This window comes from Cupressus sempervirens, chromosome 2 (genome assembly GCF_028749045.1).
Source record: "Cupressus sempervirens isolate cs-2001-9-10 chromosome 2, ASM2874904v1, whole genome shotgun sequence".
NCBI lineage: Eukaryota > Viridiplantae > Streptophyta > Pinopsida > Cupressales > Cupressaceae > Cupressus > Cupressus sempervirens.
In genome coordinates, this window is record NC_143119.1 from 36,234,870 (window position 1) to 36,379,048 (window position 144,179).

Consider the following 144,179-nt stretch of genomic DNA (forward strand, 5'->3'; position numbering starts at 1 on the left):
ATGTGTTTTTTTAAGAATGGAAACTCGTCTAATTCTATTTTAAATATCAAAATATATGAAGTTTACAAATCCTACAAATCTTTCTCTTTGTATTGAACCCTGATACCAATGCTCTTTAAATTAGTACAATATCCCAACTTCCTACATCACCAACACAACATCATCATTTAATATATAAAACTATCAACATAACCCTTATACCTTTCAAAGATGCAAGTACTAGTATTATATACTAGTATTTCCATGTGAAATGCAAAACAATTTTATAGCTATCAATGCATGTTAAGCTTAATTTTTCAATGACACATTATTATAAGGAAATTTCATTATATAAAATAAAAATAAAAATAAAATCAAAGAAGTGTGGCAGGAATATTATGGCAATGCGAGACATAGAAACATTATTTACCCATCTCAAATTGTTGTTTATACTAGCTCCACAAGATTTGTCTTTGAATTCATTATAACCCACAAGAAATTAACCATCTAATCTGCACTCCTATAATAGAGGTAGGGGAAATGATTAATATGTATTAGTGAATTTTTTCTCTACCCATCCTTTTAGATTTATCTAAAATGGGACCTTGTGAAAGAGGAAATGGGCATGAATCGCAACTCAACTTTAGGAAGTTTTGCCTAATATTATAGTTGAAAAGCTCTAGTAATGCTTGGCAACATCCATCGTTGTGATAAAATGTGACATTTGAAATTGGGTATGAATACCCATCCAATCATAATAAGGGAGTGGCTACTCAAGCAAAGCAAGTGATTTTTCAAAAGGATCTATTTGATGGGGTTCCTCTCAAAGAAATATCTCCTCAAGGAATGCATCGATTACAAGATATGAACAAAATAAATTTTTCACGAGAGCTTAAGAAATTCCAATCAAATTTGATTGTTAGGTTAAAAGCTTTGTTGGAATCCTCCCCACCTGGCTAAATGGAAGCTTTTCATGCAAATAAATACTCAAGTGTCCCTTCAGTACAATTAATGTCTCCCTTAGAACTCGCATCAAATCTCACTTCTAAGGCTTTTGGAACTTTTCATAGAAACATGAGGGCAAGTGTGGAGCCTACTCCTCAATCTTTGTGTGAAGCCTATTCTTCAACCTTTGCTTCCTTTATATCTGTATTCTTTTGTATTATTCGATATTTTTTTTTAAAAAAAATCATTTGTCCTCATCATTGTTTCTCTCATTTCAAGCAAACAAAATGCCTAAATGAGATGTGCATGGTCCTGTTTAGGGATCTGGCAAGAAGGAACAATGTTTCTTAAGAATAACCAATTGATTTAGAGCTTAGCTCAATTCATGGGAGAAGCAATTTTTACTAAGTCAAAAATAATTTAGATTGTAGTTTTAGCTAGTTTATATATTTTAGTAACATTCATTCTAAGTATCTAAATTGGAATTCAGCCCTAAAGTTTTGCCAAAAGTCTTGATGAATTGCTATGAGAGGCATTTGGATTAGTTCGAAAATTTGAATCCATGTCAAAACTTTGAAGTTTGAGTTAGAAGTTATATGAGTTATAACTTACAAGGTTCTAAAATATAATCACCCTTTTACACTTAGCATTTTACAAAATTATCTTCAACTAAAAAGAAAAATGATTACTTAATGCTATAATCACCTTTTACACATTATTTTAAAGAATTTATTATCTTTATCTAAACAGAACAATGATTACTTAATGCTATATCTTTGAATCTCCTCACATATTTTAAATTACTATTTTTAATAAATTTTAAATAGTGTTGAAAGATTTATAATAAATGAATTTTAAAAATAAGGTCATACATCTCTCCTATTATTTTATTTTATTTTTTGCTTGTTTCTTATTAAAATACGAATTTAACTTATTTAGTTTCTTAGTTCCTAATCCCACTGAATTCTACTTTCCTCAAAGTTTATTTATATTACATAAAGACTATAATTTGTCTATGCCTCTAAATTAGAAACTTGGCTCTAACCATATCTATATACTTTTATATAATGAATAACTTCTTGTAGTATTTTCTAGGCTTAAAATTCATCAACTAAACTAAGGTTTCATGAATTTGCATAGTTATGTATAAATTCATTGGATGGTGTGACCCTTCGAAAGAAAGGGGAAATATAAAATTTATATGTACATTACAAATTGGACTTTGTGTAAACCTCCACTTTGAATACTCCATTGATGTAAATTGATTTTGAATTTTACAACTATAGTTCTTTTAGGTTGATTATCCGATATGATTGTGTATAAACATCTACTTCCCATATTTCATTTATGTTAATTGATTCTTAATTTTACAATTATAGTTCTTTTAGGTTGATTCTATACAATTATGTGGGATATTGTTGTAGAGGATGTTATTTATGTTCTTACATAAATCAATTCTCTATGCATAAAAGTCAGTTATTTAGTATTATTTTTTATAATAACATAAAAAATGGAACCAATAAGCAACACCTCAAACAATAAAGACAACAAAATTATCTAATATTTTATCCATCTTCCCGTATTCTCCATACATTTCAATTTTCAAATTCTGTACTTTAAAAACCAATTAAATGAACATTTAAAATATTTTCACTTGAATTCCAAAATAAAATTATCGAATTTATAAAATTTATGAGTATGAACCTAAATAAATTGCACATAATGACCAAACTAAGTGCAAGGGGTCATGATTCACTGGAGAAGGTGAATTGACTCAGCTCAAGGTTTCATTCAACTTCTAACGTGTATATATGATAAGGATTGCAAGTTCTTAGCTTTGAAAGGAAATTCAACAGACCCACAATCCCTGACAGCCTAGGTCCAAGGAGATATGGGTTTTGTGCACCCAAATAAGGATGCAAATCCTAAGCTTTGGAAGAAGTATCAGTGGACCCCCTATCTCTAACAGCCAACAAAAAGGAGATGTGAATTTTGTGCAGACCATTAACTTGTCCATCTCCTGAATCCAACAAAATCACTGGAAAAAAAACTTAAAAGAGAATTTCAACAACTTACCTTAGACCTCATAAATCCTTTCACTCAAAGGCTTTCTAGATGTATGTGCTGAAGTTTAAAACATTGTATAACTTTGTCGGAACTTTCAAGTTTTGAGTTCAAGTCAGCAATTTTATAATAAGATCTCTGTTATGCAAGTTGGACCTCAAGTTTCTCTTGGATTGTACAGGACTCGGGTAATTTCATTTGTTTCTTGGCAGCCTTCAGGTTGCCTTAATCTATGGATTTTCCTTGCTTTGATTCATAACTAACTTCGTTGGAACTTCCAAATTTTGAGTTCAAGTCAGCAGTTTTATGATAAGATCTCTGTTTTGGACGTTGGACCTCAAGTTTTTCTTGGATTGTACAGGACGAAAAAAAATTCATTTATTTCTTGGCAACCTTCTGGCTCATTCTATAGAATTTTCTTGCTTTGATTCAGTTTTAAAAAATTATTAGAACTTTCCGTTTTTCTGCTCAAATGATGAACAGCAACACAAGCCATCATCCTTGGGCATGATTATTCATTTTTGGGGCATTTTATCAAAAAAAAGAATATAATAGCCCTGCGGAATGCAGCACCTAATGGAAACCCTCAAAACATGGCTATGCAGATGCAATGCTGGGAAGCTATATTTTCAAGCATGCAGAGTACTGGGGGAGTCTACTGTAATTTAAAACTGGAACAACTAAGTTGAAAGAGTTTGGTGTTGAACATAACATCATTATGAATTTAGTAAATCAGAAAAATCATATCCTATGCAACTCAATTTATTAATGATTAATGCGTCATGAAATTTTTAGCACACATTACTGCATTTTCATATGCCCCAGTTGAAAATGCAGTGCACAATTAAATTACTAAATAGTCAGAAATAATGCAAAAATTGATTGCACTGTAAAAGTAGTCTTTAACACGTAAACATAAAATGCTTAAGGGTTTTAATAAAATGTGTATTTTGACCTTTGTTAGTAGTTGAAATTATTTTTTAATAAAATGCATATGAAATTCTCGAAAATGCATCAAACATGCCAAGAATCATTAGCCTACACTGCATGCACCCTGCAGGTTGGTGCGTCTCTGCTTCAACCTACGTTGACCCAAAGCAATTCATTCTTTTACTTCACAAATATTCTAAAAGGGATATGATGGATTTCATCAAATAAGTCAAAAGAAATCATGAAATGTGAGCCTAATCAAATCCATTCCAACCATTTAATCCAAGCTTTTTTGCCTCAAAACCTCCTGGCTGCTGAATTATGATTCACATGAGGCCTCCGTTTCATGCCCTAGCAGATGAAAAATACTTACCTTAATAAAATCAACAAGGCTGGCCAAATCAATCCATTCCAACCATTTAATATAGGCTATTGTTAACTTCAATGTCTAAGCTGGCAAATTATGATTCACATGAGGACTCTCTTTTATGCCAAGCGGCTGGAAGATATCTATCTTTTTCAAACTAGAGAATCTTTGCAGGGTAGCGCTCACCATAATAAGCTAAATTTCAAACTGAAAATTTCTGCAGTGGCTCAAAAAAAAAAATATTAGTTATTAACTTATTATTTATTAGTAGTTTGGGATTCAACTTTTATTTTACATGGGACATTATCTCTGCATTAACAAGTGTGCAGCAACCTGCCCAAGACTTGTTCCTGGAACATCTCGGAAATAAGTGCCCGTTACCTACCACTAGACGAAGATCTGTGGATCTAGCCAATTAAATAATGTTAATATAATTAATAAAGAAGTGTGGAAATAAACATCACTGCAAAACACGAGTACTTTGGATGAAATTGGCTAAACATAGGGCATCATCTCTATGTTTTCAGGCACAGTATTGTTTCATCTAAAATTCTAAATCAATGTTGTAGTGTGTCTTCTGACAAAATCCTCAATTTTTTAGCCTGAAAAGCAAGAAAATCAGAATCTTACTAATAAATGGAATCTAACCATGACAAAAGAGCCCCAGATCCTCTTTTCCATGACGTGTCCAACATCATATCATGTGCAACCCCTTCTACTGTGACTGGAGTAACATTGAAGAACTTGGCAGTCTCCTTCAAGCCTTGAGCGTCCTGCACAAAAGTTATCTTTATAAGAACAATGATAGAAACACATCACTTTTTGGCTGTAAGTCTGTAAATCCGGTTGATGTCTCGCAACCATTCTAAACGGGAGATACCCTTGAAGAATTCTGATGATTACCATTTATAAATTACTGGAATACTTGAAATTATTATGCCACGAATTGCAGATAAATTTGTCCTGGATGTTGCAATTACAAAGCACTAAGAATCAATGTCATGGTTACAATAACTCTTTTTCTAGTGCAGGTGGACATTTCAGCAGAACTTTAAGAGTTTCTTTTGAACCGAACCAAAGACTTCTAGAGGACTGCATTATGGGACTTTCAATCAGTTATGCACTAAAACTACTTGTTGCTGGTGCAGAGAGTCTGTGTTACAACAAAACAGATTAACGAACTTGCTCTTGCAAACCATCATATCAGGCATTTTCCGTGTTAGGGGACTCCTTGGATGCAAAAAGAAAATGCAACAAACAAGCAAGTAATTTCATCAACATACAACTCAAAGGAATGTTTCATCCTCCAGTCCTACGCACATTTAGTTATATATGTCATAAATTGTTGCCAATATGGGCAAGCCATTCAACATATGAACGCACAGACACCCATGAACACAAAATACACCTAGCTAGCTACCAGAAGATCGCACAAGTAGTTAATTATATAGCTTTCAGAGTACTTTGGTCTCTATTACTGTTTTAATTTGCACCTCTGCTGAATTGTGTTTCTTCCTTGTAGATGTTGCATGCTTGTCTTGTCGGCATTCTCCTCTGAAAGTTTTCAATTCTCAACTAAAATTGTTATTTAATGAGATGTGCCCTGGCTTCCCAGGAGCACATATATGAACTGTTCTGAATTTTACCTTGACGCTTAGGTGCATTCATTTCTCCAAGTGTTCCCCCTATAGCCAAGGTTCTCTTCAAAAAATTCATTCCTTCTGTTAATATGCTCAATTCCACAATCCAGCAAAGATTAGAAAAGGACAAAGGGCAACAAGAAGCAATAAACAAGATGAGACCTAGGCACTTTTCATTTAAGACCAACTTGAAATTTGACACAATACCAATTTTTTGTATGAGAACAACGATTGGACCTACCTGGAGTACACAGCATATACTTATTGTATTTCAATTGATGTTAGCTGTGCACCATTTCATGACATTACTTGATCTTCTTGAGTTTTCATCTAACCAACCTTCAAAGTGCAAACTGAAATCCTTCTCTTCTATCTTAAAGAAAAACATTAACTTCTTCATTATATGTATTGCATCCATTGAGGATGTGTCAGACCTCAAGATAAAATCTCAATTGTAATTCTGAACCCAATCAAGCCCAACCATAAGCCCTAGATTTACAAAACCAATGAACCTCATTTCAATGGAATACTCTCATGAATATATAACATAAATAAAACAAAACAAATATACCAAATGCACTGAAGAGACGCTTGACTCCATTGTCCTCCTCCAAAATTTTGCATTGAAATGTTTGCTCTTGTTGAAAATGTTTTTTGTGGAACAAGTTGTGATCTTGAGTTTGTTTTGTTTGACCAAGCATGACTTGTTTCAAGTAATCAAGAGTGCCAAGAAAACACTCCAAACACAAAGAGAAAATGGTTGTTTCTTTGTTTGTGACAATTAAGTGTATATGTGTATGTCCAATAGCTTCTTGAAGCCAATTTCCACAGGTCTAAACACTTTAAGTAAAGTATATACCTAAGGTCGATTGGATTACAATGCAATATTTCATCTAACACAAAGGCTCTGATGGATTCCTGATTTTGGCAAATGAGGGCCTCCATTTGTGTATCTTTTTTTCACTTATTTTAAATTATTTCTCATTTAAACCCTGTTTTTGTTTTGTAAAAGATGATGTCTGAAGAAAGGTGTGGAGAGATGAAAAGATTGATATAAATTTATTGCAAATCTTGGTGCTTCAGAGGGACAATTTGATTTTCTGGCCTTATATGTATCTGCCAGTAAGGGATGGACATCACAAACCTTCATGAAGTAAACAGCTGCAGACCAAAGAAACATGTTTGCTTTACTCGATTCTATTTTAAAACTGCACCACAAGGAAGTTTGGAAGCACTATTCCAGATGCTGGTCTCAATAATGGAACACCAAGCATCAGAAAATATTGAAGAGGAATTAAGGAACAAGGTGTTGATTTGAAGTATGTAAAGGATTATTCTAAAAGTCCATCAACAAAAGCTTCTGCAGAAATTCTTTTTGAAGACCAAGCCTTGTCAAAAATCACACAACATCAAGACATCAGAGGCAATGAATTTTCAGGAAAGACTTCTACATCTTCTCTACTGAGTGCACCTAAAGTTGATTTATCAGCATCCCCAATTCTACCTCACACACTTGTACTAGAAAGTAACGATCTACAGTATTCTGATGTTCAACTAGAATCAAAAGTAAATACTGATGAGAAAGCAGAAAGAGTCCCTTCCATTGGCTGGCACTGATGTGATGAATATTATACTTGTACCTGCAAAGTGTGCTCCATGGTCCAAAAAAGGTGGATTGAGAGATATGCTCTACCAAAAGCATTAGATTGACTGAAACATAGAGTGATGATTGTGGCTCCTTGTTATGGAGTTTTGAAACTGCCACCGAGATTCAAAAACGGAATCATGAACCCATGCGCCTAAGTCTGTATGCATATCACAAATCACTATGGATATAGTTTTGGATATTCATCAAAGTATTATTGAGAAGTCTCTCTGAAGTTATATCTCTCTCGTCTCTCAAACACTCATCTATTCAAGACAGCATTCTTCATCCAGGAGAAGAATCATGGAAAAGCCACATCACTTGTTATGAAGAAAATGCAGCAAACGTATGAAAGAAAACGTCATAGAAGACAAACTGGAGATGGCGTGAATTTTAAGAGAAGTACGGCAATATTCAAAGAAGTTTGGGCTAGCAGTGCATATCGTGCGTGACCATGGAGAGATGTTCGAGCATGAGTAAGAGCGATCAAACGATGAAAATATACATATGCATCAAGTTCCCTTTGAACGCCTTGTTGGCATGAATAATAATACATGTCATGCGATTATGGTTACAAAGTGCTATCGAGAGTTTTGAATGCTGAAGATTTGTATTGAACAACTACAGGAATAAGTAATATACGAAAGGCACAATATGTTTTAGGATAATATTAGAAGGATTAAAGTCTTTAAAAAATCTTGTTTATCATGTTGGAGGAGGTGAGACTATTCATTTTAAAGTCACATCTCTATAGTAAAAAAGATATTTAAGGGAGATATGGAAAACAAAAAACAGGACACATTCCATAAGTCAAGAATACTTTTTTTTTTTGATGAATAGTGACCTTTTCTATTAATAAAATATATTCAGTTTACAATTCACAAAAAAGAGGACGGGGGATACAAGATCACCTTGCGAAAGAGTTCACATGGCCAAAGCTAGACTAAAAGCACAGCCGTAGTCGGAAATAGAAACTATTCATCAAAAAAAAACATATAAGGCAACCTCAAGCTGCCAAAGTAGTCCCAACCGAGGGTGGTGGATCATCTTTGTCTTGAAAACCCCAATCATCTTTAGGATTGGGGGGCGGGCTAGGAATAGTCCAACCATCATCAACAGTGGCAGCCTCTGCATCTTTAACCTCTAGCCACGAAGGACAAATCGCCAGGTCCAGGTGAGGCCACTTCCCAGAGTGCGCACGATGAGAACCAGGTGGATGAGCCGAGGACCAACCAGTACCACCACGAGGTGGGGAAGCTAAGCGGCGCCTCCATTCGCCATCACCACCGCTGGGAGAGCGGCAACAGGAAGCCTAGGAGCGCGGGGTGTGCGAGTGGCGGCCAGAGGAGTGGCACCGAGGACAACAGCCGTAGAGTGTCGAGGTCTCCGTTGAGGCATCAGGAGGAACTCTGGCGATAGTACAAGGAGCATTGCCCCAGTGATTGAGCAGCTCCTGCAAGTGAGCAACTTTGAGTGCAACTTTATTAGCTTGCACCTGAATCTGCATAATTACATTATTACAAATGCATGCCTTAGTATACATGGCAATGTTAACATCCAAAAAACTGTGTGAAAAGAATAGTATTCCTATCTTTCCACAGAGAAAACAGGATCTCCAACCTAAAGGTATGCCAAATCTAGGTGAACTTCCGAGGAAATCTGGGAGAGTCACCCAGTAAAATCATATGCCAAGAGAAAGACTTAGGTCTGAATGGCTTGAAAAAATCATGAATCCAATGCCAATAATTCTGAGCACGCTTGCAGAACCAAAAAAATATGCAAGAAAGACTCTGGTTGTCCACAAAAGGGGCATCTAGGATCAAGAACCACAATGTGTTTGAGCCGAGGCCCCAGGGGAAGACCTTGGAAGGCCAGGCACCAAGCAAAATGTACAATCTTGGGTTCAGTTATAGCATTCCATATGGTGTCAAAGCATTTTCTCCATTCAGAAAGAGAAGATTGCAAATGCCATCTGTGGTTTAGCGTATCCACCATGGGAAGATGAGGCAAAAGCCATTTGTAATCCAAACTTGGCTTGTAATTAGAAAAAGGAGTGGCAGGATACCACCTCCAATCAAGCCACCAAGGACGAACAAACTGAATCCCCACTTTATGAACTAAGTGAACAGGGATGGAAGAAAGCAGAAGGTCAAAAGTCTACCGATCTGAATGGACAAGGTGGTACTGTACTTGCATATCTTCCCAAGTCCTGAAACTCATGGTGACCCGTGAAAAGAGGTCCTTACGAGTTTTGATGCCACGTTTGAAAAAACGTAGAGCACTGGCCCCTTGAGTCTTGGCGAGGGGAGTACCTTGAATGGCAAACAAGGGAGACCACTAGATGTTATGCTGATTCAAGGAGAGGCCATTGCGGAATTCATCTCCAACCCATTGAAGCCACGGCTTAACAGCCTCCCAGGCTTTCTAGATGCTCTTGATGACGAAGGAGCCTTGAATGACCACAAGCTCAAGCATAATGAGAAGGGTTTGGAAACCAATCCCCTTCCAAGCAGGCCTGTTGACAAGGAAGCCAAAAGAAATGCAGGGCCAAACCAGAATCTTCCAAGCTTCATCTCCTGAGATAGCCCTAATAATCTATTTTGCACAAAGTGCAATGCCTTGTCTCCGAGTGGAATGCAAGCCAAGACCATTGGACTCTTTTGGGAGACAACAGAAATCCCAGGGCACTCTGTGAAAGCCATGGTGATCAGAACCAGAGGCCCAGAGAAAATCCATGAGCAATCTTTCCAGCTTCATGCATGAAGCTTTGGATGCAGCCTAGCAAGAGGAGTAATACACATGAGTGGCTGCAAGAATATTAGAGCAAATCTGGAATTTTCCCACGAGGGAGAGCGGCTTTGTGATCCAATAGTCGATCTTTTTGCTAATCTTAGCCAGCACAGCATTCCAAAGTTCCACAGGCAACGCCTGGAATGCAAAAGGAATACCAAGAAAGCGGAAGATTTCTCCGTCAGCAACCCATTTCCACTCAAACTAGCTAAGCCAAGGTGGAGCTGGCAAAAATGACTAGCGGAAGCAGAGCGTTTTATGCCATTGAATGGCAGAACCAGATGCTTGACAAAAGGTGTCCAAGCAACTTAAAGCATTATTGATGTTTTCTTCATCCTCTAAAAGAGTGAGAAAAGAATCATCAACAAAGTGTCCATTGACTAATTGGGAGGATGATTCAAGCAAGGAAATGCCACGAACCAATCCTGAGGACACAAAATGCGCAAAAAAATATCAAAAACCTTCCGCAGCAAGGACATAAAGCGCAGCAGCTAGCGGAAAACCTTGTCTGATGGAACGCAAAAGCCCAGAAGCCTCAGATTGTGAATTGTTGATGGTAATGCAAGCATTAGCATCCCCAAAGAGCATCTCCACAGATTGGAGGAAGTTGGGGCCAAAACCCAAAGCCTGGAGCATAGCCAAGATGAAGGGTCATTCAATGCGATCATAGGCTTTAGCAAAATCTATCTTTAAAAAGATGGCCTTTTGATTGGACTTGCAAGCCCATTCCATTCCCTCCCAGACAGCAATGATGTTGTCAAAAATATATGTGGACTTGATGAATCCAATTTGCTCTGGTCGCACAATTAAGGGCAACATGTGCCTGATTTTGAGAGAGTGCCTTGGCAATAATCTTATATGACACATTCAGAAGGGTAATGGGTCTCCAATTACATATGTCCTCTGGATCACCAGCTTAAGGTATGAATTTGATATTTCCTTTGTTTATAATGGCTCCTAAGCTTTTAGAGTGATAGGCTTCAAGATAAACTTTATGCAGATCAGGACCTATATGCTCCCAGAGGTGTTTGTAGAATTCACAAGGAAACCCATCACACCCAGGGGACTTCTCATCCACCATGGAGTAGACCGCCTCTTTAAGGTCTCGGAGGGAAAGAAGTTGCTCACAAAAAGCGCGTTGCTCAGCTGCAAGACAGTTTGAAGTAACAGAAATACACTTTCTGAGAGCTTCCTCCTGAGCAACCGAATTTCCCTGTGAAGCAAACACGTTCTCATAATGATGAACAAATGCTTGCAAGATGGTGGGGAGACTAGACAGAACAGCATTTCCTTGTTTGATTTTTTTAATCCCAACATTGGTATGACGGGCACAAAGAGCCTGAAAAAACTCCTTCGAGGCTTTGTCGCCAACCTCCAACCAATGGAGATGGGCTTTGATTTGGGCTCCCTGTGCAGCATAATTATCAGCAATTTGTTTGTCATGGCGAAGCTTGGCAAGCTGAATTTGTAAGTCCACATCAAAGGGATTGAGGGTGAGGGCCTCAAAGGCTTTTTTGAGGGCAAGCGTGCTGGCTTCATATGACCGTTTACGGAACATAGCCAATTGTCACCCATAAATGCACAGGAACCGAGCAGTTTTGGTAATGGCATCATTCCACCATTGAATCCATCCCCTTTGAGAATGCGGACGTGGCTCCAAGTTCCAAACACGTAGGATGTGCGAAATGGTGGAAGCATGCATCAGCACAGACGTGTTGAGGAAGAACTGAGACTTGGCCACCTTTGGGACAGCTATTTGCCAAGAAATGACAAAATAAATGGAGTAGTGGTCAGATAACGTCACATCTAGCAAGGGAATGACAAGAAAATCTTGATCCTCAGAAAAAGAGAAAAAAGATTGTGCAGTGATCATAGCACAATCAAGGCGTTTTAATATGCGGTCAGAGCTAACTCGAAAGTTGGACCAGGTGTGCCAAACCCCACTATCCTGGCGGCAGTTGGTATTGGGATCAAAAAGGCCCAATTTATTGCGCATGTAATACCAGGCTTGTCTTTCCCCAACTGTCCAACAAAAAGGTAGAATGTCATCTTTGTCAGAGGCCACTTCAACCATATTAAAGTCCCCACACATAACCCTAGTAGCTGGAGGCAAGTTGTCAGCCAGCCAGGCCCACATCTAGGATCTTTCCACAACATCATTGGAAGCATAAACATTAATGACTCCAAAAGAATGATTGTTAATGGAAAGCAAAAGCCAAATAATTCTATGCGTGGGGTCAGAACCGTCCGAAATAATAATAGAATGAAGGCGAGGTAACAGGGGAGTAACTACACCACCTCGGCCAGCTTCGTGCTGGGAAGAAAAAATCACGCCATCCTGCCAAATTACATGGCATGCCGAAGAAAGCATAAAACCAGAAATTTTAACTTCTTGCAGACAGAGAAAATCTAAATTACCAAGTCTATGACGGACATCCCGAACATAGTACTTTCTAGGGAGGTCTGTGAGACCTCGAACATTCCATGATAGGAAGTTCATTAGAACTCTTCCATATCATCTTCATCCTCAAGAGAGGAGAAGCTATTCTGCAAGAAGGTAGAAACATGGCTGAAGTCAGACAGAAAAACCTCTGGACTTACAGCCTGACGTTTCACCTCTGGTATCTCCACACGTCCAGGAGGACTGCGAGCACACCGTGTCGCTGGTGGTGCTATGGAAGAAGCAGCAAGAGGAGTTCGCACCCCAGCCAAGGCAGAAGCCCTAGTAGCTGCCTTAATCCCCTACAAGCTAGCAGGGTTTGAAACCTGCGAAACTCCGGAAGCAGTTTCTTTGTCCATCGCTTGCATCCTTACACTAGGTGGAATTGACGTTCCTGTAGGGATGGGAGGAACCGCAGCGATCGCAGCATAGGTCTGCTTGGGGGCAAGGGATTCGAGGGAGCCTTGCCCTTACGCCCAACAGTAACCCATTCTTCTTTTTTCCCTTCGGCCTATTTGATAGGCACCTCTTTAGGCGTGGGCTTGACCTTAGGCATAGCCAGAGGGCACTCCTTGATCTTGTGTTCTGCGAACTAGCACCTATAACAAGTGTTGGGGAGGTTCAAGTAAAGCACCTTCTGAGAGAAGGTTTTAGTCCCAATCTGAATTTCCACAGAATCCTTGAGATCCTTGGAAAGATCCACCTCTATGCAAACACGTCGTTGCGGGCGGGCGTTGAAAATTTTCTCAGGCTCCTTGGTGACAACTTTGCCAAGGGCTTTGGCAATGAACTCAATGAAAGGCCACCAAGGCAAGGGTAAACTTGGGAACTCGACCCATACAAGAACCCTAAGTTTTTTATCATCTGAGTCTATGAAGTCTCGTGACCATTTTTGAAAAACAAGCAAAGAAGAACGCACAGACCATGGTCTGTTGTTAAAGACCGCATCTGCCTGCGAGGGGTTAGTGAAGCGAAATAAAGAAAAACCTTTGGTAAGGTTTTGCACAGCGTCAAGGCAAGTTCCATGAGGAGTCCAACTCTTGTTAACCCATTCTCGGAGCATAGCTTCAGGTGGAGTCCTACCCACAAAATAACCTATCAAGGTGTGTTGTTCTAACCAATCACATGTAGCATCAAATTCTTGCAAAGGAAGGATAATGTCAAGATTACCTCATTAAAAACCTTCGGCACAAACTTGTGTAGACGTTTGTTCTGTGGAGGCACCATGGCAAACCGAAGCAGCAACATGAAAACCAAAAACAACCGGTTCACTGTTGGCCGGAGCCATTATATCCTAGCCTAAAAACTCCTACAGTAAATGCGGTGTGACAAGTGGAGCTAACAGAGGGAAAGTTCACACAAAAAACCGTACACAAAAAACTGAAAGATCACATGAAGCAAGAAACCCTAGCAGAGCGAAGAAACTCCAATATCCATAAAGAATACATATTTGAAAACGTATAAGAGCAGATGTAATATATTTATTTTGTATAGGGGGATAAGGAACTTTAATATCGCTTTGTAAAATAAATTTATTTATTATATTTTAATGAATAAAATAAAAGCCTTTTATGCTTTTTGTTTATATTAAAGGCATGGAGAATTAAACTACAATTGATTCGTCTTTTATAAACGTTTTCTTATTGCTGAAAACAATTTTGGTCAAATAAGTAGATGAGGTCATCTATGGCATTTTAAACTTGATCATCGCAAATATTGTGAAATATTTAATTGTTTCCGAATATGTGTCGCGTCTCCCCAACCTTAGGAGCTAAAGTGCAATCTGGACTAGTTTAGAATTGCATATATATAGTTGATCCGTCGCATCTTGATTATTAAACTATTTATAGTTTATGTGCGTCGAACATTATAAAGTTGTACATTATGATCTTCATTGTAGTTGACTAAGTTACCCAAATAAGCTAAAGCACTGGTCTTTTATCATTGAAGTATTGGATTTATATTTGAAGTCGGAAAATCTATAACTTCCTTCCTACAAACCTCAAAACCATTGTAAAAAACCTTATACAAAACATTCAGCATTTAGCTTTATCTTGATTGAGTTCAAGGACTTTGCCAACCGAAGAACTGTCCAAAGCTTAAATTCGCTATAGAAAAGCTTTGAACCAAGTGATCTTGTTCGAGGAGAAGGTCTACCACCTAGGTCTGGCAGAGCCTGAAATGTAGGGGAATCAAGGTGATTCTCGTTTGTTGGCCAAAACTGATTGCTAAATCTTATTGAAGAAGTGGCAGTCTCTTAGATTCCCAATCTGCGGTTTTGGTAACCAACAAGCTCAACCCTTGAAGGGAGTATATTTCAATCTTGTCATGCAAGAATTCAGCATGCTAGGGTGCTTGGTTCACCAGGAAACAACTCTCTATCTAGAAGTTAAATGGCTTGTGCAAAGCTGCAAATTCCTACCTCAACCCCAAGGAAACATATATGGTGAGTAACTTCACAGAATGATGTTATTCCCTTGCACTGCAACTGCCACACCGACTCAATCAATAGGGTAGGTTTGTAACCTACAGTATTTAGTTACAACTCTAGGAACAAAGCCACATAAAGTTTCACTATGCAAGCTACTTAAAGCTCTTATAACCCTTGTTAGCTCTTGATTTCCGAAGGCTACCAAATTCAGATTGCTTCTATGCCTTTTACACCAAATTGGACAAGCTTTCACTGGCTACCTATTTATTATATAGAAACCCAAGGGGTAAACTGCTTTTGGACTGGTTACTTCTCACAAAGGGGCAGGCCTCTACAAAAGAGAAAGAAGATAGTACCAATTTCTCTTACACCCTAGATCAATGAAGGCGGGGGAGAGAATACCTGTGTTCTATCTTGGGTTCTATGACATGAGTGTGCAAGTGCATCAAACACTCGATTCCTTTTAGAGCACCAAATCCAAATGTGAGCTAAAGCTAAGACAAGCAAGATCATTTCTTCCCCATTAGAAATGAGTTGTGTGCTAATATATAAATCAAGACATGCAAAACTTGCATTAACAATCCAGCCACAAAAGTTGAATAAACAGATCAGTCTATGACATCAGCCAAATATAGATAATCCAAATTAGAAACAGCCAAAAGTGCAAAAACTAGTACAAATGTGCGGAAACAACTAAAATGGTGCGGAGACCAAAAAAATGCACAGAAAGGAAATCAAATGTGCATAACAAAATGTAACTGCACAACAAAGACTTCAATTGCAGAATTACAGAGAAACAATTCAATTGCATAGAATATAGTGCAATTGTGCAGGAGGGACAACAATTGTTCAGGTACCAGGTCAATTGCGCTACTGTACAATTTAGAGAAGAAATAGAGAAATCAGAAAGTATAAACTATTAAATTGATAAGCAATTGCACAATTCTGAGTGACAAATGCACAATAAAATCCTTTGACTACAAAATTCTGAAATTAATTAAATATCCATGTTGGGTTCACCAAAATGTACAATATCAAAATTGAAAACATGTTTGCAGATCAATAAAAGCCCAACCACAAGAAAATCTACAAACTAACTAAAAATGTACCAATAGAGCATTTCGTCGTGAATGCACAAATATAAAATGAAACAAAACTAATATACCAAATGCACTCAAGAGATTCCTAACTCCATTATCATCCTATATTTCAAGATCTTGCAATGGTAATGTTGGTGCTCTCAAACTTTTAGCACATGCACAAGAGGCTATGAGAGAATGAAGATTGGTTGATTGATGCAAAGATTATGAAAGTATGAAGACGATAATGGTAGTATGAGGATGATTATAATGGTAGTTATGGCTCTCAAAGATCACAATAGCAAAGGCTAATAAAAATTGCATAGGGCATAAGATAGCATAAGTTCTCTAAAAGAAAAGGATTCAAATCATAAAAAATGAGAGGAGAAAGTTTTGTTTTATGTACGTCCTCATGATAATCAAGGGCTAGGATGAAGAGGTATTATTGATGTGTATCTTATCCTCTCTTGAAGAAAGTCGTGTGTATGCTAAGACTGCAAGATCATATTATGACTCCGAGGTTCTCTTTATGTTGGGTCTTGACTGTGGATAAGCTTGCTGTTTGATGTGATTTTCTAATGATCACAAGGGGCCTTATGTATATTCACTAAGATTCATTTCAAATCATGCTGGATGTGTGAGCTATCAAAGGGTTTTGGAATTAAGTTCTTTTTTGGGAGTTTTCACAGAAAAGATAGAAATAAAAGAGAATTAGGGTTCAGCGATTCTATACTAATCCTAAGGGTAATTACAACAATAAAGATTACTTTGGTGGGAAAGCTCCTCAATTACCAAGTTCCGCTTTACCAAGTTATACTACAACTACGCGTGAATTGGTGCAATCTTCAAAGGTTATGCAAAAGATTTCCATACCACCACAAACACCATCATAAAAAACAACGTATGTGAATGATAGAAGTTAAAGCATATGCAAGAATGGGGTTTAGGCTAACTTTGCGCAACAATTTAGAACGACTAAAATATCAGAAGTATGAACCAAAGGAACTCATAACAACATCATTATACTTTCCATTGCAATCACAACACTCTATCTAAACTATCTTAATCCAAATAAGGGAATTTAGAGAACAAGCAAGCATTAATATACTTAAAGTATTCACCAAACTTCAATGAAAACATTAGTCTCAATAGCTCATAGCAACAATCTCAAAATCTACCACTTGCAAATGAGAAGAAGCCTTTATATAGGTCCTCGAATACAATGAGTGGCTTGGATTGAAACAGTAACTAATGGCCCACAATATGCCATATTAGCCCTAATTAGGCTAGGGCAAAGAAAAATGAATCTTCATTAATGCAAAAGGAATCCACAATTGTAGTAGGCAATAAATGCCCACTGCGCACACTTGCAGAGTAGGGTGAAATAAATTACCACTAAACACACCCACTATGCATTAAATGCATCTATCCTTGACATTGTTTGTTGCAGGAGCAGACCAGACAAATTATGCTACAGGAACTAACATGGTGAAATATGCTACAGGAACAAACAAGGATGAAACAATAATTCAAAATTGTGCGACAAGAAGACATAACAAAGATGATGCTACAAGAAGTGCAAAAACTATGAAGGAAGTTGATGTCATGTTTTAGTGTGTTTTAAATTTTGATGTTTGTAATAAAGTCCTACGATGTGGTGGCATAAATGGAATAGTGAGTCTATAAACTATCCAATTATAGCCACTTAGGACAAAGTCAAATTTCATTTTAATTTTGAGTCAGTTTTCTTTCTAAGTGTATTTGAGAGTGTTTGAAATAATTAGGCAAGCTATGTAATCGATGGCTACAAGAAGTTTCAAACAGCTAGAAAAGTCGGCGGCAGATTCAAATGCCTGACCAATCCCTTCATGATTCGAAAATAGTTTTAGCTTTCTTGTTTTTGGTGTTGATATTTCATCTTCCCAATCTCAAAGATAGGAAAGTATTTTAAAAGGTAGATTTTGTAACTGAAAAGGAGGATTGAATACAAAAAAAGGAATAGAAAGTTTTTGAGTGTTGTTTTTTATTTTTCGTATTTTATCCGAATTGAATGTGTGATTTTTTGTTTGCTTTCCAGAATTTGAAAGTCTAAGCTCTGAGAGTATGTTGATAGCCTAGTTGCCGCATGACAGAACATTAGTCGAGTTTTTTTTCTAAACTAAGCTTGCAGATTTCGCAGTTTGTTACAGAAAATTCGATTTTGTGAATCATGAATGTAAGTACTTTCTGTTTCAAGGGTCGCGATTGTAGAGGGAGTCTATTAGACTCTCTGTGATCTGTTGTTTGGGGTCGTAGAGGGTTATGTATTATATTTTTGTGTTTGCTTTCCAAGTTATCTCTGTTTATGTCTGTGTGGAAGAAAATTCACATTTACGATGAATATCTTCATGTATTCGCTGATATGTTAAAATCAAATAGCTGATATGTGATATTGGTAAAAGCTAGTCCATTTAAGGGATTCGCAGAGTCTATTTATGACTGTGGATTTCATGGTCACTGGTCAATCTATTATTGAGCTCTAAACACACATGCAGAAAGGTGGTATAGATCAAAACAAGGATTCATATTGGTTGATAGGCAACTTGTATTCAGTGGTTCCCAGTTCTATATTCAAAGTTGATCAATTTTACCCATTTATTTCAATTTCAATAAAGAAGAATCTGGTCGGTTTAAGTTAAGTTTGTGCAGAAGAGTCCATGTTGCTAAAGGAAGTCGAATGGGTTCCTATCACATATCTTCACATTAGTTGGTATCAAGAGAGTAAGATAGATGTCAATATGTTAAGAAGAATAATCGATCCTGGAGATGCATGAACCCCTTGATGCAGATTTAGTTGAGTGATTTATTTCTTCCTAAGTTTTCCAAGGTGAGGCTCTGCATCATTGTTGCTTGAAAGCGTGGAATTGATCCAAAATAGTCTCTAACTCGATGTCGATTCATATTTGAATTTCAAGATTGCCCCTACCCTTAAAGCTTTTCCCAATCTAGTAACAAGTCTTGAGTGGTATACATGGTTTTTGAGAAAATGGAGAAATTTTCAAAACATCTCTAAAACAACATGGTTTGACTTTGATAGAGCTGAAACAACATGTAGACTCCAACACACAACAGTTACTAGATTTCTCCATGACATTAACTTCTGAGACAACAAACGTTAAATTGCAAGTAAATGCCAATAAAGTGCAAGTCCGGGAAATCCATTTTATTAAGGACAAACAAACCATACTTGATAACAAGCAAGCTTTTTTTGTGAGGGAAGCAAAGTAGCAGCTCAAGTCCTAGTCCTCCCTTTGTAGTACCACCAGCTCTACACCCCTCTTTGGTGTGGATGAGATTGTTGGGGTTAAGTTGACGGGTGAGTGTGTGAGGTGTACCTACAAGCTCAATGTAATTGTTTGGGGCTTTCCTCCTCCGCTGACCCTATCTCAGTAGGTCACTCTTTCCTTAGCGATCAGCTAGGCATTACAGACATTACACCTAACAGGACATGGGTTAGCCAAGTTTGCACCCTCTTTATTGGTTCCTTTACTTGGCTAACCACCTCCAAGCCCTTAAGGTAAACAGAAAGCTTTTTCATCTTCCCAATAGGATTTATCTTGACAAGGATAAGGATCTCACTAGATCGCAAGTGACAAAGATAAAGTACTTTGGGGACTTGTCACAAAGGCTAGACGTATCGAAAAAGTGGGTTGTTATCAAGAAACCCAAGGCAGTTATTCGGGATTCTCCTCCTTTTGAACGGGAATGAGGTCGACCACCAAGGCCAGATAACAGTCTTGTCAGCAGTTGGGCATGCCAGAGCTACACAATGGCTCCTTGTAGATTAATTGTTGGAATGGCAATGGTACCATATGGTCCTTGCCACGTCTCTTTCAAGATGCTCTTGGTTCAGCAAACATTCTCCTAGTTGGGAGACTCATTAGAGCCCTGTGCGTCCTCTTCCAGGCATCTTCAGCTACTAGTTGTCTGCTTTTAGGGATGAGGCCAAGTGCCTTTGTGGGGTCAGGGGTTCGGGTCAGGTTGCCTATTTGATCAAATATCGCCTCTTAAACACAACTTTTGTGGTTCATTATGACAGTTCAGCCAGATTCATGTGGATTTGTAGTGGTCAGACGACATCACATTACAAGGGCATATTCAACGCAGTGTGTTATTTTTCATTGGTTTCCTCGTACTACGCATTCTATAACAGAGAGTACAGTGATCCTTATGAGGACTTGCACGAGTACATTACTAGGTTTTCAACCATGGGTGATATAACATAAGAATTTTCCTAACCAATTTAAAACAAATATTTAACTAACAACTAATCCCATTCACATGACATTGACTTCCATCAACTAATTATAACGAGAAAGAAGTAACTACTACCTAATCTTTAAAGGAATAAAAAAATGATTATCATTTGAATCAATCTAACATCTTCAACTGAAAGGAAAGTAGCAACTGCCATCTTAAACATCTAATATTTTCAAGCATATATTTCTAAACTATCTATTTATGCTCCCATGATTCTAAAGGTAAAAGTGCAAAAGAACATACAAAAATACTGGAGAAATCCCTTTGTGTTGTTGTTCAAGCCTCAGCATTGGTGAGAGGAGAAGCATTGACATAGGCTTAATCTCCCAACTGTGGACCATACTTATCCCCACACATCCTAACTTAATAGAACGGCCCTCCCTACCTCGAGATCGGGCTTGGGATGTTCTTAAGTCCAGCCATCCGAGTATCCTAGCAGTTTGAGTGTCCCATCAGCTATTCCCAAATAACTGAAGCTTTTGGACAAACAAAAAGATCTCATGATCGGCTCATCTACCTATATCTACCTTTGCCAAGGATTTCAAATTGGGTTCGTCAACCCGATCTTCGCGACTCGACTTAACATATTTCATTATCAGAACATGCATGAGCTATTATGTATTTTTCTATTACTTAGTTAACTGATTTCATTTTTTATTCTTGCAGGTTATCTTCACCTCTTCACCATTCATGGCTTCTTGCCGGTGAATCCTAGGTGCTTGAGAAATTATATCCATTTCCTCTTAATTACACCTCTTCACCTTTAATGGCTTCCTTGCCGGTGAATTCCTCGGTGTTTGATCATTATGACATCATTTACACTTCTATTAAATGCATGGAAAGAAATATAATATTATGGACAGGATCTTTGACTCATGGATTTTAATACAATTTTCCATCCTCCATATAATAAAGACATTCTCATGATTATTTGGTAGTAAGCGACATGATATCAATTTCTTGTAAAGCTATATCTAAGGATCTATGTCTTATTACATTCCGTCCAGTATTCTGATCCGATGACAGTGTTGACACTATCAAAGATAAATGAACAAAAACAGAGCTTAGACCTAGTATAACCTTGAGTATAAAAGACAGAACAGCAAGTAACAAAAAGAACTTAACATGACCTGTAGCAAGGAATTTCTTCCTCCTACGGCCGGATTAGATGATCTTTCACAACTCCCTTTGCTCTGAACTAGTTGACGATGAAGAAGAAAAATAATGGATTCAACTTGAAACGGTAAGATGTGAAATCAAATGTCGATTGAGACTAACTCGGCTTGCTAGCTTCGGCAGATGTAAGGGTAAAAGGGTAATGCAATGTATATAGAGAGGCTGTGCCAACTACGATCCAAGATATTCTATTAATTTGGTCGGCCTTGGCTCTTCGGCTACCTTCAATCATCAAGAAGGCCATTCGAAAGCATCCAAATTCGAAATATAGAAGAAAGAAATAAAGAGGGAAAAAGAATAAGGAGAGGTTAAAGAGTTTTTATTTTTATTTTATTATTATTATGCGCTCTTTTATACATTCATGTGTGTATACTGGTGAAATGGCATCATTAGATTATTAAATTATAATTTATTGGTGTCACTTCATTTTTATATACATGTGTTCATATTTAAGGGTTATAATAATGATAAAACAAGAAATTCCAATAATAAATCTCCAAAGGTATGAATTTATATTTTAATTTAGATTATTTATGGTTTTATTATATTATTTTTCTAATAGCTCATGCGGTCCCATAATGCAATATGTTGTCAAGTCTTCATATCCTTTCCAAAGTAGTCTTAGGTCATACCTATCCATCTTGATGACTGGACTAATCGACCATCCCCTTCTGATGGTCCCGTTTAGCAATGCTTCCCCTTTCTTCAGTCTTCTTCCTACAATCACCCAAGCAAAACATTCTCGCCAAGACATTAATTCAAAGATATATAGATCATTAATTCCAATCAAACAATTGTCGATCATCTAATGACAGTTATAGGTTGCTTGATTATTTTCATCAAAGTCTATAATAACTAACTCATTTCACATGATTATGAACGAAATAACTCGTTATCAGTTGGTACAACGTATATAATTAACTAATTCACTTCACATGATCGGGAAAGAAATAAACTGATACGTCTATAATTAACTAACTTGTTTCACATGATCAGGAAAGAAATAATTTGTTAAACCAACGGCTATGATCAATTTAAAACTTAGGGGCAAATTTGGGATGTAACAGGTGACATCATTGTTCTGGTTGACTTTAACACACACACTAGAGACCTTCAAACCCCTCTCCATGACTATGGGTCTAATCTAGTTTGTACAGCTAAATCAAATTCGAGCCCACCAAGCTTACAAAGTTTCTCAGAGGATAGTTAGGGACCCCTCACTAGGTATGGCCACCATGTATTGCATTTATGTGTCCTCGAACTTGGTGATCCTAAATGGGCTTTCCTACTTTCTTGGCTTTGGTCTTTTCACCTGTTGGCGTCATTGCGACAGCACAAGTGTTGTTGACTATGTTCTTTCTAGTGCTTCCCTCATCCCCTCCATCAGTCACTTCACCATCTCTTGCCTCCCCCTAACTAATCATGCCCTCCTTAGCCTTACCCCCAAGGTCCCCTCCGAAGGCGACTCCCCCCACCCACACCTCCTTTTTCTACATAGAGTGTGATCGTAACCTCTTTGTCATCCACCTTAGATGGCTCCTCCCCTAAGATTCTTTCATTGATTATGCAAATGTTCCCTCCGTGTTTGATTCTATGGCACCCACGTTGTAGGAGTCTTCCCTCTCCATTTCTCATTGCACCTTTTCCCTTTCCTATAGCCCAAGCATAGGAGCATTTTCCCCATGAATCAATGCTTTTACAAGGATTGCAAATCCTTTCATCGCTCGATTCACTCAACCTCATCCACTCTTACCCCCCTTGTTTGTCCAATTGAGGCTCGTTTATCGTCGCTTTCTTCACCACGAGAAGCAAACTTTCTTCGTGATGCAATGTAGATCCCTCTATGCCCCTCTCCTGTAGTCTTTGAAACTCTTCTGGCACACCATGTTCCCTTGCCACCCCCCTCCCTTGCCCCTGGATCTCAGCTCTCTTGTCTCTCACACCTCCACCCTCTATGATATCCTTGACCATCCTCCTCTCCACCTCTTCCCCCCACCTCATTGTCATCTCTTCACGTTCTCCAACATCAGTGAGGTTGTTAGATGCATGAACAACAGATGAGGAAGGGTTCCAAGTGGAGCTCTTCAAGCTTGGTATTACTATTTTGGGCCCCTTTCTTACAGTGCTCTTTAACAAAGTGGTTTGCACTAGTTTTCCTAACTCTTGGTCACAACATATTATCTATCCGATCCATAAGACCGGGTCGGTCTCGAACCCTGGAAACTACAAGACCATCATGGTTGAACATACATTTGCCAAACTTTATCCCATTGTGTTGAACACTATCTTATCTAGAGAACTCAATCAGCAACATTGTTGGGATAGGGGACGGGCTGGTTTTTGTACATATTTCTAGACCATGGACCATATTCCAACTCTATGAACTATCATTAAGGAGGCACGACATCGCTTGTTGAAAGTCTACAATAGCTTTATAGACTTCTACAAAGCCTTTGATTATGTTCCTCAAAAAACTCTCTTCCAAAGACTTAGGGACATTGGAATTTTTGAAACTCTCTTGATGAATATCATGAGATTATATGAAAGCATACTGGGCAAGTTTGGGACTCGTCAGGGTTTTCCAAATCCTATCCAAAGCACCATAGGGGTGAAGCAATGATGCCCTCTCTTCCCTTCTCTCTTCAATATTTATATTGATGAGCTCAAGACTTTCCTCTGACACTTCTTGCTCCTTGGTGATGGCTGCTATTTACACCAAAATTCGATCTCCATTTTACTGTTTTTCAACAATGTGGCTCTTTTGGCTTTGTCCCCAGAGGCACTCCTGTGACATGGGATGGCCTCCTTTTGTGACTCACGACAATTAGTTGTGAGCCTAGGCTAGACCCAAGTGATGGTCTTTAAGTGCCTAAAGACCTCACATCTCTATTTCCACTTTCAAGGCACGGAGGTTGAGATCACATCCTCCTACACTTATCTGGTGGTTTAGTTCTCTAGTCCCCATTTTAATTAAGACCTAGCATGCATCCCTGAGTTAATAAGGGGCTCATCTCCTTGGGTATTCTTGAGAGACAGTGCTTCAGACATCAGTTCCAGGATACCACAACCAAGATGCCCCTTTTGGACTCTTCGATCAAGTTGACTATCCTCTACAACTTTGTTGAGTAGGGGCCATCTCTCCTAGATTTCAATTGGGCTATAGTCAAGAGAGTCCATACCCTCCTTTGGCACATTATCAAATGTCATCAATCCACCCCCCACAGTATCATGGCAAAGTTTGGGGCTCGTTCCTTTAGGCTTGGGACCATCTTTCATTTGGATTGGTTTCTCCACCAGCTTCAGAGCTTTACAGATTCTACTGAGGGTTGTAACAGATATTCTTACTTGGCCTATCGCTCTTCCAATGAAATAGCAAGCTTTGATTCTATTGCAAAGCTCCTTGCTGGTTCGTCCTGGTTTCTATGCTTCTTGGCTCGACTGGGATTGCGATGGATTGCCTTCCCCTCTTTTAGTTCTCCCTTAATACCCCAGTTCACCTCCTTCCCCTCTTAGCAGGAGCTAAATGAGCACATCAAGCTCAATATCTACAGATAGTATATTATCACAATATTGAGTAACCCTCTTGGGGGGGCACCACTCGAGGATGGCTTTCTTTGCGAAGAACTACATGGATATCCAAGATAGAGTTTTTGGGTGTCCTTGGTACCTCACTCACTGTTGGACTTGTGCCCTTTACATCTCTTTGAGGTCTTTCAAGGTGGGTTCCCATCAATTACATAGATAGACTGACCACTAGATTGACAGAGAGGGTAGGATTTGTCGCCTTTGTCCCCTTGGGTAAGCGGAATCTCAGACCTGTTTTATCTTTCGTTGCCACACTTACTATGAGATCAAAAGGTTCTACTTATTCAAAGAGTGCATGTCCATTCCTTCATTCTTCAAGTACATTGATTAGCAGTCTCTTGCACTTTATCTCTAGGAGGCCATGGAGCTTCATGATTCCACTTTACAACTTCAGTTTTCATTGAGACAAACTTCAAACTAGCTTATCATCTCTTCCTTCACACCTTGCTTGGCCCTTCTTCTAGACAAATTGGGCATGTGAGGCCTCGTAGAGGACCAACTCAACAACATCACCATACCCCAAACAGATCCCTGAGACGGTTTGAGACACACACTCGCCCCAGACCATATCCTTTGGTGTTGGGCTACTTCTCATCTATAAGGAGTATTTAATCTTTCTTCTTTTTGTTTCCTTTCCTCTTCTTTCCTTCTTGTTCATTCTGTGGACACTATTTGGTGCTCCTGCTGCTAGTTGTAGCCTTGTACATTTTTCAATCCCTTAGACCTTGTGGTCTCTTGTTGGACATTAATAAATTTATCTTATCTTGTGTCTCTCGAAAGCACTCAACTGAAAGAATTCCTCCAACTTGCATTTCAAGTTGTCCATACCATTATTTCATCTTCTGTAATTCTTTGTGACAACAAGGATGCAACTGTATTGGAGATCCTATTGTGATGTGGAGTCTAATTAGACTTGGAGGTTTATTCAACGCGGATTTCTCCCCATATTATTTCTATGGGGGTTTGGAGCAATGCCCCCAAGATGAGGTCAAGGGGCAGTGCCCCAGGTGCGCTCCTTGTCGCACTACAAGGTGGGGTTGAAGGGCAACGCCCATGCGGGGGTTTTTCAGGGACAGTGCCCCCAAAGCCAAAAATGCCCTTATATTGTAAAAGGCATCGGCTGCTATTTTTCCTATTGGACTACTTATTCTAGCCCTAATTTTATAAGCGGAAAAAGCTTGTATAAAAAGGCATAGGGTTAGGGATTCCATAATGTAATGGTGATATTATAGCTTCTTGCAGCGGTATTGAACTGTAAGGGATTGCGGATTGTAATCATTGGATAATAATAATATTGGACTTGTTGTTGGTGGATGTAGCCCAAGGATTGGTTGAAACACGTTAAATCTTGGTGTCTTGTGTTCTCTTTTATATGATCTAATATTTTCTGGTATTAGTTATATTTGCATGTAACTGTTATTTCTATCTGAGGTTAATCCTAACAAGTGGTATCAGAGCCAGGTTGGTCGTCATTTTTTTTTAGCTAGACCGTCGTCATTTTTTTTTAGTAATCTTCTGCAGGAAGATCTCACAATTGAGTGGAAGTCTCACGGTTGAGTCGGAGCGATGGCAGACGAGGCTAAGCTAAGGGTTGACAAGTTTAATGGGCAAAACTTTTAGTTATGGAAAATACAAATAGAGTACTATCTTTATCAGAAGGATTTATGGAAGCCGTTGGGAGGAAAAACCAAGAATCAGGGATCTATGACAAATGACGACTAGGATCTTTTAGACAAAAAGGCACTTGGAAGCATTTGATTATGCCTGGCACCATCGATGGCATTTAATATTACAAAAGCAAAGACAGCGAAAGAGTTGATGGAAACCCTAACGAAACTGTATGAAAAGCCCTTTGCTTCAAACAAGGTATTTCTCATGAAGCGTTTATTTAATATGAAGATGACAGAAGGTGAATCTGTTGCGGATCATTTAAATGAGTTTAATACTATTACTAGTCAGTCATCTTCTGTGGGTGTCAATTTTGATGAAGAAATTAGCACTCTCTTGATTTTGTGTTCTTTGCCTGAAAGTTGGAATGGCTTGGTAATGGCTGTGAGTAATTCTATTTCTGGATATAATACCCTAAAATATGATGATGTGATCGGTGTTATTTTGACTGAGGAAACTCGTAGGAAAACCTTAGGTGGATCTACATCAAGAAGTGCTTTGAACGCACAAAGCAGAGGCAGAACAACTAAGAGAGGAAATAATTTCAGAAATCGTGGGAAATCAAGAGGAAAATTAAAGGGGAAGGGGTCTCAATCCAGAGGACCAAGAGATTGCCGTACTGTGGTAAAACAGGGCATAAGAAGAAAGATTGTTGGACTCGAAAGAATAATGAAGGAGATAAACCAGAAGGGAACAAGGAGGAAAATATAGTAAATAACAAATCCAAAAAGGATGCTTTGCTTCTGTCTTTAGAAAGTGTTGATGATTCATGGGTTTTAGATTCTGGTGCTTTATTTCATGCTACACCTCATAGGTTATTTTATTGACTATGTCCAAGATGATTTTGGCCTTGTTTATTTAGGGGATAATGAACCCTATTAGATTGTTAGAGAGGGAAAAGTTAAGATTAAGTTGTAGAAAGGGAATCATTGGCTACTACATGAGGTAAGACATGTTCCAAGGTTGAGTAGGAATTTAATTTTAGTAAGGCAACTCAATGATGAGGGTTGTGTAGTTACTTTTAAAAATAAAAATTGAAAGGTTTCAAAAAGTTCCCTTGTAGTAGCAAAAGGTGTGAAAATAGGCACCTTATATCTTTGTACAGATTATATTGTTCCTTCTACTTTGATTGTTTCAGAGAAAAATTAATGTTCAAGAATAGTTGTTGCAGTTGAGCAAGCAAAACAAATAGTTGTTGTAGATTTTGATACAGTGTTGTGGCACAACAGACTTGAGCACATGAGTGAGAAAGGTATAAAAGTACTTCATTCAAAGAAAGTTGTACCAGGTCTGAAATGTGTTAATATGGATTTCAATGAAAGTTGTGTATATGGAAAACAAAAGATAGTGAATTTTGTGAAGATTGGGAAGGAAAAAAAAAAGTGAGAAATTAGAGCTTGTGCATACAGATGTATGGGGACCAGCTCAGGTATCTTCCCTTGTTGGCTCTCATTATTATGTTACATTTATTGATGATGCAACTAGAAAAGTATGGGTTTATTTCCTTAGACAGAAATCAAATGTATTTCAAACTTCTAAGAAATGGAAATGCTTGGTTGAAATGAGACCAGTGAGAAAGTAAAATATCTCAGATCTGATAATGATGGTGAGTATTGCAGTCATGAATTTGAAAATTATTGCTCCACTAATGGTATTTGTAGACAGAAAACTATTTCAAGGACTCCACAGGAAAATAAAGTGGTTGAACGCATGAACAGGACTATAATGGAGTGTGCATGAAGCTTGAGGTTCCATGCAGAGTTGCCCTTAAACGTGTGGGCAGAGGCTATCAATACTGTTGTATATTTGATTAATAGAGGTCCTTCTACTACTTTGGGCTGTGGTATTCCAAAAGAAGAATGGACCGGTAAGAAGGTGAATTATTCTTTTCTCAAAACCTTCGGTTGTGAAGCATTTGCTTATATAGATTCTAAAAATAGAACCACGCTAGAAGCTAAGTCAAAGAAATGTGTATTTGTTGGATATGGCATTAATGAATTTGGTTATAAGCTTTGGGATTTCGAAAATTGTAAAATTGAAAGAAGATGATTGAGGTAAGAAAAGATTTAAAGCCAGGTTAGTGGTAAAAGGATTTGCACAGAAAAATGGTATTGATTTTGATGAGATATTTACTCCTGTTATTAAAATGACTTCTATTCAAAGTAACGTGAATCGGAATCGTATCGGAATCGGCACGGCCGAATCGAATCGTGAATCGGGGGTGAATCACCGGTGAATCGGCGATGAATTGGCAAATTTGAAAAAACCCTTTAAATGTAAAGATTTTAACAATTTAAGACTTATTTCATGCACCCTTTATTGAATATAACTTAAAAACACTATAACATCATCAAATAGAATCTAACATACATAAACATGAAACATAAAATCCATCACATACGTAACTATGTTATCATTATGTACTAAAATGTAAATTGTATGCTAGCTGAAGTAAATAAAAATCAAATGATCATAATGATTCAAATCATAGAATCAGTAAGATGAAATCATGAAGATCTATAAGACATCAAATCATAAATGTATGTATAAATCTAAGATGAAGATCCATGAAAGTTTGAAACATATGTCTATCAGTGATTCAGTATCACTATCAATATCTATACAGTGTAAACAAAATATAAAAACAAGGCTCCAGCTCAAGCCTCATCATCATCCTCTAGCTCTGCTGCAGCCTCAAACTTAGCCTCTGAGTATCCAGTTTGCCTATGAGAAAGGCGTGTAAGGTAGGTCCTAGAGGACCGCCGAGCCATGTCCCCTACATGGGCAATGGGCTCATGAATAACGTCGCTAGGGCCTGCGTCTGTGCGTGCGCGTGTGCGTCTACCAATGCCTGAACGTGCTCTAGCTGCCTCCTCTGCCCTGGCCACAGCCTCAGCCTCTACATCCACCTGGTCAACCCACGCGCGGTCTTCCTCAGTGAAGACTGGGTCCACGGTCTCTGTGATCCACTCTGATTCTAGATCAATCTCCTCTAGAATGATCGGAGAGGAGTCAGGGCCCAAAATCTGTCTAATCCTAAGACGAAGATTGTAATGAACAAAGATAAGATCATTCAACCTCTGCACTGTCAACCTGTTTCTCCTCTTCGAGTGGATGTGCTCGAACATGGACCAACTGCGCTCACATCCAGAAGCGCTGCTTGGCTGACTCAGAATGCGGATGGCAATTTTTTGAAGGTTTGGGGTTGTGGCCCCAAACATTTGCCACCATCTATCTGAAATAAGGAAAAAACAAAAACAATTAGTCTCATTTACAGATTACAACTCTAAAATTAATGCATTATATAATCAACTTTAAGTTTAGAGTCTAGATTCATGAACATTGAATATATTATTTAATTTTTACCTGGCTGTAGTGTTGTCTGAGCATTTATGGCCATCCTGCCAGAGAAAAGTGGCCCCTCCTTATTGTTGAACTGGTCTAGCTCAACAATCGCAGCAACGCTATTTTCATCGCTACTCAATCTCTGAATCACTGTGTATAAGCCAGTGAGAACCTCCGCATCCGCCTTGAACTCAGGACGGAAACGAAATGTCGGATTCAGATAGTAAGCTGCTGCGTGGATGGGTCGATGGAGCTGATTCTGCCATCTCCTATCGATGATGTCCCAAATAGGGCCATACCTCTCCTGCACTCCTGCATATTGGGCTCTGATGGCCTCCTTGGCCCTATCCATGCCCTCATAAATGTAGCCCATAGAGGGCTTCTCCCCATCAGCAGTTCATAGCAAAGCTACAAGGGGCTCAGTGACCTACATATAAAGTAAAACAAAAAATTTGAGTCAAAACTTAAATATAAAATAATATAACTTAAAGTAAAAGCAAAATACTAAATGTTAAATTGCAATAAATTTACCTTAAGGATTTCTCTAGCAGGTTTCCAAAAACCATCCTCATCAAATATGCAATCCGCCACATCTAACCCTACAGTGGTCATAGCATAGGAAGAGCAAATCCACTCCTGCCCAACAAACATGCTCCTCAATCCATCCCTTGATATCAACAAGGACTGCAAGGTGATGAAATTCGAGGCAAACCTCGTGATACCTGGGCGAGCTAACTCCTTGCCTTTTGTGTACTTCCTCATTGTGCTAAGGACAAATGCATGATTATAAATGAATTTGCATATATTTTTTGCCCTTTCCACACGACTTGACAAACTCAAGTTTGTCAATTTCTTCCAACATGAGGTCAATGCAGTGTGCCGCACAAGGGGACCAAAATATGATGGGGTGCCTCTCTATCAAAAGTTTACCTACAACAATTTTAAGTCAATTAGAAACTCAAATTTCAAAATTCAAATAAATTTATTTTCAAAACTTGCAAAGTTAAAAGTTTACCTACTGCAACATAATTTGCTGCATTATCCGTCACCACCTGGATCACATTTTGTTCTCCCACCTCTGCTATAACTTCCTCAATAGCCTCACATAAATATGTGGCATTTTTCACATGTGCGGAAGCATCAATGGATTTTATGAACATGGTATATCCTACAAGTAACAAAACAACGAATTATAATATTAAATGGATCATTAACGAATTAGCATTCAACAAATCAAAATTTACAATGTATGTAGGAAAGTAGAATGATCAATCACCTCCACAGGATACAAGAAAATTGAGGAGTGTTCTATTCTTCCTATCGGTCCAACCATCAATCATGATGGTGCAACCCTTTGCAATCCATTCCTTTCGGTTCTCCTCGAGGTCAACCCTCATGTCCTCTACCATCTCATCCAGGAGGTATCCGCTCAACTCAGCCTCAGTTGGGGCTTTAAACCCCGGACCACAAATAGCAACCGCATTTATCATATTCTGCCAATAAGGAGCCCTGTCACAAATAAAAGTTTAGATGTCAAAGACTCAAATTATAAAACAAGTAGATATAATTAAAGTTTTACTTTTACTTTTAATTTTAGCTTTAAAGAAAACAAAGAAAAAAGAATCAATTACCTGGCTGCAATAAATGGAATGTTGCAAAAGTACCAAAATTTGCATATCTCCTTTCTGGCAGCATCGTGAATCTCCTTGTTCAAACCCATGCCCTCAAGCATGGGTTGGGAACCAGGAGTAGTGCGGGGCACAAAGTAACTATCCATTCTGTTTTTCCGCACTCTAGGCTGCAATAGGTTCGTGTGGGACTCTGTCTCAGTATGTGACCGATTAGCACTAGCACTAGCACGAGCAGAAGAACTAGGATAAACAGGAGGCCTAGAAGAACCCTCTCCAACACAACCTACGGATGCGGAAGCTGATGCAGATGCAGATGAGGATGCGACTGCGGATGCGGGAACATAGAAGCCAATACCCCTTAACCCTTCAACTTGCATTTTCCTATTTGCTTTGTCTTTTTCAATTTTTTCTAATGCCATTAAGCAAGTGCGTTTTGCCTTAGGAGTTTGGTGAGTGCAAACTGTAACATCATGTCCAGGTATAGCAGCAATGTGGAATTTCAATCTATAAATACCCCCGAAAGTTATTTTTTCTTTACAAAACATGCATTTTGTTTGATATTTGGTTCTTCCAAGAAACCCTTCATTATATTTCCAACATTCATCTTTTTTACCCATTGGAATTTGCGAAAAATGAGAGCAAAGGCTGCTGCAATAAAAAAATTTATGTAAAATATCAAAGTTTGAAGCTAATAAAAATTAGAAAACAACAAACCCTAGCTTGCAACTTAGTAAAAATAAAGAGCATTCAAGATTTACACTAAAATTCTTGAAAACTATAGAAATTTAACAAAAAATGCATAATACACTAAAAATTTAACAAAAATTGCATAATACACTAACATGCAAGAAAAAAAATAAGCACTTACCTCTTGCAAATGAGTTGAGGAGTGTTGATATTGGCTCCTTAATGCTCCCAAAGCAATTGATGGGCTCTCCAAATGGCCTGCTGATCTCTTTGGTGCTCCTCCTTCTTGCCGGTTGGAAACCTATGGTTTTTCTTTTCTCTTCTTCTCTCTCACTTTTCCTCTCTTCTACTCATGCTTCACAAATAGAAGGCCCTTTAGGGTTATAACAAAGAGAATAGGTCAAAAACAAAGTGAAAAAAACAAGTGATTTTTTTTTAAATTTCAACTTCCCTTTTTACATGCCGCGGGCGATTCATAGCGGATTTTTTAAGGCGATTTTGGCGATTTTTACATGAATCGCCTGAATCGGCGATTCAGGTGATTCATGGCCCAGAAATCGGTGATACCGATTCACGATTCAAAAAAAACGGGCAGGATGAATCGGGTCACGGAATCACCGATTCAGGCGATTTTTGGGCGATTCTCGTTACTATGCTTCTATTTGCACTGTTTTAAGTATTGTGGCTACTAAAGATTTGCATTTTGAGCAGCTTGATGTTAAAACAACGTTCCTTCATGGTGATTTGGATGAAGAGATATATATGGCACAGCTATAGGGATTTGAGGTCAAAGGTAAGGAGAACTTAGTGTGCAGATTGAAGAAAAGTTTATATGGCTTGAACCAAGCACCTTGGCAGTTGTATCTGAAATTTGATGGTTTTATGCATGGATATAGGAGATGTCATTCAGATCATTGTGTTTATTTTAAGAGGTTGGATGATAGCAACTACATTATTTTATGTTTATATGTTGATATGCTCGTAGCTAGGTCTAATGAACAGTTAGCACATGCATTTGCTATAAAGGATTTGGGGGCAACAAAACAAATCCTTGGTATGAAGATTTGTGGAGATAAGAAAAACGAGAAATTGACATTATCTCAGGCTGATTATATTGCAAAGGTGTTGCAACGTTTCTCTATAGAGAATGCTAAAGCTGTCAACACACCTTTCCCTGGTCATTTGAAGTTGACTAAGGAGATGTGTCCCGAGACACAAAAAGAAGAGGATAAGATGTTTAAGGTACCTTATGCTTCAGCTATAGGAAGCTTGATGTATGCTATGCTATGTACAAGGCTAAATGTTGCACATGCAGTGGGAGTTGTTAGCAGGTATATGAGTATCAAGGAATTGAGCATTGGAATGCAGTTAAATGGATTCTCAGATATTTGAGACGTACATCTAGTAAATGTTTACACTCTGGGGGCTCTACTACTGATTTACAAGGCTATGTTGACTCAGATTTGGTAAAAGATATTGATACTAGGCGGAGTACTACAAGTTATGTATTTATTGTTGGTGGGGTAGCAGTGAGTTGGGTTTCTAGGTTGTAGAAAGTTAATGCTTTATCCACTACAGAGGCAGAGTATTTTGTTGCTACAAAGGCAACCAAAGAGATGATATGGCTTCAATTCTTCATGGAAGAATTGGGACACCCACAGAGGGATAATTATTTGTTTACAGATAGTCAGAGTGTCATTCATCTTGCAGATAATTCAACTCTCCATTCAAAGACAAAATACATTCAATTGCGGTACCATTTCATTTGGTCAATTTTGGATGATGTACAGTTAAAGCTGGACAAGATACATACAGATGGCAATCCAGCGGATATGTTTACAAAGGTAATGACAAGGGAGAAGCTGAATTCCTCTTCAACTTTGGTTAGTCTTCTCGACTGAACAGAATAAAAGAATAGCAGAGTCCAGAGTGGTTTGATATATTCCAGTGGGACCTACAGGTTTAGCAATACTATGATCAGTCTCCAAGTGGGAGGTTATTGGTGTGGAGTCTGATCAATCTCCGAGTGGGAGATTGTTGTGATGTCGAGCCTAATTAGACTCGAAAGTTTATTTGGTGCGGTTTTCTCCCCATATTATTTCTATGGGGATTTGGGGGCAAGACGAGGTCAAAGGGTAGTGCCCCAGGTGCGCTCTCTGTCGCAATACAAGGTGCGGTTGCAGGGATTTTTCCAAAGTCAAAAATGCCCTTATATTATAAAAGGCATCGACTGCTATTTTTCCTATTGGACAACTTATTCCAACCCAAATTTTGTAAGCGACAAAAGCTTGTATAAAAAAGGCTTATAGGGATTTCATAATGTAATGGTGATATTGTAGCTTCTTGCAATGGTATTGAGCTGTAAGGGATTGTGGATTGTAATCACTGGATAATAATAATATTGAACTTCTTGTTGGTGGACGTAGCCCAGGGGTTGGGTGAACCAAGTTAAATTTTGGTGTCTTGTGTTCTCTTTTATGCGATCTACTATTTTCTAGTATTGGTTATATTTGCATGTAACTGTTATATCTATCTGAGGTTAATCCTAACAGATCCCTTATCTGATATTCTTTGCTACCTTTCTCAACCAAGCAGATTCCTTGATGAAGTTTTCAAATGTCTCTTTAATTGTGATTACTACACTATACCACCAAAGGAAGTCATATACATTCCCTTCACCAAAAACTCCGCCATCAATCAATGTCTGCTCAAAAGCCTCCATCTTTTATATATCCGATATCGCCTCGTCTTGACAATATGCTCATCCTCCCATGAATCATCTATGCATTGAATCCTAGAGTACAGCTAGAGCCCTACTATAAAGTTGCACCAATTCTTCTCCATGCTTATATGCCTCCTTTTGAATTCCCTTCACCCAAACTTCTACATCCAGAGAAGTTTGTTTGATTCTGTCAATATCATACACTACCTCAACTGCGTAATGTCCCTTTTTTGGTGAGTCTATGCAGTTGTTGGAGTTAGCTCATCATAGCAACCCTCATGGGCTAACAGGGTGTTTTGGGGGGTCCCAATTGAAAATTTACTATTTTTAGTAAGTCTATTTCTGGCAGTTGCTATTTTTGGCAGTGCAGTGGGTGGCTCTTGCAGTTGGTCGTCACCTGCAATTGATCAAATTAATAATTGCTTGAGCTCTTATTTAGTTATTTTTCATTGAGTTGCATTATTATAATAATGTCTATATTATTATAATAATGACTTTAAGTGATATTTCTAAAAAGCAAGTTAGAAAGTGTCTAGTGTTGAGATCTTTTGGGAAACTTCCACGATTTCTAAAGTGGAGTTCTATGGAAACTTCTACCAATGAGAGCTTATAAATAAGAGCTCATTTCATTGGGAGAAGCATGCTTGAAGATATATTTGCTTTTGCTGCCTTTGTGGCTTTTTCATGGGTTCCCAACTAAATGCTCTTGCTGTTGTATAAGGGTTTGGAATTGCCTTTTGCAATTTGGTTGCTGACGTATAGCTAAGTTGTCCAACTTCTCTTCTGTTCGGCACTGTAACTGAGAAGTGCTTTTTTGACTGCTGAAGTATAGTGGATTCTCTGAGTTTTTTGGTTTGAAGTCTCTACTAAGGTATACCGACTTCACTGGGTAAATCTCTTGACTGTGTTTTCTGTAATTGGGAGATATTGTTGTTGCTGATAAACATTACTTTGATGAGAACTTTAAGATCTGTATTTCTGAGAATTCTTGAGTTTACTGTTGATTAGAAGACAGTGATTTGTTGGAGTCAGCATTTACATTTCAGTTTCAATTGAGTAGTTTGATCAATTGGAATTCATTGTTAGAATTTGATGTCTAGCATCTGGTGGTAGTGTGAGTCTTTTCATTGCCAAACGATCTCATTTATATGTAGTATTGAGGCATCTAAACATTCTGATATTAGGCACTGTGGTTCTATGTGTTGGCCATTGAGATTATTGTTGCTTGGTGTTCATTAAATCTGCATATACAGGCGTCTAGTTGGAGGGTTTGAATTGCATATTGAAGGGCTAATATTCATGTGTGGTAGGGCAATTTTACTACTATTTTTAAACACATCTTGGGCGGCATATTAAACCCTATCGGGTGCATGATTAATTCGTTATAGCTAGAATTTGATTTGCAAATCGATTGGGAGTTTTGTGGCCCCATTATATTGCTAAGAGTGACGCCTTGGGTAATTATCTGCTAGATGTCCAAGGTGATAATCGGTTTGAATGGTGTTCAAGCTAGCAGGACCAAGCACGAAGATTGGTATCTAAATTCTCCAACGCATAGACTGTGGGATCTGCGACGTCATTTCCTAGCCACACATAGCTATCAGTCGGACCTGTTAATGTCTTTGACTAGCATTAGAACTTCTCCAAGGTTATGCTACGTTGAGGAATGGTCCTTGTCATAAAGCATGGTCTCCCCCTTCCAACCAGCAGAAGCAATGGTTATGGACTGTGAAATTAACCGGGTTTCACTATTGTTTTAAGTTGGGAATTCAGTTATGAATAATGTATGAGATTTTGTCTTTCCCTTCTTTAATAAATTACATGTGATGTTGGAAGGCAAATTGTTAGAATTGCATTATGTTTTGTACACACCATATCTACTGAAATTCAAATAAAATCAAGAACTTTGTTCCTTTTTACTTGTAATTCTATTGGAGCCTACTTTGAGTCTTTATAGTGGTATCAAAGCAGTTTTCTGCCAGCCTGCAGGAATTGGGCTCAGTATTTGATTTGGTATTTCTATCATGGTCGATGATAGGAGGTTTGTGTCGAGTATGCCCTACACCTGAAGAGGACGTACTTCTCCACCTATGGAAGGTGATATAGTTTGGTTCTGTTGGTAGTCCAGATAGTTCAGGCGGGTCCGGAGTTAGAGATGTTGATGTTGATAGAGAGGCTATGCAAACATTTAGGAACCTAGCAGCCGGACAACAACAAAGGACAGGTGTACTTCAGTAGTTGTCTAATACTTTGCAGTAAATAGCACTCCCTCGAGGACGGAGTAGGGAGAGAACTCAGGATGTTTCTATTGGTTCTCATTGATCTCGAGTCGAGGATAGAACCCGAGATGGTGATAGGTACAGAGATGTAAATCGGATTCGAGTTGAGGATCGTGGTGGATTAGCTGACAGAGCTAACATATATACTGGCACTCATGATAGGCCGCAGAGGCTCACGTTTCTGAGACCTGAGGTGGATACGATCAGTATTGAGTCTGAGGCCACTCCTTTTGTTGATGACATGCTGGTGCACTTTACGGAGTAGGATGCTTTATCACAAGCTATTAAAGATCATTTGAATTTTGATAGGTTTTTGACTCAGAAACAGGAGCATTCCAAAGCAAGGTTGGGACCTAAGAGACAGCGACCTCGATAGACTGAGTTACAGCAAGTTGCCAGTAAGATGTCATTGGAGCACTTTGATGGGATTGGGAGAGTTACAGCTTGAGCTTGGATTCATAAGCTCGACACATATTTGGCTTTGCGTCGTATGTCTGAAGAGGATGCTATCAGATTTGGAGTGTTGTATCTGGACGGAGCTGCCCATCACTGGTGGTATCATGGGTTGGTTTCTTTGAGACATGATTAGATCACTTCCTACCAGGAGTTTGTGGATCGCCTGATCGAGAGATTTGATAGGAAGGATCTAGAGGTTTACTTCCGTGAGTTAGCTCAACTGAAGCAGTATGGGGGATTGGAGAGCTATGTCAATGAGTTCCGGAGGCTTTCAGTCATAGTTTATGATATTTTGGAGCGCAGACGAGTGATGATATTCATGGAGGGATTGACTGAGCCACTCCGTGGATGGGTGTAGTCCCTAGACCCATCTTCTCTCCAGGTAGCGATGACGAAGGCACGAGACTTGGAGTCCTCTTCTTGAAGCAAGGTTGCTTTGAAATCTTCTGCTCTTTCAGCCAATGATGAGCCCCCACCAGTTGTAGGGGACAAGGGTAAGTCAATGGAGAGATCAGGTGACATTCATAGAGAGGATTTGAGGCGGCGTCAGATTTGCTATTGGTGCAAGGGGCCTTTCTCTAAAGGTCATACTTATGTGTTGAGGCCAAAGGGAGCACCGAATTTTGGTATGTGGGTTTACACTGATGAGATTGAGGATGAGTCATTACAGCAGCATGAGGATGTCGATGACGGTGATCATACTGATGACAGAGTTTATACTGTGATGAACATTTATAGTTTGGTATTTGACTCACATGTCTAGGATTTGCACCAAGTAAAAAGTTGGTCTGAGCCTAAGTTGTATTGTCTACAGAATGATGGGATAGCCACAATGAAGGAAAGTGTGTTGAGATCTCCTAGGGATTTGTCTGTTAGTGTTGTTCCAACTTTTACATCACCAGCACGAGTAATTGGTGCTATATTGCAGGTCATGTAATTGGGTCTAATGATGGTATCGGCATTCAGTTGGTTCAGTGAGGACATGGACATCGCTTGCTTCTTGTGGGATCCCGGTGGAGGCTTTTGCACGATGCCAGATTGCTTGAGGACAAGCAATCTCGGGGAGGGAGGACTGTAATGTCCCCATTTTTGGCGAGTCTATGCAATTGTTGGAGTTAGCTCATCATAGCAACCCTAGTGGGTTGATAGAGTGTTTTGAGGGTCCCAGTTGAGAACTTACTATTTTTAATAAGTCTATTTCTGTCAGATTCTATTTTTGGCAGTGCAGTGGGTGGCTCTGGCATTTGGTCATCACCTACAATTGATCCGGTTAATAATTGCTTGAGCTCTTATTTAGTTATTTTTCATTGAGTTGCATTATTATAATAATGTCTATATTATTATAATAATGGCTTTAAGTGATATTTCTAAAAAGCAAGTTGGAAAGTTTCTAGTGTTGAGATCTTTTGGGAAAGTTCCACCATTTTTGAAGTGGAGTTTTATGGAAACTTCTACCAACGAAAGCTTACAAATAAGAGCTCATTTCATTGGAAAAAGCATGCTTGAAGATATATTTGCTTTTGTTGCCTTTGTGGCTTTTTCCTGGGTTCTCAACTGAATACCCTTGCTGTTGTATAGGGTTTGGAATTTCTTTTTGCAATTTAGCTAATAAGGTATAGCAAGTTGTCCAACTTCTCTTTTGTTCATCACTGTAGCCGAGAAGTGCTTTTTCCACTGCTGAAGTATAGTGGATTCTCTAAGTTTTTTGGTTTGAGGTCTCTGCTAAGGTATAGTGGCTTCACTGGGTAAATCTCCTGACTGTGTTTTCAGTAACTGGGAGATATTGTTGTTGCTGAGAAACATTACATTTCTGAGAATTCTTGAGTTTACTGTTGATTAGAAGACTGTGATCTGTTGGAGTCAGCATTTACATTTCAGTTGCAATTGAGTATTTTGATCAATTGGAATTCATTGTCAGAATTTGAGGTCTAGTGTCTGGTGGCAGCGTGAGTCTTTTCATTGCCAAACAATCTCATTTATATGCAGAATTGAGGCATCTAAACATTCTGATATTAGGCACTGTGGTTGTATGTGCTGGCCATTGAGATTACTGTTGCTTGGCATTCATTAAATCTGCATATACAGGCGTCTAGTTGAAGGGTTTGAATTGCATATTGAAGGGCTAATATTCATGTGTGGCAAGGCAATTTTAGTACTGTTTTTAAACACATCTTGGTCGGCATATTAAACTCTATCGGGTGCATGATTAATTCGTTATAGCTGGAATTCAATTTGCAAATTGATTGGGAGTTTTGTGGCCCCGTTATACTGCTGAGAGCGACACCTTGGGTTATTATCTGCTAGATGTCCAAGGTGATAATCGGTTTGAATGGTGTTTAAGCCAGCAGGACCAAGCACGAAGACTGATATCTAAATTCCCCAACGCATAGACTGTGGGATCTGCAACATCATTTCCTGGCCGCACATAGCTATCAGTCGGACCTGTTAATGTCTTTGACTGGCGTTAGAACTTCTCCAAGGTTATGCTGCGTTGAGGAATGGTCCTTGTCATAAAGCGTGGTCTCCCCCTTTCAACCAGCAGAAGCAATGGTTATGGACTGCAAAATTAACCAGGTTTCACTGTTGTTTTAAGTTGGGAATTCAGTTATGAATAATGTATGAGATTTTGTCTTTCCCTTCTTTAATAAATTACATGTGATGTTGGAAGGCAAATTGTTAGAATTGCATTATGTTTTGTACACACCATATCTACTGAAATTCGAATAAAATCAAGAACTTTGTTCCTTGTTACTTGTAATTCTATTGGAGCCTACTTTGAATCTTTACAAACTGAAACACCCGTAGGCTTAGTTACCAGTTTGAGTTTGATTCGAAGTTCGAGTTCAGAGAACTGGTTTCCGGTATGGCAATATTTTAGAAAGGGGTTTGGATTCGTTCATACAAAAACACGTAAAAATTATTTAAAAAATTATATATATACATATTTATGAAGCCTAGAAGCAAAGTGTAGGTATGGTTTTTCAGATGGAATTTATAATGTCAATCTATTTAATGTTTAGCCATTCATCTAGCCTCTAGTAGAACCTAAGAGTTTCAAATCTCCACTTGCATTCTACTTATAGAATGTGCACTCTTGGGTTTTTAACCCAGTTCATAAATGTGAAAAGCGCATTCTAATACCAAATTACTAAAGTAGAAATTGATAGAGAAGAACTTGTGGCACTCTTTTTTGTACATGTTAGTTTTTAGGTAGAATTTCTTGTGCTAGAAGGTATGGTCTTTTTGTATTTGTCGTGGCTAGCTAAGGTAATGAACATGCCCAAGTTGAGTAGACTCAAAGAAGCTAGAAGCCAATAAAAATTATCTAAATGAGCTTTGTTCAAGTTGTCTGCAAACCAGCATTGCTCCAGCTTTCTACAAGTAGCCTTCTCAATTACCAAAATTAGAATACTGCACAAAATTTCGAACCAGGTTTGAATTGTACCCAAACTAGGTACTGATTCAAACCCTAGTCTAGTCCAGGGGCAAAAGGACAAACTAGGGTAACTAAGCCCCCAAGAGCAACAAAAGACAGACCTTCCTTCACTAGACAAGACAAGTTGTTTATGTACTCACACAAGACCTTGATTTCCCTCTTTTGCTTCTGAGACCTTTCTTCTCGCTTCTTCATTTTATCCTTCATAGCCTGTGTGGAATCATCAAAGTCCTCCATAACTTGTTCATGAATGGCATGACCTAGATCAACCTTTGTAACATGGTACTTATCTGGAGTTGTTTGATCCTTGGTCTTCTCGACTGTGGGATTTGCAATTTGCAGAATCCTAGATCCGGATTCTCCCCTTATGATCGTTGTGAACTTTTTATCTTTTCTCTTCTCTTCAAATTTGTTGAACTGGTTCAGAATTTCTCACTGTTTAATTGTTGGGTCAACTTCTTTCTCTTGACTCCTCTAAATTCTTTGTCCTAACCATTCTAGTATAGAAGGCATTTTGATCACCCTACACTGACAATTGATCTCTCCCTTGCACTGCTCTAATATTGCTTTCTTCCAGCCTCTAGTACAAGAATCCCTTCCTCCTCTTGACGATCCTCAGCTTCTATTATGTCTCTCTCCAAGATTGGAACAAGACTTTCCTCTATGGCAATATCCTGATCTCTACTTCTTCCTTGTGCAGATTTCTCATAAGCACTGATACTCAATCTGCCTTGTATCATCTTTGTCAAGTTATCCTCTTGTTCCATTCTTCTTCTACTTGTCTCCACTTCTTGTCTAGTGAAATTTTTTATCTCTTGTACACTTGGAGTGAGGCTAGGTGAGGAGGGGACATTTTTGGACCTTTGCCTCTTTTATTGAGGTTCCTCAATGTGAATATCTAGCCTACTCCTTGGCTACATTTCTTGAGCTACACCTTTTCCTTTTCTACGCTATGCACTTCCAAATGTAGTTTTCTTTCTTCTATTCTTCCTCTCGATAGTTTCCTTGGTCTCTCATCCTTGAATGGTTGATGACCCATCAATTGATATGTAATGCCATCCCTCAACATGGCTAGCTTGTCCATTTGACGATCAACCCACCACTTTGTAAAGTCCAAGACTAGTTTAGACGATACATTAATATCTATAATCACCTTCCTTTGCCGGTCATAACGATGAACAACTTTCCCTTTCTAGATTGTATCATTTTTGCATCATATTTGGATCTTCCTCTGTTTGATCAAGTACCTAGAATATCTTGCATTCAGCGGCTATCTAGAATGCATTCTTTTGCTAATTTCATTCTCTTATGTAGCATTTGCCCATAAGTATTCAAGGTGCATTCTATGTTGATATTTTGCTCTTGCCATTGCTTTGATTTTGTTATAGGGATCAAAATAAGGTCATCCTAGATAAAGTGGTAGATGGAAGAAATAAAGTTCATTTGATGATCTCTCAGTTGCCTTCCAACATGGGCACACCTCTTCTTTGTCTTCTCCCATGGAAATTGGGAAATCCAATCCCACCTTTTTTCCTTTCTAAATTTTGTCATAAACAGTAAGTTGTTGAGTGAGTTCCAATAGGACTGTCTTATCTATTGGGTACCTTGGGAGCTTGAATAGCTACAAAGAAAATCCTTGAACTCCTATGTAAGAAAAAGTGGGAAACTAAATGAACCAAGCTCCATACTCCACCAACTTCATTGCCCCAACAAATAATCTCATATACAATCTCCTTCGTAGAGTCTTGACAATGCGCATTACAAATGCATCATTAACTCTAACATAATCATCCTTGGCAAGCAAATGCAACTGGGGGTACCATTCATGAACTTTTAACTGCTAAGTCCCACTCTTAATTGGTCCTTTACATGTCAATCCATCATACTTCATCATATGAGCTAGCGTGTTGATGACATAAGAGCTCATAAAGAATTTTCTCGATTGGTCCAAATTCATCAATTGTTCATTCAAGTTATCACTAATAAGTCAAGCCCAATCTACCTTGTTAAGTTTTGCAAGCACTTGCTTGATGAAGTATCACATCCACGCTTCAAACCGACAGGACTAAGGTATCCCAAAAATCATGTTGAGAATCATGACTAACTCACTATACACTCGTTACAAGTTGAGCCATAACAACTCCTTGGGTAATATGGAATGGTGATATTTGTTTCTCTTTAAACACTTACTCTTGATGATCTCTTCACAGAACCAAGTCCCGAAAATATAGACCCAAAGTGCTTGCTCATGTCTTTGTCACCATTCTCGAGCTCGAGGGTGTACCAAATGCTTTCGATGTGGCTAGTTGAGATAGATTTGCAAGTGTGTTTCCATCTGAGTCTTTAATTGTCCTCTCTTCAGGCTGTAATGCTTTGCACATTCCACAATTAATTTAAGATGTTGAAAGGCTAGAGGGAAGCCAGTTGCAACAACAATCCCACTATTCCCAAATCGAGTGGCCAAATGCGTTGGTTGATGGTTTGTCCCCACACATTCTTTAGATGAACTCAATCATATCAAGGCCACTAACATTAGTCTCCAATTTCTACCCACTTTGAGATTATTTTGGATTCAAGGTAGATGCCTCTTTTCTCATTCTTTATCATGCCCTCTAGTTTCATTTGTTCCCCTGGGTTATGTTGTTTCTCCTTCTTGCAAAACAGAATAAGGCATACATAAGAGCATGCAAGAAAGAAAAAAACAGAAACAATTCTCCAAAAGGAGAAAATTTTGGAAAGTTTGTCAAGAATCCTTCATAATATGTCTATCTCTTTCTTCCCAAAAGTCTATGCCTTTTTGCTTACTTATAAAGTTCCTTCCAAATTTCACAATTTCCCTGGAATCTTTCATGATTTTTCAAGAAAAAAAAAAAATTCTCTCCTTGACAACACCTTTTGAGTAATTTCATATTCCTCCAAAAGTTTTTTCATAATCCCTTTCACAAGCGCTCTAAACTTCAACTCTTCCTTCTCAATTTGCTCTTCGAACCTATGTGAAAATGAAATAAGGGTTATATAAACCCTTGATGCAACACCTACTAGGTTGGAGGGTCTAAAAACAAACTATCCAGCCAAGCTACTAGTTAACCAGAACGCAAACACAACACAACATAGATTCAACAGAAACCCAACTCTTTATTCATCAACAACTAATTACATGCAATGTGTTAGGCTATAAGACCTTCCCAGTTATGGCCAAATACATAAGCAACTATAGTAACAACCAACAAGATCTCACATGATCCAAACAAACCCTACCTAGCCCAGATTTGTACCTAGCCCAAATCTGTAACACCACAACATCTGGTTAAAATCACAAGAAGAATCTAGACTTGTGCTTGCAAGCCACCAAGCAACCTTCTTGTTTCCCAAGCCTATGCTTAGCTACTAGCTCTGCTAAACTTCCCTCCTCTTAGCTATTCCTACTCTAGTTGCCTCCCTACAACACTACCCAAGCCCTTCTTTTATACTACATGGCCACAAGTCGGCCTTTTACAAATAGAAGACTCTAGAACTCAAGACAAGCATAATATGCCTTAAGTCAGCTTACAACAATCATTAAATACACCTAGGAGAAAGAACTAAGACCAGAAATAGGTACTCACACATCCCACGATTGATACACATCACGATCAAATGAAACACAAATTAAATGCACAACTCGGCTGGTCAAACAATCAAGAACACCGAGTTGGTGACCAAGAACACCAAGCAACAACAAAAACAACCAAGTATGCCAAGTACACACCAAGCAAGTATCAACAAGATCACCAAGTCAATTTAGTCACCGAGCTCGTCGATGAAACCATATTTTCCAACTGAGAACCACCAAGTGACTGAGCATCACCAACCTTCAACCGAGTTCACCATCTCCAAGATCAAAAGCCTTCCAATATACAGGATTGCCAACTACCCCAGGATACTCCTGCAACAGCCCTGCCCATGGAAAACCGCCATAATGACCACAAGCTAAACTTAGTCAATTGCTTTACTTGGCCTCCAAGATTCCATTTTGAAGAGATTTTCTACCACTTGTCACCACTTGTCTATTGTTTTCTGAAAGTTGTCATTTTAACCCAATTTACTTCATTGTGAACTTTTATTCTCTTTGCATTGCTTTTTGGAAATTTTGATTTAAATATTAGTTATTAAGGAGAAATCACAATAAATCATTAATTATTTCAGCAAAAAACACTTTTATTCCCTTTTCCAAATTTTATCCAAGATTTTTCTGAGTTAATCAATCTTGCACCTTTTTTCTTTTTAGATATTTTGAAATTCAAAATTATTAAATATTAATAAAACTTAATATCCAATTAATTCGGTTTGTAATTGATTTATTCCAATATTTATGCTTATGATTAATTCCCAAATTTTGTGGGAATTTTCCAAATTTTTCACTTTTGGGAATTTCTAAAATTTTCCAGATTTTTTATTTTTTTATTTTTTGGAAATCGTGAGATTTTCAACTTCTCAATTTACAATTTTCAAGAATTCCATATTGTTTGAAAAAATTCAACCTTTTGAAACTTCCAATGCTTTCCAAAAAAATTCTTCGTAATTCAAAAAATTTCATCTTTCTGAAATTTCCAAATCTTTTCGAACTTTTTTAGGAATTTCTCAAGATTTTCAATGTTTTCCAAAGTTTCAAGTTTTGGATCTTTAAGATTGCACTTTCCTCAAGATTTCCAAATTTTCACTTTTTGGAGACTTCTAGAATTTTCAATTTTTCCACTTTGTTGGAGTTTAAAAATTTAATCCCTTTCCAAGATTTTGAAGTTTTGAATTCTTTCAATTTTCCATCTTTTCCCATTTTTTCAAATTTTTACTCCTTCAAAGTTTTTGATTTTTTTCAATTTTCTACCTTTTTATGACCAAGATCTCTAAGTTCCAAAATTTCTCAAAAAGTTTCAAAAACATTTATGAGTTCAAACAAAAATTTGAGGATTTTCCAAATTTTCCCAAGATTCTGAGACTTTCCAAGTGTTTTTCTTTTAAATTTCTCCAAAATTTTCATTGTTTTACTTTTCTAGGGATTCCAATATTTTTAATTTTGGGCTTTTTGATAGATAAAGACATTTTAATTCCTTAGTATTCCTTGCTCACTAAATCGAATATTATCTTTCCTCTTGTTTACATTCTTTGGCGAGCATACTTTAACCAACGTGGAGAACATCTATGCATTTTCCTTCTCCCATGAGCTTTAACACAATTTTGCAGGGCCCACAAACTTTCTTCCCTCGCCATATTCCTTGAAAAAGCTTAATTTGTGTTTGGACACACTTTTGAAGTAGTGTCAAATTTCTAAGACTTTGGAATTGTCCAATTATCCACAACTCTAGTCAATATGCACTCGAGTGCATTTCAAGTGGGGTCATGGACATTTGGTTTAGGAACATTTCTATGTCTAGATGCAAAATGTGCTTAAAGAATACTTGGGCACATTTTATATGCCATTGAGGATTTCTTTTTTCGCAATCCTCCGTTGACTGCTCTAACTTTTGTTGGATACAATTTGGGTATGTTCCCTCCTTCATAGTGAAACTATGTTGAGTCAGCATGAACATTTATTGGCAAAGCCCATTTTCTTTCCTGCACTGGGATTGTTTTAGTGCTTTGAGATCCCTCTTTGCTGGCCATCAGAGAAATGGAGCTTGTATGGATAGAAGACAATGATCTTATCATGGTTTAAGCTTTCCTTTCTTCCAGATCCTTTCATGTCCTCATGTTGGGAATATGTTCACAATTTTCATTGAATACTTTCCTTCTTGCAGCAATCACTTTCATCGGAGGAAATAGCACTAGAAATGTGTATCTGAAGTCTACGGAGAAGATTTTCAATTGTTTGCATTCCTTATGATACTTCCAAGTGTATTATGAAGAAATGTTTCAATGAGCGCATTCTCTGCAGACGCATATAGGCTTCACTTTCAGTCAATCTTTTCCTCCGTGCTCGATGTATTGTATAATAAAATGCCTCTAATTGTTGACTCTTGTCTTCGTAACACTTTCTCTTCATTGGAAACAACTACTGAAGTGTGTTTTAGGATTATAGGCTGACTTCCAAGAACCTTCCTTGAACTAACACAGACCTTTCTTCATTAGGCAAGATTTTTAACCACTCTGTGGATTATTGGGTGCATTGAGTGTGCATTAAGGCCTCTTGTGGCTTATTGCTTTCTTCCATATTTCTTGATCAAACCAGTTTTGCGCTGGAGCACATGGATCCTCCTCGATTGAATTATTGTCACTCAAAATGCCAAAATAAGGGCTTATCAAAGACTTGAAAAATAATTTGTTTATTTTCAAAGGATTCAACCCTAGAACTCAAAGTTGGGGAAAACCTCAAGATTGAAATCTCCAAATGGGCAAGAAACTAATCCTGATCGGAAACTTAGTAAAAACTCAACATTCCTCAAATGGATCATATGGAGCCTTTGGAAACTTCTGAGCAACTAAGACAATACAAAACAAAAGGCCAAGCAAGAAGACAAGACAAGGGTCCCATGCAAATGGGAGATGTGTGATAAAGATCACGACAAGTGGTAAAAGAGTGGCTAAGACTATAGAGTAGGTGAGTTTGTAGGAAATATGGAGGACAAAGGAGATTAAGAGGTTGGAGGTATTGAGTGGACGAGATGAAGCGGTAGGTAGACGACATTAACTTTTCATAATATTTAGACATGTGAAAGCAAAAAAATCAAATGAAGAGACAAGTGTCATTTGTCACGAGCCGAAAATTTGAGAAGCTGATCTATGTGAATGGAGATGATTGGTGGAGATTAAAAAGAAGAGGATTAATGAATTTATAAAATAAATAGGCATTAATTTAATAAAAGTAGAAATAGATAAGTAAACAAATGGAGATATATTTAATCAGAGGATAGAAAAAGTTAACAAAATTATTGAATAATAAATATCTATTTAATTAATAGAGGAATTTAGAATATTTGTTTGATTACATGAGGACATTTTTAGGCGTCTACAGTTTTCTTTTGAGTAATATTAGAACTTCTATCCTAAGATCAAGATTACTCATGTTTCTTATAGTTCAGTGAATCTTCTTGATATCACATTCTTCAAAGGAGATACTTTCAGAGCTAGTGGAGTCCTTGACATCAAGTACTTGTAGAAATTAGTACATTCCTTTTTACTTGTGACATCCTCCTCACTCAAAGAAATCCTTTAATATGAATCAAATGAAGAGGTACCTTCTCAAGGAATCTGATTCTTTCAAGTTAAACAATCTTAGGAGAGAATTCAATTCTATATTATGTACTTTTGGCTATTCAAAGAGGTTCCTTCTTTCCTATTTCAAAAAAAATCTTAGATTGAAAATTTAGTGCTTCTCTCTCATCTTCATGACAATTCTTCCAAGAGAAGAGGACCCCCCCCCCTGCTCTTAATCTTGAGTACAACCCTTCTACAAGAGCTTCAAAGGCCACCTGAAACCCTATAATTCATTGGCTCTACCATGATATCGCAACACCATAGCATATCCCATTCCCAAGAATTTGTTGGAGCAACCCCATAAAATTAGGGAATTTTCTTCTTCGAAGTAGATTTCAAAGTCGGTCTTAAGCTTTCACTAATTTCAAGGGCATTTTTTCTCCTTTCTCTCTACATTTTTTGGATAGCAAGTTTCTCTGCTTTTATATTTTTATAGTGTTTTTATTTTATAATATTTTATAAATTTAATAATAATTTAGTATCTTTTATAAAATACTTTTAAATTATTATTTTATATTACTAAAAAAAAAATTAAATTATATTAAACAAGTAATTTTAATTATTAAATTTAAGTGGTAATCCCTATTTTAATGGAGTGCACCTTAACAGGTATGACTCAAATGGGTCACACCCCACTTTTCAAAAGGCACACCTACTCAACAGGAAGAGAGAGGGATATAAACATCCCCTACCACCCCATTTGAAATGTTATTAAAAAGTGCTCAATAATTATTAAATATTACAAAGTAAATAAAAATACTGTAAAAATATAAAAGTGAAGAAAACTAGTACTTAAAAACTACAAAGAGAAGGTAGAAAAAAATACCCTTGGAATTGGTGAAAGTTTATGGCCAACTTTATAATTTGCTTCAAAGTAGAAAAGATCCCAATTTTCTAGGTTGGGCCAACAAATTCCCATCGATGGCATATGTTGCAATGTGAGGATTTCTTGGCAAAGCCGATATAGGGCTTAGGGTGGCTCCCAAGTTTAAAGCTCTAGTCGAATGGTTGTAGTCGATCTTAATAACGAGGGGAATCCCTCTTCTCTTCGAAGAACCATAATAACATGAGAAAATCCACAAACTTGACAATTCAAGAATGTTTTTTGAAACAAACAAGAAGGAACCTGTATGGAAAGCCACAAGCAGGTAATCTAGAATAGAAGTGTCTCTTAAGATTGTTGAAGCCAAAAGGATTCAATTCTCTAAGGAGATACCTCTTTAACTCACTCACAATAAAAGAGTTCTTTTGGTGAGTTGAATGCCATGAGTTAAAAATAAAGTATTGGTAGGGATTGAGAAACTTCTACAAGAACTTGGCATCAAGAACTCTACTAGCTCTAAAACAATCTCCTTTGAAGAGTGTGACATCAAGAAGATTCATCGAAGTGGAAGTAGTCACGCTCTCAAAATAGAAGCTTTGATACTTCTCAAAAAACTCAAACAATGAACTTTTGTTTTTGGTTCAAATACCCAAAGCATCATCAATATATCTCTTGTAGAAGACAAGACTAGAACAATAAAAGTTTACACTAATTTAAATTTGTGAATTTACTTGCTACACTAAAAAGATATTATTTGAAAAAAATCTATAATGAAAACAAAAAAAATTCACGAAAATATCCATGCAAAATTTCATTGCATTGTAAAAATTCTATCATGTTGCTAGGTAACCAATCCAATACTAACTTTGAGGTAAAACCCTTCTTCAGTTGGATTCAATATGTAAAACCCCAAATGAGTAGATAAAATTTGTTTTTACATTTCAGTGTGGTGGGAGGCGATAATTATGTCCCTCCTTTTTACCATTTAAGTGGGTGTACATTTTGAAATGTGGGGTGTGACCCACTTAATTGAGTTGCACCTCAATAAAGTGCAACCCACTTAAGGGGCCAATTCCTGGGGCTTCATCTGTTTAATTAAATAAAATAAGGTTTATTTAATATAAAAATATTTTATAGGCAAGAGCCTACAACACAACAGTAAATTGTGAGCCTCTTATCTGGGAGGTCTTGGGTTTGAGTCTACTCAGTCTTAACAATAATAATAATTAATCTCAACAAACAATAATAATTAATCTTGGCTTCAGCCTATAGCCACATATATATATATATATATATATATATATATATATATATATATATATATATATATATATATATATATATATATATATATATATAGTATTTAAGCATTATTTTTAAAATATTAAATAATATGAGACGATAATTAAAAAGCACTATATAGTTTGTTTTGATGAATAGCATGGCAATTTCCTTTTGTATATAATAAAGTATACTATTCAAAGAAAAAAATAGGGGGATACAAGAAGCCTAAAGAACAAGAAACACACAGGTAAAGCCCAAGGAGGAAATTACATTAATAAAACCTGCCTAAGCAGCAAAAGCAACACCAGAGTGACAGCAAAGGATCCCTATGATACTTTTTACCCCATACATCAGCGAGGTTTAAGGTGATGTCGACGGATAACCACTACATTGGGACAGCACAACCAGAAAGAGTTTTCTTTGCCAATAAAACTGAGAGAATTTGAAATATGAACCTTAGGTACCTTTCCAAGACAAACAATCAATGTTAAAACCCAATTATAAGCTCTAGAAACTAATGCCACAGCCAAGAATGGTAATCCAGCTGCAAGGATGGTACAACCAGCCAAGGAAAATACAAACAGAAAACTATTTCTCAAAATCTACCTTCAATCAACCTCCACAAGTCTGATGTGCAATAATCTCTAGTAAAACTGAATATAAAACTCCACAAATAAGCTCAACTGTGAATTCTGTAGAAATCACCAAGAAAAACTCCAGATGGATCTTTCACCAGTGTAGAAGATGTTTCTCGCCAAGGGTTTTTGTACTGACAAAGCCTGAGATAGAACAAGTCCAATCTCCAAAACCACAGTGTTTTCTTAAAGACAAATATGAGAAATCACTAAATAAATATATCTCAAATGAAGATGAAAACAACTTGTAAGAATTTGCCTAAGGGCAAAATTCACCCAGGAACTAAGAACTCAAACACAAGCACAACTGTAGACCAAAAATGGATATGATCAATTAATCAGAGTATGTCCTAATACATTGCTCTGTTCAGTATATGCAAACACACTAAGAGTGCCTATATATAAAGGCGTCTCAAGAAGCACCTAGAATGTCTCTAGAAAGAACTAGGAGATAAGATAAGCATCATGACAACTAAGCACATGCCTTATCCATCATTCTAGATGAGTGGATAAGAATGACAAGGTTGTAGACACCATGTGCTTAATTAGTGTGCTAACACCTGTGTTGTAGACACCATGTGCATAAAAGAGGTGTGAACTCCTGTGTTGTCAACATGACAACTCACAAGAGTATGCATACTCGTAGGTGGCCAATAAATAAATAATAAAAAATATGCATTAACCTAAGTAAACTTAAGTAAAGTGTAAATAGTGAATAATTATTTACACCAACACCCCCCCTTAAGTGCAACTTAGGGGAATGCACTTAAGCTCATAAAAACTAGGATGAAATGCAAGATGGGTCTCGGCTACTAGGCCATATTAGGTACCCATGTACATAATGATATGCAAAGGCAATCTCTCATAAAGCGGAGAAAGAGGGAAAACCTCATGGGAAAAACCCTACCCCAAAAAGAGAGATAAAAGGGATGCATGGATGGATGGAGTAATCAAGACCCCCCAATTACAACATACATCCAGTATATACAAGAGAATAATGGAGGACAAAACCCCCAAAGAGGAAGAAGTCCCCCCCAAAAAGGAGGAGGAGACGAGGTAGTCCCCCACCCCCCCCTAAAGGTAGTGTGTCGATCAGTGAGAAATGCTCTGACGTAGAAGCTGATCCAAGACCTTTGAATGATGTTTCTCCCCTTTGGAAGAAACAAATGTAAGGGTACAAAGGAGATGCGTCCCTTGTATGGCGAAGGAATCTCTAAGATGAATGGTGTCTCTGAAACTTGTTCAAGTGTCCCTGGGTCAATGTTGATGATGGCTTCCTCCAAAACTGCTGAGAAGAAGTGCAAATCGAACAAGGAGTGATGTAGAACTTGTTTCAAAAAACCAATAGTATTCTCAAATGACAAAGAGACCTATTCCAGATGTTGTACATAAGTATCCACAATCACATCAGCCCGTTAAGATTGATCATGTAGAGAATGGACATGAGGGTCAGAGTGGGCCCTCGCAACAACTGTAGAAGGATCATCCTCAGCAAAGAGAAGCGGTATATCATCAAAGAAGTCTTCCGAATCTGCTGTGTAACTCTATGAACAAACTTGAAAAGTCAATCAATAAGTCATCACCTGAGGCTAGAAGACCATGTGTACCCTGTTGTGTTGAAGTACATGAATCTGTCACTGCGGCAATGAATGAATTATTCACCTCAAAGAGAAGATGAATATCATCTAGGATGTCTCCCACATCTTCAATGTGAGACTCCCTGAATAGGCCTATAAGGGCAGAAAGGAAGTCGTCGCATGAAGGCAGAGTAGGAAGACATAAAGGGTCCTGCTGCACTGAATCCGAAGCATCTGTGGCTGGAACAGGATCAGTAGGAGCAATAGAAGCTGGAGGTGTGATCTCACTTGAAGAGGAGTCAACTGCAACTAGAGGTATGAGATCTTTTGGGAATGGAGGAATGTTTGGATCTCCATATGTCTCCCAAAGATACATCCAAAAAACATATGGATCAAATGACTTAATGTCAAACATTGTATCCAGCATGTCCTCATCCATAAATAGAAAGAAAGTATGCCAAATCATGTCAATCTGGTCAATAACATATTGAAGGTCTCTCGCATATGGCAATGCATTGTGTTGACTGAGAAATTGGACAACAAGTTGACTCCATTCTTGATAGTTGTCAAGGGTCAAATAAATCAAATCTTCCTCTTCCATAATGAACTAATCAATGTAACCTCCAAATAATCAAAGAACCCCACCCCCCCCAAAAAGATGCTTTGGTACTTTATAAGTAGTGCGTGTACAATGCGCCACTTGTCAAAATGAAAAAGTGGACATTTTGATTTTGCTTTTACAACTGCCTTTTGATGCCCAAATCTCTCACTAAGCACTGTAGCTCAGATATACAACAATTCTGAAAAGTAATCAAAGCTCTACAGTGCAGAAAAAGCCTTGGTTCTAAAAGTGAGAATTTTGTCCACACAACCCTAGAGTCTAACTTCAGATTTTGAAAGTAGACAAAAATAATGCACTTTCAAAAAAAACAGAGCTTGAAAAGGTGACCAGATGAGCCCGTACGAAGCGTTTGAAGTTGCAAAATGCAGGATTGTGTAGGTACAGTTGCCAAAAAACACAATTTCTAAAAAATCCTTGCACCAAAACCAAAAAAGAACACCACCACTGGAAAGTTTAGGAAATTCTACCCAATTTCAAAAAAAATCCCACCTGAATCGGAGTCCGGATGTCCAAGTTACGGACACAAAGTCAGGCTGCCAAATCGAAAAGCAATCTGGAGAGAGGTCTTGAAGAAAAAACTGCTATCTTAAATTTGACGGTCAAACGGTCGTCTTAGCATTTGTAATGGCCTAATTTTGACGGTCAGATGGCTGTCAAATTTAACATCGTACTGTGCTGACATTAGCAAAAAATCAGCACCCTAGGGTGACGTGGCAGCTAACTGGGATGTCCGTACTGTACAGAGGGTACAGATGGCTAACATGTATGACATGTGTTTGATGACTGTACACAGGGCGTTCTATGGCTTACACATGGCAGAAAGTTGTTGTCATTGCAATGTCCACCGTGGTAGTTACGTGTCATTGACTGGGTCCACATGTACTGCCAAGTTGGCACTGATTGGGTTGGAGGATCGTTGCTGCTGCGGACACGTGTCTCTGGCGCAGGGGTCATAGTCAATGTGGAGGCTCCTGTCACAGGATGACAAGTGGCGGCGTTTGTTTGGGCCGTGTGGTAGCTGCAGGGAGCGCTGCTGTGTGAAAAGACCACGTGTCAGAAACCTTGGCATGGGGGCCAGAATTGGTTTCGCGGCCACCAAGAACGAGATTTGGCATCGCCAGATTTTTAAAACAAAATCCCACATTGAGTGGGAATGCGCTATAAGCACTGTTTAAATGACTTGGCGGCGTAGATTTGAACAAAGGCAAGCCCCTCGGTGGATGTGGCCAGGTCGGTGGGGAGCACTACTGATAATGTACGCCGATGCCATGAAATGGTAAGCCCGAATTTATGAGGAATATGTGCGCTGCAATAAACTTGCGATTTATAGAATATTCCTCTACGAATTAATAACAAAGGGATATTCCTCTGTGCAAGGCCACGACCTAACAGCCTAGAACCTGCAAAAAGAATTTCTCTGCTACTTGCCCGAAGGGCAAAAAATATTTCCAAAAATACTGACGAAAAATGTAGAGAAAAAATTTTAAAAATTACAGACCCAAAAATAAATCAATGAGATCTGCAAATAACCATACTCGAACTGCAAATCAAGGCCTCCAAGTGCCGATTTGCAAAAAAAATTTCCTCACAATCGACTCTGGGCTAAAGGTAGCCGAGTTTATAGTCGATCTTCACCAAATCAGCATTCTGAACGCAATGGCGAAGTCAGATCTGGCTCTAGATGCTCCCAATATCTGCAGTACTCCGGATTCGCGCTGAGGTGCTAAAGCAACAATGGTCTCAAACGGCTATGTGATGAGAAAATCTCTAAGCTCTGATACCATGTAAGAATTTGCCTAAGGGCAAAATTCACCCAGGAACTAAGAACTCAAAGACAAGCACAACTGTAGACCAAAAATGGATATGATTAATTAATTAGAGTATGTCCTAATACATTGCTCTGTTTAGTGTATGCAAACACACTAGTAGTGCTTGTATATAAAGGCCTCTCAGGAAGCACCTAGAATGTCTCTAAAAAGAACCAGGAGATAAGATAAGCATCATGACAACTAAGCACATGCCTTATCCATCATTCTATATGAGTGGATAAGAATGACAAGGTTGTAGACACCATGTGCTTAATTAGTGTGCTAACTCCTGTATTGTAAACACCATGTGCATAAAAGAAATGTGAACTCCTGTGTTGTCAATATGACAACTCACAAGAGTACACATACTCCTAGGTGACTAATAAATAAATAATAAAAAATATGCATTAACCTAAGTAAACTTAAGTAAAGTGTAAATAGTGAATAATTATTTACACCAACTGACCTAAATTAGGGCAACTCAGATAGAATGTAATAATAACCTTTGTCCTTTTAAAATATTTTGCAAATCTCTCCTTACGTGAATATCCCTTTTTGATCTTTCAAATATCATTTAGATCTTTTACTTTCTTTACACTTTAGGAGGCCACTTAAAATGATATAAAAATATTATTTTACCTCCTCAACTTTAAGGTCCACTTTGTTTCACTTAAGTGATTAAATCACTTTATTAATATAATTAAGTGAAATAATAAAATAATAGTTACCAGCCTTAGGAAATTCACCAAGTCTTGAAGTTGAAGGGTCTACACTTTGAGGTTGAGGGAAGGTTGAGAAAAAGACCTATTAACGAAAATGGCACTTATTATAAATAGTAATATGCTAAAAATAACCCCAGCTATCCAAACCATGAAACCAAATATTCTGCATAGCAAAGCTAAAGATGAGATTGAAGCTATGACGAGTTGCCAAAAATAGAAGTTACCCAAAATAGTATTGGACTAACCGCCAACGTTCCCCTTCAGGATTCATGACATGGCTTAACCGCCTCCTGTGTTCTATTAAGTCTAGTGGTTGTATCAAGCATTAATAGGCCGATCTTTTGGTGCAACGGCAACTCTAGCTTGTAACAAGTGGTATTAGAGCTTGGTCATAGGTTTGAATCTCCTCAGGTAACGCTGAGGGGGGGATTGTTGAACTAACCGCCAATGTTCCCCTTCAGGATTCGTGACATGGCTTAACCACCTCTTGTGTTCTATAAGTCTACTGGTTGTATCAAGCATTAACAGGTCGATCTTTTGGTGCAACAACAACTATAGCTTGTAACAAATAGAACTCACTTAAAATAGTAAGTCAACTAAAACTCCCAACTGACCAATCATTGTCCAAATTGACACTTGCTACAAATAGTCAATCTCGAACAAATTGTCCAAAATCACTCTAGAAAGTGCCATTTATCTCTATCAATCTATCTAAACACGCTAGTGACATTGAAATACACCCCTAGTCATGATAACACCAACCCAGAAAGCCAACACCAACTGCACTACAAGAGAAACTGAAATTGGGATCATTCTATTGCACCATCACCAACTACCAAAGAAATTCCCTTTGAAAAGGAGTAACCCCTTTATATTTGGTTTGGAATTTCCTTACATAAAGTAATTCATCAAGTCATCAAGATTCACAAGATACTTTGGGAAATCATAAATCTGAATGAACATTAGTCTGACTAAACATTAATCTGAATAAGCTTTCATCCAGATATTAATAATATTAATCATCATTGAAAGATTCATTATTGGGGGGTAAAACATATAATCAAGTTCATGACTACATGTCAAAGAGGATTAACATATACCACATTATTCAACTAGTCCAAATTCCTGAATCATGGGTCCCAAATCAACACAAAATCCTTGCAGTTTTTTCCCTAATACTAGTATTTAGCAAAATGGAAAACTACAAGGTAATACAAAGTTACAACCTCTTATGATTTCAAATTAATTATGCATACTAAATCTTTTCTTCTTATTATCTACCACAATTGATTTTTAAATTGTTAATTGATGAAAAAAATTACCACTATGAAATCATCTGCTGCACCCATTACAAGGATAGGTGGTGCACCCTTTGGTGGTGGAGGAACTGGCAAAGATGCACTAAGCTTTCTCAGATCAAATAGTGGCACAACTGAGCTATTTGTTAGAAGCTCTTGATACCTGCAGAACAAGAAATCATAGATTCCATGAGAATTATCCTAAATCCTCAAAAATAAAACAATGACTACATTTTGAAAAAACTTTACACTCTTATCACAACTTTCCAATGAAATGAAGCTGGTAAAGGTGTGTTATATCAAATTTCTTCAGCATTGAAAATGACATATATGAACAAACAAAGAGTATAACAATGGTATAAGCCTTATCATATACTGTAGTGAACCTATTAGCTGAAGGATTGGAGAGCGATTACTACCAAAATGGGAAAACCTGATTTGTGGAAGAGATTCACAGATGATGTGTTTATTGGAATCATGGAAAAGACAAGGAATGAAGAATTCACAAACATCTCAACAGTCTTTGACAAAACATCAAATTCCCCATGGAACGTGAAGCCGATGGGTGTCTCCTTTTCTTGATGTTCTCTTACAAAAGAAAGAAGGTGATATGTTTACTTGAAAGTTGTACCAAACAAAGGGTCCCCCAACATAGAAGCACTTGCTATAAGGACCCTGAAAACAGCAAAAGGTGCTTATTGCAAATAGGACCAGGATTACCTTACCGGCCATCCAAGAAGAAAATGTCTTCAAAAATAAACAAATCAATAAAGCCCTCCAAAAATTTTATAAAATGTCTCAAACCCAGAACGAAAATGTAAAAAATAAATCAAAGGTGAAGGGCCTTTCTACCTTGCATTGGGAAGATGAGAACTAAAATATCCCAAGATCCTACAATGTATGGCAATCAAACAATATTCATACCTATCAATGTCACTAAGTAGAAATTCCATTAACAAGAGAGCCATTGGACCTTAAACTGAACTGCAGCATGTACATGATAGTGCTCGCCTAGGAAGTCTAGAAGATCTATTCAAACAAGATCAAAGAATCCTGTTGGTATCTTTGACCCAAAAGGGCTGCAAATTTCGCACAAGCAGAAAAGCTCCTTGTGCCTCAACATGAGATTTGCATCAACAAAGCAAATATCTTGGCTGGGGAAGATAAGACAATTGAAAGAAACAACACAAGAAGAACATTCAAGGAACAAGGTGCCATGGCAATGAAAAAGATATATTATTCCAATAAATGGTCATTGTTATTACGGAAGTAATTGGTAAAATACTTGTTTGTTATTAACAGAGACCGAAAGGTCATTATATACAAATGAATTAAACGATGTTTCCTTAGGAAACGATCGTAAAGAATAGAAACATTCTATTCTAACAAAGAAAGCTAAAAAAATGAAAGCTAACTTAAAGCTAACTAGATATTTACAATAGATTACCATTAACTAATAATAGACAATTATCTATTATCGTAATACCCTCCCTTAATGGTTAATCTATCTAAAACACCAAGCTGTCCTCTGAATTTGACAAACTTGTCAGGACCAAGAGGCTTGGTGAGCATGTCTGGAGTCTAATCTGTACTAGGAACATACTGCAAATCTATAGTCTCATCTTTAACAAGTTGTCGTATGTAATGACAGTGAACATCCACATGCTTGGTTCGTTCATGGAAGACTGGATTTCGTGCTAACTTGATAACACCTTCATTATCAACAAACAGAGTAGTCGGTCCTGTTGGTGACATCTGCATATCCCCAAGCATCCAACAAAGCCAAACAGCATCACATCCTACCTTAATAGTCCCTTTGTATTCGGCCTCTATAGAGGAGAGAGAAATTGCCAGATGCTTCTTACTGGTCCATGTGACTGCACTGGATCCCTAAATGAACACATAACCAAAAGTTGACTTTTTATCATCAACAAAGCCTGCCCAATCTAAATTTGTGAACCCACTAAGTTTAGGATTAGAACTTCGAGAGTACAAAGGTCCATATTCGGAAGTGCCCTTCACATAAAAAAGCACATGCTTTGTTGCCATCCAATGATCAGCCTTAGGAGCCATCATAAAGCATGAGATATAGCTCACTACAAAGCTAATTTCAAGCCTAGTAGCAGAGAGGTAAATGAGACTGCCTACTAATTGCCTATATGTAGTATCATCAACAGAAGGAGAACCAGACTTTGTTGATAACTTGAGACCTTTCTCCATAGGTGTAGATGTAGGCTTGCAATCCTACATACAGAATTTGTCTAACAAGGCCCTAGCATATTTGGACTGAGAGATGAATATACCATAAGACTTTTGCCAAACTTCAACATCTAGGTAATAATGCATGAGCCCAAGGTTAGTCATATCAAAAGACTGGCATAAATTTTGTTTAATTTCCTGAATCAAAGATGTCGAACTGTCAGTGATGATTAGATCATCCACATAAATAACCAGAAGGATGATGTCACTGTCAGTAGTCTTGAGGTACAGATTTGAGTCTGAAGAACTTCTAGTGAAGCCTTGATCATTGAGGTACTTGTCAATTTTTATGTGCCATGCCCAAGGGGCCTGCTTCAAGCAATAGACAGCTTTTACCAATCGAAGAACCTAATGGTCTTTACCAACAACCTTGAAACCAGAAGGCTATGTCATGTAGACCTTTTCATGGAGATCACCATTCAGGAAGACACTCTTGGCAGCCATTGATGGGCCTTCCAGCCAAACTGTGTTGCCATGGCTAGGACTATTCTGATGGTGCTCATCTTTGCAATAGGAGCAAAGGTCTCATCATAATCAATGCCTTGACACTGAGAAAAGCCCTTCGCCACTAAACGAGCTTTGTACTCATCCAAAGTACCATCCGATTTGTATTTGATTTTGTAAACCCATTTGCTGGTCAATGGGTTTCTTCCCTGGTGGAAGATCAAAAAGGACCCAGGTGTTGTTCTTCAGCAGGCTTTGGTGTTCAAATGTCATGGCTTGTTCCCACTCTGGAATTCCTTTAGCCTCGGAGTATGTTTGAGGTTCAAACACACTGTGAATGTTGGCCATTGGAACAAAGTTAACAAACTCTGTAGTTTTGCTCTTTTTCTGAGTAGTTCTCCCATCAATGAGCTCATCATCATGAAGGTCAGCAAGTGTCTTGGCCCACCACTTAGGTCGAAGAGGAGAACGAATAACATTAGTATCAAGAGATGCTTGGTGATTAGGTTCCTCATCAAAAGAATCGCGATCAAACTCAGATGAAGCATCTACAAATCGAGGTAATCTTGCAGGAAAAGCTAGAAGTGTCTGTAAAGGGATCACTGGTATAACTAGAGCTACAGGAGCTACTAGAGCCCTCCCATCAGGTGGACCTAATGGAAGTCAAACTCTCAAATCATGAGCCTTCATAGGCTGGTCTGCTGGATCAAAAATAGGAGAAACAGGCATCAAAGGTCCTCATTGCTCATCAAAGACTACATCACGGCTGTAGATAAGATGGGATGTCTCAACATTGATTAGGTGGTAGGCTTTGTGAAGATTGTTGGATCCAGCAAGCATGAGTTTTTGACTCTTGGCATCCAACTTGGTGCATAATGCATCAAGGATCCAAACAAAAGCAAGGGAGCCAAAAACCTTCAGTTGACTAATTCTGGGCTTGTGACCTGACCAAGCCTCTTTCAAAGTTTTACCTTTGACTGCCACTGTGGGTGATCGGTTCAACAGATAAACTGCAATGTTAACTACTTCTGCCCAAAACTTCTTCGGAACATGTCTGTGTGCGAGCATGGATCAAGCCATCTCAGTGATTTTCCAGTTCCAATGTTCAACTACACTTCTGTTGTAGCATGTGGGGTGTTGTTAACTAGCATTTGATGCCATATGTATCCAAGAAGCTAGAGAAAACATTATAACAAAATTCTCCCCTATTGTCTAATCTAAGAGTAGTAATAGATTTCCCAGACTCTTTTTCAACTAAAGTTTTAAACTCCTGAAATACAAGAAATGCATTTGATTTCTTTTTAAGGAAATACACCCACATTTTTCTACTAAAATCATCAACAAACAATAGAAAATGCCTAGACCCAAGAATAGAAAGAGTGGCCATAGGGCCACAGATATCGGCATGAACAAGCTGAAGTACCTGAGAAGCTCGCCATGAATCTCCACTGGAGAAAAGTGTGTGATGTTGCTTCCCAGCCTAGCATGCATCACAAACTCCAAGCTGTTGAGTCTGAATCTCTGGCAATCCAAGAGCAAGCTCATCCCAGGCAAGCTGTGAGAGATAATGCACATTTAAGTGCCCATATGACTGATACCAAAGTGTGTTGACAGAAGACCGCCAAGCAACCATAGCTGAGTCCTAAGAATCACCAAAATTAGTAAGTCTGAAAAGACCATGATCCTCAAGACCCACTGTAACAATAGACTGAGTCAGACCAATCAGTGATAGTGCACTAATGTGAACTAAAGGTGACATCCAAGTGTGGAGAATGTCGCAGCAACTAACTGAGTGAAAGTAGATTTAGTTCCAACCCTAGAACACAGTACACATCAAGGAATATGAGATTCCTCCCAGCAGTCTGACTCTGAATATTACCTTTGCTAACAACCATGTACTCTTCTCCGCCACCAAAAATAACAGTCTAAATAACGCTGGTAGTCAATAAACTAGTCTCTGCGGTGAGTGAAGTGATGAGAGGCACCTGAATCAATGTACCATGCAGACAACTTCACATGAATTGTAAGTCTTTTAGCCATCAAGGTGTAAAAGACAAACTCCGTTTGCTCAGTGTGGTCTACACTGTTCGCTTTGGGCTGCGAACCCAATTGTTTAGAGTGTGCAGCTAAGCGTTTCTGACATTCAACCTTCATATGTTCAAACTTGTGGCAATAGTTGCATTGAATGTTCTTTCAGGAACCATCTAATGGTGGAGCAAATGACTTCTCTTGAGATGGCTGTTAAAACTCGCCTTTATCCTTCTGAAAAGATTTCGCAGAAAAGGCTTACTCTATGGAGGTGGAGCTAGAGCTGCTACCGAACTGTTGTTTCCACCGATCTTGCTGAAGTAGCAGTGTGTAGAGATCAATGAACTTCAAATCAACACCAGAAGATGTGATGTTGAGAGTCTCAATAAAATGCTCATAGGACTTTGGTAAACTCCGAAGAGTGATAACCACAATATCCTCTTCCTCTATCTTGTGACCGATGACAAGTAACTAATCACAGATTTCTTAAATCTGATTCAAGTGTGCCTAGAGCGAGATGTGCTCATCCATGACAATAGAAAATCAAGTGTTTTTTAGAAAAAAGCTTTGCTTTTGTTAGAAGTCTCATGAAGACCTTTAAGATGTGTCCAGATTTCTTAAATCTGATTCAAGTGTGCCTAGAGCGAGATGTGCTCATCCATGACAATAGAAAATCAAGTGTTTTTTAGAAAGAAGCTTTGCTTTTGTTAGAAGTCTCATGAAGACCTTTAAGATGTGTCCAGATCTTGGCCGCTATCTTGCCGGATGGAATCTAAGAAAGCTGATCATCAGCCACACATAATTTGAGAAGCATCACTACCTCCCGATTATTCAGATCTCATGTATCCTGATCAAAGCCAGAAGCAGTCGGATGCTTCATAACACCCAGAACAAGTTGATCGATGTTCCAATATTCAAATATTGCGATGATCCGCTGCTTCCAAGTGCCATAATTTCGACCATTGAATTTAGAGTTGTGCTCGAGCAGAATGTTTCTCAGAGATGCCATCGCACGTTTTTCAATGAAAATCTATGAAGGAATGTTCTTCAAGAAAAATGGAAGACCCAAAAAAATTGAAGAGTGGCCCAAAAGAGAGCTCGAAAAACCCAGAAGGAATATGTTGTTTTCTAGATCCACTGGCTCAAAATTCGAGGCACAAAAATCGAGGCATCTATAAATATATGACGACAACCTAGTTGAGCTCTCGAAAAACCCACAAAGAATTTGAAATCAAAATATTTTTTCAAGGTCAAAAATTAGGGTTTCGAAAAAAAACGTAAATGGCAGCCATGAAAGCTCGGATTTGCAGAAAAATGGCAGATTTGAGACAGAACTTGCTGATTTCTGTTTCAAGGTTTGACTGGAGGCTGAGACGAAACTAAAGAGGGCTGAAGGCGTAGAGATTTAACTGCACAAATGACAGAAAATGCAAGTCTGAGGTCACAAAAGCCGTCTGCAGAAAAAATGCCTCAAAAATTACCATTTTTGTTGGTAAAAGTTGCAGCTTTCGGACACCAGCAGAGGAGAAATCGCCCTTTACTGACATGTGTGGTTAATCACGATTTCACCAAGCAATCTCTTCAAATCGTGATTTTTTTTAATCCTCAAACCCTAGCTCGCGATTTGCAGACTTTTTTTTCTTCAAAAAAAACCTTAGCCAAAAATTTTATGGAATTGTGAAGCAAGGTCTGTGAGGAAAAATTATTTCAAAAATAATGATCTTTGAATTTCAATTAAGAAATTATTATTTTCGAAAAAATTTAACCATGCCCTAATACCATATTACGGAAATAATTGGTAAAATACTTGCTTGTTATTAACAGAGACTAAAAGGTCGTTATATACAAAAGAATAAAACGATGTTTCCTTAGGAAACAATAATAAAGAATAGAAACATTCTATTTTAACAGAGAAAGCTAAAAAAACGAAAGGTAACTTAAAGCTAACTAGATATTTACAATAGATTACCATTAACTAATAATAGACAATTATCTATTATCATAATAATTGTGACATTCCATATCAAAAAACAAATCTTAGCACTGCCATTAGTATGTATGTATATAAAGCTATAAACCCATCAAAAGATCCAAATTCCTAAAGAAGGATCTAGGCGTTAACCTCAAATATTGGAAACCAAAGACAAGTAAACACAGTTGATGATATATATCAAAATTCACTTATGGAAATATCCCTAAAGAGGAATCTAGGCGTTACACTAAAATATTGGAAACAAAAGAGAATAGAACACAATTGATACTAGATATATATAAAAGGTTACCTATGGAAATATCTGATCATTACATACATACACATATTCTATGACTAAAGAATCAATTTAAATATGGCTGAGAGAACTTAAATAGTTAGTTTTCTTCAAAGATATAGAAGCCCATTAAAGTTTATATTAGCTGTCTAAAATAACATTGAAATAATACTTTACCTCTCAACTTGCAGATCTGGAATGTCTTGGGAGAAGAATGTCTCTCGACATAATGACAAAGAAGTAGTAAATGCTCTAGCTGCTAAGCTAAGTGTGACCTGCGAAATGAAATTAGTGCACAATTTAAGCTTGGTTCTGAATTTCAGGATACTTTATATACACAAAATCTGAACCAATTACAACCTAACAGAAGACTTTTGATTGTTGATTGCATGATCTGCAAGACCAAATTTCTACATAATTGGGTGTGAAATTTGAAATATTTAAATTAGCAAATTACTCAGCTGCTAAGCTTAATGTGACCTACAGATGAATTTCTACATCATTTTAGTCCTGAATTTCAAAATACTTAACTATATACAAAATCTGAAATAACTAAAACCCAACAGAAGATGAAATTTTTGCAGAGCTTAAATATGTGTCCAATAATTGAAATATTTAAATTATACAAAAACTGAAGCAACCATAACTTGACAGTAGATGTCTAGTTGTTGATTACTGATTACGTTGAACGTGGGAGGATCTAAGACCTCAAGTTGTACAGAATATGTGCACTTATTAATGAGCACAAAAACAAATGGATCGTGTTAAAGAAACTAAGTGTGAACTAAAACTTAATGTTTTAAGAAATTATATTTGTTAATAGAAAGATATCCATGGACTAAAAGGTCTCCATACATTCTGTGTAACTCTTAAACTCACCTTAAAAGCAGCCAAAGGTTTTGACAAAAGATAACGCCACACCAACCCACTAAACTATTAATGAAACAAATGACAATATTAACATAAAAATTAGGCAAGAAAAGAGTAAAAGAAAGATCATCAATTACAAATAGAGGTGATCATAGCAAAATGTGTAATTGTATTTGCATTGGACAATAAAAGCTAACAAAACAGTAATGAAAGTTTTCACCTATTGCCAGTTGGAGGTACCGAACAAACAAGAACAGCTGCTGCAAGTGTTGGATATGGTTCTTCCAAGCCTGCATATCAAGTGACATTACATTGTCTTTATAAATGAGGAATAAGAAGAAAAATAATTCCTGAGAACACAAATGTGAACCAGGAGATATAACTCGGTGAAGAGAGTTCTAAAAAATCTGCTATTCAATACAATATACCTGTTAATATTAATATATTATTAGCAACTACATTACCAGATATATGACCATAAAAAGTGACAACCAAGTAGCACTGTGAAATCCTACATCAACATTACTTAAATGAGAACCTTAGCATATTGTTACTTCCCCAATCTAAACTGACCTCCAACCTCCGTGGAAGACGTGTTAATATTGATATATGATAGATAATACTGTACAATCAGGCCTCCAAATGAATGTCCAACCAATATAGGAGGAACTCCAACCTCATATTTGATGAAATGAGCTATGTCTCTTGCATGTGTCTGGCAATCACGTAGATTATAAGTAAATCTACCACAAAAATAATAAGAAAAAGGACATCCACATGCAATACTTAATGAAAACCAGAAGAATATCAGAAAGTCCATTATATAGATATTTATGTATGAACATAAAAAATTAAGAATATTCTGAAGGCTGATTTCACATACATAAGAAAAGGTATTGATTGTGGTACACTCCAAAGGAAACTCTTTACTTGCAAAAAAAACGCATGAAATTCCTCATGAAACAGAAGACCAAAAGAATAGCTTCAATTGAGATAAGCAAGTTGTTCAAAATAACTTATAGTCAAAAAATACCTGCAGGGTACTAGCAACTGATCCCAAAGGCACATCACTTTCACCCTAAAAAGTTAACAGAGACATAAGATCAACAGTTTGTAGTAATGAATCAGTTCCGTGTTAGAAATAAAATGCATTTTTTTTTGTTATCTAAGAGTTATACTACATGAATGATGTACATCAAGATTGGGGCAGCACAGGATTCCTTTTCTGATCCAAAAAAGGGGAGCTAAGATACTTGATTGTGCACCATATTCAATGTCTGCTACATATTAGTATATGGTAACAAATTATTCTTTTGCACAAACCTACCATTAAATCTTCCAAGAACATATGTAAAATCGTAAATCCATGTACAAAAATCCTTTTTGCAGCACCACAGGTAGCCTTACATCTCAACCTTCAAAAGTTGAAGAATAGGGAAAATTCAGATGACAAACCGCAGGACCCCCTCCACATTTTTTTGAAAATTGTCAAAAGCTTTATAATAGATCAAAACATTTTTATAATATCTAGTAGCTCATAAGACAAGGCAAATATGGCCAGCTAATATATCAACGACAAAGCTCTGGTGTGAGAACAAAAAGAGGAGTTTAATGACATCCTTGTCCAAGCATAGCAAGTGTTAAAAAACAGAACTAACATGACTAGGCATTAACGGTCTCATTTGTACCTCAAGAGATTTGACTATATATATATATATATATATATATATATATATATATATATATATATATATATATATATATATATATATATATTCATTACTAAATCTATCAAAGTATTCAAAATTTCGAACAAGATAACGAAAAAATACCTTACTCTAGCTACTAGCAAACAAACCAAGAATAGATACCTAGGAAGTTGCACCACTGGCTAGCACTAAGCCATAGTTTTATGGAAATTCAGTATTCCAAAACATGGTATTAATATTCTCTCCTTGTCATCTCTACACATTCATTTTCACATTCTAGCTTTCTCTCACACATCACTTCATATTGACCCTCGTGAGCTGATAGTGGGATTTGAGGGTCTTAGTTGTGGGGTTATAGACAATCCAGCAGCCTATGGTGTGTTTTGGCTCCATTTGAGGGACTTACTATTTATAGTGAGTCAAACTATTGGTTTCGATGAACTCAGTTGAGTTAGAGGAATTGAGTGATGCTCTCAATTTTTATTTCAAACTTTTGGTTTGGGCCCGGAAAACCTTGGAGGGAGAGTCTATTTATAGTAAGTCACCCCATCAGGTTCATTCGTCGTCTTTCTTCATCAAGACCACTCTGGTGTTGTCAAATTTTGATTTCGATGCTTCTTCAGTTGTTTTCCCAAGATGGGTGAATTATTAATATTATTCATCTAAATATACTAAGCTTGTTATTTTTTGTTAGTATTGTATGTTGATCACCTAAGTAGCATAGCTCATTGGAACCGGGTTGAAAAGTTTTAAATCATGGGCACAAGAAACAATGGCCTTGTGTGTCAAAATATTATGTTATGGTGGAAAAGGTCATTTTTCAGACCTAAAAACAATTAATAAATTATATTATAATGACACTTTATTATATTTTAATTTTGTGTGGAGGAAGCATCTTAAGTAGAGTTCATTTGGGAAACTTGTGTCATTTGGAGATTATAAATATGAGCCCATTTGATGAGAAAACAATCTGAGTATTGTTGTGAGGTTTTCACACCATCGTCCCAAAACATTGCAGACTCCCCTTTTTTAATCGCCTTGGCAAATTTTTTGGGTTGCCCAAAAAAGATTTTGATTTGATTTTTTAGAATTCTAAGTCTTGGACACCTTCAAGGCCAATGGGGAGAGGGTTCGATTTATTTTCACCCGGTTTCAACTTGATTTTCCAAAACAACCAATTTCATCCTTAGGCCGAACAAAATTCAAAGAGCAACACTCGGCAGGATAAAATTGTAAATTTTGTACTTAGACGATTTTTTTTTTTTTGAAAATTTGGATATAATTGTATGAACTTGAGTAATTTTTTCAAAAAATAAAATTTTGTTAGATTTGAGTTTTTTGGAAAATCTTGAATTTTTTCCTTTGGTGAGAAAATTAATTTTGTGAAGATGAAATCAAATTGCAAAATCGATTTTAGACTCTAGAAATGATTTTATTTTTGTCAAAAACTAAAATTGCTTAGCAAAATCGATTTGAATTGAAATGCAAAACAAAAAAAAAATTGGCTTTAATGGATTAAAATTGCCTTGAAAAAAAAATTTAGCCTTTAATGAAATTGGTAATTTAATATTGAAAAATGGCTTTCAGCAAGCCAAAATCCAATTTTAATGATATATTAATTGCTAAATCATCATTAAATGAAAACATTTAACATCTCCAAGGCATTATTTACTTTCTTTTTGCAATTTTGGTCTAATTGGCAATTTAAAAAAGCAAATTTCATCTTGGCAAAGTTAATTTTGCGCTAAGCATTTAATTGGGGACCATGTCTTGTGTTCTAATTAATTTATTTTTGCTTCCAAGATCCCAGTCGGCCAGCTAGGGAGGATGAGCAACTAGGATATAAGAGGAAACTATTTCCCCTCATTTCCTCATTCCTCACTCCTCCTCTTGGGTGCTTAGGCAATTTTTTTAACTTGGAGCAGATTTCTTCTCCTTTAAGCGATTTTGAAAGGGCAAATTGGCATTCTTTTTGGTGATTTTTTCTTCATGGTAGAGATCTCCTATGTTTGGCAATTTTCTTTGTGGAGCAGATCTGCACTCTATATTGGCGATTTTTCATGATTAAAGGGCAAAGTTCTCATGCATGGCGGCTTCTCTAGGGTAGATCCGAAACTTTCCATTGCTAGGCGTTGTTTTTTGCAAAGTCTGATTTTGCCAAGGAGCTGCAATTTCTGCCCTAATTTGGGCGATTTTATTTGGAGGTGATTGTGATCAAAGGTTTGATTTTTTGGGGCAAAAGGTGAACAATTCCGAGAGCACTAAATTCTGATTTTTTCCAGCTGGGGCCTCAAGATTTGTAAGGGGTTTGAAATTCTCGAAATCTGATTCTAAATTCCAAAAAGAAGATCCGGCTATTGGTAAAGGTAATTTCAAATCATTTAGAGTTGAAAGGGGTCCTCAAGCGGATTTCTCTCTTTCGTTCTTGTCTAGACATTGTCTCCTGTGGTTCTTTCTCGCATTCATCATCCACCACTTCACCATCCCATCATAGATTGACAAGATGGTAGATGTTAATACAAGCAAGAATCCTAAGGGAACAAACACTAAGAAAGACAAAGAGGATATGATGCCCAAAACAACTTTCTTCTCGAAAATGAGGCGAATAACCGATACCAATGTCAGTACAGTAAACATCATACAGGTAAAAGATAGACTAGAAGAAGGACAATCACCCTTGGCAAAGAAGATATACAGAAGCGGAATTGTATATGCAGCAGCTTTTCCTCTTACATTGCCGTGTCCAAAATTGGTTATGGAGTGCGCATCCAAGTTTGATCTGATTAGTAAATCCATCATTTTTGATGAAAGGAAGAGGGTGTTGGCCAATATTGGCAGACAAGCGATCGAAGAAGCATTTAACATTCTCCAGTTCAAGAGCATGACAGTGGTGATGATGGATCAGGTAGCCAAATCATTTCAAGATAACCGAGAGGCCTATTTCACACATCTAAAATAGGATTGGCTACACGAGGGAAAGAAGGGCATAACCAAGTCATCAAAGCTTACAGTGGTGGACTTCAAATCAGAATATGGAGATCTTAGTGTGCTTCTCAATCAAATTATGGGCCTAGCTCAAGGTACGCAATTTGAAAACTGGATGTACTTTATTAATGAAATTGAAAAAGGAAAAAGAAGATTTGATTGGGCTAGGATCATAAGTGAGAATCTAGAGTTGCAACTCAGAATAGTACAAAACCAAAAGCAATTCTACATGGGATCCTATCTGTTTTACCTAATTGCTAGATTGTATAAAAGTTCGAGACTTAAGGCTTTAGGAGAAGTTGGCAATGGGCCAGGGCAATATTTGGTGCATGAATACTACCCACAGCTTCATTTGCATAACAACAGAGACTATAAGATATTTTGTGATGCCTTTGCTATGAAGACAGTAAGGGTACTACAAGGGACAACTGCTAGGAGACTTTCACCGAAAGTAGAAGCAAAGATAAAGAAGTATGTGAGTTGGTTCATCCAATTTTCGCAATTCACATACATTAGAGTAGCAAGAAGCACAGTTTGTCCCAAGAGGCTTCCAAGATACCCACACGAAAAGGTAGTTTTGATGGAATTGGCTAAGCAACTTGAGCACTATGATAGGATAATGAGAAACGAAGGTAAAACAGGGATTACCTTCTTGTTCGAAATCGGCAATGATAATTGCCCCAATCATCCCACTTTTGCAACTACGGAGAAGGAATTTGAATGGTATCATCTAGGATGGTACAACGCAAGGCAAGGATTTGATCCTAAAGGTCTTATCAATGCATCTCATGGAAATACATTCAAACATGTTCCGACTATAGAAGACTTTTGGGCCAATGCCAAAGATGACTTTCATGTGAGAAAGCTAGCTTTCTCAAGGTTGTCGATGAACATGATGAGAGATATCAAACTTGATATTCCCGATCAACTGGAAGATGACAGAGATGTGCTAAGGGAAGATTATGTTACAGTAGAAGGAACAGAGTTGAATCTAGTAGATTGGGATGATCATCAGGATCCTTCCTTGGAGGCAGTCACAAGGACAGTTGATTTGCATACCGAGTCATGGTATAATGGAAAGTTAAGGAAACTACAAAGTCAAAGGGTACACCTTACTTATGAGAAGATGAAGCCAAAGGAGGGTCCAACGGAATCAGTTGGACAGAAAGGTGAAGGAAGTAGCCGGCAATAGGAAACAATTAGAAGCAAGAAAAGGGCTTTGGAGGTTGAGAAGAGCAAAGAACATCCAGAACCTCCAACCAAGAGAGCATACAACTCCATCAAGAGAAAGTATAATTAAGGCTAGAAGCGAAGAGGTCAATTCAAGTGATAAAGGGGCCATAGTAGAGGTGAGTTCTAATTCAGAATCAAGTGGTTACAGAGCACTGAGCACTCTCCTCTCTCAGAAAACCAACAAGGAAATAATGTGGCAGATACTAGTGAAGAAGAAGATGGGCCGATCAATATCAAGGCAATAAGTCAGGCACCTGAGGCCGTTGGTGATGCTTTTTTAATCGAACCAAATCCAGATTTGGGGAGATGCACTACACCACTATGGTTAAGGCAAATGCTTATGCCAAGAGGCGAGGTAGTAACTGCCCGAACCGTGGAAGACATCCGAGGATTAAGAGAAAAGGGTGATAGCAAGAACCAAAAATAGATGGCAAAAACAGTGGCAAAGGTGATTAGAAGTGAGTGATGGTCACCAAAAGGTTCAGATTGCTATACCAACAGTCAACAAGGCAGTGGATGAGATTGTGGCCCAGGAATATGAGATAGTGGAACACAACTTGGGAAGAAGCACAGATGATATGGAATGTGAAGAGATTCAAGAGGGTATAGCTTCAATGAAAGAAACGTTGAGGAAGGCAAATGAAAAGATCGTAAAGTTGGAGGCCGAGAACAAATATTGGAGAGATTGCCAACCTATCCAACAGTTGCACTAGGCAGCCCTTCCTCAAGACAGCGGGAGCAACCTAGAAGAAATATTAGCTCAACTACATGAAGTCAAGGGTTAGATTCATGATACAAGCCAAGATGGGCGAAATTCTTGCCTTCCTTCATCTCGGCATTCCGGTCATTGGTGACTGTTAGAAACAAATTCAGAATACTTGAAGAGTGGAAGGATTTCCTTCCAATCAAAGATTTAGCTATTCCCAGGTTACAGGCGTTCATTGGGCTACCGGAGGCATATTTGGAAAGGGCCAAGTTGGTTGATGAAAGAGGATTGAGTATGGTTGAGTCTTGGTTTGTCGCCTTGACTACTAGATTGAGAACATTTGAGGCGATACAAAAGGCAGTTGCACAACACAACCCAAGCATCGACACTTCCATTTCAACCATGATGGGCGACGTTGGGGTGGCACTTGATTTTGAAGACATCAGAGAAGAGGATATGAGGAGATACAGAAGGCAGTTGCACAGCACAACCCAAGCATCGACACTTCCATTTCAACCATGATGGGCGACGTTAGGGTGGCAATTGATTTTGAAGACATCAGAGAAGAGGATATCAATGAGACAAGGCTTGGATCAAGATTGGATGAGTTAGGAAAGGTTGCTATCAGGAAGAAACATTCGAACACCCTTTCCTCCCTCAATGCTTTTATTGGATTTGCAAAAGAGTATGAGAAGGATCGTGAGAAGACACTACAAGCAGCAAGCAACGTGATGAGATCGGCTGAGCTCAAGATAAAGCATACACCTTGTCCTCACATGGAAGAAAGGCAAGCTAGGTTCATTGCCTTAGCTAAAAGAATGAAAGAAAAAGGGAGAGTTATATTAGAAGATCATTTGATGTAAGCCCAAGTGGCAATTACCCTTTCTTCTAGGATAGGACAAGTGTCTATTTTTTATTGGCCACCATTTTGGTGCCTTCTCATTGGTTGCTACTTTTCACTTTTTTCATTGGTCCATTGATGAGGTGGCATCTTCGCATTGGTTGATGGGGTGGCAACCCTAATTAGGGCTCCTAGGATTCAATCTGAATCGTCAGTTTTGCCTCTTTATCTCTACCGTTGATTGTACATTTTGGCCTCTATATAAGGCCATTCGCTCTCATTTGTAATGGTCGGAGAAAATTGTTGCAAAGATAATGCCAAAATTCGCTATTTCTTTCTCATTGTTGTGACTTGCATGGTGATTAAGAGCCTTTGGTATTATTGCATGGTTTCTACTTCCAAATAGTTAGAGTAAAATTTCTTTTCAAGTTGTTGAAGTTGGTTGCATTTCAAATTGTTAAGTAAGAGTAAAGTAGATGAATAGTTGCATGGTAGCATTAGTAGATGTTTGATAGGGATCAATACTAGACCATTAGCATCCTAGAGGCTTGATGGGAAGCCTTGTGTAGTAAACTAGTTTATTTTCCTTTGAATCATTGCATCTATATTGGTGGAGCCACAGGTTAACTTTCATTAGATTCAATCCCAGTCCATTTGCTAATCTTCCATCCATAGGAGTAGGAGTAGAATGGCAAGTAGTTTAGGACTAAAATTCTGAAAAAGAGAGTTAGATAGATACCAGTCATAAGAACCATTCACCCTCCACCACCATCAATTTCCCTACCAACAACATCTAGCATTCACACCGAACCACCATCTCCATCATCCCACCAAAGTCTAAGTCATCCTCAACAATTAGCATAAGGCGACCTATGTGATTACTAGCAAATCACATTGATAAACTGAGCTAGTATCCACAAGTGTAAGGAACATTGGAGTTATTCTTATATCCCATGAGCATTAACTTTTCAAGAGAGGAATTGTGTGTTTGATACTCCGTATCAGATATTCAATTGCTAATATGTTATGTATTGGTACAAAAACTCACATCAACCTTGGAGGGAGAGTCTATTTATAGTAAGTCACCCCGTCAAGTTCATTTGTCGTCTTTCTTCAGCAAGATCACTCTGGTGTTGTCAAAATTTGATTTTGATGCTTTTTCAATTGTTTTCGCAAGATGTGTGAATTATTAATATTATTCATCTAAATATGCTAAGCTTGTTATTTTTGTTGGTATTGTATGTTGATCACCTAAGTATCATAGCTTGTTGGAACTGGGTTGAAAAGTTTTAAATCGTGGGCACAAGAAACAATGGCCTTGTGTGTCAGAATATTATGTTATGGTGGAAAAAGTCATTTTTCAAACCCAAAAACAATTAATAAATTATATTATAATGGCACTTTATTATATTTTAATTTTGTGTGGAGGAAGCATCTTAAGTAGAGTTCGTTTGGGAAACTTGTGTCATTTGGAGATTATAAATATGAACCCATTTGATGAGAAAACAATCTGAGTATCTAATTATCTTATTCACTTTTGTTGTCTTAGTGACATTTATGAAGTTGATAATTTCTGAGCCTTTGCTGAAGTATAAGGGTCTTATTTCTGAAAATTGTTCTAAGATTGCATTGCAAAGTGTTGTTGTTGTATAGCAATTTGCCCACACATCTTTATTGTATCTTCTGTGACTAAGAAGTGGTTGAATTCTAAGAGAATTGACTGGCTGGTGGATGATTATCCGTGTCTATTGTGACTGCACATATCTACAATTTGCTGGACGTAATTATTGTGCAACATTGAAGGGTTGTGATTCCATTGTGGCAGCGTTTGGGCACTATCCTACCTGCGGCTGCTTAGTATTTGTCTTACAACACATTTGGAGGGACAGCATTCAAATTATAAGTGGCTTGTGTTACTTAGTAGACGCCTGTGAACTTCTTTCAGGCCCATATTAATATCAGGCCCCGTGTTTTAATATTCAGGCCTGTGAACTTCATAGAGGCCTTTGTGTTTGCTAGCATTGGCCTGCAATTTGTTTAGAGGTATGTAAGAGGGCTGCAATCACATTGGGGAGCCCGGTATTTGGGTTTGAATGAGACTGTTGTGTAATTCATGCAGTTTGGAGCTGCATGTGGTGCCTGGACAAGTTTGAAAATATTCCATCAAGCAAAACAAGTTACAACATTCATTTTATATTCCTTCTTACTGTTGCAGCAGGGTCTCTTAACAAATAGTAGTAATTGTGAATTAGGATCTCAAGAATTAAGTAATAAGTGCAAATTGCTTAATGAAATTTCATTGCATGTCTAGCTGGACTTGATTCTGAATTTTGATTGCAAACTAATAAACTGTTCAATTCTGAAGTTCCAAGTTCGAATTATATTTGGTTTGTTAGCAAATTTGGATGCAGAATTTGTTTGCAATAGTTCAAATCATATTTGATTTGTTGCATGTTTGGAAGGAGAATTTGTTTGCAATATGTTTTGACAAAATGCCAAACCATCTGATTGGTGTGAAAAATTGGTGAGAATGGAGTGGTTCAAGATATAGCTAGCTGAGGGTTATTACAGTGGTATCAAAGTGGTTTCCTGCCATCCTGTGGGGTAAGAACTCTATTATTATTTTAGATTTGTTGTTGTATTAGGAGTGACCAGCGTTCTTGCATTTTCCAGTTATCGACAAACACAAGAGAGCTAGTAGTTTTGGGAGCCGGCATAGTGTAGAAAATAGTGAGAAATTAATTTTTTTGAGGGAGAGTATGGAGAGGCTCAAGTTGCATCAGCAGAGATTGGCTGCAAGACTGTCGAATCCAAAGATGGTTGATAGGGCAGAGAGGTATATGGTTTCCTCTTTTAGGAGACTGGCACTAAGGATGCAAGGAAGAAGGCTTGAGTTCTCTTCGGTTGGCATTCAAGAGACAGATTTACCTATGTTAAGTACGACACCCACTAGTCCTATCCATAGTTCTGATGATGGACCTTCAACACAAAGACATGTGGATGTGTCAGTGCCATTGGTGGACAGCAGCACTGAGCGTTAGTGGGTTGAGGATTCCAAAGTTGTTGATGTGGATAGTGTAGGTGCTATTGGGGCAGTAGTTACTACTGATTGTTCAGACTCTCTTGAGAAGGAGCTTGTTATTGGAGAATTATATGTCAGTTGCCGTGGTGTTGCTCTAGTGCAGGAGGCTATTGCTTCCTCGGGTGGGACCAATGCATGTATGGAATCACCCAATTGTGATGTTGGTGATCTGGGTGTTACAGCGGAGCTAGTTGATATTGGATCATGCTCTAGCATTATTGGTTCACAACCTAACATTGAGTCATGCGTGCAGAGTCAAGTGATGCCAGTTGAGCATCTATTTGGAGATGTGGATACAGTGAGTATAGACACATCTGATGATTCGTTTGATGATGCTATGAGTTGCACTTGGTATGATATCCCTTGCCAGTTATTTGGTGATGACTTCGAGGAGGTTTTGGATGGGTCCTACAATCAGGATTTACAGGGACTTTTTGTTGAGGGGGAAGCATAGTCATACGAGGAGTTCAATACAGTGTGGCCTTCCACTTCCCCAAAGGATGTGTTGGTTGAGATACCAAGTAGTTATATCTCGATTGCAGAGGTGTGCGAGGACGATAACACATGTGGTGAGCAATACTAATTCAATTTCCTATCACAATGTAGATAATGAGGTAGTGTTCTTGCAAAGGAATCAGGGATTATAGAGGCATCATGTGACTAGTCAGTTGAAGATGCGGGATAGTGTCATCACTTCAGCTCTAGAGCATTATGATGCTATTCGTTAGATGCTAGTTGTGTCTGGTTTAGGTGCTCCAATCTCGGATGAGCATGGTGATAGTAGTCTTTCCCTGGCAGAAGTTCATGAACTTCGAGAGGCTATCATAATCTTGAAGCATAATTATTCACAGTTAGTTGTTGACAAGGATTACCCTCTACAGTGAGGTAGCACCCGTTATGAGACATTTTTAGGGAAAGAGGAGGAGGTGGTTAAGCTCACCCATGAGTTTGAGGTGACTATGGACTCTCCTCATTGTACTCAATTTTCTCTCTAGGAGTTACAATCACATCTGGATGAAGTGACTGTGGAGTAGGAGCATGTTCAGTCCACAACAGCTTCAGATCCAATCCAATTGCATATTATGGTGGTTAGTGGTAAGTTTGCTTCCATGCTTGGGGATGAGGGACGTGATGATGTGGCAGACGCCTTTGTCCAGGATATGGGTGTAGCAGGTATAGAGGAGGTGATAGCATCAATGGAGACAGGCTCTCATGGTAATTTGCTTCCTTCTGTTGGAAGCGAATCTATTTCTTCTTTTCATACAGTTGGTAGCATTGGATAGTTAGCAATGTCACGTTTTTAGATGGACCAGTTGTGGATTGCGGGGAGCAAGTTGATGCTTCCACATGTAATTTCTCCTATACTAAGTCGTTCATGGAGTATTTGCTTGAGAGCTTGGATTTGCGAGAGGATTCATAAAAAGTATCTGAGGGTACTCTCATTTGGGGATTTTGTGCTATATGGTAATTGGTGGGGAAGATTGTAGAGACCTTGGCTACAATGCTTCCCAACAGGGATTTTGTGGTTGGGTTTGTTGAGAGGGTCGCCCAAAACCCTGCCCAGCCAATAATTCAAAGTCAGAGATGGGAGTAGTCTCATGATTCCCGATTTGATATTGATGAACCTGATATTTCCCAAAACCACAGATTGGAAATCCAAGAGTCTGTCACTTCTCTGATACACCTAGGCGGGTAAACCTTCACCTCAAACGTTGACTACCTGGTTCAAGGCTTTTCTATAATGAATTTAAGCTCTGGAGTTCTCCAGCTGGCAAGGTCTTTGAACTCGATTAATATGGAGTTATGTGATAGTTTGAAATGAATGTTTTGTATAAAGTTTTTAATAATGGATTTGAGAATTGTAAGAAGGAAGTTATAGATTTTCTGACTTCAAATATAAATCCAATACTTCAATGATAAAAGAGCAGTGCTTTAGCTTATTTGGGCAATAGAGTCAACTACATTGAATATTATAATGTACAACTTTATCATGTTCTACGCACAAACTATAAACAATTTAATAATCAAGATGTGGTAGATCAAATACATATACGCAATTCTAAAGTAGTCCAGATTGCACTTTAACTCCTAAGGTTTGGGAGACAAACTGGACACAAATTTGGAAACAATTAAATATTTCACAATATCTGCAATGATCGAGTTTAAAATACCATAGATGGCTTAGTCCACTTATCAGAGCAAAATTGCTTACAGAATTTTTTTAAATGATTATAAAGGACGGATCAACTGGATTTTAATTCTCCATGTCTCAAATACAAACAAAAGACTTTTATAAATCAATAAAATATAATTTGGAATTTTATATTACAAAGCCATATTTTAAATTCCTTATCCCTCCACACAAATGAATATAAAATATTTCTTATAGCCTAATGTGTCTTTCGAATATATCTTGTTCTTGTTCTTCTTTGCCCCCTGGCTACTATTCATATTTTAATAAGAATGAAATATGACTTTTCACTCCAAAAGTCATTCCTCTTGAAAAATAAAATACACCTCCTTTGATTAACAAATCCCTATCTTTATTATTAATCCCTATTTTTATTTATCATTATTGGACCATATTGAATTAATTTAAATGATAGGCGAACTAAACAATATGTTTGTGATTTTTACCCTTTGTGTGTATATGATAGAGCCCTTATGCTTTCAATGGCAATGATCCTTTGGCTCTTCACTAGAAATATATTAACCATACCCCCTCTTTCTTGTTTCTAATCACATATGTTTGATTTTAATGTGTCATCTTCAAATTCGACTCACTTTGTTTGTGCTTTATCGAGATTTCCCAGATTCAACAGGTCTTTCTTCTCAAAACGATTTTCAAATGCTGTGTGTTGTTTCTATGCACACATCATCCTGTGACTCATACTCTTGATGCCTTAAATTTCTTATTCATTTATTCATCTTATCGGGTCTCCAAAACTACTGCTAGACTCCATCCGGATGTATTAGTTATCTCTACATGACTGAGAATTCATCGATTTTTTACTATGTATCTTATTAAATATTCTTTCCTTTACATGTCATTTAATGGCTTTTACATCTATGGGATTCCAATGGTGCTTCATCGATATTTTTGTGCCACCATTACACAAATTGTCAGGATGGCTTTGTATAGATTCATTATTTCTTGCCCTCGGCTCTTTCTATGATGCAGTTGGTTTCTCATGCCTTCTAAGGACATCTCTTAAGCGTATCACACTTGACATCACACCTTAAATCTTTATTGTTTCGTCCATTATTGATGTCGATTCTCTTAGTACCTTTCGTGTGCATTTTATATAATATCTGCATAGATCATTGGCATGTGATAGTCGGTTTTGTTATATTGAATATCAGACGCAGATGTATTGGTGGAAATCGAAAATCTTGATCGAGAATTCTCTTTGGTGTTCTAAATCATTGCACACAACAATAATTTGAACTTTATCATCCTAATCCCTCAAGTTGTTGAGTTCAGACTTGTTTTCAAGCTCTTCCTCCATATAACCCATGGGCCCTAAACTTTGGCTCGCGAGCTCCATTGTATCCTTCTAATTTGTTATTAGTATCCCATAATTGTTGAAGAGGACACCACCCAGGATTCCTTTGTCCATGCATAGAGGATTCATTTCCAAAGGAAAGAATTTGTCAACCTATAGAACCTAAAATACTTATGAATAGTTCAGTCTTAGAAGACATTACTTTCTTAGCTTTCACATATATCATTCTTCTTTGTATGAGCACATATTACAACTTCAAAAATGATTATGGAACAAAGTAAATTCCAAACAACATGTGGCAAAACATGACTGTGGTTGTCACGGACATAGGCTACTTCAGCAGGTCACTTTATAAGTTCATTGATAGCCCTTAATTAACATTATGGTGTGATTGGAAATGAAAGACAAATGTTGACTGTACTCTATCATAGTCTTGACACTTTCAACAATGATAGATAGGATTATTTCTTAGGAATAGAATGGAGTTCTTATTCAAGGTGTAGAAAAATGTATTTAGGTTCCTGTTGTGAGGTTTTCACACATCGCCCCAAATTCTTGGGAACCCCCTTTTTTAATCGCCTTTAGGGCCAGTGGAGAAGGTTAGATGTATTTTTCACCCGGTTTCAACTTGATTTTCCAGAGCTATCAGTTCTATCCTTAGGCCGAATAAGTTCAAAGTTGATTTCAACTTGGCAGGATAAGATTGTGAATTTTGTACTTAGACGATTTCTTTTGAAAATTTGGATTTAATTGTAAATTTGAATGATTATCAAATAAGGAAATTTTTCGTTAGACTTAGGTTCTTGGAAAATCTTATTTTTTTTTGGTGAAATAGAATTTAATTTTGTAAGATGAAGTTAAATTGAAAAATTGATTTTTACTCTAGAGGCAATTTTATTTTTTTGTCATAAAATTTTAATTATTTAGCAAAATCGATTTAGAGGAAAATTGCAAAAATTGGCTTTAATAGATTAAATTTGCCTTGAAAGCTTTTGGTATTTAATGAAATTGGTAAATTAATATTAAGAAATGGCTTTTGGTTAGCCAAAATTCAACTTCAAGGATGTATTAATTAGCAAACCATCATTAAATAGAAATTTTTAGCATCCCCAAGGCACCATTTAATTTCGTTTTGCAATTTGTGGTTAATTAGTAAATTAAAAGTGCAGTTTTCATTTTAGAAAATTAAAATTTTGGCAAAGTATTTAAAGTGGGCCACTAACTTAGCTTTAATTTTGGTTTTTTTTTCCTCTATAGGACCAAGTCGGCCAGCCTGGGAGGAAGGTGAAAGCTGCTATAAAGGGAGTCCCATCCCATTTCATTTTCATCAATTCATTTGCTCCTTTGCTTGGGCGAATTTGAAGCAAGGGCAGATTTCCAGACTTGGGCGAAATTGGTGGAAGGCAGTTTTTTGGCGATTTTTGGGCATTTTCTCCATTGCCATTGTTGGGCGATTTGTCTAAGGGCCAGATTTTTTGCGTTTTTGGGGATTTTTGCTCCACTTTGTGGGCTGCGATTTGTGCCCTAGGTGGCAGATTTTACAGATTTTGCTCCTTCTTTGCTTGGGCGAATTTTGTGGAAGGGCAGATTTTTTTCATGCTTAGCCGAATTTTGTGGGAGCCGAATTTTGTGGGGGCCGAAATTTGTGGAAGACAAAATTCTGATTTTCTAGAGGGGCTGCAATTTTTATATCAGATTTGGGCAATTTTGTTGGGAGAAGAGATACATATGAAAGTTTGATTTTTGCATAGAAGGCAAGTGTTGGATAAGCTTAGAGGCTTTGTTTTCTAATTTGCAAAGGGATTTGTAATTCTTTGATGTCATATCCCGGGTTCCGAAAAGTTGCTGTAAGATTATTAGTTAAGGTGAAAGTCATCATCTAGAGTTGCAAGGAGTGCTTAAGCTGACATCCATTCTTTCGCTCTTTTCTAAGAATTGCACTACTTGGTTCTTCTTGCCTTTTGGTCCACCACTCTACCATCCCGTAATAGGGCGACGAGCATGGAGGATGATAGTGCAAGTAAGAATCCCAAGCGGGCAAACGCTAAGAAAGACAAAGAGGATATGACGCCCAAAACTTCCTTCTTCTCGAAAATGAAGAAAATAACCGATACTAATATCGCTACAGTGGACATGATACGGATGAGGGACAGACTAAAGGAAGGACAATCCCCCTTGGCAAAGAGGATATACAAGAGCGGAATTGTACATGCAACAGCTTTTCCTCCTACTTTGCCTTGTCCGGAATTGATTATGGAGTGTGCATCCAGATTTGATCTAGACAGTAAATCCATCATTTTTGGCGAAGGGAAGAGAGTGTTGGCCAACATTGGCGAACAAGCAATTGAAGAGACATTTAATATTCCCCAGAGCAAGGGCATGACAGTTGTAATGGTGGATCAGGCGGCCAAATCATTTCAAGGTAACCAAGAGGCCTACTTCTCACATCTAAAGCGGAATTGGATACACGAAGGAAGGAAAGGAGTTAACAAATCAACAAGGCTTACAGTGGCAGATTTCAAGCCGGAATATGGCGATCTCATTGTTCTTCTCAGCCGGATCATGGGCCTAGCTCAAGCTATGCAATTCGAAAACTGGATGTACTTCTTCATTGATGAAATTGAAAAGGGAAAAGGAAAATTTGATTGGGCTAGGATCATAAGTGAAAATTTAGAGTTGCAACTTAGAACAATTCAAAACCAAAGGCAATTCTACATGGGATCCTATCTGTTTTACTTAATTGCTAGATTGTATGAGAGTCCGGGACTTAGGGCCTTAGGAGAGATTGGTAATGGGCCGGGGCAATATTTGGTGCATGAATGCTATCCGCAGCTTCATTTGCACAATAACAAGGATTACAAGATGTTTTGCGATGCATTCGCCATGAAGACAGTAAGGGTATTACAAGGGGCGCCTGCTAAGAGACTTTCATCGAAAGCAGAAGCAAGGATTAAGAAGTTTGGGAGTTGGTTCATCCAATTCCCGCAATTCACATACATTAGAGTGGCAGGAAGTACAGTTTGTCCCAAGAGGCTTCCAAGATACCCGCCCGACAAGGTAGTTTTGATGGAATTGGCTAGGCAGCTTGAGCACTATGATAGAGTAATGAGGAATGAGGGGAAAACAGGCGTTTCCTTCTCAATTATAATTGGCAGTGATAGTTGCCCAAATCGGGCTGCCTTTGAGGCTGCGGAAAAGGAATTGGAGTGGTATCATCTAGGATGGTACAGAGCAAGGCAAGGATTCGACCCTGTTGGTCTTATCAAAGCATCTCATGAAAGCGAATTTAAGCATGTTCCCACTATAGAGGACTTTTGGGCCAATGCAAAGGATGATTTTCACGTGAGAAAGCTAGCTTTCTCGAGATTGTCGGTGAACATGATGAGAGATATCAGATGGAGAGGCCTTGATATTCCCGATCAATTGGAGGATGATCGTAGTGTGTTGAGAGAAGACTATGAGACAGTAGTTGGAACAGAGTTGAATCCAGTGGATTGGGACGATCATCAGGATCCTTCCTTGGAGGCAGTCACAAGGACAGTAGATTTGCATACCGAGTCGTGGTATAATGCCAAGTTGAGAAAGCTACAAAGACAAAAGGTTCTCCTTACTTATGAGATGATGAAACCGAAGGAAGGTCTAGTAGAATCAATCGGACAGAAGGGTGAAGGAAGTGGCCGGCAATCGGAGGCAGTTAGAAATAGCAAGAAGAGGGCTTTGGAGGTAGAGAAAAGCCAAGAACGTTCGGAACCTCCAGCCAAGAGACAGCGGGCAGCGCCGTCAAAGGAGAGTATAACTAAGGCTAGAAGCCAAGAGGTCAATTCGAGTGATAAAGGGGCCGCAGTGGAGGTGAGCTCTGATTCGGAATCAAGTGGCTACAGTGAAAGTACGGAGTACTCCCCTCTCTCGGAGAACCAGCAAGGAAATATGGCAGAAACTAGTAGAGAAGAAGATGGGCCGATTGATATTGAAGAGATAAGTCAGGCGTCTAAGGCCGTTGGTGATGCTTTGTTGGTCGAACCGAATCCGGATTTGGGGAGATGCACTGCACCACTATGGTTAAGGCAAATGCTTATGCCGAGAGGCGAGGTGGTAATGGCTCCCGCAGTTGATGATATCCAAGGACTAATAGAAAAGGATGATAGCGAGAACCAAAAACATATGGCAAATACGGTGGCAAGGGTAATCAGAAGCGACAGTGATGGTCACCGAAGGGTTCAGATTGCTATACCAACAGTCAATAAGGCAGCGGATGAGATTGCAGCCCAGGAGTACGAAATAGTAGAACATAATTTGGGAAGAAATACAGATGATATGGAATGTGAGGAGGTTCAGGAAGGCATAGCATCAATCAGAGAAAGATTGAGGAAGGCAAACGAAAGGATAGTAAAGTTGGAGGCTGAAAACAAATATTGGAGAGATTACCAGCCAATCCAACAGCTGCATCAGGCAGCCCTTCCTCAAGACAGCGGGAGCAATTCAGAAGAGGTATCAGCTCAGTTACATGAAGTAAGGGGTTGGATCTATGATACAATCCAAGATGGGCAAAATTTCTTGCCCTCCTTCATCTCAACATTCCAGTCATTGGTGACTGCTAGAAACAAATTCAGATTATTTGAAGAGGAATGGAAGAATTTTCTTCCCATCAAGGATTTGGTTATTCCTAGGCTGCAGGCGTTCATTAGGCTACCGGAGGCATATTTGGAAAGAGCCCGGTTGGTTGATGAGAGAGGATTGAGCATAGTTGAATCTTGGTATGTCGCATTGACTACCAGATTCAAAACACTTGAAGAAATTCATGATGAGATTGCACAACACGGCCCAAGCGTCGACACTTCCATTTCGACCATGATGAGCGACGTTGGGGTGGCGCTTGATTTTGAGGGTATTAGAGAGGAGGATGTCAGTGAGACAGGATTTGGATCGAGATTGGATGAGTTAGGAAAGGCTGCCGTCAAAAGGAAACATCTGAACACCCTTTCCTCACTCAATGCTTTTATTGGGTTTGCAAAGGAATATGAGAAGGATCACGAAAGGATACTACAAGCAGCAAACAGCGTGGCAAAGTCAGCAGAACTCCGAGCGAAGCACACACCTTGTCCTCCTATGGAAGAAGTTAACGAAAGGCTAGCTAAGTTCATTGCCTTAGCTAAAAGAACAAAAGAAAAAGGAAGAATTATATTAGAAGATCATCTTATGTAAGCCCAAGTGGCAACTTTCTCTTTCTTCTAGAATAGGACAAGTGTTTGTTTCTGATTGGCCACCATTTTGGTGCCTTCTCATTGGTTGCCACTTTTGCACTTTTTTCATTGGTCCATTGATGAGGTGGCATCTTCTCATTGGCCGATGGGGTGGCAACCCTAATTAGGGTTTTGGATCCAATCTGGATCGTCGATCTTGTTTTGATCTCTACCGTCCATTGTATTTTGGACCTCTATATAAGGCCATTGGCTCTCATTTGTAAAGGGAAGGGTTGGAGAAATTGTTGCGAAAATAATACCAAAGTGCTCTCTTTTTCATTGCATGTTGACTAAGAACATTGGGTGTTATTGCATGTTTTCTACTTCCACATAGTTAAATTTTCTTTTCAAGTTGAAGCAATTTCATTTCAAGTTGTTAGAGTAAGAGTAAAATAAAATGGATTGTTGCATGGTAGCTTTGGTAGATGTTTGATAGGGGTCAACACTAGGCCACTAGCATCCTAGCGGCTGGTTGGGAGGCTTTGTGTGGTGATCTAGTTTACTTTCCTTTGAAGCGTTGCATCTATGGAGGTAGGGCCGCTGGTTAGCCTTCATTAGATTCGATCCCCGTCCATCTGCTAACCTTCCATTCTTAGGAGTAGGAGTAGTTGAGCAGCCAAATTTCATGCTTAGAAGAGGTTAGTTAGAGAAGTAAACCAAAACATCGGCATTCTCACCTTCCATCGCCATTCACCCTACATTGCCATCATCGCGCCATCAACATCATCTAGCATTCACACCGAACCACCATCTCCATTTTCTCACCAAGATCCAAATTTTTCTCAAACAAGAAAACGTAAGGCCGCCTACGTGATTACCAGCAAATCACATTGATAAAACTGAGCGAGTATCCAACGGTGTAAGGAACATTGGAGTTATACTCATGTCCCATGAGAGATAACTTTTCAAGAGAGGAATTGTGTATTTGATATTCTGTATCAAGCATCCAATTACTAATATGTTATGTAGTGACACAAAACTCGCATCAACAGTTCCTTACGTTCATATTCTATCTTGCTCAACATTAGGACCCTATTATGATGCATGTGTGAGAGCCTTCCCTAGAAGGACCTTGTTCCAGGGATATTGTTCCCTTTTCAAACTTTATTTTCAAGAAGACTTCCACTGATCTCTCATTAAAAATACACCATTAAATTATAGGTAAGTATATAATTTCAGATTCTGCATATGACAGTACTTTATCACCTTGAATCACAATTGGAAACCCTATAATTGGCAAAAAATAGGGATCCATAAGAATCCTTGATAGAGATTGGGAATTTTTATCAGCTTTCCACTGTGAGGAGTTCTCATTACTTCTCTCTTGACCCACAAGTAGAGGAATGGGTTTCACGTCAATGTGGATTGACTCCAATTTCATACCATCCATTATGGAATAGGTTAGCACCATCTTTTGCTGATGGGATCGACAGCTGCAAGTTAGACCACTTGCAATATCAACACACCTAGGATAGTTTATCAAAGGTTGGAGTTGGTGATAGTGATTCAGGTACTTATGGTCGTAAGTGTCAGTTTGATAGGGACTCAAATGTTGAGAGAATTGGTATTTCAATTGGATTGAGTTTAGATGAGTTGTTACTACTATCAGTGCCTACAGTCAATTTCCAGATGATCATGTCATTGATATCAATTATTTGGGTGTTGATGCTACAGGAGTTTCTTGTACAATGCAGGGATAGTATGCAATTCTACCCTTGGGATCTAGGTGGACAATGATGCTCATTTTGCTCTGAGATTGCTAGGGGACAAGCAATCTTAGAGAGCAAGGACTATAATGTCCCCATTTTTAGCAGGTTCCTACAATTGTCCTGGCCAATTCACCATCACAACCCTCGTGAGCTGATAGTGGGATTTGAGGGTCTAAGTTGTGGGGTTACAGGCTTTTTAATGGTCTATGGTGTGTTTTGGCTCTATTTGAGGGACTTACTATTTAAAGTAAGTCAAATTGTTGGTTCTGATGAGCTCAATTGAGTTAGAGTTGAGTGATGCTCTCAGTTTTTTTTTTTAGCTTCTGGTTTGGGCTCCAAGAATCTTGGAGGGAGCATCTAGTTATAGTATGTCACCAAGTCTCATTCATTGTCTTTCTTCATCAAGATCACTCTGGTGTTGTTAGATTTCGATTATGATGCTTCTTCAGTTGTTTTCACAAGACAGGTTAATTATTATTATTAATTTATTATTCATCTAAATATGTTGAGGATGTTATTTTTGTTGGTGTTGTATATTGATCACCTCAGTATCATAGCTCATTAGAACCGAGTTGAAAAGTTTTAAATTGTGGGCACAAGAAACAATGGCTATGTGTGTCAAAATATTATGTTATGGTGGAAAAAGTCATTTTTGGGAGCCAAAAGCAATTAATAAATTATATTCTAATGGCACTTTATTATATTTTAATGTTGTGTGGAGGAAGCTTCTTAAGTAAAGTTCATTTGGGAAACTTGTGTCATTTGGAGATTATAAATATGAGCCCATTTAATGAGAAAAGCGTCCGAATATCCAATTATCTTATTCACTTTTGTTGTCTTGGTGACATTTCTAAAGTTTAAGATTTTTTGAGCCCTTGCTGAAGTATAAAGGTTTTATTTCTTAATATTGTCATAAGATTGCACTCCAAATTGTTGTTGTTGTATAGCAATTTGTCCACACTTCTTTACTGTATCTTTTCTGACTAAGAAGTGGTTGAATTCTGAAAGAATTGACTGGTCTGTGGATGATTACCAGTGTCTATTGTGACTGCGCATACCTGCAATTTGCTGGAAGTAATTATTGTGCAACATTGAAGGGTTGTGATTCCATTGTGGCAGCGTTTGGGCATATCCTACCTGCAGCTGCTTAGTATTTGTCCTACAACACATTTGGAGGGACGGCATTAAAATTATAAGGGATTTGTGTTACTTAACAGAGGCCTGCAAACTTCTTTCAGGCCCTGCGAACTTCAAAGAGGCCTATGTGTTTGCTAGCATTGGCCTGCGATTTATTTGGAGGTCTGTAAGAGGGCTACGATCACATTGGGAATCTCTGTATCTGGGTTTGAAAGAGACTTCTGTGTAATTCATGCAATTTTGGAGCTGCACGTGGTGCCTGCACAAGTTTTGAAAATATTCCATCAAGCAAAACAGGTTAGAACATTCATTTTTTATATTCCTTCTTACTGTTGCAGCTGGATCTCTTAACGAATAGTTGTAATTGCAAATTGGGAACTCAAGCATTACGTAATAAGTGCAAATTGCTTAATATAATTTCATTGCACATCTAGCTGGACTTCATTGTGAATTTTGATTTCATTCCAAGCTTGAATTAAATTTGGTTTGTTAGCATTTTTGGATGGAAAAAAATTTTGCAATAGATCGAATCATATTGATTTGTTGCATATTTGGATGGAGAATCTGTTTGCAATATGTTTGACAAAATGCCAAACCATCTGATTGGTGTGAAAATTTGGTGAGACTGGAGTGGTTCAAAATATAGCCAGCTGAGGGTTATTACAGATTCTAGACAAAAAAGTGAAGTAGCAAGCTCCTTTTCACCTATCTTCTCTAGACCATATGAAATTTGAATGTCCACTACGACATATCTCCCCTCTTACTGAGTATAATCTTTTCCATGGAAAATATTTGTGGAGATTTCCACATTTAAATCATTCTCCACATCAAAATGGCATGTTCTCATAATGCATATCATGACAAAATTTGAAAACAAAATCTAATCTCTCAACATATTGTACCACTTTCTCAAGAATAATCATCACAAAATACATGCTCTCGTATTCCTAAAAAAATTGGCACATTTGTATGAAGAATATTTGCTCACCAAGTGTTATGTAAGGAAGTGTGAGAGAGGTGTGTGCATTTATAAAGCAAAATTGTGACTTTTTCACTATATTTTTCCAAACAAAATTGTGTTATTTTTGTGTTACACATATTAATGTGTGTGGAGACATTTTTGTCAATCTTGCCGAGTTTTCTGGCGAAAAAACATGGGAAAAGTTCATTTAGTATTTCACTCAGCAAGTATTCCCCAACTTGGCAAGTACTCAGCCAGTATGCCATCTTTGGTGGGAATGAATATAGGAGCTCATGTAGTCAAATTAAAGCCTGCCTACATGCTATGCCATGTTTAGAGAAGAGAGTTTGTCCAAAACCAAATAGTATACAATGGGATGCATAAAAGAACAAGAGAATACCAAAATGATAAAGTAGTAACATTTTTTTAGAATAAGAGTACATCCTCTTTCCAAGAAAGAATTGCCAAAACTTCCAATTGACTTAATTAGTTGGTCCACATCCTATCTTGCCATCATTGTCTTCTTAGGAAGAGAATTGCCCTTTTCTTTATCATAAAAGAAACCCATTGGAAAAGGCCTTCCAAAATGAGGTGAGGGAGATTGGAGACGAAAGCATTGCTTGTGGTATTTATAGCAATAGACTTCCTTTCAACCTTGTCAACTGCCATTTTGGTGGGTTATGATGTAATACACCTAGGGCTTTCATATATGATTGACCAGTTTCACTAAGGTTTACAAATGTGATTTGAATATTTTTATATGTATGAATTCAAGCATGTTCCTCACAGTTGCAATACCAACTCAAAAGTAGCAGTAGAGACTAATTAGTTAGAATTTATATAAGAGTTTGAATTGATTTATGATCAATAACCAAAATCAGAGAGATGGGAATAAACTTAAGTCTGATATAAGCTGACAGACATAAAGTGATGAATTGGTTACACCAAGCTAGGTGTGATTGACCCTACACCTCCTTCCCTAGGGTGAATCCTTGCCTAATCAGATTGCAAGGGTTAAAGTGTAACACTTGAATAAACTCCAATGCCAAATGTAGGTTCCAACCTGCTGTGCTACTCTCTATCAGGGTTTGGATGAAAGCTTCATTAAGGTTGGTCATTACTTTTACCCAAGTTATGTTGCTAGCATTGGGGTCAGATCTATACCAACACAATTGATGGTTTGTTACAGGCAGTTATGACCCCTGACCTCCTCTCCCTTATTTGCTGATACCTAGATCTAAGGCATGTTACCCTCAGAGGGTCAATGACCTTTGAACATTTCTGTTACATCCCTATTTTTGCTTAGAAATAAAATACTCTTTATAGCCGTTGTGAGCTTCATGTGAAGTAAGTTGATTTGTTTAAGTTAGTTAACTGTTATGATCCATGTGAAATGGAAGTGTTGGTTATTTGTTATAAGTTTATAGGATTTGGAATATAGTTAATTGTTATGTTGTCATATGAATTGGAAAAGGATAGTTAATATGAATACTTGTTATAGCAAGTTTGATTTGACTCAAAATATCAATGGGTCAATGAGTCTGACTCAAAATCACACAGTTAAATCCTGATACCAATATCACAAATTTGATTTGATCAAATGATAAAAAATATGTTATTACCTTGATGGAATTCTCCTTGCAGGAACGCGACGAACATTGCCAGAAAAGGAAAGGGCATGAGGGCACCATCTACCATTGAGCTAATAGGTATGGGTCCTAAAACCACCTTGGTCAAGGGAAAAACCAGACTAGGCAACAAGGGGGTACCAAGTGATTACCATGAGCTAGGTTAGTCTACGTATTTAATAAGAAGGCAAAATAATTAAATGAAATAAAATTGTTACCTTTATATTAATATGAACTTCAAAGCTTCCTGTGATAACTAATATGTCTTTATTTGACAATACCATGGTACCTATATATACTTGCACATGTATGTACATATATAAAATACATATGTGTATTTCAAATGAGACATGCATGATCGTATACACCCACTTAAAATAAGACATATACCCAAGATACGTATGCATATATGAGTATAGATAGATTTAGCGTAGTATTCTTGTATTAACACCTTGTGAGTGGAGTTATTATTTGCCAACCTTTGGCTATGCTTTCATTATATTTCATGGCATTGACCCTCTTTATTTTCCAGCGGCCTATTTAATATTTATTTTCTTCTTTGGAAAAGCCACATGTGCTATCAGCCTCTTCAGAGGCTCTTGAAATGTAACTCTTAACATTGTTACCTTCCTCATCTTGTTCGCAACCAAGCACGCTTGTGAGAGCAAGTAAAAACGATCTTTGTTTTATGCGATTGATATTTATCAGCAGAGGTGTCCACATATGCTATCTTTTGCAAATTTCCTACCTCTGTGATTTCACACTCTCGTGCTTCATATCTGTGATATTATTCATTTTCTTTGCTGTGAATTGTTCATTCAGTGTTGTGCATATATTTGCTATAGCCTTTCATACATCGCTTCAAAATTGCACATCCTATGCCATGTTATTTTTGCTAAGATTAATTATTCCACATTGACTCTACTGAGATTGCACCTACGGTGTTGTGGGGATTGCCTTTTGACTCATGCATACTCAGCATATTCCTCAACAACAACAATTTCAATTGTGTACGTGTTGCTAGAAGCTACAGGCAAGGAGCCTTATAATACCCTGTCAGGTTGCGCATTCTATCTTACCATTTTATTATATTTGAAGGGCTCGGAAAGTTCTAGTTGAAAATTTAAAAAGATATAATGTTATGTATCATATAGAGCCAGACGGTCAGCTCTAAAAAAACATACCTTTTTGCATGAGATTGTAACATAAAGCCTACATAAGGATCATATTTAGTTACTACATACTGGTATGTTTGTTCTTTCAAAACTTAAATCAGAATTGGAAAGATCTCTAACCCCGTGCAATACTTATAAAGGGGCATCCTCAATATGCCTCTAATATAATAGGAAGCACTCTCAATGTGTTCAAAGAACTGTTAATAATTTACATGCACTCATTATATCTGTCATATACCCAAGATGGGCATAAAGAGATTGAGTAAGATGAACATGGTTGTTCAAGGATGTAGACAGCCATACTGAGATTCATCAAGGATGACTAGTAAGGTCAATATGAAGAGTATGGGTTGACGGAATATGAACAGTGAGTTATACCTGCATGATAAAAAGAAAGAAATCAGAATTTGTGATGAACAAGTAGTAAACTTATTAAGTAGTGTAGACTGAGTCAGCTCATGATAATCAAGGGGTACAATTTTGTTGTCAAGTCAAGCAATGGGTGATTGGGCACTTAGTGTCCATTTAAAATCCTTGGTCGGGGTAGGTTTAGTGGCATGCTTGCTGCTATGATTACTAAAGGTTTGGGTTGCTAGCAATTGGATAGATGGGTTGATGGGAAAGACTCCATAGCCTAGTTGGCTGCCTAGCCGACACTCTACACCAGGATGCTCAGTGGCAAGACGGGGCTATCTTGTGCCTAATCCCGGGTAGTAAGGGTCTTTCTCAGTTGAGATTGTGTGGGGATACTTAAGGGTCCAGGGTTGGGAGGTTGAGCCCCTAACAATGCTTTTCATCTCCACCAAATGCCAAGACTTGCACAAAACAGGGATATTTTCTACATTCAAGTTATCTTCTTTAAAATAGGTACTTCACTTTATGTATTTCATTTCAATTGAAGATATGTGAGTAGATTATAATTGTGAGATCAGTTTCTCTCTTTCCTTGTACTAGGATTCAATTATTCTGTTATAGCCATCGAGCCCTTTCATTTGAATGCATAGCATAGTTATTATAACTGTTTCATGTGAATATGAAGGATATTGTTTACTTCGTTTATAATTAATTGATTATTTAGGAGTGGGAAATTTAACATGTTACAATTTCATCAATGGTTCTTAGATTTATTGGCCTAAAGATGGATACAATTAAATCAGCATCTACAAATGATTTGCATCTTATCTTAAAAGATATTGCTTTCCAAGTGAGATCCAGTAGCTTGTTGCAGTGTGTTTGTGCCTAGTAGGTTGGATGAATAAAATTGTGGCAACAATAGTAGGGTGATCTTAGTGACCTCCCTCTGAATTTTGACAAGGTACAACTCCCTTGATTAAATATTCAATGAATTATGACCAAACTTGCATTAATAGGCACTTTTTACTGGAAGACACTAAAGGTATATACACCCATTATATCAATACACAACGAATGCATGGCATAATAAACAGTTTTTACACTCATTCAAAGACACAAATCTTTTCATTGTAAGGAAAATCGATCCCACAGAACATCTGCATACATTCCTTGACACATATAAACTATAACAGATAACGAAATATGAAGTTGATAAATAGATTAATGGAAGTGACTTTCGACAGATAAAATGCATTTGACAAATCCTCAAATACACAGATTTTCAAAGGACCAAACAATTACTTTCATTCACAGATCAAAGTTTTCATTGTTCATCATTATTCATATGATATGAAATATAAAGAATACGAGGATTTTATGCTATGGAATGTATCAGTTCAACTAAAATTTTCTTGGGAAAAGACAGTCAAACCTTTTCCAATCAGTTGATTGACTATATATAGTCTTACATAATCAGAATTGAAAGAAAATGGGTTAAACAACTCACAGTCTGTTTTTTAAGATTTTACAGAATTTCATAAAGCCTCAATAACTATCACCCAGTACCTAACTTATCGTATTCCTAAAAACCACCCAAAATTTATTCCTTTCTATCCAACTGCGGACTATCACTGGGTTGTTTTTCTGAACTCTGCAGACTGAATTGGGTGACGAGCGGCTTCCATTCCGCATAGAACACCACGAACTCCTGACTCACCTGCAAGTTAGGTGTGCTGATATGCATTATACGCTGTCACCAAACATCCTTTTCTCTCTTAATTTCCTAGATTCTAGTAGCACAATTAGGCTAGTAGTACAATTGGGCAGGTTATCAGAGCAAATGGCTAGTAGGGCTTCAATCTGTACAAGCTTTGATACATCCTCTACAATAATGATTTTAGATTCTCTAACCTTATCAACTTCCTGCCTCAGATGCTGTAGGATCGATTCCTTGTTCTGGCCTACTTCCCTGTTCTTTGAAACATACAAGACTTGATTGCATCCGAGCTCTTCTATCAAAATCTTGATTAGTTCATTCAGTTCCTTGATGAACTTTGAGTATTTTGCCTTCCCTTGTTTGATGATCGAGTTCTTCCACTCGATATTCTTTCTGCAAATATAAAGCATGTACTCGTCTACAATCTTGGAAGGTTTTTCAATAAGGAATTGAGCAACAGCATACCTTTGGACTTCATGAAAAATGTCTTGTGCCCATTCTTCGAACATGCCAATAATCATCTTACCTATTTGTACCTGATCAAGGAACTTTTGGCTGACAGGGGATTTGGGATCAAAAGATTGCAGTCCCTAAGCCAGAGTTGAGGGCACGGCCCACGAATGGTGTTAATGTATTCGGCCATAGCCTTCAGCATTTACTTAGGCTCCTTTTCGTCTTTCTCCTCTTTTCAAGACCTTCTCAGCACCTTCTCGATTATGGCTTTGAATAGGAGACTGTCAGACTCCTTGTTTGTGACTCCTAAATTCAGATTTTCTATCTTGAAGTCGCTCATTGTAGGTTCCTTCACTTTTTCTGTGGTTACTGGTCAGGCAACCTCTGCTACCCATCTTCATGTCTGTGGATCAACTACCATTCGTATTGTGGCCTTCAATTTCTTAGCCGTTGGCGTCATCTGACAACATTTTCTTACCATATCATCAATTGGTCAGGCAATAGGTACAAATTTCCTCTTCTTACACATTGAAGTCTCCATTCACTTTTGAGTAGACGATGGTGGACAAACAAAAGTTGGAGTTCGACTGGCATTGAGTCCATAACACTCAGTGCTTGGCTGAAATCCGGAGAATCATCTAAGTCAATGGTCTCCAACTTATTGAGCTTAATATCTTCACTAAACATGCTCTTCTTGTGTCCTTCTCCCGACTCTATGTTAATCACTTTCTCCTCAATCCTCACCTCCTAGTCTTTATTTCTTGTCCTCGACCACGTGACCCGAACAAGAGTAACAGTGGGTATCAGGTTCACGGGTTCATTCCTTGGGCTCGACTTCTTTGCATTATTTTGAGACTCGCCTGCATCACAAATGGTAGCTCATTTATCAACCTCCTTAGAAGTAGATTCAGTTTTCTTGTAAGTCTTCATAGACTCCTTAGTTTTTAGATCTGCATTCCTCTTCTCAAGCAACCATTTTTCAGTCTGCCTTATAACAAGGAAGGTCTTAAACTCTAGGTCATCACTATCTAGAAGTGTCCAGTCAATTTGGGAAACGAGATGAGCTTCAACATATATACGGTCCAAGATATTTTCATCCTCCTCTTCAACCCCACTTACGTTTATTTTCAGACCAAAACTGACAATTTGGAACAAAGAGAATCTGCTCCATAACCTCTTTAACACTTCATGCTCATTTGCACAATCAGCCCATTAATCCTCTAAATATGGAATTGGTAGGTACACTGGCTTCATAAGCAAATACTCCCTTAAAAACCCCCTATTATCAAAATTCATGCGAGGTTTATAGAAGTGGAATTGGAATTTTAAAAAATCAACCTCTAAATTCAAAGCATCAGATGTCGTTCTACATTCACATCCACCTAGTTCAATGGGAAAGGAAATATCTTGTTCACTCCTGGGTGAGCACATTTTGCTAACATTAGCAAGTTGTCAGCACACTTCTACCAATATGAGACAATCCAACACATACCTTGGTAGCTTCACAAGGGCTCCTCTATATCCTCTAATCCTTAGATATGTGAAATGTGGGAACTATGTGTAATAGCACCCATACACAACAATGAGATGGATGGCTTCGTCTAACATTCTATATTGAGGATTTCTTGCTAGATCATGTATCAATTTCCCAGAAAAGGTGTCATTGATCCTCTTGTAGTTCATGGTATGGTTCTCCCTCTACAAACAAGAATAGTACTCATATATCTTCATATCCTCTGTAAATGGTTCATGTGGCAACCAAGCCCATTCCCTAGTAAAAGCGAGGCTGGAAAATCAGTATGAGGTCATGTGAAACCCTCAACTGCTGAAGTGACCATTATTGAGTAGGTCATGCAATTCCTCGGCGATAATATTGGCCCAATCCAAGAAGTGAGTGCCTGACAAAATGATTTGGATGAAAAAGTACATCCAATCCTCAAAATGATAGGCAAGGTCATCTCCCCTGACCCTATTCAACAGGGCTACCAAATCTCTAATGTGGATTTTCATATGCTCCTGGGTAAGAGGCCTTGCCAACCTTAAACCACCCTTTTGTGCCTTAACTAGCCAGTTCTTGGCAATCACAATTCTATACAATTGCTAATTTTGAGAAAACTGGGCCCAGGAGGAGGAAATATTTAAGTCAGAGTACTCATCCCTTACTGGAATTTTTAGAGTTGTCGTAATGGTTTCTTTGTTATTGGGAGCAGCATCTCGCCATCAGCATTCCCTATGCACCTTTCTTTGGGGTCATATATGTCTATGCACTCTTGAACCAATTTTGGGCAAATCATTGACATCAGAAAAGTCCAATGCAGGGTTTCTGGCCCTCTCTACAAAAGGATTTATATCAAAATGAAGCCAATCGGTATCCCTGTGTTTCAGGGTGAGGATATCTAATTATAATTACTTTTCACTTCACACGGGGTAGTTGGCAAGGTTCAATTTTCAACCATTATAAACAAATATTTGTTGCCGCCAATCACATCACATAGTACTTTATTGATGTCTTTTCCCATAGGACCATTGAACGTGTTGAACTGCTTCAACCATTTGAACCATTTCAATGGGTTCAATGTGTTCAAGCTGTTCAAAACTTTAGTATATGCTTTATTTAACAAAAACATATGACTGGACGAGAAAAGAGACAATGAGACTTCCTTTTTGAATATATATATATATATATATATATATATTAGAGACATCACGGTTTTCTTTTGTACTCTTTCGTCATAATTCAGACACGAGCATCATCAGTGCTTTCACAACATAAATTTAGACAGGTCGGTGTATTTATAGTTTCAAACCACAAATCGAGACATATGGACTTACATTAGTAAATCTTCAGATACATGGGCTTACCCATGTCCCTATGCAGCTTCTTAAGAGCAATTTCTGCTTAATTTTAAACAGTTCAAGTGTCCTCATGCAGGGTAAAGGATATTTTAGAATCTTTCCCTATTTTTGTGGAGCGGCAGCTGCTTAAAAGTTGAAAAAAAGCTTTAGAAAAATGGGGAGGCTGAAAATAAGCAGCTGTTGCTTATTGAAGAGAGCACAATTGTGTCTTCACCAGGTTTTTTAATCTCCTATTTATTTGCAAGTAATTTTGCTTTCAGATTTTTTTAGCAAAATATACAATTAAAAATAATTTTTAAAACAATAAATGTTCCATGCATAGAGCCATCAGCTCTACAAATCATGCCTCAAAAAGTTGAGTACCTGCTGCTAGAAGAAATAAGCTAAGCAGCAGCATGCGGACCTGCCCTTAGAGACAGAAGATACAAACCCCAAGCTCTGTCATAAGAACATAAATTATGTTGAATCGTAACACAATTCGGATATGGGCATAATGTACCATTTTCCTATCACATTAAATGCAGTCTTATGGGCAAACTTTCTGCAGCTTCCTCAAATTGAAGCACATTGGTACAACATAAATTCAGAAATATGAGTAGAATGTTAGTAGTTCCACGCCACTAATTCAGTCATATGAGCAAAATTACTCTTGTTCCAGCACAAACTCAGCCATATGGATAAAAGTGCAATTGTTTCACAGCACGAATTCTGCTATATGATTGTACTTGTTGCACCATATTTCCAGGCATTTATAGCACCTAAATCGGCGACTGGAAACTCCTCGGCATATACAACCAATGAAGGGTATTCATCAACAATTATTTTAATAAAGATACATTTACATCCACAAAATTCATAGTTTAAAAGAGACCACCTGTTAATGTTGTTGTCGTAAAAATAATCTACATACTTAGGACTAATTACTTGCCTGACCCAGAAGGCTAAGAGCATAACAATCATGACCTGCCTCGCTGAAGAAGGGCAACCAATGCACCGCCCAACACCAGGCAGCATGAAAGCTTCCATGCACAAACACAATTGGGCTTTTTCTGTCATCGTTTTCCTTCGCACCTCTCTGCACAATCACCTCCATTTTCAATCCTGATGGAAGGATATGAAACATTCTGAACTGCCCATCACCCAGCTCGAAAGGTACTCTTAGTCCACTAGATTGTGCTTCAGATAAGGGCGTCTTTTGTTCACTTTTGGAGGAGGGACATACCTTTACATTTCTGTAAATCTTCGTCAAGCGAGTACTTTTTTGAGACTGGAAGCGTAAAGTTCTATTGAATGCGTTGTATGTAGAAATGTGGACAGTGGATAACTGATCGAATGGAGAGATGTTGGCAGTGATTTTATTTGGTCTTAATGAAGCGTCCCACTTTAAAAGTGAACGACAAACCATGGCGTCCATAGTTTTCAATCCCTGGAATATGTTACACCGGTATTTCTGCAAAGGAAACAAATAAGCAGTGGAATGAGTAGGGATACAATTCGTTTATTCATTTTATACCTAATTCTATATAAGTACGAACTTTATACATTCACTTTGCAAGATTATTCAATTAAATCCACCAATAACAAGTACTTATTTTAGAATTACTAAAATATATCTAAAGTTTTGTTATTCATTTATAAGTTTTATATTTTATAGGAATTATATAATTGGTTGATTTGGTTAGGAGCCCTTTTATTTTCAGCTAAAATTTATGACAGAATATTGAATTAATATGATTATTAATTTTTCACTACATTTAACTTTTACCAAATACTAACAGTATTTAAATTTGACTATTTACTTTCTTATAACACACCCTTTATTTGTCATCTTAAATTCTAAAACACCTTATACTATAATTATATTGTACTATATTTTAAATTCTAAACTTAATCATATTTAAAAATTTAAAATATTCAAACAAAAATCAAATGCAAAATCTTATAACCTAAATGGTTTTCACTTCCAAAGTTAAGTATGTTTTGGATTTAAAGTTTTTAACTATTCAAATGCTTTAAATGACTAAATATATTAAATTATCTTAGGACTATATTATTTATTTTTTATTTATTAAGTTTCTCAATCATATCACAATTATTTTGAATTTTTCCAAAACTTAATATCAAATCAACTTAATATCAAAGGTTAAGGAGGTAAAAAAATATTAAATAAAAAATCCCGAAGCAAGAGATATTAAAATGATGTCAATTGATCAAATGCAAAATCTTATAACCTAAATGGTTTTCACTTCCAAAGTTAAGTATGTTTTGGATTTAAAGTTTTTAACTATTCAAATGCTTTATATGACTAAATATATTAAATTATCTTAGGACTATATTATTTATTTTTTTATTTATTAAGTTTCTCAATCATATCACAATTATTTTGAATTTTTCCAAAACTTAATATCAAATAAACTTAATATCAAAGGTTAAGGAGGTAAAAAAATATTAAATAAAAAATCTCGAAGCAAGAGATATTAAAATGATGTCAATTGATCAAATGCTTTATTCTTCATAGATGTATTATTCACATGTTGAAAAAAAATCAAATGATTGTATTCAACAAGGTCTTCATAAAAAAAAAGATTCTCCATAATTCAAATTTGTGAATTATAATATACTATAGCTTCTTCTTCTTTTTATTAGATTGCAGGAATCGGCTGCAGCACGGCCCCTCCCTATAAACTACAGTGCACCGAGTAAACTTTTTAACGTGACAGGTAGCGCTGGTGCAACACACCCATCGATACCAAGGGGACGGGGGAGACTAGAACCCGTGACCAACCCCCTGCAATAGGGAAGATTTAGCCAACCGAGCTAGGACCCCAACCCTATAATATACTATAGCTTTATTTGAACAATAATATAAATTAAAAATTTGCTACACAATTGATAATTATTTATTAAATTATATAACTATATTTTATAAAACTATATAATTATATATATATCTCTATTAAAAAATTATTGTAAAATAATTACTAACCATAAAAATGAAGCAAATGACATTATTTTTAAAACTTCAGTTTGAAATTTTTGACATTATTACCTAACCTAAATATTTAGGAATTACCAAGCATTCACTATATAACAAAATAACAAATAACAAAATACAAAAGAAATTCTTTATATGATGAATGCAATTAACATAATACAAAAGAAATTTTCACATACATGTAAATTAATTTTTTATTAACTTTTAATTTATTTTTATTTAAATTAAAATTAACATGGTATGCAAAATCATTGTATTTTCTATAATATTTTACTATAATATAATTTGACTATACAACTATTTTTTATCTATGAATAAATCTTTCTATAACAATACATTATTCTAACGGCAAGTACATGCCACTATGTGGCACTTGTTATCCCTTGTATTCATAGGATATTCTTATCGAAAGTTAATTATTAGTCCCTGTTGTCTAAGGTGGGGACTAATGTTTTCAGCTCCCTTTTCCATATTAGTTGATGCCTAGGAAATTATGTAAATGGGCAAATATTTGATAATCTTATGGTTCTCTGATTAATATTTATTAAAACAAAATTTTCACTCTCAAATTCTTATTTTTTCATTCATGAAGCTTATTTTTCTCAGTGATCTTTTTTGTTTTCTTATTCAAAAAACTAACAAAAAAATGAGCTTTGGAGTAGAATGGCAAGCCACATGGCATTTTGTAAGCTTGTTTACCTACCTTTCTTGTTGTTTGACAATTTGTATTTCTTTATAGTGATTTGTCATGTAAGTTCACATGTGTCCTCTTTCTGCAATGATAGTGTCTTCATATTTTAAGGTTTTTATTTTCAATTATGTATTTCATTCCAACAATGTGATTTTCCTCCCATTAAGTATGATTTAATTGTGTAAATCAACAGTGAACTCCTCATCCACCAGGTATGATGTTATGTTCTTTGTTGCTCCCTCCATGAAATGCACAACTTGGAGGAAATCGGGTTGTACAACTGGTAACTGAATGACAATATAGAAAGGGCTGAGGAGGAAGCGTATTGATGGAAGGAATGATCGTACAGTGTCTAGGGAACTGTACAATGGACAATCGCTATGATGAGTGTAGCCACAGGTCATACAATTGGTCATACAGATGGAGGGAAGACAGTTTGTATTGAAGGTGAGGGGTGACCATACAAATGATGTAGATGGTCAAACAATAGGCAGGAATAACAGGTCGTATGGTAGAGAGGATTGGCAGACAGTAAGGTCGTACAGGGAGTAGCAGAGTGGTGAGACTGTGGGGAAATGGCAGAAGGTTGTACGGTCAATCTTGGTGGTCGTACAGTAGTCTCGGGTGGTCATACAGCTAGTTAGTAACTGTACAGTGTGTAGGAAAAGGGGTCATATGGAAAGTTGGTGCCCATACAAAGGAAGTCCAGTCGAGTGGATGGTGTGTCAAATGTGGTGTACGATGATGGTGGTAATGCAGTATGACAAGGTGAATGCAAAGAAGTTCAACAATGCAATTTGTAATGCAAATGCAATATAGTAAACATGAATAACTTGCATGAAACTAGAGACCAAATAGATACACACTTGTGACAAATAATAATCTTGTTTCACTTACAAATGATGCTCTCATTTTCCAGATCCGAGCCGAGAAGTACATAGATGGAATAGGGTGAGGATTGAATCCCACCAAAATCGCATGAGCCAAATAGGGAAGGTCTTTCACTTCCAAAATGGAAAACGACAGAGAACTCCAATAGGAATTCATAGTATAGAGAAAGAAATAATCCAAATTGCATACATATGACTACCTACATGTCAAGCTTAAATACCCATTAGGAAACCTTCTGAGGATGTACAAATATAGTTGATAGCCATACCTATGGAACAATTAAATTAAAAATGGGTCTGAGATATATTAAATCAATCGGCCGATTAACAAAGTTTTAATTAAAATATATTTATTTTATGACAGGGACATTACAGTCCTCCCATCCCAAAATTTGGTTGTCCTCAAGCAAATGTAAATCTGGGTCTAGGGAAACTTATGTAATCAACTTCTTCAGTTTTGAGTTAGGTACTAAGTAGATCTTCCTACCGAAGTAAATGATGTCATCAATAACTTTGTATCTTTCATTGCATACATAGCCATCCATCAACTCACATACAAAAGTGTTCTTGGAGTACTCAACCAATAAATGGGCTCACCAATTATTCAAGGAATGGGGTAAGGTGTTGACTTTCATGTTCTTATTTGCAGCGTCTAGGATCAAATCATGTTTTAAAATGGCGTCCATCTTCTTGATTGTGACTTCCCTCAATCCTTTATTTGGCATTCCTCTTAGCAGCACATTCTTGCCATATGTTTTGAATGAAAAGTCCATCTTTTTGAAATGTTGGGTGCACTAGTCAAGAGTTTCCAACCATTGGATGCCTAAAATGATATCAGTATCAACCAACCCTATGACAAGGAAATCATCTGTATGGAATAGTTTCCCATGGGAATTTGTAGTCATGGGATCACATGAGTGCAAGGTAAGAAGGTTCCTCGTACAACCTTAACCTCAAATCCTCCATGCTCAGTTGTGCGCAAGCCTTTACTAGTGATCAAAGATGAATTGATAAAATTGGGTGCGGTGCCACTATCAATCATGATTGGGACTCATTTTCTGTGAAATGTGCCATGAACCCTAAAGATACCACTTCTAGTCATTGTAGTGAGGGTAGCAATCGAACCTCCTTTTTTGTATCAGGACATTTATTCTCTCCTGTTAGGTAATTTCTTCATCAGTCATTGCAGGTATTTGTCCTTCATCATCATCAAGCATCACTTCAATGTAATGAATCTTTCCCTTCCCAAGGCAGCAATGACCAGGCCCCTATGGTTCTTTGCATGTGAAACAAAACTTTTTCCTCTAAAGCTCTTTCCTAGAATCTTTATCAAACTGAGATTTTTTCTAAATTGGCTCCTTGTCTTTATCTTATTGTGGGAATGGTGTTGGTGTAGTTGCGTGAGTCTTGGAGGAGGATGTGGCCTTATCATGCACCTTCTTAATAGCTTTGTTGAGTGTGCACGAGTTGAACCCTTTGATCCAACCTCTCAAAGGCTCTTTCAACCCATCCATGAATAACATGATTTGACACCTTTCAAAGATGTTTGTGACTAATATTAACAACCTTTGGAGCTCAGTGATGTAATTGTCTACTGTACTTGTTTGCTTTAGCTGAGCTAGATCTTTGAAGTTTAGTTTAGGATCCTTCCCATCGAAATGGTCAATGAGTATCTCAGTGAACTCAACATAAGATGTTACTTGGTCATAGCCAAGAGTAACCAATCCATGGTGCCACCATTCTTGTGCCACTCCTTCTAGATGGAATGTTGCGAAATTGATTGCTTCCACTTTGGGCATTGGGTTGAGTTGGAAATAGGTGTCTGCCTTTAGAACCCATGTCTATGCAGTGATGGTTCTAGATCCATCAAATGGTGATTTGTTTACCATTCTGATCTTTCTCCTAAGATCATCATTAAAATAACCATGATTTCCTCTACCAAAATATCTCATTCTTAGATCAACATAGTCTCTGTAAGATATATCATCTTCCATATTCGTGTTCCTCCAATCTTCCTAAAGTTTTTCTTGCATTTCCTTAAAAGTGGGCTCTCTTTCTTTTTGTGGTACTTTTGTCCTTGGAAGGAAGATGGCTATCAAGGGTCAAGAGTGAGAGGGTTGAAATTTTGTCCTTCTCGAAACAAAATCATCACTATGCCCATTTTGTTCTCCTATTGTCTTTCCCTTGGCCAATTTTTGTAGAGTTTCATGCATAAGCCTTTGGGTTTCGTTGATTTGCATTTGGTTTTTGTTCAGCTCACTTAAAAGATTCATGAGTTCTGTCACAGGATCTTGATGATCTACCATTCTACCAATAAAGTTATTTCACCTTCTACTTCAAGTATAAACTTGCATTCACTTCCACAGGTAGGCAGAATCAAAAGCTCTAATACCATTGTGATGTTTCATTCTTTGTTGCTTCCTCCACAAAATGTACAACTTGGAGGAAATCAAGTCATACAACTAATAACTGAATGATCATAAGGAGAGGGCTGAGGAGGGACCGTACGAATGGAAGGAATAACCATATGGTGTCTAGGGAACTGTAGGGTGGATAATCATTATGATGAGTGTAGCCATAGGTCATGCAGTTGGTTGTATGGATGGAAAGAAGATAGTCTATACAGTAGGTGAGGGGTGACTATATAGATGATGTAGATGGTTGTACAATGAGCAAGAATGACAAGTCATATGGTAGAGAGGATTGGTAGACAGTTAGACCATACAACTGGTTAGTAACCATATGGTATGTAGGACAAGGGGTTGTATGGCAAGTTGGTGCCCTAGAAAGGAAGTCCAATCAAGTGGATGGTGTTAGATGTGGTGTATAATGATGGTGGTAATGTAGTACAACAAAGTGAATGTAGAGAAGTTCAACAATGTAATTTGTAATGCAAATGCAATATAATAAACATGAATAACTTGCATGAAACTAGAGACCAAATAGATACACACTTGTGCCAAATAATAATGATGTTCCACTTACAAATGATGCTCCAATTTTCTAGATCCAAGCCAAGAATTACATAAACAAAATAAGGTGAGGATTGAATCCCACCGAAACCACACGATCCAAACAGGGAAGGTCTTTCACTTTCAAAATGGTGAATAACAGAGATCTCCAACAAGAATTTGCAGTACAGAGAAAGAAATAATCCAAATTGCATACCTATGACTACCTACATGTCAGACTTAAATACTTATTAGGAAACCTTCTGAGGGTGTACAAAGATAGTCAATGACCATACTTACCTACAAAAGAATTAAGTTAAAAATGGGTCCAAGATATATAAATCGATCAGCCCATTAACAAAGTTTTAATTAAATTTTTTTTTTTATGATGGGGATGTTACCCTAGGCACACTACAAATTCCTCTATTATGAGGGAGGAGAGAAATTTTGAAAAGAAGCAAAGAATAAGGTCATTGTAGAAAATATTTCACCCCATAATGAAGCTTCTCAATTTTCCATTATTTTAAGGTAGCAAATATTTAGGCGTATTATAAAGATTTGGTTTTGAGTGTTAATTTTCATGGCAGAGGCCTTAGGAATCTATATCCCAATGAAAAGCACGAGGAAAATGCTCAATAGAATGGATTTATTTTCTAAGGACTCATTTGTACTTCCTTCATTGTGGCCTTTTGGTAGGACATATTGGGTGTCTAAATCCTATGGGATATGATCGAGACTGAAAATGACGTAAAAATTGTGTTTGATTTTCCCAAATTGTCGAAGGAGGATATTAAGGTGTATATTGACAATGGATCCTTGGTTATCAAATCTAAGAAAAAATAGGAGAAAGAGGAAGTTGATTCTTGGTCAAGTAGAAGTGCTCAGACTTCATATGATGCAAGTCGTGTACTAGTGAATGGCAACAAGACTAATAAATTAAAGTTGAAGCTGAAAAATGGCATTCTAAATATTGGCATTCCCAAGTCTAAAGGGGAAAATAACTATTTCTAATAAAAAATAAGGGGAGGTAAAAAAAAGTTTATTCCTATTTTAAAAAATTAGGAGGAGACCCTGGTATGTATATAGTGCAGGAGCTCCTAGTCAAAGCCTCTCTTTTTCAATTTTATTTCTAGCTGGATTTTTGGCTTGTAGTAACTCTAGCCAAGTTAGGAGTGTGAGTGAGTTTGGACCTTTTCAAGGTCATCTCTTTGTTTGAGTTGTTCCTAGGTGAATTTCCCCCTCCTACGTGGTTTTGGTGTGTTTGTGAGTGTAACTTGTATTAGGGGTCATGGGTCTAGGACCCTAAAAATGAGGAAGGTATGGTTTTTAAACCATCTTATTATCTTCCATGATGATTTTATATCCTATTGCATGGATTGGAGCTCCTAACATGTCATTTGGAGCAAGAAAGGGAGAAGATGTCAATTGTGCAAAAGTTGTCAATATGGCAAAAATGGAAAAAAAAACATACAAATTGATGTCTTGGAGGCTAAATCATGCCTAGACATCATTAAGGGATCAAAGTAGATAGGTTTGGAAGTTCCCAAGTAAGGGAAAGCAAAACTACTCAAAGTTGCAAAAAGTTATCAACGTTGTACATTTTTGGAAAAGTTGTTTGACAACCTTTTGACAAAAAGTTGCAAAATGCAAGAAAGAGGTTGGTGGTTAGTCCAACTACCTACAACTTCTTTGGGAGCTTATAAAACCATGAAATAAACACATTCCAAGGGTTGGGAACAATAATTGACAATTTTGTGTAATTAGATCCATGATTTCCAATTTAGTTTTAACAATTTTTGAGGTTTTTGATTGCCTATACAAAATAATGGATTGAAGCTTTCATTTTAGTGTTGGATATTTGTTGTTCATGTTGTTATAGTACTTTTCCATTCAAGTTGTAAGTTTTTATGTATTCATTTAAGCAAGTTTTGAAATGCATTTGTAAATTTCTTATGTGTTGGTTCAGTTTTGACTCTCTGTGCAATAATGGCTCCCCCATGAGTTCCTACTTTGAGTTCTTCATGGATTTAGGGGAAATGGTAGTGGATCCTATTTACATAATGTACATAGTTTTTGGGGCCCTGAAAAGTGTGTTAATCAATTTAAATGTGATGCCCTAGGCAAGTCTTTGATACTTGGTTAGGTGATCACAACAGATAAAGGAAGGATTTGAGGTTTGAATGTGAGGAATACTTCAAACCAAGGGTTGCAGAAGGAGGAGGGGTGATTCATGTCACTATATGCCAAAGGAGAAGGCTTCATGACAAGTTTTGTTGAGGGAGTGATCACACCCTAGTAAGCCCTACCATACAAGTTATGAAACCCTTAAATATAGGCATGAAATTTTCTTTTAGGTGTACGCATGGATTGGAAACCTAAGACCCACAAAATCCTTTAGGCTTTCCAAAAGGGTACTTGAAAATATATTTTTCTTGCCACCTTATTCAAAGAAAATTATGATTGAAGTCCAAAAATTCAAGTTGGAGGGCTAATTTGAGTAGCCCTATATTTGGCAATTTTTGACTAGGAGTAAGGAACTTGAAGGAAACTTGTCAAATTTGTATTTAGAAGACTAGGAGAAGCCTAAAATCACTTGCAAGGGCCCCTCACTCTACAAGGTTGAGAACATTGATCAAGAAAGATTAAGGAAGGAAGTCAACAAGTTAGCTTGAAGAGGCATTTGGAGAAGGAAGGAACTAAAGCCATTGGTGTAAATAGGTAGTGAATAGTTATAGGATAGGGTAGAGATCCTCTAGAGATTAGGGTATCAAAGGAACCCTAATAGGCCAAGAGAAATCCTAAGAAAGTCCTTGAGAAAGTAAGGACTGTAGGACCAGAAAAGAGGTTAATGTCTAACATACTATGAGCAAATCACAAACTCAATAACAATACATTGACACCCTCTAGTCTACCATGAAAGCCAAATTAATCAACAGAAGAAAACAAATTTAAAACTCCCTCTTTCACTTGTAGCTCCCATGTCCTTCTTTCTTCTCCATATGATGTAGCTCCAATATTGCCTATAGTGCACATAATGCTGAAGCAAAACTCTATGATAGGGATAATGCTATGAGAATACTAGCAGATGTGATTTTAGTGTGAGAGCAAGAGTGGAAAAATGAGAAAACTAGGGACCAAAAATGAGAGAAATAATGCTCATTTTATAATCAACACACAAGGTGAGAACATTGGATTTGTCACCCTTAGATATGTGACTTGGCAAGAGATTCCTTTGAGAATCCATGATGCATATGACACAATATTCCAAATGTAAGATTCTATGATGCATGGAAGTCAAACATGGCTAAAAATGGAAGAGGATCTATGATGCATCATGTGACACCTCAAACCCACTTAAAGCCAAGAATCTATGACAATGGAAGCCAAATATGGATGTGCGTGAGAGAATAAGAATATTGGATTATGACATATCTTGGCCAAATGTCAATGGAGAATCAATGAGCTGTCATACCCAAGTGTCATGATGATGTCAATATTTTGTGGAATATTTGAATAAAAAATCCTTTATTCCACAAAATAGAAATTAGTAAAAAATGGGATTAATGGTGAAAAACATGACTTAGGAAATTGTGAATTTCCATGGTTTGCAAATGATGAGCCAATTAATTAATTGAGGATGACAATTAGGAAGAATAGTTAGTAAGAATGATAGGATTAAATTATGGGTTATTTAATCCTATAGAGAAAATTAGTAAATGATTGGCTAAATTGATTAAATAAGTGTGATAGTATCCTTTGATGAAAATGTGATGATGATATGGATTGAATAGGATGATGACAGGTAGACCAAGGGCATGGTCAAATTGATTGATTGATTAACATACCAAGGACACATGACATGAATCAAGGATATGTAGCACTTAACCGATATCATAAATGCTACAAGATCAAGATTGATTGATATGGTTGATCATAATAACATCAACAGACGCTGTCAATATTACTAAAATGGTTGATAATGCCATGATCTGACATTGAAAGACTCAACGATGTCAAAGATTGGATGACATGAATGATAGTTTGACCTAGCATTGAGAGCCATGATAGTACTATGGTTAGATTGATAAGTTTGATAGATTGATAGGTTTCTAAGGTAATGAAAGCCACAACAATGCCTAGAATTAGACAAACGATGATAGATTTTGGATGTTTGACACATTCTGAGTTGAATAGGATTGATTTGGAGTTGATTTGAAATGGTTTTGAGTTGATATGAAATGATTCTAAGTTGGTTTGATATGATTCTAAGTTGGTTTGATATGATAGCAAGTTGATTTCATATAATTTTGAGTTGATATGAAATGATTTCAAAATAATATGAAATTGACGTAAAAGAGTATATGAATGATGACAAACACTGTTGAGATATGATCAAGTTGGCCAAAATATTGGAATTAGTGGATTGAGAAAATGGGGTGAATTAGTATGAAAGAAGTGATGAAATCATAGATGTGAACCATTTTTGAGCATCTACATTTTCCCCCTCTTTGATACAATGTGATTTAGAGCATTGTGTCAAAGAATGCTAACGAAAAAGACATAAAAGCATGCCCTAGTAATGGTGGTATATATTTATGCCTCCCTCAAGAAATTGACCAATAGAGGCATATGATAGGTCAATTTAATTGACAATGAGAAAACAAAACCATAACAATTGATGAATAAAAAATTAGAGCCAAAATGTGAGAGTTATGGGCTCCGGAGTGTAAAAGGGCATCACAACCAATGTAGAAAAGGCCTCTTGCACATCCATCTAGGAAGCAACACACTATAAAATGGCTTGGAGAGGGTTTTGAAAGTCATTTTCACCTTCACTTTTGGAAGAAAAGAGCTTTGGAGCAAGGAGAATGGACCGACTGCCCAGGGAGCAACACCGTAGTGAACAAGTGCGTACCTTCTGACAACAAGTAGAGGTTGGATATTTGGTGAGTAGATCAAGGCCATCTATGTACTTTTCATGCTTTTCCATGCTTTTTCCTGCATTTTAGGCACCTAGGATTCTATCAAGGTTAAACGAGGGTCTCAGGGCCAGGTTAGGGCATCCAAATGCCCCAACTATGCTCAAAATGCATACAACTACACCATGGGCACACTTTTCATGCCCAAGTGTGCACTGAGAACACTTGGTATGACCAAGTGTGCTCTAGGAACAATTGGGAGCCCCAACTATGCCCTAGGATGCTCCAGGAGTCCAAATGGGGTGCAAATGGTCCCGGATTGACCTAAAACTGGGGGTGGACTAGCATAACCCTGGGGGGATGTCAAAAACATGTTAAAATCTAGTCAAAGGTGGTCTAAGTGGTCAAAATTTGATCAAATTTAGGGTAGATGTGGGTCAACCTTAGGTAAATGCTAATAGAGAACAGTGCAAAGGGCCTGAAAGGGTGCAAACGGACTCAAAATGACCCAAAACTTAGACCACATGTTCAAAACCCTAGGAAGAGTTGAAAACATAGGTTAATTGAGAATAGGATGGTCAAAAAAAGTCAAACCTAGTCAAACTTATCTCAGATGGAGGAAAAGGGTTGATAGATAGATAGGGATAGGGTCAAATTGATGCAAATGAGCTCAAAATGACACAAAACTTGTTAAACATGTTGAAAACCCTAGAAAGAGTTCAAAAAATAGGTTTAATTAGTCAAAAATGCTTAGGAAAAGTCAAAATTAGTCAAACTAAGTCAAACTTGGGTCAAAAGCAGGGTAAACTAGATACAAAACTATAGGAGGTTGACATAGGCTATATGATTATGCAGGAGGAGTTGCCCCTATTACAAATGAGGGGACATAGGCCATAGATTCTTGTGTTACATCATTAGATGACAATTAGCAAGTGGGGGATCTTGGTTGGTCTTGGTTTAAATCATGTTACATTCATGCCAAAGGTGAGGGGGAATAGGGCTCTATTAACAGCTTTGACATAGAGATGGCACTCAAAGACTGGTTCGTTCCATCTACCAATAAGGGAGGTGATTGTGACTTTAGAGGATGTACGACACATCCTTAGGATCCCTATTCATGGAGAGTTAGTGGTGTATGACCCAGCTACGAGGTGAGCAGTACTACACTACTTATTTGGATGTAGAGATGTAGAGCTAGCGATTCAAGATTATGAGATCGGATGGGACCTATTGGTGGCATGCCATGAGTGATTGACAGCTATGATCTGCTAGGTGATCGGGGGATTATTGATACCTAATAGGTGGGGGCATGGATTCCCTGTCGGATGGGGCCGAATTCTAGAGTAGATGATCATGGAGGGTACTATGTTTGCCTAGGGCCCATGCATGTTGGCGATAGTGTATTACTATCTACATCAAGTGGCATACAGAGGTGGGCAATCATTTGGCACTAGCGGTACATTGTTACAGATCTAGGCCTATGAACACATTGCAGTATTTAGGCCTCTTGTAGAGCGAGAGTTGGTGGAGGACATTTCATATGCATACAATTATAGGGGTGTACTAGCACAAGGACCACTAGGGTACACAAGGTACTTCCAACATTAGATAGACACTTTGACATAGTTTATCTGGAGACCTTACAAAGATTTCCCTACATGGGATGATGATGATATTCACCTACCATACTACAGGTAGGAGCACTATCTCATAGGGTGCACAGTGATTGGGCACTTAGTGATAGAGATGTACCTACTAGAGTGGGTATGAAGATAGTTTGGTGAGATATAGGATGCACTGACCAAGATAGCATTATTTTCCCAATCTAGAGAAGAGGTCTGAGAGTGGGGAGCACCCATTAGGACACAGGTGGCATATGCATAGCTAGAGAAGTTACAACTAAGGATATGGGGGGCAACAATAGATGTAGTGGATGCAAGCATGACAACAATATATGATAGATGGTTTTCATAGCATCGTCTGAGGCCTTTGACAAATCCAGTGGTACTAGTACCACAAGCAAGGTCTCAAGTAGAGCAGGATGAGGAGGAGGATGGGGGAGAGGATGATGCTAAGGAGGAGGATGAGGGTGATGATGATGATGAGGAGGAGGATGGGGGTGATGATGAGGAGGAGGGAGATGAGGATGTTGAGGACGATTTGGTAGGTGATGAGGAGGATCCTGAGGGAGATGACAACAGTGCTTTTGATGTATCAGAGTATGAGACCAAGGTAGTGGATGAAGAAGACACAAAAGATGAAGGAGATGAGATGAAGAATTGTTAGTTATGATGGGAAGACTTTTGCTTTTGTAAAGTGCACTATATGTCAAATGGAGCTTTATTTTGATATGGCAAATGGAATGCAATGCATCATGGCATAAAGGGCTAGAGTGCAAAATGTAAATCTTTTGGGTAAACAAGCACAATGCAGACAAAAAATGACCTTGTCCTTCCTAAGGCATATATACATACCCCAAACTCTCAAAGGTACATTTTAATAGACAAAAAATAAAAGATGACCATGAACCATCCTGGCCACCCTCATAGATTAGTTTATATCATTGAGTGGCATTGGAACATGATAAAAAATAAATAAAGCAAAAAATAAATCACTCACTAAATAGCGTGAGCCAACAACTATTCATCTCCATTATTACTTTCTTTTTTAGTGTTTGAGGTCTTTAGATAGTGTTTGATAGGTTGATCATGTGATGGTTGTGATTGTTGATTTAGTTGATAGGTTCATGGTGACATGGTGGATTGATTGTTGGTTCACATTGCTCAGATAGTTGTGACTATCATGGAAGTGTAGTGCTTTGAGTTTCAGTCTACGAAAGCACAAGTGTTTATGCAAAAGGGATGATTATGTACAAGATTTATTACAAATTTTAGATGGGTTTTGTGATTTTTAGGTTTTTTTTGGGGATATTTGATGTTTTTGTGTGATTGGTTTCTTTAGGACATTTTATGATTTTTAGGTTTTTTGAAAGGAAATTTTATGATCTTTAATACTTTTTTCAGGACATTTTATGGTTTTTAGAATTTTTTCAAGATCATATTTGAATTTTTAGGATCATATCTGAATTTTGAGGATTTTTTCAGGACATTTTATGATTTTTAGTGTTTTTTTCAGGACATTTTATGATTTTTAGAATTTTTTCAGGATCGTAAAAGCATATACAAGTGTTAGCTCCAATCTATTATGCAATGAGTCCAATGGATAAAAAGTGGTTAGGGATATGCCCCTAGTTCAAGTTCAAACTCATGCACTATGTAGGTAATATGCCCCCAAACAAGACACAAACTATGTACAAAGGCCAAAGATAGAGTATGTATAGACTGGTGATGCTTGGGTAAGATAACAATGGACATTAACCAGTTTGTGAGCCATGATAAGGACTAAGGATGTCTAGCAATATGAAAGATATGATCAAGGAATAGCAAAAGGGGAGAAAACCAAATGGAATCCCAATAGATGGAGGAGCAACAACTAATTACACATGGCACCTATATGCTAGGTTTTCACCATGGTACTTGCCCAAAGCGCCTATTTGCCAGGTTTTCACTTCTGGAAAGAATTTTTCTCTTGACTCAAATTTTCATACCAAGATGCCTGTTTGCTAGGTTTTCATCAAGGCATCCATTTTTTCATGACTTCTTTCACTTTTTTCTTTTCTTTTTTCATGACTTTTTGTTATTTTTTTGATATTTTTTCAGGATTTTTAGATGGAATCATGAATGTTACTAATGAATGTTGAGAAGATATTTGTTGTTGGTGTTGCTAGTTGATAATCTCTGGATCCATGACTAACCATAACTACACAAGATTTGTTCTAAGTCTATAGCTAAAATCAAACCACTGGAAAGGCCTCAAGATATACCATCGTGTACCATATGTAAGACAGTGCTTGCCTTTTGTGAATCAAGGCATCTAAGGATAATTGTGTCAATGAATATGTTGTGTGGGATGTCATTGATGATGATGTGCTCAGAGGCTTGCTGGATAGAGGTTGTATTTTGGTTATCAAACAATTTAGGTAGTAATATTAGGGGATAAACAACTAGATATAAGGAAGGATTGGGAGGATTGAGACCAACAATTTCCCACATAAAGGGTGATTGAGAGAGCTCAAAAAGACTTTGCGGCATGTTGAACACTAGAACACTTATATTCATGGCATCATCTTGTTTATCTTGTATCCTTGGAAGCTGCTTAGCTTTTGATTTTTTACGGTCTAATGGTGCCTTTCGATTTTCACCAAGAGACCTACTTTTTTCATTTTTTTCTCTTTTCGCTTTGCAACTAGAAGGTGGAGTTGGCTCCCCAAAATATGCCAATGTGTTCACTTTAAAAGAAATTTCTTCTTCATGATCACCAATTTTTATGCCTTCATAGATTTCAAAGTCTGTTGCAAGAGCATCATCATTTTTGAATTGATCAAAAAATGGCGGTCCACGTTGGTCCCAATCTAATAGTTCAGGACAACTTGAGGGGATGTCATCATTAGTGTTAAATGGACTTTGGTTGAAGGTAGATATATGGGTATTTGATTTATTGGTATCATTGGGGTTATGCTTAGAAGCTAGAGGAATGTTGGTTTTAGGTGGGGTATCCTCAGATGCCTTTTCATCATTCAAAACATCCATAGTCATACATGTAGGTACCGTAGTACTAGGAGGACCTATTCATAATGGTTTGAATCCAAACCCCAAATTAGAAGGTCATCCTTTTTTAGTGATAGGTTCAATTATTCCTTGTTTCTGATATCCAAGGCCACTATAGCCATCATAGCCTTGTTTTTGCATGATAGTAAACCCTAGTCCATACTTGCTAGGAGATATCAAAGTGAGTTTTTGTTCTTCTTTTTCTTTCTCGATACATACAAATGTATTCTCATTGATAGAAGTGGCATTGTTTGTACTGATCTTAGAATGTTGTGCTTGTAGTAGGTGTGATTTACCATAAGATTGGGGAGAAACTGGTGACTCCCTAATGTGGAATACTTGAGACATAAAGTACTCTCCACACCCATTATCTTCAATCTTCATCTATTTCTTGGCCTTACTGAGGAGTATATCTACATCCACATATTTAGAGGAATCTGTGGGTTATGCTTCATTGTTTGTTGGGACTTGGTTGTAGTGCCTACCCCTAAGTCGTATTTTCAGTTATCTTGCCAAACTCTTTTAGGCCAATTTTATGTTTGATAATTAGTAGCATTATCTTGAGATTATCAGATATTGTTTTATATTCAGTTTATTATATGATGAGATTACTTGGTACTCTATATTTCATGCATGTATGATGATTATTTAGTGTTTTCAGTTATCAATGATGATTGGTTAGATGGTTTATTATCACATGTGCTTTCTTATGGATACTTACCCCATACTGCATGTGTATGGTGTGCGTGTTTGTTTTCTTTATGTATGGTGTTTCTGATATGGTTAAGGAAGGGAGTCGTAGTCACCTGCTAGTCAGGATCTACATGATGCACCACTTCCTACCATTGTCTGTTTAGCTTAGAATATTATGTTTGTACATGCGTGGATTTTATGCAAGTTGCAGGTACTGGGTATCGAATTCCTTGAATTGCCAGGATGAGCGTACCCTATCGCATTATCTCAATGGTAAGAGAGGGGAGATAAACTCTTAAGTCCAAATCCTAAACCCTTTAGCCAATTGTCCTGATTGATAATTAGGACAAGTATTTGAGTTAAGTACCCTCTGACTGCATCAAATGATGTAATTTCGTGATTATAACCCTTTTTGTTTGATTTAGTATGTGTTTTTCTATGATGGGTTTTCGTATGTTGCTTTATGAGTCCTTGATGTATTTTCTATTAATTAAGTCTAATTAAAGAGATTAATTAATGATTTAATTTAATAGAAAATTATTATGATATTTTAATATTTAATTATATTTAATTAATTAAGAAATTAATTAAATAAAAAGAATTGAATTTGGAGATAAAAGTTTAAGGATAATTTAGAACGTGATAATATTTAGTTAATTTAATAATAATATATTTAGAGTTCATTTTTAAATAAATGCTAAATATTATCATTATTTGAGTTAATAAATATTTTATCAATTAAGTTTCTAAAATAATTTAAAAAGTAAAAATATAATTATTTAATAAAAGATTCTAGTTCGCATGACTTGTGCATAAGATTAAATAAAAGAAATTTATTAAAAGATAAAATAAGTGGAAATAATAATGTTATTTTAATTTCATAAAGTGCGCATGGGATTAAAAATAATAAAGATTAAAAATAGAAGTCAAGTGGAATATTAAATAATTCATTTAAGGTGCATTAAAAGAGAAAGCAAAGAATTAATAAAAGTTAATTTTAAGTTAACTTAGTTGAGCAAAGAGTCCTCTCGGGTGAACGCACAATTAGTGCCCCGATTTGAGGAGAAAACTCCTTATCACAACTTTGGGGTTCATTTTTGGAGGACATGAATTTGGATGATGAATTTTGGGAACGAATTTTTGGACACGAATTTTGGGAGACAAATTTTGGAAGCGAATTCAGAAGGAGAATTCTAGGAAAGATTTTTCAGAGAAAAATTCTTGAAGAGGAGCGAATTCTCTCACAGTTTTCGAGGATTGCATATTAGCATCAGGCTCAGGTAGGGTCTTGTGTTTTGATCACTGATTAATTATGCAAATATCCTTTCCTGTCTTCTTCGTGTCTGTGGATTGTAAATCCAAATTCTTAATGATTAAAGTTTAAACATTTCAATATTGCGAATTATTAGATGCTTGTCAATTAACTTTTGTAGTCATAGAAATCGGAAAACCCTTGTTTTCTAAATTAAAGAACATGGGATTTAATCAGGAAGGGGTTGAACTAAAGATGGAATTCTAAATTTGGATGGTTGATAATTTTTTTCTCCATCAGACTATAGATGAATCAATTTCAAAAAAAAAAGAAAAAAAAAAGTATGTTTTTATTAAAAAATGAGAATTTGCTTAATTTAAAATTTAAAATTTAAAATTTCATAAAATTAATTAATTAAAAAAAAAATGAGTTAAGATATTAATAATAATAAATTGTTTGTTTTATAAAAATATATATTTAAATTTGTAATGAGGTTATTGTTTTATAAAAAAAATTTAAATAAATTTTAAAATGCATAATATACATGTTAGAAATTTTGATTAAATATAATAATAATATTTATATCACTTTTTGGGAAAACGTATTTAAAAAAAAAAAAAAATTTAAATACATTACAAACTTGCGGTCTGTACAATTCGCAGTGTACCTGCCAATGTACAGGGGCCGCACAGCTTGTAAGCCTGCGACATCCTTTTTAAAAAAGGGCTGCAAGGCTTTATTTGGCCAGCGGGCCCTAAGCGTATGGTAGGTATGTATTTTTTTTAAAATTTTGTTTTATTATTACATTTAATAAAAGTTATATTATGTTATATTAAAATAAATTTATTAATATTGTTTTTAATAATACTTATTTAAATAAGTGTTAAATTAATTAATATTAACAAATTTTAATATAGTTTATTTTAATTTAGTTATTAATAATTCTTATTAAATAGTAAGTTAATTATTAAGTCATTAATAATTCATAAAATATTAATATAGTTGTAGGTTATAATTAAATTTATTAAAAGATTTAAATTATAATGATTAATTAAATGTTAATCATCTAGTTATTTTATAAATAACTAATCATTAGCCTTATTAAATTTGATTTAGTTGACTTTAAATATAAATGGGGTAAATTTATATGTTATTTAAAAAGAAGAATCGGTTAATTGAAAGGGTGAATTACGAGACTCATTTACTTGTAACATACATTTAACTAGAAACTGGAACCTTACCTTTAATTCAACTGTATGCTTTCATATCAAATTTAGACTTTGAACTGTACTATTTAGTTTGTACTATCTATACTTTGGGAGTTTTGGGTGGTTCTAGAGTGTTGACCAGTGTAGGTTGTTACCAGAGGCTCGGGGGTTATGTGATTGTGATTTTATGATGATTTGGTCTCGATCTTTCTTAACCCGACCATGGTAATGTGATGGAGTGCTCTATGATATGGATGTTTTTACTAGTTGTTATTGCTTTTCAGTTTCTTTGTGTGAGACTGAGGTGTGTGTATTTGAGTTACCTGACTTAACCATTTTGGAGTCTTCGATCAGTTTTGTGTTCTATTATTGGGATTCTTTCTGGTTGCTCGTTGGAGAACCATGGGATATTGTGATTTATCATTTATGCCTTCATGTGCTGATAGAGATTTGTTGTGATCATTATGATTATTATTTGATGCTATTTAGTTGCTCATGGAGAACTGATGTGATGATTGTGGATTATATTTATGATGTTTTTCAGTCAGTTGTATAGGACTGAGGTGATTTTATTATGATTCTTTGATTTGTGATTTCATGAGCCTAGGGTAGGTTATCTATGTGTAGTGTCGGGAAGTGGCTTGCAATGGGGATCGGGGCCCTAAGAGGCTGCCTGGAGTAACCCATTGTAAGTTGTTTTAACAAGTGAAAACATCTCACATAAATACTGACTTAAATGAACCTAATAAGATAATTGTATGTTCTCTCCCATGCCTTGAGTGCTAGTACAGGCTAGGATGGGGTAGAGAGAACGCTTGGTTATGACCTTGCATTCCATAGTATGCCTCGTCAGTACGAGAGGATACTAGTGGTCGTAAGATCACAGGGGACTCGGGATTCTTAAGGGATTGCTCGGGTAACTTTCGACGTGACTTTTGCGATGACACTTTCCCGCTTGCATAGCAAGTTTTTTACGTGTCTTTGTGGTGCCTCTGGGTCTAGATGTCTATCTATGTTGGAACCTTTGAGTTAGTGTACTTTTAGGATTTTCCAGACTTAGAGAGTACTTGTGTTTTGTATTTTGATACCTTGTTTGGGACTTGAAATTATCTCCTCAGCGCGGTGGGAGTGGACCATTTAGGTTCCATGTGGTCGGGTGGTAGTGCTTTTTACTCTTACCATTGAGATCCGTCCGTGGTTACCGTGGCTGGAGCTTCTTGGGATGCTTGTTCATAATGTTTAGGTGATGTGTTCTACTTTGGAGGATCATCTTATGCTTTATTCTTGCATGTTAGAATTCTTTATGCGTATATGGTAGCATGTTAGATTTCTTTATGCATATAATGTAGTATGTTTTAGGAGTGATGTCCCTATTACTATACTACCAATGATCTCTTTGGTGACTTGGGATGTTACGCGTGGGGGATGACTAGGGCCCATGATGGTCTAATGATGTTATTGATGGTTGGGAGGAACCACACACTTAGATTAGTTGTGTTTTATGATGGATGGATGTATCAAGTATGGTATATGGTTTCATTTATTTTACTGTACTTTGTATCATGGATTTGAGGATGATGTATTTCTATTTTTACATATGTATATTCTTTTAAGCCTTTCATACCCTGTGACATGTACAGTGGATGATTGAGCATTCCGAATTAATTTGCCAAGAGGCATTCAGAACAAATGTATATTATGGACATTGGACTTTCTGATTATTCTTTCATATGTATGTGGTAGTTGTTAGACTTAGAATTAATTAAATTTAAATGTGACTCAACGTCTTGGGATCCTTAAGGAATGTAACCTATTATGTATGTTTGTTAATGATTGCATGATTATTGCTTCCGCTACTATGTGTTTGATGTGTATGCTATACATTCTTACTTTAAAAAAAAATGTTTAGCAAACTTAGTAAAACTTTAGGTTAATTCTTTTGGATCTCTTGGCGGGGCATTACATTGGTATGCAGTAGTTGTTAGGATTAAACCACAAACATAAATAACAATTACATGCAAAATATAACCAATAATAGAAAATAATAGATTACACAGAAAAGAACACAAGGCACCAAGGTTTAATGTGGTTCACCCAATCCCTAGGCTACATCCACCAAATAGCAAGTCCAATATTTTTATGATCCAGTGATTACAACTTGATTACAACATGTAATCCCTTACAACTCAATACCACTGCAAGAACCAATTTTGCATCACACCTTATGAAACAATCCCTAACCCTAAGACCTTTTATACAAGTATTTTAAATGCTTTAGGGTTATAATTAATAATTACAAGTTGGCACAAAATCTTGATAAAATAGGGCCCAAATTTATTTTTTTGAGGCAATGCCTCGAACCCCAAAGAATTTATGAAGTATGTACAATACTTTCCTGATTAGTCACCACAATCTAACAATCTCCCACTTGAGAACTAATCAAGGTCCACACTAAACAACAATCTCCCACTTGGAGACTAATCTTGTAGCAATACTACTACCACATGGGGCTCCCACTAGATCAAACCACCCTAGACTCTACTATTCTTTTATTCATATTCTATCTAGAAGACCAATAGAAGCTGAAGAGGGGTTCAACTTCTCCCTTGTTACTACCTTTGTCAACATATCTGCTGGATTGTCATTGGCATGTATCTTCTCCAGCTTTAACTATCCATCCTCTTCTTGTGTCTTGGGACACATCTCCTTAGTCAATTTCAAATTACCAGGTAAAGGTGTGCTGACAGCTTTAGCATTCTCCATAGAGAAGTGTTGCAACACCTTCCCAACATAATCAGCCTGAGATAGCGTCAATGTTCTATTTTTCCAATCTCTGCAAATCTTCATACCAATGATTTTTTTTGCTGCCCCCAAATCCTTCATAGCAAATGCATGTGCTAATTCACTTTTTAGCCCCTTAATGTGATCCATGTTAGACCCAGCTACAAGCATATCATCAACATATAAATGTAAAATAATGCAACTATCATCATCCAACCTCTTAAAGTAGACAATGATCTGAATGACACCTAATGCAACCATGCTCATGCATAAAACTATCAAATTTTAGATACCATTGCCAAGGTGCTTGCTTCAAGCCATATAAACTTTTCTTCAATTTGCACACTAAGTTCTCCTTAGCTTTGACCGTAAATCCCTATGGTTGAGCCATATATATCTCTTCATCCAAATCACCATTAAGGAAGGCTATTTTAACATCCAACTGCTCTAAATGCAAATCTCTAGTAGACATTAGACTTAAAATAGTACAGACAGAAGTCATTTTAAGAACAGGAGAAAATATCTCATCAAAATCAATTCCCTTTTTCTGTGCAAATCCTTTTACAACTAACCTGGCTTTAAATCTTTTCTTACCTCCATCCTCTTCTTTTAACCTATAAACCCACTTATTTTGTAAAGCCTTTTTACCTATAGGCAACTTGCACAAATCCCATGTCTTATTCTTCAACAAAGAGTCCATTTCATCTTTCATTGCAGACTCCCATTGAATCTTGGTATCCACCTACATAACTTCATCATAACTTTCAGGTTCACTAGCATCAATAAGTAAAATAGGATACAAAGAGGGAGATAATCTTTGTGGAGGTCTAATTTGCCTTGTTGACCATCTAACATTCACTGGTGTGTGTGGTATTTGTTGTTGCAGTTGTTGCACATCATGAGGAATGGCTAGAACATCAGCTTTTGGAGTATCATCCAACACTACATAATTAGTTTCTTTCTTCTCATGTTGCTACAATAGATCTTTGTACAACACTTTCTTATTGAATACGACATCCCTGCTTCTTACAATTTTATGATTTTCAAAATCCCAAAGCCTATAACCAAACTCATTAATGCCATATCCAACAAATACACATTTCTTTGACTTAGCTTCTAGCTTGGTTCTATTTTCAGAATCTATGTGAGAATATGCTTCACAACCGAAGGTTTTGAGAAAAGAATAACTCACCTTCTTACCAATCCATGCCTCCTTTAGAATACCATAGCCCAAAAGAGTAGAGGGACCTCTATTAATCAAATATAGAATAGTATTGATAGCCTCCGCCGACATGTGTAAGGGCAACCCAGCATGCAACCTCATGCTCCTTGCACGTTCCATTATAGTCCTGTTCATGTGTTTAGCCAGTCCATTTTCCTGTGGAGTACTTGGAATAGTTTTCTATCTACAAATATCATTAGTGGAGTAATAATCTTCAAATTCATGACTGCAATACTCACCACCATTATTAGATCTGAGACATTTTAATTTTTTACTAGTCTCATTTTCAACCAAGCATTTCCATTTCTTAAAAGTTTGAAATACATCAGATTTATGTCTAAGGAAATAAACCCATACTTTTCTAGTTGCATCATCAATAAATGTAACATAGTAATGAGAATCACCAAGGGAAGATACCTGAGCTGGTCCCCATACATCAGTATGCACAAGCTCTAATTTCTCCCATTTATTTTCCTTTCCAGTCTTTGCAAAACTCACTCTCTTTTGTTTTCCATACACACAACTTTCATAGAAATCCATATTAATACATTTCAGACCTAGTAAAACTTTCTTTGAATGAAGTTTTTTCATACCTTTCTCACTCATGTGCCCAAGTCTATTGTGCCACAACATTGTATCAGAATCTACAACAACTATTTATTCTCCCTGCTCAACTGCAACAATTGTTCTTGAGCATTCATTTTTCTCTGAAACAATTAAAGTAGAAGGAACAATATGACTTGTACAAAGATATAAGGTGCCTACTTTCACACATTTTGCTACTACAAGGGAACCTTTTGAAACCTTCCAATTTTTATCATTAAAAGTAACTACACAACCCTCATCATTGAGCTATCCTACTGTTAAATTCCTACTTAGCCTTAGAACACGTCTTACCTCATGTAGTAGCCAATGATTCCCGTTCTGCAACTTAATCTTAATTTTGTCCTTTCCAACAATCTAACAGGGTTCATTATCCCCATATAAACAAACCCAAAATTCCCTTGTACATAATCAATAAAATAACCTTTATGAGTTGTAGCATGAAATGAAGCACCAAAATCTAAAACCCATGAATCATCAACACTTTCTAAAGATAGAAGCAAAGCATCCTCTTCGATTTTGTTACTTAACACATTTGCCTCCTTGTCTCCATCTAATTTATCTCCATTTTTCTTTCAATTCTAGCAATCTTTCTTTTTGTGTCCTAGTTTCCCATAGTACCAGCAGTCATTCAATCCTCTTGATTGAGACCTCCTCCCCTTTGACTTTCCTCTTAATTTCCCATGATTTCTAGAATTACTTCCTCTATTAGTGGTTTTTCCCCTACTTTATGCATTCAAAGCACTTCTTGATGTAGATCCATTTGAGGTTTTCCTACAAGTTTTCTCACTTAAAATAACACCGATTACATCATAATATTTTAGGGTACTAGATCTAGGAACATAATTACTCATAGCCATTACCAAGCCATTCCATCTTTTAGGTAAAGAACACAAAATCAAGAGAGCCCTAATTTTTTCTTCAAAATTGATACCCACAGAAGATAACTTACTAGTAATAGTATTAAACTCATTTAAATGATCTGTCACAGGTCCACCTTCTACCATTTTCATATTAAATAAACACTTCATGAGAAATACCTTGTTTGAAGCGGAGGGCTTTTCGTATAGTGTCGCTAGGGTTTTCATCAATTCTTCTGTCATCTTTGCTTTTGTAATATTAAATCCCATCGATGGGGATAGGCATAATTGAATGCTTCCAACTTCCTTTTTAATCAAAAGATCCCATTCATCATTTGACATAGATCCTTGATTATTGGCTTTGCCTTCCAACGACTTCCATAAATCCTTCTGATATAAATAGTCTTCCATTTGTATCTTCCATAATTGGAAGTTCCGCCCATTAAACTTATTAACCCTTAGCTTACCCTCATTTGCCATTGCTCCCACTCAACTGTGAGACTCCTACTCAATAGTAAAACTTTCCTATAGAGGATAATTGAAAAACAACTAGCCTCTAATACCACTAGTTAGGATTAAACCACAAACAGAAATAACAATTACATGCAAATATAACCCATAATAGAAAATAATAGATCACATAGAAAAGAACACAAGGCACCAAGATTTAACATGGTTCACCCAATCCTTGGGCTACATCCACCAAACAACAAGTCTAATATTTTTATGATCCAGTGATTACAACCTGATTACAATCTGTAATCCCTTATAGCTCAATACTGCCGTAAGAACCAATTTCACATCACACCTTATGAAACAATCCCTAACCCTAAGCCCTTTTATACAAGTATTTAAAATGCTTTAGGTTTATAATTAATAATTACTAGTTGGCCCAAAATTCTGATAAAATAGGGCCTAATTTTATTTTTTTTCGGGGTGATGCCCCGAACCCCAAAGAATTTATGAAGTATCTACATCACTTTCCTAATCAGTCACCACAATCTAATAGTAGCATCTCTTAGATTAGCACAAAAATGAAAAGGGTCTAGATCACCAGGGATGGTAACCTCCACATTGTTATAGGAAAATCTTAAATGTTGATGAAATGTAGAGGACACCACTTTCATAGCATGAACCCAAGGATGTCCTAATATCATGTTACAATTCATTTCTATATCTAGGACATGGAACAATGTATCTTCAGTAGCTGGACCAATTCTTATGGGTAATATGATGATGCCCTTGGAGAAGCATTCACCATCATCATAAGCTTTTATTGTGATTCTGCGAAAGGGATCCAAATCTTCCTTAGAATAACCCAAACCTTTGACAACCTTAAGAGTAAAAATGTTTAGTCCTCCTCCTCCATCTACTAAGACATGTCTAACTTTGGCATTATGGATGAAGACTTTGAGATGAAGGGGATCATTGCGGTTGGATCTATCCTTTGGAATATCCCCAAGGGAAAAGGTGATATGCTGTGAGGCGGATAGGTTCCCAACCATGGCTTGGAATTGGGAAACATCCATGTTTTCTGGGACTACTAACTCTTTAAGGGCTTGATACAAGATCTTTTCGTATTGGGGAGATGCACACAGTAGGTCCAAGATGTATATTTGTGCAGGGGTCTTGTTGAGTTGTTCAACAAGGCTATAATTAGATGAAGTAGGAGCATTAAGCCTACTAGGGGGTGTAGGTCTAGCAGAGGTAGTAGGTCTAGAAGGAGCTCTAGGTAGGGTGATCTTGGTACAACATGTAGTGACATCATAGTGAGGGTCTTTAGCTTTTAAAATAAACGTGAATATGCAAGAATCAGACTCATTGAAATAGTTGATAGTGTAGTCATATTCGGTATATGTGTAATTCACATTAACTTGTGAGTTTGAGTTTGAACTAGAGGCCTTCTCTTTGTCATGATTACCTAAAGGATCTTTGAAAATAGTGTGATCAGAGTTGGATGCTAGTAGTGATGGATTTACTGTGATTACACCATCATCAATAAGGTCTTGTAGTGCATGTTTTAACTGGAAACATGATGAGGTTTTATGTCCTTTGATATAGTGGTAATCATAGAATTTTTTGTCATCTCACCAATCTACTTTAGTTAGCTATTTGTCTTTGATCGGGGGTAACTCTAGGAAGTTATTACTGAGTAACTGTTGAAGTGCAGTCTCAAGAGGTATCCCCAATGGTGTGAATTTCTTGTCCTTTGTTCTAGGATATCTTTAGGGTTTGTCTTGCATGAAAGTCTCAGTTTTCTATTGTGGAGGTGGTGTTTGGTTGGGAGTTTGTGAATTTGTAGGGTTTGCACCTTTTAAAGTCAGTTGGGGTTGTGATGTGCTAATTGTACATGCATCCACAATGCCATCATTAGTGACATTCTTATTCTTGGAGAAATTTTTTCCCTTGTCATTAGATGAATTGATGTTTGTGTTTTCCTTGTTTGTCTTGAGGATTCCATTACGGATAAGAGCATCTTCAATACTAGCCCCCTTTTTCATCAGTTTAGAACTATTGCTTGGACTTTTGATTTTTAATTCATACATTAAGTCAGGGACTAAGTTTTCAATGCACATGTTAACTTATTGTTTTTCAGGAATGTCTAGTGAGCATTGACTGACTAAGCTTCTCCAATGTAGTAAGAATGTGATAAATGGTTCTCCCATCTTTTTTTTAGTTGAGCACAAATTGGAAAGCATCACCTTATTCATAATGTTAAAGGAAAAGTGGGAGATGAACTTGTCTACTACCTCTGACCAAGATTTGATAGTACCAAGAAGTTTGGAGTACCATTCAAGTGTGGGCCCACCTAGAGAATGGGGGAATGATCTCATGAGGTAAGTGGACTCATCACTGAGTTTGGTACAAGAGGCACAAAATTCTTAGATGTGATCAATAGGGTTGCCTTTTCCTTGGTATTTTTCAAACCTTGGAGCCTCAAAGTGTTTTGGGAATGGAGGCATATATAGACTTTTGTCAAATGGATTAGGATGTAGGTCACTTTATGTATATAGAGCCTATTTCTTTTGGATTCCCAATGCCTCGACTTGCTTGGAAAGTTTTTTTGATTTTTGCAATAGCTCTTCACTAGGGTTTTTCACGATAGCTTTCCCTTCAAGTCTTTTGTGCCTATGAGTAGACCGTTTGCTGTAGTAGGAGCTATGTCTACTCGGTTCTGACAGTTCTGTGTCTGATGAGTTTAGTGATGTGTCACTAGGTGGTGGAGGTGTATTAGTACCTTGAAGACAAAAGGGTCCCTATTGTGACACATGTTGGGGTACTTTTTGTGGTATTTGATGTGGCACTTGTTGTGGTATCAACTGCAATTGATGTACCATGCATTGTTGTTGTGGCACATGTTGTTGTAACAAATGTTGCTGGTATGCAATTTGTTGCTTAAGGCATCTTTGGTATTCCAATTGTTGTTTGAGTTATTCTTGTTGCTTAGCAAACATGGCTTGTTGTTATTGGAACTTTTGTTGATACATTGCATGAAAGTCAAGTTGGTTTGCATTGGGTTGTGTGTTAGGGATGTTGGATGCTTGCACCACTTGAGGTTGTTGCTATTGTGGCTAATGTTGCTATTGATATGTTGAATGTGTGCTGGAAACATTAAGTCCTTGGACTATTGTAGGTTGATGTTGTCAAGGTAGTTGGTTATGTCCTTGAGAATTGATCACCATGTTGGTATTGTTGTTTTGGCACCTTTGTGTGTTAGAGGTTTCTCCTTGGGACATCATATTGACTTGAAAATGAGGTGCATTCCTTTTGGGAATAGGTGTAATTTTGATAAGACTTTTCCTTTGTGCATCAATAGGGATTATTGCAGTTAATGTTTCATATGGTGTACTTGTGAGAAGCTCCATAACATTTGACATCATAACTCTTGGTAGAGTTAGGAGCAAAGGTGCACTCTGTTGATCTTCCTCTAAAAAAGGTATGTTTGGCATCCCTAGAGCACAAGTTCCTTTAGGCATGTCTTGCTGTTGCACCATGTAATTGAGATCAAGTCTTAACATCCTTTTGGGATACTTAGGAAGAGTCTTGTTTCCCTTCGTTGGTTGTGGTTCATCAAACAAGGGATTAATGTTGATCTGTTCAAATGTACTTTGGAGGATTTTGATGGTTGATTCTTGATGGGACCTTATAGGTGCCATTATTGTGTTTGGAAACTCCAAAGGTTGTTTTCCCTTTTCTAAGTCCAAATTGAACATGGGTTGTATGTTTTCAATTATTGTGTTGGTTTGATGTTTGGACTTAGTTTCCTCCATGTTTGGGTTAAATTTGACAATTTCTTGGGCTACCAAAAGTTTGAAGTTTTTGCAAAAATTTTTGTCTTGACATGCCCTAGCCATTTCTTTGTCAGTGATACCATAATTGGTATCAAAGTCATCACTTAGGTGTACAATACCTTATTGTGTGTTTGACATATTATAGTTGAAGGTAGTTGCGTTGGGTTTGCTGAATTCAAAGGAGTGTGTTTGTTCATCCTCGAGTGTGGTTGGTACACTTCCACCTCTAGGTGGTATCGGCATAAATATAGGTTCAAAGTCAAGACTCCATTGAACCATCCCATGTGTAGTGGAAGTGTTTGAAGGAAACCTCATGGTAGGTGCATTGTTTAGGGTTTGTTGCATCATCTCTTGGTTATGGTGATCTTGCAGATACATGTTTAAGGGGTTTGCAAGTAATAGTTGCGATGCCTTGATTTGGTCTTCATCAAAGGTTTGCTGTGTTTTCTTGCTCTTCTTTTGTCTTGGATGAGGTTTCAGTTGTGTTGATGCCTTAGAAAATAAGGGTTCATAAAGTTCTTTAGGTCTTTGAGCTGATTGTGTCCTATTGAGTGTTGGCATGATACCTAAGGATGCAAATGAAGTGGAGGAAAACCTAAATGGACTCCCTACCTCCCAAGTGCACACCTAAACTGCCAATTGTGCTTAGATAGTACCAAGTGTGACCTTGGTGCACTTGGGGTCCTGAAGGTAAGAAGCTAGTAAGTAGGAGGTATGCAATGGGTAAACAGAGATGTTAGGGTGCCTAAAATGAAAAATGTGAATGATTTGAGTGTTTTAGAGTGTTTTTTAAGGTTTGGGGATGCAATGAAGCCTATGGAAGTGAAAATTAGGGTTTTGGAACCTAGAATGAAACCCCTAGTTATCAAGTGCACTCTGAGACTACCAAGTGCACTTTGAAACTACCAATTGTGCACCTGAAGTGTGTAGTTGGTAAAACAGGGGTGCAATTGGTAAAATAGGTCAAAACTTGATACTTAGGATGTGGGTATGCAAGATATGAATGCTTTTTGGATTTTTTTAGGCATTTAAGGATGTTATGCAACCTAGGAAAATGCCAAATGAAGTAGGGTTTTGATATGCAAGGTGCAAATGTCTTAGGGGAAACTATGCAAACACAAATGCAAAGTGATGTTTTGAAGGTATGCAAAATGAAGATTAGAGTATGCAAAATGAAGGTTAGGGTTGGACCTTGGACTTGGTAATGACACTAAAGGTTGATGTATGCAAGGTGGACTATGTAAGGGATGGTGTTCTAGGGTTGATAATGACATTTGGGATATGCAAAATGGGGATAAGTTATCAAGACGACAATTTGGTTGATAGACAAGTTGATAGGGTTTAATAGTGGAAATGATGCTAGGACTTTGAACAATGCAAGATGAAGGGGATATATCACTAGGGTAAGTCAAAATTATGTTTAGGGACACTAGGGATATGATTATGCTAATGATAAGGGTATATGCAAGATTTTGAGCTTAGGTGAAATCTTTAGAAAGTATTTTGTCTAGGAGTTTAACCTTGTGATAATAGACTTTGGATCTTGACCAAAAAGTGATAAAAGACAAAAAAGATCAAATTGATAAAGATGAAAAGGTCAAATCTATCAAAAAATAGATAGAGTTTGACCAAAGAAAATGATAAGAAAAGATAAAAATACTAGTTAAGATTCATCATCCATCAACACTAGGAAATACTCTAGGACTCATACTTTGTTCAGATTTTTTACTAAATTCAAAGGTTTTGGGGTTCAAAATGACATTTAGGGGACTCAAAATGGTGGTTATGCTGATTGAGTATGCAATATGGACATGTTCTAAGATGAAAAATAAGGTTTTGGGTGCAAGATGTCATTTTGGGTCACATGTAAGATGAGGTCCTACAGAGGCTTCTAAATGCAGTTTTAGGGTCCCAAAATGGTCATACAAGTGCCCAATTGTGCTTTGACAGCACCAAGTACACTCCAATAGTACCAAATATGCCTATGGTGTAGTTGGGGCTAGTTTGGGCGCACTTGTAGTTTCATGGCATAGTTGGGAAGTTGGGTGGAATGTATACTGAATCTGAGTTATGTGGTTGCCAAGTTGATATGCTAGAAAGCTAGGATGCTAGGGATGATGTTATGACTGGATAGTAGGTGCAAAATGTAGGTTGTGATCTAAGGAATGATGTCCTAAGTGAAGACAATGAAGGTTAGGAGATATAGGATGCAGATCAGGACATACTGAAATAGGGGGCCTATCCAGGTACCTAAGGACACCTCTAAAGTCTCAAATGCTATTTGGAAGCCCAAACTGAGTCCTTAGACTACCAAGTGCACTCAGATAGTACCAATTGTGCCTATGGTGTAGTTGGGGCCAGTTTGGGCACAATTGGTAAACTGGGCTAAAACTAAGGCAATTTTGAGTGCTGGGGTTTCTAGATTGGTGTCACAATGAGCTAGATAACAGAGGACAATGTTAAGACTAGGATGGTTAAAGTGTTCAAGATGAGGGTTGGGTATGCAAAGATGCAAGATGGACAATGCAAAATGTAAGTTTTGGGGTTGAAATGCAAAGACTAAAGGATGCAAACTAAACCCTAATGAATGCAATGTAAAGGATGAGGAATACTAAGTGAGGACTAAAAGATGCAAGGTGAAGCCTATATGATGCAAGTATGAGGCTCAAACTAAGGTGAGTGCAAGTGAGTTCTATGCAAGGATGAAATCTATGTTATGCCAAGCACGTTTAGGATCACAAATGGCCATGTTTTCCAAGTCTTGAATGTATTGGACCAAAGTTTGCAAAGTTTTGACAAAGGTTGTAATGTTTTGACAAGGTTGAAGGTGTAAATTTGAGAGTTGATTTTTATCTTGACTATTGTTTTACACACACACAAGACATATTAAGACAAGAATAGTTGTTAAAAGTGAAAAAGCACACCACAACCTAGGCTTTAGGACTATATCCATTGAATTCCTACTTGAATTGAAGTTCAACCGCGCTTATCCAGAGTGGACATCTTATGACCTTGGCACCATAGGCTCCCCCTTATAGCACACTCACTTCTTGAGTCTACCAAGATCCACTTCCTAAGGGGCATGACTTCCCAAGGGATTTTTGTCTCTACTAAGGACCGCGAGAATGTAGGATGTCTTCACGGGCATGGGTGACCCCTTAAACTAGTGGATAGAAAGGATTTTGGCCACTAAAACAAGGTCTTTAGTAAGTGCATTCTATTCAACAAGTGAATTATAAACTTCCTCAAAAGGCCTCCCACCCTCGAGAACTGGGGTTTGATGCACCAGAAGGGTACTAGAGGAGAGCTATCACTTAGCAATACTACTGACATGACTTTCACTGTAATCAAGTTTTGTATAGTGGTTAGAATGTTGACCTGGCTTTTGGCCCATTACCACTCTAAAGCCATCCCCTGGCATACCCAATATCGGGTATCTTGGTCTAAGGTAGGCTTCTTATAAAAGTTACATAGATTTCTCTTACACCCAAGATCCACCAATGGCGAGGGGAGAGGATACATCCATGTAATCACTAGGGTTTTAAACACTGTAGACATGCCAAGTAGAAAAGGAAAGGTTCATTTTATGCACCAAATAAAGTGTTATTTAATCTAGGAAATCCACACACATGGTTTTGACAAACACATACGGTCTTCGACAACATCTTGCAAATAAGCATTAGTAGTTTGTTTTGATCATGTATTCATTCAATGATTGCCATATGCTATAAACAGACCATCAATAACACAAAAACATATACCCTAGGTCCTAGAAAGAAATAGAAATCCTATATGCAAATTCTGAGTTATGTATGTGCTTTCTATGAATCAAGCGCACTCTGACAGAGCAGACTGCACTCTAGAAGGCCAAAATGGCTTAAAATTCCCCCAAGTGTGCTCAGATAGTGCTAACTATGCCCATGGTGCAATTGAGGCCTAGAAGGGTGCAGTTGGTAGTTTTTGGGTGCAGTTGGGAGGTCAGTTGCAAAGTATGGGGAAATGGGCCCTAAACAATACCCATAAATTGAAATTTTGAAATCTACCCTCCCAAGTGCGCTTAGATAAAGCAGACTGTGCCCATGGTGTAGATGGGGCTCAGAAGGGTGTAGTTAGTTGGTATGTTAGGAACAACAAACAGGGGTTATGGTGGCTCCTAGACTCCTAAAACTACCTCCTAGGGGTCCCAAGTGTGCCTTGACAAAGCAGAGTGCACCCTAGGACAACAAGCTAACAAAATGCATAGAATGAAAGCATATAACCATATTACTAGACCCCCTAATTAATCTAGGTGTGATAAGGAACTGCAGATAGTCGTTATACCCTTCCAAGTGAGCTCCTTCCTTGCACCGACAAGCAAAAAACAAGAAAACCCAAGTTAGATAAGCATGTTCATGTCGTGTTCACCAATTGTAGGACTAGAAAATGGGATATTATCTAACATACGATGAGAAAATCACAAACTCAATAACAATACATTGACACCCTCTAGTCTACCACGAAAGCCAAATGAATCAAAAGAAGAAAACAAATTTAAAACTCCCTCTTTCACTTGTAGCTCCCTTGTTCTTCTTTCTTCTCCATATGATGTAGCTCCAATATTGCCTATAGTGCACACAATGTTGAAGCAAAATTCTATGATAGGGATAATGCTATGAGAATACTAGAAGATGTAATTTTAGTGTGAGAGGAGGAGTGAAAAAAAGAGAAAACTAGGGACTGAAAATGAGAGAAAGAGTGCTCATTTTATAACCAACACACAAGGAGAGAGCATTGGATTTGTGACCCTTGGATATGTGACTTGGCAAGAGATTCTTTTGAGAATCCATGACATATATGACACAATATGCCAAATGTAAGTTTGTATGACGCATGGAAGTCAAACATGGTTAAAAATGGAAGAGGATCTATGATGCATCATGTGACACCTCAAACCCACTTAAAGCCGAGAATCTATGATAATGGAAGCCAAATATGGATGTGCGTAAGAGAATAAGAATATTGGATTATGACATATCTTGGCCAAATGTCAATGGAGAATCAATGAGCTATCATACCCAAGTGTCATGATGATGTCAATATTTTGTAGAATATTTGAATTAAAAATCCTTTATTCCACAAAATAGAAATTAGTAAAAAAATGGGATTAATGGTGAAAAACATGACTTATGAAATTGTGAATTTCCATGATTTGTGAATGATGAGCCAATTAATTAATAAAATTAATTAATTGAGGATGTCAATTAGGAAGAATAGTTAGTAAGAATGATAGGATTAAATTATGGGTTATTTAATCCTATAGAGAAAATTAGTAAATGATTTGGCCAAATTGATTAAATAAGTGTGACAGTATCCTTTGATAAAAATGTGATGATGATATGGATTGAATAGGATGATGACAGGTAGACCAAACCCATGTTCAAATTGATTGATTGATTAACATGCCAAGGACACATGACATGAATTAAGGATATGTAACACTTAACTGATATCATAAATGCTACAAGATCAAAATTGATTGATATGGTTGATCATAATAACATTGACAATTGTTGCCAATACTACTAAAATGGTTGATAATGCCATGATCTGACATTGAAAGACTTAATGATGTCAAAGATCAGATGACATGAATGATAGTTTGACCTAGCACTGAGAGGCATGATAATACTAAGGTCAGATTGATAAGTTTGATAGATTGATAGGTTTCCAAGGAAATGAAAGCCACAACAATGCCTAAGGTTAGACAAATGATGATAGATTTTGGATGTTTGACATATTCTGAGTTGAATAAGACTTCTTTCAGGTGATTTTGAGTTGATTTGAAATGGTTTTGAGTTGATATGAAATGATTCTGAGTTGGTTTGATATGATTTTGAGTTGGTTTGATATGATTGCAGGTTGATTTGATATGATTTTGAGTTTATATGAAATGATATGAAATTGATGTAAAAGAGTATATGAATGATGAAATATTCTATTGAGATATGATCAAGTTGGCCAAAAGATTGGAATTAGTGGATTGAGAAAATGGAGCGAATTAGTATGAAAGAAGTGGTGTAAATAGGTAGAGAATAGTTAGAGGATAGGGTAGAGATCCTCTAGAGTTTAGGGCATCAAAGGAACCCTAATAGGCCAAGAAAAATCCTAAGGAATTCCTTGAGAAAGTAAGGAATAAAGGAGCAAACTACCCTATTACATCAAAGTGGTATCAGAGGAAGAAGATTGGGGTTTGTGGGTAGATGTTTCAACCTACAAAGTCAGATGGAGAATCAAATATGGTGACCAATGTAGAATTGGAAAAAGAGATGGGTGAATAGAAGGAGAGGAACAAAGCTCTTGCAGAAGCTCTAGAAGCAATGAAGACCAAATTGGTAGTTGTGGAGGCAACCAAGAAGAAAGACCAAGAAGGTGAAAGTAGCAATAAGGGTAAATAAAAGATGGATGAGGAAGATCTTATTCTTGAAATATACCCTCCCATAAATGAAGAGCTAGTCCTAAAATTCATCAAAGCATTAGGTAGAAAGGCCCTAGTCCCTTTGTTTAGTGGGAAGATGGATCTTGAATTGGTAATGGAGTGGATTGAAGGGATGGAGAACCACTTTGAGTGTGAGGGTGTAAATGAAGCATAAAGAGTCAAGGTAACCAAATCTAGGCTAAGGGGAGAAACCCTAACATGGTGGAAGTACCTCTAAGAAGAGAGGGAAAAAGTGGGAAAAAAGCCCATTGCAAATTGGAAAGTCATGGTAACAAAGGTGAAGGAACAATACTTACTAGAAGACTATGAGGTTTAGTTATACAAGAAGAGGAAAAGTTTGAAGCAAAAGGATATGGATGTGGCAACTTACACTGAAGAGTTTTAGAAGTTGTGTATAAGGTCAAGAGTACGAGAAGATGAGCCCTAGATCTTCCCACCAATTCCCTCTCTTTAAGTTCTCCACCCTATCATAAGAATTTAACAATTCCTACCTTCAGAGCCACTTGGTATGGAAGGACGTGAGGTTTCCCTTAGAAATCATATACTCTGAATACAATTGAAACTGAGTAAGGGATAATATCTCCCTAGTTATGACTATGAATACAATTAAGACTGAGTAAGGGATAATATCTCCCTAGTTATGACTAACTTTCAAACCTTTAGCATGATCTTTATGCCTAATCAACTCTAACAGGGTATGAGGAATTTGAGTGTTGTCTCCAGATAACAACATCCTCATCTTTGAAGAAAAATACCTGTCAAAATGGATGAAATTGGCATTTATGACTTCCCATGTCACGTCTGCACTCTAGAGCTTAATTGGTATCTTCTCTCCATCCTTTTCTAGCTCTAGTTTCATGTCTTTTGCAAAGATAGAAACACCCTTGTATAGGCACATGTACATAAAAAATGAATACCAACAAAAGGGCTTATCAACCTTACCCTTGCTGATGCCAATTAACCCATTATGTATCTCCTCCACTAAGTAAGATGCAAAATAAAAAATAGAACTCATACCATACTACAAAGTTTGAGAAATCATAAAAACCATAGACCCTTGGATGTGATCTTGCTCATCCATGCCAAATATTTTGAAAATGGAGATCTATAAAGGGCCTATGCCCTAGGATTGAATTGTTTTTTAATAAGGGCTCTAGGGTGTGAGATGTTACAAGTGAAAGATGTCCTAGCTTTGTAAAATATTCATGTAATGATCCTCCCCAAAGGTATACTCTCTGAGCATCATATCTTGATTTCAGATCATCTAGGTCAATCTTTTCATGCAATGCAAGGTTAGGGTTCAACATAAAAACATCTCTGATCACCCCAACTATCACCCTAAAAAGGTTATCTCCAACATGGTTCTTCACAACCCTCACCACATGATCATATATTTTTCCCAACATTTATAGCAAGTCATCATCCATGAAAATACTAGGGATAACCAACTTCCGAATGTCAAACTTCCAGACATTACTCAGTAGGGTATCATTATTTATCTGTGAAAACTATTTTCTAAATAGCTCCAGAATGCCCATTAATGTCTCTGCATCTCTCAACTAGTTTCCCTTGTCATAGAAACCCTCACTAAGTAACAATCTAGGATTCTTTGGAACCAACTCCTTACCTTTGGTTGCTTCATTGGTAGAAACGGGTAATTGTTTGAGGAAATCATCATGCACATTCCTATATTGATAATCCATCTTGCCAAAAAATCTCTTTGTGGAGGCATTTTTATTAATTCAACAAAATTTTAAAAATAGGAAATCTCTAGACAACAAAATTTTAGGCACTTATAATTTTTTTGATCTCAACAAGACAATTTGTTCGTAATAGTTCATTGTGTGGAAACCCAAAATCCAAGCTCTACTTCACTTTGCTTCAAATCTCTTTCATTTTGTAATAGGTTATGGAGTAAATTATAGACTCTATGCATAATTTGTTTGCACGAGGTTTCCCTAAAACACCATTAATGCTCTAACAATTGAATTGTGCATATTATGCTAAGAATTTGAAAACCGACTGTTGGTTTGGGTAGAATCTGATGGCTACGATTCAAACTTCAAAATTGCATCACCTTTTACCTAGTGTGACATGTGTCAAATTCTCATATTCTCACTTTAGTTAAAACTTTGAACACTTTTATTATGTGAGAATATGACCACCCTTGATCATTTTACATCTAATGATCAAGAAGCAACCTTGTTTTCTTAGCTTTCTTTTCAAGAAATGGGCCCTTTGAGACATGTGTCATCTCTCACATTCTTGCTTTGGCTAAAAGCATCATACTTTAAATTTGTGAGAATGTGATAGCCTTTGATCTTAGCTTGATCTAATGGCTAGGAGAAATTATTAATCTTTGTCATACTTAGTGCTCAAAGTGAATCAAAGCATGTCATCTGGTACTCTACACTGATATCATCCCTTTTGCAACTCATAACACAAGATGGTCCCACAAATTCCATGTGTCAAGTTCTCACTTTCTTGCTTTGGTTAAAAGCCTCACACTTTGACTTTGTAAGAATACGACCACCGTGGATCTTCATCTGAATCTACTGCTTAGGAAAATCCTTGTTCTTCAAGTTGTTTGACTATAATTTGGGCTTATAGGGACATTTGTTAGCTTCTCACATTGTTTCACTTTTTAAAATGCTCACATCTTTATTATGCAACAACATGAGGGTCATCGATCTTCCTTTGATCAACGGTTGGGAAAAATGCATCTTATTTCATGCTTTGGGGACCCACAAGGACACATGGCAAGTTCTTGCATTATTTCTTTGGTTAAACTTCAAACATCTTCATCTTGCAAGGATGTGACAACCTTTGATTTTCACTTAGATCAACAATTAGGAAACAACTAGGAAAGAAATCTTAGTTTGACTTAGGAACCAATCCGGGCATGATAGCTGGCATATTATAATAGAAAACTTAAAAGTAACATGTTATGGCCCCCCACAAGACCATGTGTCAAAATCTCTTAATGTTGCTTTCTTTAAAGTTGGAACATCTTTATTTTGTGAGAACACATAAATTGTTGATCTTGGCAAGATCATAGGGCTGATATTAAACTAGTGACTTCTACATTTTCTTAGGTCCCAAAGAATAGGTGTCATCCTCTCACTTTCTTTCTCTGGGTAAATATATTGCATCTCCAAACTGCGATAATGCGGGATCCATAAATCTTCAAGAAAATCAACAGTTAGATTAATAACTCACCTCGAGGGTTATAAAAAAGTAGTTTGTGGAATAGGGGCTAACCACAACATAACTATAGGTTGAAACAAAGTCATGGGTTAAGGAAATAACCCAACTTCATGAAATAATTCAAAAATAATAAAGAAAACCCTTATAGAATAAAAACCTAGAAAAGTACTAGGGTTTTTCAAAATTTTTTACATTAATATTCAGGGTCCAATTCAAATTTCTTTCCCTGGCAAGGATATGACTATTAGATTTTTTCACAAAATCTATAGAAAATTGCGAGATAATGGGGCATAAAAACTAGGGTTTTTCCTAAGGTAAAAACTACATGAAAAATGCAAGCCCCAATTACTCAGATAGTTAAAATTAGATTTTCACAACACAGCTTCAAGATTTTTAACAAGGTGAAAAACCAAGCCAACATGACCATTAATAAATGAGTAATGGTGGGTCCAAACCTTTTGGTCATGTCGAGAGGTCCACAGATCGCTATTGTGGGTAGACTATTCTATATGATACAATCAAGACTCAGATGTTGGAAACTTACAATTAGAATAATTGTTGTTTTTTCATTGATGTCAAATCTAAGGATGAGACATATTGATCCCTAATCTAAATGTCATATCTATTTGATTGATGAAGAGGATTTGAGAAGTTACTCATAATTGTAGCACCTAGAGGAAAAGTTGAAGTTATAAAAAGAAAGCTACAATGAACATTTGATTAGATAGACTTTGATAAAGAAAAGTAATTATTTATGTCAAGAAAATCTAGTGTTAACTAAGCATTAGTGTCGACTGAGCAAGTTATTTGATGTTGAGCTAGAAAGCTTTACAACGACTGAGTATTTTGGTCTTGACCAAGTATCATAATTTAGAGATTATTGAGTGACAGTAAGAGAACAAAATTCAAAGAAATCGTAAGATCAAGTCTACTCAGTTGATTTCTTGAGAGATGTAAAACGTGTTGAAGATAAGATTGTTGAGTTGGATCATTAAATTAAAGGAGGTAATTAGGTAATGACCTAATAGAAAAATTCTAGAGAAGTTTCTAGAGGATGATCAAGAAGATGAATAGGTACATTGAATCAAATTGAATCTAATCATAAACCCTAAGATCTACGATGAATGTAGAAAATAGTAAAGCACAAATTGCCTATTTATAGAGATACAAAACTAAACATTTGGTGTCGTGTCTAGTTAAGCCCATCCCAACCCAGCCAATGTGTGTATGATAAAGTTTGTATGTAAAGAAAGGAATATAGAGCAAGGTTGATAAGAAATAAACAAGTGTGTGAATGCAAAGCTAAAGGAGAAATCTTGTAGATATTATGCTATGATTGATAAGTGAATTTGAGAAGAAGGCTTAAGTGTTGATGAGAAGAGTGGACTGATTGCTTGAAAGGTGTCCAAGTAGATCAAGATCAGAGATGATAGTGAAAGGCTTATCAGTGAACCAACACAAGGACCAAACAAAGATCTAAACCAGAAAAAGTGAGTTATAATCACACAAATCAAACCTACTATTTTCTTTCTTATCATTGTAAATAGTTTGTATTAAAATCCTTTAAACAAAGGTTAACCTAACAGTCATTTAAAGACTTAATAGTTTATGTAAATCCTTTAACTAGGTGACATTCTAAATGGAATGATCAAAGTCCTCTTACAAGGCCACTCCTAATAGGTTGATTAAATCCTCTAACCATGTCACATTTAATAGTGTGTGTTGTAACCTTTAATAGGGTTGGCTCTTAACAAAGCTCACTTTGAAAGAGTGAAAAAGAGTGACATGTTGCAGGTAGTTTTTCCCAAATTGTGTTTCCAGTAAAATCCTAGTGTCAAACTGTGATGAATGTTTACATTTGATAATGTTTCCATTATGCAATGCAAGTTATTTTTATGAGAGTTTTACAATAGAGACCGAGAAATAGTAGGATATGAAGAATAGTGAAGTGTTCAATGTTTAATTGTTCAAGTGATACATATAGACCTTGAGTAATTTATTCACCCCCCTCTTAGTTAGTCTAAATGTTTCTCACAATTGGTATCAGAGTGTGGTGCTTAAAAAAGAAAATTTTGAAGGTACTTAAAGATAAAGATCATTATGAATAAGAGAGATGTACCTAGGTTGAACAAGGAGAATTTCCTGCATGGTAGACCCTGATGAAGCTACACATATCCAATATCAGTAATGTTGCTATCAAATTTCTGGACAATGAATATGTAGAAGTATCAATGTCTCCTCTAACTGTTGAAGGATTGAGACAAAAGTTAGGTCATAACCAAGCAATGTTGGAGATTGCCTTAGCCCTAAGCTATGCCGAGTTTAATGAACTAAAAAATTGCAATACTGCAAAGAAGATGTGAGACAGATTGAAGACCATATATGGAAGTGATGACAATGTTTTAAGAGCCAAATAAGAAATCTTGAGAGGAAAATTTGATGAAATGAGAATGATGGAAGGTGAAAACATAGTACACTCAAAAAGTGCACTTCTCTAAACCCTTCTATCCAAGATATTCCATAGATTGGAAAGCTTGAATGGTAGCTTAGAGCTCCCTAGTCATGGAGTGCAAGAGGCATACAAATAAGCATAAAGGAAGCTCTCTACTGAGCCTTAGGAATATAACCCTTGCTAGTAAACCATGAGATGGGAGATTCCTTGAGCAAGAGCAAGAATGCTAGTGTCAAAGAACTCTTGAACATGCAATGCAAGAATGAAAGTAAGCTAAGATGAAATGCACAATGCAACTAAGCTAAACAAATGAACGTGTTACATCCATGCTAATTAAACTATGTGAGCTAAGTTATTGTAAAAGAACTACATTAGCATACAACTATACTAGAATGCCATATGCTAAAAAAAGCCATGGATGAGAGAATGCAGACAAGAAATAGAAGTTCTAAACAAAGGGCTCTCAAGAATTCAAATGGTAAACCTACAACATAAAAATACTCAAGAGTGTGGATCCTTTGAGGTGGAAAGCTCTCTCCTTTTTAAAGTCATACAAATGGTAGAGATCAAGATGAAGATGGTGGATGATCAACGGTGGAATTTGAAAAGAGAAGTGATCCATGTGAACACACAAGTCAACCAATAGAATATAAGTTGACTTGTCATATAAGACAAAAGTTTCAAAAGCCTTTTCTTTTAATTGCAAAATAGAAAAAAGGACTTTATGCGTGCACTTTAAGTGGGTTAGATGAATGGGGTCTTTTATTTAATTAAAAGGGGACATGTTCTTTTAATCAAATAATGAACTTAGGATAGCATAGTCAAACTATAGGTTATAATCAAATTAATTGATTATTAGCAATTTGGTCTAGGTAAATAATTAATTAAATTAGCCAAAATGCTGAGAAGGGGGCTAATAGTCTAGATGACCATTTTTAGGTGATTACACAAAGAAGATTTGGGATAGATTGAAGACCATATATGGAAGTGATGACAATGTTTTAAGGGCCAAATCAGAAATCCTGAGAGGAAATTTTGATGACATGAGACTGATGGAAGGTGAGAACATAGTACAATACAACACAAGAGTTAAAGAGGTTGTTAATTTTATTCAAGGTCTAAATGGAGAAATTAAAGATGAAACAATGATAAGTAATTTATTGAGGATTCTACTCCCTATCTATGCCATTAGAGTCTCTCTAATCTAATAATCGAGATGTACACCAAGTAAAAACTTGACATTAGAAGGTGTAATTGGTAGATTTACTACTTTTGAGATGTTTAATTTTGATAACTACACACTTGCTACCATTGAATCTGCTTTCAAGTCACAACTTGTTCTTAGCAAGAAGAAGGGAAAACATGTGGAGAGTGAAATCTATAGTTTTGATGATGATATTGATTAACTTGATGCCCTCATTGGAAAAAGGTTTGGAAGAGGAAGAGGTAAATACAAAGGTAAATTATCTATCATTTATTTTTCATGCAACAAAGTTGGTCATATTGTTGCTAGATGTCATGGTAAAGAAGATAAGGATGAAAGTAAGAAAAACAAGTACAAAGGAAGATGAGATGAAAAGACCACAAGAGAAGCAAGGATGACAAAGAAATATTGTTATATTGTTAAAGAAAAGACTGATAATGAATCCAAGAGTAATGATGATGAAGTTGTTTGTGTTGCTATTAAAGAAGATTCTAATGAAGATGAGAAAACTACATTGATTTTTTATGTGAACAAAAGTGATAGATGGATAATTGATAGTGTATGTTCCAATCATATGTCAGGTGATAAAGACAAATTTGAAGATATTGGTCCATACAATGGTGGACATGTTAAATTTGGCAATGATATCCCATGTGTTATAAAATGTAAAGGCACTATTAAATTGACTGATAAGATAACATGTGACTATATTTATTGGGTTGAAGGACTTAACTACAATTTATTGAGTGTTTCACAACTGAACAAAATAGGTTACATAGTTGAATTTCACAATAGAAAGGCCAAGATACATGATGGTGATGGTAAGCTAATTGGATTTGGTGAACATGCTAGAGGTAACTTATTCTATCTAGACCTATCAAGTGAGACATGTATGTTTGCACAAAAAGAAGATGTTTGGTTATGGCATAAAAGATTATGTGATGTGAATTTTGACAATTTGGTGAATATCAACAAGATGAAGAAAGTAAGAGGATTTCCCAAGCTAAAGAAACTTGACAATGCTATGTGTAAATAGTGTTAATTAGGAAAGATGACAAAGTCTAGTTTCAAGAGTAAAACATATACTACTAGTGATATTTTGGAATTGGTTCATACTAGCCTATGTGGACCCATTGGTGTTAAAAGTTACTTTAGAAATCAATATTTTATTTTATTTGTAGATGACTATTGTAAAATGTTGGCTGTGATGTTTCTTAAAGCTAAATCTAATGCTTTTTAGTTATTCAAGTGGTATTTAGCTAGAGTTGAAAAAAAAATAGGGAAGAGTCTAAAGTGTTTGAGATCTGATAGAGGTGATGAATTCATCTCACATGAGTTCAATACATTATGCAATGACAAAGGAATTAAAAGATAGATGTTAGCACTAAGGACCCCTCCTTAGAATGGGATAGCTATAAGGAGAAGCAAATCAATAATGAACTATGCAAGAACACTAATGATGGAGAACAATGTGTCACAAAAATATTGGAGGGAAGCGATTAGTACTATTGTCTATACTTTGAATAGAGTACAAGTCAAGAAAGGTACAAATGCTACACCTTTTGAACTATGGTATGGCTATGCTTCCAATGTTAAATATTTCAAAATCTTCGGTAGTAGATGCTATATACTAAAAGATAAGAGGAATGGGAAGCTTGATGCAAAAAGTGGTGAAGGCATATTCCTAGTATAGGTTATTCCACTAAAAGAAAAGCTTATAAGCATTTAAATTCTAACACTAACAAAGTTGTGGAAAGTGCATATGTGAGAGTTGATGAGTTTGCAGAAAGAGATTATACTTCATGTAGTGAAGAACTTGAAGACTATAGTACATTCATCTATGTGGAGGATGATGCTCCCAATACTCAAATTGAACAGACAAGTCAAGCTGTAAGTTCCCATTAGATAGGAAATGATAGAGTGCAAATGCAAATTTTTGAATAGTAGAGAGTGGGTACCAAGCAATAGACTGAAGATGTTGAGTCATAGATAGGCAATGTTGACCATCAGATAGTGGATGCTGAGCATTTAGAACTTGAACTAGAACCTAAAAAAGGAAGAGGAAATGAGCTTGAGGTTATTTTTCTAGAAGAACCAAGAAGGAAACTAGTTATGTTAGTAAAATATGTGAGAAGACATCATAAACCTGATCAAATCATTGGAGATATTGAATCAAGTGTAATGACATGAAGAAGACTCAAAGACAATACATGCATACTTTGTGACTTTGAGGCCAAGATGATAAAGGATGCTTTAGACAATGAAGATTGGATTTGGGCAATGAATGAAGAAATTGACCAGATTGAGAAGAACAATACTTAGAATCTAGTACCAAGACCTAAATAAAATAATGTCATTGGGACAAAGTGGGTTTTTAGGAACAAGCTCAATGAAAATGATGAAGTAACTAGAGGAACAAGTTGCATTTTCAAATGGTATATTGGAGGAAGAAGTATACATTGAACAACTTAAAGGATTTGTTGATCTAAATAGGAGGAACATGACATGTAAACTGAACAAAGTTGTTTATGGATTAAAGAAAGCCTTAATAAAATGGTATGCAAGAATACATAACTACTTAGTGAAAATTGGTTTTGAAAGGAAAAATGATAACAAAAACTTATATTTGAAGAATGGTAAGAACAATGAAGTACTATTATCTGACTTATTTATTGATGATATTATATTTGGAGGATGGGAAGCATTACGTAAATCATTTGCTGATGAAATGAAAAAGGAATTTGAAATGTCTATGTTTGGAGAAATCAGATTCTTTGTTGGAATACAAGTATGTCAAATGAAGTTTGGTATTTTTATTTCACAATCCAAATACATCAAGGAAATATTAAAGACTTTTGGTATGGAATATTCAAGGTCAATGAGTACACCTATGCCTACTTTACATAAGTTATCTATGACTGGTGATTCTACTAATATGAACCAGGCCCTATATAGATCCATGATAGGAAATTGCAATATGTTGTTCATAGTAGGCTAGATATTGCTTTTACAGTTGGAATAGTTACTAAATTTTCAACAAATCCTAAAGAGAATCACATGATTGTTGTGAAAAGGATATTGAGATATCTAAAAGGTCTAGAAGGCTATGGATTATATTACAAGATGAGTGATAAATTTGAACTAAAGGTTTCACTGACTCAGATTGGCTAGAAATATTGATGACAAAAAAATCACTAATGGAGTTGCATTCTTTCTAGGAAAAATATTGGTGTCATGGACAAGCAAGAAGCGAAATTATATTTCCCAATTAACAACTAAAGTTGAGAATGTGACAGTTGTAGTGAATTGTTGAAACATAATGTGGATTAAGCAATTGTTGAAAGGTATGAAAGAAGAGATTATAGATCCAATAGTTATCTCTTGTGATAACAGAAGTGTTATCAACATTTCAAAGAATCTAATGATGCACACTAAGACAAAGCACATTGCTATCAAGTCTCACTACTTGAGAGAATTAATTCAAGACAAAGAAGCGAAGCTAGCATATGTGAATACAAAGGAATTTTTTTTTGACATATTCACAAAATGATTACCCAAAGATGCTCATGAATATCTTAGAGGTAAACTAGGGGTGATTCCCCTAACTAAGGCTACTAAAGAAGACAAGGTGCATTGCATCACATGTGCTAATTAGAACATTCTAGAAAGTGGTGTAATAAAGCTCTACTTTGGGACATGCCTAAGGTAGAATACTTAGTAAACATGAAAAGATCAGTCATAGATAGATGACATGTATCAGCTAGACATGCAAAATCTACATAATTCAGATGTATGAAGACTTTGAAGCTGAGAGAGTTACATGTCTTTGACATTGTTGTCAAAGAGGAAGATTACTAAGAAGAGATCAAAGAGGGAGAGATTACTGAGAAAAGAGAGAAAGAGAAATAAACTAATAGAAGGAGTTTGCATGGATGAGAGTTAGAATGAAACTAAGGTTATTGATCACTCATGGCTGTGAAATTTTTTGGATTGTATGGTAACCTAGCTACTACTAGTAGTCATATGTTTGAGATATTTCCATCAATGCCAAAGAGGGAGATTGT

General features: G+C 37.0%; 1 protein-coding gene across 4 annotated transcripts; it reads right to left on the reverse strand.

Moving 5' to 3' along the window:
- Positions 1 to 4,512: 4,512 nt before the first annotated feature.
- On the reverse strand, positions 4,513 to 98,246 carry LOC149570946 (uncharacterized). 4 transcript variants are annotated; one of them, XM_089812499.1, is made up of 8 exons: positions 97,682 to 98,246; positions 66,495 to 66,539; positions 66,035 to 66,176; positions 65,682 to 65,751; positions 65,471 to 65,519; positions 64,769 to 64,866; positions 57,618 to 57,756; positions 4,513 to 5,058 (listed from the first exon to the last, which is right to left on the reverse strand). In XM_089812499.1, exons 1-8 carry the CDS (start codon positions 98,165 to 98,167, stop codon positions 4,915 to 4,917), a joined length of 1,173 nt encoding a protein of 390 aa, XP_089668625.1. In that variant the 5' UTR covers positions 98,168 to 98,246; the 3' UTR covers positions 4,513 to 4,914. The 4 variants fall into 4 exon arrangements, with proteins under 4 accessions (XP_089668625.1, XP_089668626.1, XP_089668627.1 ...); XM_089812501.1 differs by lacking the exon at positions 4,513 to 5,058 and adding an exon at positions 31,711 to 31,892; XM_089812502.1 differs by lacking the exon at positions 4,513 to 5,058 and adding an exon at positions 32,936 to 33,056.
- Positions 98,247 to 144,179: the final 45,933 nt, after the last annotated feature.

What these genes read in the sequence shown, in the direction of transcription:
- LOC149570946 (XM_089812499.1), bottom strand. Translation starts at nt 98,167, where the DNA reads ATGGACGCCATGGTTTGTCGTTCACTTTTAAAGTGGGACGCTTCATTA. An exon ending in CTCTTAGCCTTCTGGGTCAG is followed by an intron (nt 66,540 to 97,681) that starts GCAAGTAATTAG and finishes TTAACTTTTTAG; the next exon opens with GGTGAAAGTGATGTGCCTTT. An exon ending in CAGCAGATGATTTCATAGTG is followed by an intron (nt 5,059 to 57,617) that starts GTAATTTTTTTC and finishes ACTTTTGTGCAG; the next exon opens with GACGCTCAAGGCTTGAAGGA.